The sequence below is a fragment of the Vipera ursinii genome (genome assembly GCF_947247035.1).
Source record: "Vipera ursinii genome assembly, chromosome: 3".
Classification (NCBI taxonomy): Eukaryota; Metazoa; Chordata; class Lepidosauria; order Squamata; family Viperidae; genus Vipera; species Vipera ursinii.
Window position 1 is genome coordinate 172,576,520 of NC_139516.1, and position 122,487 is coordinate 172,699,006.

The 122,487-nt window shown below is 38.5% G+C and overlaps 1 protein-coding gene across 6 annotated transcripts; it reads right to left on the bottom strand.

Annotated features, from left to right (window-relative positions):
- Positions 1-69,379: 69,379 nt before the first annotated feature.
- PCMTD1 (protein-L-isoaspartate (D-aspartate) O-methyltransferase domain containing 1) lies at positions 69,380-116,684 on the bottom strand. Of its 6 annotated transcripts, XM_083360006.1 has the most exons (8): positions 116,460-116,672; positions 104,866-104,961; positions 104,254-104,677; positions 103,253-103,355; positions 82,481-82,652; positions 73,595-73,718; positions 71,588-71,680; positions 71,378-71,489 (listed from the first exon to the last, which is right to left on the bottom strand). In XM_083360006.1, exons 3-8 carry the CDS (start codon positions 104,558-104,560, stop codon positions 71,479-71,481), a joined length of 810 nt encoding a protein of 269 aa, XP_083216132.1. In that variant the 5' UTR covers positions 104,561-104,677; positions 104,866-104,961; positions 116,460-116,672; the 3' UTR covers positions 71,378-71,478. The 6 variants fall into 6 exon arrangements, with proteins under 6 accessions (XP_083216129.1, XP_083216130.1, XP_083216134.1 ...); XM_083360003.1 differs by having other exon boundaries at positions 69,380-71,680; XM_083360004.1 differs by lacking the exon at positions 116,460-116,672 and adding an exon at positions 112,825-113,068 and having other exon boundaries at positions 69,380-71,680.
- Positions 116,685-122,487: the final 5,803 nt, after the last annotated feature.

Here is a 122,487-nt window from a genome sequence, read left to right on the forward strand (position 1 = left end):
ACTGTGAGTGGCCTTTTCAACAGAAGGTTCATAAGATTGCTGTCCTGAAAAAGTAGATTTTTCACTTCAGATATTTTACATAAAAGATGTGAAGCAAGTAAAAATTTGAAATCTGAAGTTCAAACAGTTACAAGTTGTTTTTATCTAAGACAAAACTAAGAAAAAAATATTGCCCTCACTTTCCATTCAGTCAGTAGTTCTTCAGGCCATCTGGCCAATTTTTCGATACTAATGGGAGTTACCTGTGTATATGATACAGTCTAAAAGACCTGTGGGAGATTTTATGATTTTATATTGCAGTTAACTTGAAGCTAAATTTTGAAGAGGCAGCTGAAGTTTTCCTCCAAATTGTAAAAATAAGGACTAATAGGGAGAGTGGTTTAGTCAAGGCAAGTTCAGCAAACATATGTGAGGAGTGTGTTTTCAGATGTGTTATACTTTCTCGTTAGTCCCATATAGAATAATCATGAATGGAAATTGTAATCCAACAACAGCTTAATGCCACATATTTTCTTTAGCCTGAAGAATAATTTTTAGAATGGAAAATCTAGGGATATAGATTGCAAGCAATACTAGGCAAAAGAAAAACGTAATGCTATATTTCTTTACAAAGAGATATACAGCATTATTTTAACTAACTTTGAGCAACATCACTGGTAACATTTACTGATATTGGAGGGGGGGACGTGCAATATCTTATGAAGGCATTTTTTAAATAATAGGATTTGGATTCTTTTGGGCAACCTCGTAGTGTGCACTTTAGTGTTGCTATTTCTTTCACAAATTGACAGTTCTGATTAATTGGAACACTCTTACTACTAGCATCATGTAGAAGCTTCCCAGTCCAAGTTGAAATCACAGAGGAAAGTAAAGGATTAGAGTATTTCTTCTTTACAGCCTCATTCTAGCTGAGGTGGTGCCTGGAAGTCAATGTTCACACTCACGAGATGCTTAATTTGTCAATCTTAATTCCATTTAATCCTCTATCACTTCTTGGTTGCAGGGGGCTCCCATTTAGTTCTTTATCATTTTCTTAGAAGTCAAACTGCCATGCAGAGTATTCTCATCAATTTCCACCCCACCCCCCAAAAATGCATACATTAGGCTGGGCTGAGAGATTGTGAGGATCCATAGACTAGAAGCTGATTGTCTTCTACAATAGGTCAATACTTTATTGTACCACATTGAGTGATTTTTAGAAACACAGAGGGATAGAATAAAAGGAGGTAGTGAAAAAGGATGGATTACCTTTTTCTTCAGAATTTCACAAAGTGCAAACGTGGATTCTTTGACCCATCCTATTTTTGTAAAATAATATAGTATACTTTATCTTATGTTTTTATTCCACAAAAGGAAAGCTCCTGGACAAGTATCCCAGGGGACCGTTTGACTGGCAGTGTCCTGCCTTTTGCAATTAGCACCCTATCTAATAATTTTGTTTGCTCAATTAAGCTTTTTCAATGCTTTCCCAATCAGACTTCATCAAATGAAATGAAAGAACTTGCGGCAGGTTTTCCACTAATTATTTTGTTCTCATACCATACTGTGCCATGCAGAGAACACTGCATATCAAGCTGAGGAAGCAGGCTGCATAATGTAATTAGATAAGTCTCCTTTCCTGCTTCTTAATACTCCAGTCATGCAGCAGCAGGAGGAACACTGCAATCATATTCAATTGTGGCTGCAGGGTAAAGGAGGAAGAAAACTAAGGTAGCTATATCAAGATCAGGGAATGGAAAAGAGGACTTTTACAGTATTTCCAAATCAAGCACAAAAGGATTGACCAGAGAAAAGTATCAAAATAATGCTTTTTGACTGAATCATAAAGGGGATTTTTTTAAAAAAAAACCATACAGAATACTGCCATTATAGATAAGGTAAAGGTAAAGGTTCCCCCGCACATGCGTGCTAGTCGTTTCCGACACTAGGGTCTGGTGCTCATCTCCGTTTCAAAGCCGAAGGGCCAGCGCTTGTCCGAGGACGTCTCCGTGGTCATGTGGCCGGCATGACTAGACGCCAAAGGCGCACAGAACGCTGTTACCTTCCCACAGTAGTGGTCCCTATTTTTCTACTTGCATTTTTACGTGCTTTTGAACTGCTAGGTTGGCAGAAGCTGGGACAAGTAACAGGCGCTCACTCTGTTACGCGGCACTCGGGATTCGACCCGCCAAACTGCCGACCTTCTGATCGACAAGCTCAGCGTCCTAACCCACTGAGCCACCGCGTCCATTATAGATAATGAAGTCCAAATTCATATACAGAGTTTAAAGTTGCACAGAGGTGTGTACATTCCATTGGCTTGAGAGTCACAACAGTTGTGTGTGGCATATTGACAGCACACTCCTAAAGGGGAAAGGAGGATTCAAGAGTTTCAAGGAGCGAATTTGGTTCATTAAGCATCTGAAAAGACTCATTTTGCCCCTCAAAGTCTCTTAAATGCAAACAGTCCCCAAAGGGATCACAACAGCTCACAGGTGACCCTTTCTCAGATGATATTTTTTTCCTTTCTACACCAGATGATTTCTAACAAAGTACTTGTAGCTGTTTCATACTGGAAAGTTCTCTATCCCAGTCTCACTATGGCTCATACAGACAGCAAATAAGGTTACCTAGAAAACTAAAATACCGTATATACTTGAGTATAAGCCGAATTTTTCAGCCCACTTTTGGGGCTGAAAAATCCACTTCGGCTTATACTCCAGTGAACAAAAAAAACTTACCGAGGACTTGCACGCGGCTGAGGCTTCGGTGCTTCCGGGATCGCGCGCACCTCTCCCAAGCCGGAGACCTGCCGAAGTTTGGATGTAACATCAACAGGTCTCTGGACCTCCGCGCCCTGCCTGCCTGCTTCTTTCCGCTGCCTGGCTGCCCTATGATGTAACCCGCTTCATGATCGAGTGCGACGCCTGCAAGGACTGGTTTCACGGCAGGTAACACAAAGCGATAGGGCCTTTCCTCCCCCCCTTTCCCTCCCCCCTCCCACTCTAGGGCAGAGATCCCCTTCCTATCGCTCGGGGCCTTTCGTCTCTTTGGCTCGCCAGGGATGGAGCGGCGAGAGCGAGCGGCAGAGGAGAGATGGTGGGCTCCTGGCTGCCGCTTCTGCTCTGTGCAGTTTTCCAACAGGCCTTTTTGGAGAAGAGGAGGCAGAGGCTTGCGGAGCGCGGATCCAGCCGGCGGCAGAGGCTTGCGGAGTGTGGATCCGACCTCCGCCGGGGGCAGAGGCTTGCGGAGCGTGGATCCGGCCTCCCCCGGGGGCAGAGGCTTGCGGAGCGCAGATCCGACCTCCGCCGGGGGCAGAGGCTTGCGGAGTGCGGATCCGGCCTCCGCCGGGGGCAGAGGCTTGCGGAGCGCGGATACGACCTCCGCCGGGGGCAGAGGCTTGCGGAGCGCGGATCCGGCCTCCACCGGGGGCAGAGGCTTGCGGAGCGCGGATCCAGCCTCCGCCGGGGGCAGAGGCTTGCGGAGCATGGATCCGGCCTCCGCCGGCGGCAGAGGCTTGCGGAGCGCGGATCCGGCCTCCGCCGGTGGCAGAGGCTTACCGAGGACTTGCGCGTGGCCGAGGCTTCGGTGCTTCCGAGTTCGCGCGCACCTCTCCCAAGCCGGAGACCTGCTGAAGTTTGGGGAGGTTTGGGGAGGTACACGTGCACCTCCCCAAACCTCCCCAAATGTCGGCAGGTCTCTGGACCTCCACGCCCTGCCTGCATGCTTCTTTCCGCTGCCTGGCTGCCCTACGATGTAACCCGCTTCATGATCGAGTGTGACGCCTGCAAGGACTGGTTTCACGGCAGGTAACACAAAGTGATCGGGCCTTTCCTCCCCCCCTTTCCCTCCCCCCTCCCGCTCTAGGGCAGAGATCCCCTTCCTATCGCTCGGGGCCTTTCGTCTCTTTGGCTCGCCAGGGATGGAGCGGCGAGAGCGAGCGGCAGAGGAGAGATGGTGGGCTCCTGGCTGCCGCTTCTGCTCTGTGCAGTTTTCCAACAGGCCTTTTTGGAGAAGAGGAGGCAGAGGCTTGCGGAGCGCGGATCCAGCCGGCGGCAGAGGCTTGCGGAGCACGGATCCGGCCTCCGCCGGTGGCAGAGGCTTGCAGAGCGCGGATCCGGCCTCCGCCGGGGCAGAGGCTTGCGCAGCGTGGATCCGGCCTCCGCCGGGGGCAGAGGCTTGCAGAGCGCGGATCCAGCCTCCGCCGGGGGCAGAGGCTTGTGGAACGCGGATCTGGCCAGCGGCAGAGGCTTGCGGAGCACGGATCCGGCCGGCGGCAGAGGCTTGCGGAGTGCGGATCCGGCCTCCGCCGGGGGCAGAGGCTTGCGGAGCGCAGATCCGGCCTCCACCGGCAGCAGAGGCTTGCGGAGCATGGATCCAGCCAGCGGCAGAGGCTTGCAGAGCGCGGATCCAGCCTCCGCCGGTGGCAGAGGCTTGCGGAGCGCGGATCCAGCCTCCGCCGGGGGCAGAGGCTTGCGGAGCGCAGATCCAGCCTCCTCCGGGGGCAGAGGCTTGCGGAGCGCAGATCCAGCCGGCGGCATAGGCTTGTGGAGCGCGGATCCAGCCTCCGCCGGGGGCAGAGGCTTGCAGAGCGCGGAACCAGCCTCCGCCGGGGGCAGAGGCTCGATCCGCCATTCTGTAAGCCTCCGCCGCCGGTTAATACCCTGTATTCAGCTCTGGGAAGGGGGGAAGGGGGAGAGAGGGGGAGTTTGGGAGGAGGTGGAGCTCCACGGTGCAAAAATAAAGCCCTGCCGCTCTTCGCGTTGCTTGCCCGACTGGCTGTCACGGAACCGCAAGGATTGCCTCGCTCCCACCGGCAGCTGATTCCTTCGAGTTTGGTCTCGAGCGATTTTGCATTTTCTCCAGTGCTGAAAGCCACTCGGGGAACTTGAGTTACCGGCTCCCCGATCGCTCCACCCTCATCTTCTCTTCGTTCCCGCTTCCCCTTCCGAAGGTTCCTCTCGCCGTCCGTGACTAAAGTCCCACTCCCACCCCCCGCGGCAGGTTGGATCCCCCCCAACTATCTTGAGTACCTCCTAGAGCCCCGTGCTGCCCTCCCCCAGGCCACCGCAGCCAGAGAGGACGGCTCTGAAGTTAGATATTCCGCCCGTAAGTCGCAGAGGGACCCCGGGTGTTCATAATTGATCCATAAAAACCTAATACCAAATAAAAGTACGAGACATCAATAAAAAGATCCAATTTGATTTCCCCCTTCCCGCCGCACGCACACACACACACACACAGGTTGGAGACCCTCCGATGTGGCTTGGGCACCCAGAGGCTCCCGCTGCCCCCTTTTCTCCACCGGGCGAGAGAGGCAAAACGTGCACCAGCCCTGCCCCCATCCACCTCCAGTATGGATGGCTCTGCCAAAAGAAAAGCAGCCGAAGCAAGCCTCCCATTGAGAAAATGGGGCAGCGGAGGCTTGCAGAACGGTGGATCCCAGCCTCGGCTTATATTTGAGTCAATGACTTTTTCCAGTTTTTGGGGGTAAAATTAGGGGTCTCGGCTTATACTCGAGTTGGCTTATACTCAAGTATATACGGTAATCTCATACTAAAATGTTTCAAATTGCTTGATAATTTAAATTGCTTCTATCATTCTTCTTAGTAATTTTATTAAAATATTGTATTACAGCAGTAAAAACTCATTATGAGGAACAACTGTCAGGAGCACTTGTTGATTATCTCAATTCCTCTCTTTGTCCTGAGTAGAATTATTAAAGAGTTGATCTACTTGCTGGTTCATCTTTCCTCCACAATGAATAGCTCCCATTTTCATGGAGCTGTCTTTGGTACATCATTTATTTCCCAGAGGTCTGATGTTCTTTAGCATCAGGACAATTCTTTCATGTTATCATACAGGTGTGGAAATTGCACATATAATGGCAATCTGAGGTGAATATTATTTCTGAAAAGGATTTCATAAGATTTGCTTGCATTTGTTCAAACACTTAGAAAGCACTTCAACAATAATGTATTTGTTTCAAAAGAGGAGTTACAGATGCTGTTCTTTTTCTTCTTTCTTCTCATAATCTCAACATTTAAATTAAGTGCATTTAAATTAATGTTGTCTTATTTAGAAATAGCTTTAATAAGCAGGAGAATATTTCAAGGTCATTTGAAATTCAGGAGCTATTCAAATTATTTTCAGTGTTTCTAAACCAGATCATTTATTGACCATTGTGTTGCCACCATGTGGCCAGCTACGAGACAACTGGATCTTTAGGATACAGAGACAATAGACTCAAATCAGGGTAAAACGCCCAAAAAGATTTTATTGAATAAATATAAAGAGAGCTACAAAGAAAATATGAAATTCTAATGCACATCCATTCAACTTGCTAGGGACATGTATCACTTTTTTTATATGTTCCTTAAGGAACAGGGAGTATAAACAATCCTATCTGGAGATGCCTTGGTAGCAACTCTTGTCAGTGACTTGGTCATATTTCAGTCAACCCACTGCTGAGGATATTTTTAAGTAAGATAGTAGCAGGAAACGCTTGGGATGGTCTGATGACAAATCTTGTCAATAACTCAGGAACTCCAACATGGACATTTTGGTAAGAATAGTGTTTTATGGGAAACATGATTTCAAATATGCAGGGGTTTAATCGCTCCCTCCCCAGTAGCATATGTTAAGTTAGGAAGCATCAGGGCTTTTTTTCTCATAGAACGCTCAGAACGGAGTTCCGGCACCTTTTTTGGATGGAACCTTGTAGGGTAGGCAAGGCGGGTTGTATGACATGTGTGAGTTCTGGCACCTTTTTCTTTTACAAAAAAAGCACTGGGAAGCATGTTGTCCTGCTTATCTTAAATGGTATAAGGAGAAATATAGATAAAAGGCTCAAACATAAAAGTAATTTACAATATAAAGATACTATGTACAAAGCTTGATAAGTAATTCTGGAGGGATTTGAAATTCAGACCTTCCTGAATTACAGACAAATTTGCTGGCTAACTAACCTTTTCTGTATTAGCATATTATATATGCAGGGGGAAAAGTGGACCACACCCCTATATCTTTAACACAATGCCATGAAGACAACCTGTTGGAACATGAGTCACCTTTTATAAAATATTACATTTGGATCTTCCTTGTGACCTACAAGGTATTTATTTCCATGTGTTTTTTTACCCCTTTCCATTTAATTGTGTCCTACTCTTGAAGACTGCCTTGCTAAAATCTTCTTGGCAAGATTTCAGAAGTAATTTGCTATTTCCTACTTCCTAGGGCTGAAAGAAAGTACTAGCCTAAGGTTTCCCAGCTGATATCATGCCCAAGGTAGAACTAGAACTCACAGCTTCCCAGTTTTTAGCCCGATGCCCTAATCTCTGCATCTAACAAAAGTCACCAAATGGTGGAAAATAATGACTAGTTGAATCTAGCCAAGAAATTTCATTTTCATACTTCTACTCGGTTTTTGAAAGATGCATTTTCAATATCTGGTATGGTATATATAGTATACATATGTTGTAATGTTATGCTTCATTGTGAATTAAAAAATAAGTTATATATAACTATGCCATTTCTAAGTGATGCTATGTGGGGAATGCAATTTGTTTGTTCATTCATTCATTCGTATTTCCTATTTTTAAACCAGCTTTCTCCTTCAGATAGGTACAGTGTATATCCAGAGCCATAATACAAAAATATATCAAATCCATGATTTGATGTTCAATATAGATGTTTTTATCCCTACAGTTCTGTCCCTAAAGTTAACACTAGTATGTTTTTAAAATAATAATAATAAAATAAAATTCAGGAATGTTTGAGCCCTGATGGTGCAGTGGTTAGAATGCAATACTGCAGGCTAATTCTGCTGACTGCCAGCTGCCAGCAGTTCAGCAGTTCACTTCTCACCAGCTCAAGGTTGACTCAACCTTCTGAAGTCAGTAAAATGAGGACCCAGATTGTTGGGGGCAGCATGCTGACTCTGTAAACCTCTCAGAGAGGGCTGTAAAGCACTGTGAAGTGGTATATAAGTCTGAATGCTATTGCTATAATTATTTACTTTTTAATAAAGTATACATGTTATCAAATATCTGCAGTATATTTCCTGTCAGAAATGATGAACAGAACTGAAATGATATAAAAATTGCTTATTTATTTATTGATAAAATGCAGATGCTGTCTTTCAGAGCTTAGTTTTGCAGAGCGGCTTATAATATCTTTTTCTAACACCAAAACAGAAACAGAAAAAAAGTGAAACCACCTGTGATCATTGGCATACTGAAAATAATTATAGCAACATCAGCATCATCACTTTAAAGCTGCATAAACCTCAGCTGGCTGATTAATTAGGCAAAAGGCACACAGGGCTACATGAAAGTAATGAGGAAACTGGAGAAGCATGAAAAGACAAGCAGACAGTGATTGCAGCTCTATGGTTACAAGTTAGATTATCTTTATCAAAGCCTATGCATTGCACATGTTGCAGGTGAGGATTTTATACGCATAACCCTTTTTGATCTCAGGATGAAATCGTTCCAGGCAATGATGTTTAAAATAATTGAGGGAGAAATCAGAAGACAATACATTTCAGAGGTAATAGGATTGAAACTCTAGAAATTGATCTTAATAACCTGCTTCTGAAAGACTATATACAACATTATGCCTGCATTGTTTGTGGGGTATGAGTATATAATACCTCTCACCCCACACTGAAGAATTCTGCAGTGTTTCAGTTATAGGCACTGGTTTAATTGTAATGGTAATACTTATTGTGGACCTCATTTTCCAAACCTAACCACCCAAGAAAAGTAATATGTAAAACCCAATCTAAGTAAATCTTACTGAATTTAATGTATTTTATTTCTAAATAAATGAATGTGTGTGCATGACAGAGAAATGTAGAGTTGTAGACTGAAGCTAGGTGTAGGTCAAGAAGAGTGCCCAGGGATGTACAAAAGATGTTGTGATAGTTAAGTACAGCATGCAGGGGAGTGGCACCAATCAAGAAGGGTGCATGGAGGTGCACAAAAGGTGTCATGCAGCCAGCAATGATGTACAGGGCAAATGGTGCTGGTTGGACAGGATATGTGGGGATGTTCTAGAGATGCTTCTTCCCTGTTCCTCCCTCTCCCCCACCTTTCCTTTGTAACAGGGAAATAAGTGGCTGCTGCAGAAGAGGGGAATGGATCAAGGGATTGTGAGACTGGCCAGAAAATTATCATGGAACATTGAAAATGAAGATCACATTATCAGCATAGCAGCCCAATAGCTAGACAGAAGCAAGTAGTACTGAAGCAGCTGCAACTTCCCAAATTTCATTCCCTTCGGAGTGATGGATCCTGGATTTTGGAAGCATTCTGTAAATTAGCTCTTTTAAGTTATCATGGTTCAAATATTGTTGCCCTATGGTGCATTGTTTTGATCAGTTAAAGGTTATGTCCATAAGAGTTTTAATAGTATATACATATTTCCACTTCATTATTCTTTCTGAAATTTCCACAAGAAGTAAGCAGTAAGGAAATCTAAGAAGGATAACATGCCTTGGATGCTGAATAAGAATTAACCCATTCAGTTCTTACATGAATAAGATGTTCTCCAAAGGATGAACTGAAAGCAAATATACATGGATAGTCATTTTAAAATGCCCTGTGCCTGTGGCCAATGGTTGAACTTTTAAAAAATGTTCAATGGCTGTCAGCAGTAGGATCAAGAGTGATGATGCTATGTTATCACAAATAATAGGAGGCTAGGATTTTTAGCTTGATTTTCCCACTTTTTATACTAAAAATATGTTTATTTGTGTTGCTCCATTTTATTTAATTCCCCATGGTTGTAAAAAGTACGGTAGCTTGGGACCTATGATGTACGAGCTATGGAATCTAGTCTTTTGCTATACATTTTTCAGTATGATTGCCTGTAGAAATTGTACATTTGGTGAATTTTTTTCAAGTTTAATTATAGTTCTCTCCTGAGCTCTTTGTTTTAGATAGAGAGCCCCTTATCCATTATAAAAGCACATTTTTATAGAATCTATGCTACAGAGAATGCAAGCATATAGATGGGTGGGAAAAGATGCTTTGTTTGAGAGAAAAAATCTAATCAACATTTTAATAACTTTTGAAATAATTAGAACATCCACTGTCATAAAAATCTTATAGCAGAGCTGTGAAGCCGGATCACTTTTAATCTACAATAAAAAATACACAAGTGGAATGACATAAAATTACATCTCATTGCTAATCTCCTGAGGTTTTATATTAATTTAATTTGAAGATAATTCAGTTTTAATTAAATGTTTCAATAGCACTTCACTTGCCAATTACAATTCAGGAGAGACAAATGTTCACTTCAAACTATTTCCAAATATAATTGTATATTTTGCTGGATGTAAAATCTACTTACAGGTCTTTTTAATTTCTTGATTGCACAATTTTACTCCAGCCACATCTGATGCTAAATGCTTTTTAAAACATTTGATTGGGTTGGGGGGGTTTGTTCCATGTAGACGATGATACTTTCCCCATTTGTATTCTTTACAAACAGGAAGGAAATTTGGCTGAAAATAGTTCAAGTCTGTTCAGTTTCATAGCTCTCTGGGATTAGAACCCACCTCCCAAAAGAATATCTATCCATCTATCTCCCTGAGTTTACAATGTTTCCCTGAAATAACTTCTTTGTATGTCATACCATTATTGGAGTAAAGGTAAAGGTAAAGGTTCCCCCGCACATGCGTGCTAGTCATTTCCAACTCTAGGGGCCAGTGCTCATCTCCGTTTCAAAGCCGAAGTGCCAGCGCTTGTCCGAGGACGTCTCCGTGGTCATGTGGCCGGCATGACTAGACGCCAGAGGCGCACGGAACGCTGTTACCTTCCCACCATAGTGGTCCCTATTTTTCTACTTGCATTTTTATGTGCTTTCGAACTGCTAGGTTGGCAGAAGCTGGGACGAGTAACAGGAGCTCACTCTGTTACGTGGCACTCGGGATTCGACCCGCCAAACTGCCGACCTTCTGATCGACAAGCTCAGCGTCCTAACCCACTGAGCCACTGCGTCCCCACAATTATTGGAGTAGAAATGTTTTAAGTAGTTTTCTATGTCTTGAACCCTGTTTCTTACTTTGGCAAGTCTGTTCCACTTATTATTTTTGTTTTTAATTTAATTAAAGACAAACATTCTTAAGAATGTTTAAGATCAAGATAATTAATGTGTGTACGAAAGGGTGGGACATGGGGAAGCCTTAGGAACAGAGCAGGCCTTGATAGACTACATGGTATTGATGCTCACCTCTTCTTGACTGTTTATTTTATTTTTTCTAAGTTCTTCCCTCAATAAATATTTAAGCATATTTGTTTTTGGCTATTCTCAGTAAAAATATTATTATTTAATATCAAATGCAAGGGCTGAACCTTTCCTTCTTACATACATATGGATGCTACAGTAGAAAGGGCTGAAGGTCAGTGACAGTGGACACTCCTTGCATGCGATGCAAATGGATCCAGGTTTAACCTTGATATTTCCAGGAAGCTTAAAAACTCCCACCTAAAATCTTAGAGAACTTATTCTGTCATCTGTTATGAATCAAATGCGAAGCTGAATGAAACTGCAGTTTTCTACATTCTTGGTACATGTATAACAGGGTATGATGCCATCATGTGAAATCATGTATTGGCCCAGGTGCAAACAAACAAATGTCAGGACCACTAAATCTTGAAGTCCAATGATGTCATTCCTTAGATATTAAGATATTTCAGCAAGACTTTTCAATGTTGCCATCCAGTCTCATTCCAAATTGTTATAAACTTGTAGGACTAAAATATGAGGTCACTGAAATCTGCAAAATTTTAAGTGAGGTTGTTGCAAGGTACAATAACCTCATGAGATATTAAAAGGTAAAGGTTCCCCTGCACATGCATGCTAGTCGTTTCCAACTCTAGGGGCCGGTGCTCATCTCCGTTTCAAAGCCAAAGAGCCAGAGCTTGTCCAAGGACGTCTCTGTGGTCATGTGGCTGGCATGACTAGATGCCAAAGGCTCATGGAACGCTGTTACCTTCTTACTGTAGTGGTCCCTATTTTTCTACTTGCATTTTTACGTGCTTTCGAACTGCTAGGTTGGCAGAAGCTGGGACGAGTAACAGGCGCTCACTCTGCTACGTGGCACTCGGGATTCGACCTGCCAAACTGCCAACCATCATTATAAACTTAAAATTGAATTTAAATTGGGAGGCCTGAAGTATTTGGGGAAGTGAACAAATCCTTGGGATCAGCATAGCTTGTGTTGTTTAACCCTAATATTCAGTGAAACAACCATAATGGGTGTGAAATGATGCTTTTACAATATATTGTTTTTCATCTAAACCCAAACAGAAAGAAGCCTCAGAAAGAAAATGTAGAGATAAAGTATATTAGCAGATGTACTAGGAGAAGAAATGTTTTGTATTTATAAATTGCCCTTTTGATATCTAATTTGAAATTCCCTAAGCAGCAGGTTTATGAAAGATGCTTGCTGGAAGCTGAGCATTATTTCCAAGCATTTCAAACAACTGAATAAAGACAGAAATGAGCTATAGAAGTAATAGTGTCATTATATTTTCTAATTTCTCACCTGCAGAAGAATATTCTCACATTGGGAATTGTTACAATATCTACACTCTTGGTTATCAGAGGTGTTGCAGTTTCATCTGACTATTTGCTTCATCTCCATAATATACCGATTGACTTTATTTGTGGTGAAGTTGTTTTGTTTTTATTTTTAAATTATCTTTCTAAAAGTGTATCACAAACTTATGATGTTGCACTATAAACAGGAATTTTAAAAAGAGTCTTGCTTCACAGATTTTATCTTCTGTTTCCTACGATTTCTGCAGAAAAGGAAGATATTTCCTATTCTAAGTTCTTTGTTTTTCTTACTCGCCAAAGCTGAAAAATGTTCAAATGCAGTTTAATAAACAATAATGTTCCCTTCTTGTGCAAAACTATAAGAACTGAGGATTGCTTCTTAATTGGGCTAGTTAAATAAAAACAGTGTGCTTCTGATAAATTACTTCTTGGAGTGCTCTTCACTGTAGGACTAAGGTAGCAATATAATGTATCAAATTTGATTAATAAGGAATGAAATGTTAAGGAGGAATTAAGCTCTGTTGAAAGTGAGTAGCAAAGAGTGGCAGTAATCAGGAAATAAAGAAGCAAAACTATATGGGAAGAAAAGGTAACAGTCTTTCAAACATCAAATAAAAGGGAATAGATTTGGAAGACATGTTGTAGAGCAGACATGTCAAACACAAGGCCCGGGGGCCAGATCCAGCCCGCGAAGTAGTTTCATGTGGCCCGCAAAGCCATCCTGGAAACAGTGAGGGAACGGCCCCCTCTGCCTTGGCCCTGGCCCAGAGACCCTCCTTCTGCCAGAGACCCTCAGATCTGTCCCACTCCTGCCCAGGCCCCATAGGCACCCTTGATGCGAACCATGTAGAGCTGGCCACGCCCACCCAGTAGGCCATACGCACTCTAGCCACGCCCACCCAGTAGGCCATGCCCACCCAGGCCACGCCCACCCGGCCCCCTGAGGGCAACCACAATGCTGATGCGGCCCTCAATGAAATTGAGTTTGACAACCCTGTTGTAGAGTTTCATTTTAAAAAGGGGCATGCCACTTGTCTTCTTTTCTCTGTACAAATATCTGTCCATGCACATATATTTTCTCATTGAAAAAGAGAAAAAAGTTAGTACCTGCCGGCTGCCCTTCCTGCCCTATTTTTCTCCAAATGCAATGCATTTGCATCTTCCCTGATGCAAAAAAACAAGAGTGTGTACAATTTTAAAAGCCGGAAAGCAAGGTCAACCAAACTGTTGCCATCTTTTTTCATACCTGAGAAACAGTAAAATAGCCATCCTCATTCTGTCATCTTTTGAGTAGAATGACAAAAATGGAAGAAGCCATTTCAGCTTAGTCCTAATGTTAGATGTGCCTGCAGGGATTTCTTAAGCAGATCTTGTTTTCTTTTAAGTTCATCTTGAAGCATGAAAGAACAAATGATAGAGCATCTGCCTAAACAGCTTGCCCTAGCTCTATCCTTTCTATTTGACACCTAAAATATAACTACATAAGTTTGTAAATCTTTATGAAGCAGTAAGAAAAGGAACCAAAGGACTTGGACTGAACATTTGAAATTCACCCAAGAAAACCAATGAAAGGAATAATAGAAAAAGAAAAACTTTAAAGTATTTTATACAGTATTTCCCATCCACACTCATATTGCCAATTTTAAGAAGCTGGAGATAAAGAACAGCTAAGAAAGGTGTCTACAAGCAGCTGGTGACTCAGAAGATAACAATTGGTACATTTGTTATGCACATCAATGGACTTCATTTAAAGGCATATTTACTGCTGTAATAACAATATATGAAGGTGAAGGTTTGTTCTCCGAGCTTGTGGGTTAGTTTCCAAACATTTCATTACCAGGCTAGGTAACATCTTCAGCAGGGTTTAGGGGATGTCTCTGTCAGTGCTCTTCTGTTTATAAGAGCTTCAAGTGTGGGAGGCTTCTGGTCTGCACACGCGGCACCAGCGGACATGAGAAAAGAATGCTCTCCCCGCCATCTGATCTTTCTTCCTTCGAGGACTCTGAAAAGGGTCAAAAGTTGCCCTGGAGGGGTGACCACCGTGAGGAGGCCCTCCCTGTGATTGTGGAAGGGCAGCAGTCGTCCGTTTGATCTGGAGCAGCTCCTCTGGCCCGAAGAAGAAGAGATCGGCCATGTTGATGGCCGATCACTAAGCTGCTCCCTGCCAAAAGCCAAAATCACCATCAAGCACAACAAAGCAATCTGGAGGATTTGGGTGAGACCTTACCTTTGTTACTTCCTTAATTACTTCCCTGTGGGACTCTTCTGAAAATCTTCTCCCCCTCTCTTGAAAGATCGACGACTGCCTACTTTGGGAACTAAAACCTTAAAGCCTCAAAGAAATCAAATGACTAAGCTAAATAATTAAACAACCCTATTTGTACCTCTGGAATTTTTTGGCTACTAAAACATTCTTATCTCTGTGGGGACCTACTACCCTATTTACTGCTAAAAAATGGATTAATTGGATAAAAGCCTCATATTAGTCTGGAAAAAGATTTTACATGCTATTGAGGACAGCTTGTGACGAAACCTGGTATAGCAAGTAAACCTTTTTTTTATTGTGATATCTGACTGTAACAGATGTGTCCCTGACATTATCTTTTAAAATAAAAATTGGGAACACCTGGCATTGAAAACAACCTTTAGGAATAGTGGAGGTGGACATTCACTGACTCTTATCAAAATAACCTCCACTAAAGACTATCTGTAAACATCAAAGAAATGGAGGAATATATTCCACCACATTACTATACACTTATACTTGATACAATTTTGGCAATGACTGAACAAATGAAAGCCAGACTTAAAGACAAGTCTGACAGCATAAACTCACCAAATGAGACTCTGACTTCAATTGATGAACTGACAACCCACAAACGACCAGAAGAGGAGGAAATCAACAACAAAATAGGGGACTCTAAAGAACAACAAGTATAATTTACTGAGAGCCTTAATGTCTAAACTTCAATTTCAACTACATGGCCTGGGTCCGGGATATCTGAGGGAACACCTGCTGCCGGCATCAAACGCCCTTCGCCCAGTGCGCTCCCACAGGGAGGGTCTGCTCAGGGTCCCGCCGGTAAGAGATTGCCGGCGGGTGACACCCAGGGATAGGGCCTTCTCGGTGGGAGCGCCTGCCTTCTGGAACCAGCTGCCGGTGGAGCTGAGAACTGCCCCCGACCTCCGATCATTCCGCTGGGGCCTGAAGACCTGGCTCTTCGAGCTCTCGGGCCCAGACTGAGGAGAATTTTTTTAATTTGGGGTTCTTTTTAATTGAGTACAGGGTCAATTTAATATTTTTTAATTTGGTTCTTAATTTTTGTATTTTGGATTTTTAATTCCCTGTAAACCGCCCTGAGTCCTCAGGGAATAGGGCGGTATATAAATATAACTAAATAAATAAACTATAAAATCTACAATTCAACAAACAACAGAAGCTGAAGAAAGCAATACTAAGATGGAAGATGCCAAAGGCCTTCAAATACAGTACATTAAGAATCTAACCAAACAAACAAAAACTATAACACCGGACATGACCTCTTACCTAAGCCTGATGGGACTGAAAGAAGAAAAAGACCAGACTGAATTAATGACAACTATAGTATGCCAAACATGGAGACCTGATTTATTAGAATGACAATTTAATGACTATAAAGGGGTCACTCTCCTTGAAAATTTGTCAACTGGATGGTCTCCCTGGATTCAAACAACATGTGTAGGAAGAAAGGGAGACACATTTGAGAAGTTAAAGGCAATGATATGGAAGTCTGCCTGGCACAAAAAGAAAGCTAGAGTTAGATTTTTAAAAATGGAGTTTTTTTAATGTTGGGATTTGTAATAATAAAGCTTAAAATCTCTTTTAATGGGCTAAAGGGAACTGTTAAAAGATATAAATTGATTTTATATTTAGGACCTAGATTTTTAAGGGAATGAAAATTAGCTACTAGAGCATAACTTTGAATTATATTATAGAACTTGGAATGACACAACAAAAGATACCTGGTTAATCATTGATAATTACAAAGATGACAAATAGAATATGTTTTTGAAATATAACAAGAATGCACTTAAATGAACAATGTATGTATTTCAGATATGATAATTACTATATAATGAAATAGGGGAAACATGGGTTACCCCAAAATTAAGTTTCTTAGATACTATAGACTAATTTGGAGCACTGTATTGAAATTAGATAAAACTTAAAAAGAGGACATGGATAAGTACATGTGAAAATATATTGATAATTGTTCTAATTGACTCTGTCACAACCAGAAATGCATTAATTTGATTTTGATATTGTGACTAAGGGAACTGGAGAGGGAATTTTTGTTGATCTATCTTGACCTATGTACAAAAAGATTTTGTTATTGGACTTTTGATTATCCAATCACCACATTGCTTCATAAATATTTTGGATGTAAAATTAGAAAATTAATAAAACTTGGTTTTGTTTTTTTTAAAGTGTGGGTGTGTCAAGTGAGGGTCTTGTGATGGGTCAGGTGTGACACATCAGTGAGAGGCTTGTGACGGGACCTTGATATAGGGAGCTACAAATTCAAAGGGACAAATATTATGGTTGCACTTAGAATGTTGCATAATTGAAAAGTGTATTATAAAAATAATATGAAATACAAGAGGCCAGGGTTTCTTTCATTTATAAATTCACTCAAGCAATTACTATCAGTACATACATTTCTCTTCTGGCTCCAGATATGTTCAGATCAATCTTGCATTCATTTGATTACCTTCAGGTCAGATATTTATAACCCTGAAGTTAAAAAAAAAGAAAGAAAGAAAGAAACCACTCAGATGATGTCACAGGCAATAGGGAGTTTGGTCTAGAAACTGCAAAACATTCAATGCTTTAAACTCTTGATATAAAAACAGTCTTTTAATAAAGGTATCCTGAAACGCAAATACATGACATTCTATTAAGTCATAATGAAGTTAAATGTGAACACTCTTGTTTCTTGAAAGTAGCCATCATTCTCCATCACATATAAAAGAAGTGCTATTTATAGAGGGAACTGATGTACCATTTTTCTCAATTAACCTGTTGTTGTTAAATTGCATCTGTCTTTTCTCTTTGAGTGAAAAGGCAGCATGCATAGTATGAGTTCTTCCAATTTCATCTTGACTGTGCTGAGTTATAGTGCCTGCTTTAAAAACATCTCATGACTGTGACTGGATTTCTCCAATCCAGTCTGGATTTCTCCAATCACTGCTCAATAACTATAGAAAGGACAACACTGGGGCACAGAGTTAACCAGAGAATTGAAAATTTACCAGTTTAATCTTCAAATGCTCTCACTAATTGACAGTTACCTTTTTGGGGGGGGGGAGGGAGGGAAGGAGGAAGAATGTCTTCAACTCAGTTCTCACTCTTGGCAACTGCCTTAGACAAGTCCCTGTAATTTTTTTGGCAGTTTTTCAGAAGTGGTTTGCCATTACCTAGAGCTGAGAGAGAGTAAGTGGACCAAGGTCAGCCAGCTGGCTTTTTGCCTGGTTACAAATATATGCTGAAAACTCTGATCAATTATCCTTTTAGGGAAACAAATACATCTGCAGTGAAATGTGACCCTATGGGGTGTTCCAGTTAAACTTCATCTTTTATCCAATGCTCCGTTCTGTTCTTGATTCCTCCTGCATTCACACACAAAAAACAATACTGCACATATATTGGAATAATACAAACATAAACAACATAGGATTTTGTATTTGTAATTTTTAATATAAAAATATACTGTATATAGCTCAGGTTTGAATTGTAGAGTCCTTGATGCTCTGTGAGCTTGTGTCAAGCTGTGAAGAATACCTATGCTGCGGCATCCATTACTGCTTCTTAGCTTGCCTACAGATTCGGGGGGGAGGGGAGAGAAGAATAGAATGCAGGCTTCAGACATCGGACTGCCAAGCCGTGAAAACCAAGATTGCTCAAGAGTTGTTTAGGTAAAGGTAAAGGTTCCCCCGCACATGCATGCTAGTTGTTTCCAACTCTAGGGGCTGGTGCTCATCTCTGTTTCAAAGCCGAAGAGCCAGCGCTTGTCCAAGAACGTCTCCGTGGTCATGTGGCCAGCATGACTAGACGCCAAAGGCACATGGAACGCTGTTACCTTCACACCATAGTGGTCCCTATTTTTCTACTTGCATTTTTACGTGCTTTCAAACTGCTAGGTTGGCAGAAGCTGGGATGAGTAACAGGCGCTCACTCTGTTACGCAGCACTCAGGATTCAACCCGCCAAACTGCCAACCTTCTGATAGACAAGCTCAGCGTCCTAACCCACTGAGCCACCGCGTCCCAAAGAGTTGTTTACTGAGAACTAAAAACACTCTCTCATAATAATTGTCTGACACTTCTGTGGGAAGTCAGCTCCCCAGAAAAGGAAATTTTAAAAGGGCAGAAGAATATATTTCCTAAAAAGATATTGAAGAACCAGGAAAGCATACCCAGTTTTCTTAATAGTCCCAGGTCTCCTTCCCCCAAGCAGAAAACCAGTTCTATAGAAATGCAAATATAAATCATCAAGAAGGCTGGAGCTAGAAGCTTAGAAAGACAAAGTTCTAAAATCTACATACCCCAGCCCCAGGGAAGCAGGGTATGACCTTTGGACATAATAGGATTGACCCACCACCATCAAGAATACCAGAAAGGCACATGCAGACTCAGATCAGAATACGTGACACAGGAAATACAAAGCCTGAAACAGGAAATAACTCCAAACAAAAGGCTCCAGGGGGTATAAAAACCCACTCCCTACATGTTCTCAATCCTTTTTCTGCTAGAACCATCTTTCTGTCTGGCTCTCCTCTGCAATAAACTGTAACCTTCTTCCTAAAGCAGTCACCATGTTGTTTATCACTGGCTTGGACTGAACCATTATGAAGACTTTTCTTCCTACACTTCATTGGACAATGTGATCTGCACAGTTAAGGGGAAGGGAGAATCTATACTTTTAATGTACTGATTTTGGCACTAATTAGCCAGAGCTGGTTTTCTTTTCATCTGTGCCAAAATGATGCACTCAATAAAGTTTTGCATTAGAGATTGGATCATCTCAGCTATGCTTATTTCATTGGGTTTGTCAGTCAGAACCTTGACAGCTTGGTTGTTTGCTTGCAGACATTTCATTACATAATTAGGTAAAATCAACACTGCTAGTGAGTGTAGAGTCTACTCCCTGTTTGTATACAGTAACTTACCCTGCCAGTGTTGGTGGGAGTGTGGCTTTCTCCTTGGTAGGTTTTTGTTTCCTGCTTGATTGTTTATCTGGTATTAATCCCTGATGGGTGTAAACTGCTGGAAAGGATGAGTTCTGGTCTTTTTGTTTCCTTATTAGCTTTTTAATGTCTCTTTTGAATGGGGTGTAAATGTGGTTCATGTCTATATGTGTACTGATAGCTGATTTGTCTGAATGCCAAGCTTCCAAGAATTCCAAATTTTCTACCATGTCTTCTGATTGCTAGTTGGTGTTCAATATTCAGTAATGCACTGTCTGTCCTGCATAGTGGCTGTAAAGAGTCTTTACCCTCTTGTGATATATATTACTCCTGATTTTTCTTCCTGGGCTTGGAGTCTTTTGGTTTAATTAAGATGTCTTGGAGAGCTTTAGTCCATTTGTGTGCTGCCATGATGCCATGTGGTTGTTTCTGATGAGCTTTTGATGTATGATAGTATTATTTTTTTCTTTGGGTTGGCTGTGCTGTGAGTTGAGTCATTAGACACTTTTTGATAAAGTTGCATGTGTATCCATTTGGTTGGAAGATGTGTAGGCAGTCTGTTTTCTTTTTCTGATAGACTGAAAGTAGGAAATAGGCACTGGCTGAGAGCTCCATTATTGTGGAAATTTCAGTGTTAGTGTATTTGCAAGGTCACTGTGTTGTGTACTACTGCTGCCATGTATTGCTTCACTAGTTATAGAACTGTGTACATAGATAGTGCTGAGATATTGAACAAAACCATAATTTCATCTATTTTTAGGTTTTTTTATTTTCTGGAAGCAGAAAATGCTTGTTAGATGTGAAGAGGTAATTAATAATAGCAAATATAATTTCATCTTCTACTTTAGGTATTTGATTTTCTGGAGGCACTATAGTGGGGAGTTGATATAATATATATAAATCAAAGTATATTTTGTAGAGATGGACAACTTTATCTAAAGTTAGAAGCCAATGCTTTGGGACTGCTTTTTCAATACCATAAAAGGCTGTTATCTCATTTTTACAATATGAGAGAGGTGTGGTTAGTAAATAAATATCTAATGACTAAGGAAGAATAGAAAACTGTCAAGCTTGCATATAGCTGAGATTTAAATATTTTCTAACAATAATCTTTCAAAACTCAGGTGCACAAAAGTTTTTTTCGGCATACAAAAGGTAGGATAATTAATAGATTTTGCTATAGAATTACACTAACACAATAGAATCACGAACTCAGGTAACAAATTCACTACAATGAGCTGACTGGAAAAATGTTAAGATTCATAGCCATAATGATTTAACTCTTGTAGCTATATATTTCAGTTAGAATAACAGAGTTGGATAATGGTGTACTGTTAAATAAATAAATTTATTTTTAAGTCAATTTAAACCCAGTTCTTTAAAAAGAAAAAAGCTAAAAAAATCAGTGACTATTTTAAGAATCTTGGCTCTCTAATGTACTCCTATAGATATCAATGTGTCCGCAGATATCCCTGTGGAGTTTTCTAAGCTTTTTGTCCTATCTGATTTTATTTAATGTCATATTTATTTGTGTTTATTTTTAAAAAGAACATTCTGTAATGAAAACAAGAGGTTCAGATAGTATATTTATTTATAAAATGCATATCTAATAGGTTACTTTAGAAATGATTTAAAAAAACAGCTTTGTTTGGAAGTAGAACCATCACAAGAAATAGACAAGGGCATTGAGTTAAGCTGACATAGAGCATTTGGGAAGGACCACACGACAGCATTACCTATTCTCCTTCTAGTAATTGGATGTATTGTGATTAATCAAGCAACAAGTTTTGACAGCGCCCCTAGCATCTTCTTAAAACTGCAAATATTCCCACAAGCCTTAAAAAGCTTAATTTAAACTCCCCACCCCAACTCGATATTCAAAGTAGATTCTTTTTCTGGTACTTAATATTCTCACAGGGAAGAAAAAAGTATCTAAAAAAACAGAGACAATACCTGCAAAAGTTTGAACTTTTTCATACTTACACAGACTTCACCAGCGAAAGCCTTCTGGATTTCTTTTTAAACATAACTTGAAAAACTAGATAATATCTTAATATATTACTCTATCAACCAAGCCTAAGGTAGATTGTGATTGTGCAATTTATTACTTGGATGTGGAGAAGTGGGGGAGGACTGCAGAGAACTAGGAATAGTGTGCAAATCCCTCTTTCTAAAACCCGATTGGAGAGGGCTTCATCTGAGAAAAGTAGAAATGGCTTTAATCACAGCTGCCAGGGAAGTAGAATTTCTTTTTCTAAGCCTATAATGATTTTTTTTCATTCTATTTCATTGCTGGATTTAAGCTACATATAGATTCAAGGAGGCCTGTCACCCTTTAATAGGCTGCTTTTTGAAAAGTGAAGGAGAAAAACAAATTATTCACTCACATTCACAGAGAAAGGGGCAATTTACAAACTACAGCAACATAGCAAGGAACTGGTTCCATACCCAGGAAATGAAGGAAAAAGCAGTTATTAAGTTAAAAAAACCAGGAGATTATGATTTTCAAAACTGCTTGGGGGGACGGCAGACATAGAAAATTGAAAATGACAGGTAGGTCCATGTGACTGAAGTTCTAAATTTAAATACATCTTTGAAGAAGAATATTTGTAGTTCAGGGTTGAAATGGAGGGAGGGGGGTCCTTGGTAGTCCTTGTAGACTTTGCATCTGTGGTCATCAGAGACTACAGTGGCAAATTAGAAACACAAGTCTACAGAAAAACCACCCATACTAACCAGGTGCTCCACTACCAAAGCAACAACCCAACCTCCCACAAGAGAAGATGTGTAAGGACTTTATTTAAATGAGCCCAAATTCACTGCAGCAACCCAGAAAGCAGAAAAAGGAAATGGAGCATCTATACAACACATTCCAACAAAATGGATACCCATATAACTTCATCAAAAAGTCCCTGACCACTCAACCCAATACAGCACAACCAACACAAACCCTAAAAAGAATTACACCGCCATCCATCAAGAATATCTCAGAAACCACAAACTACTACAACCACATGGAATCAGCATAGCACACAAGTCAACTAAAGCCCTTCAGAAGATCCTAAATAAACCCAAAGACCCAGCAACCCCAGAAGAAAAAACAGGAGTCATCTACAACATACAATGTAAGAACTACAACAAACCCTGTGTAGGACAAACAGGCAGAAGACTGGCAGAACACCAACTGGCATGAACACCAACTGGCAGTCAAAAGGCATGATGAAAATTGCTTAATTTTACAACATATAGACAGATTTAATCATATTTCCAATTGGGAAAATGTGACAATCCTAGACCAGGTCAAATCCAAAAATGCCAGGGAATTTCTAGAAGCTTGGCACTCTGACAAATCAGCCATCAATAGGCAAATAGACATTAACAACAACTATAGATTATGCAAAAGAGACAATCAACCAGCCCAAAAGATAGAATTTTAAACTGGGGTTTTTAATTTTAGGGATGATTTAATCTTTTTTTAATTTGTTTTTAACTTTTGTACTGGTTGTTTTAAATGCCCTGTAAACCGCCCTGAGTCCTTCGGGAAAGGGCGATATATAAATTTAATAAAATAAAATAAAAAGACCCCAGCACTTCTCCACCAGTAATCAGCACTCAGATCAGCACAGATTATCTCTAAGGTCACCTTCAGACCAATAATCAAGTAAGCAATACCCCAGTCAAGAAACTGCCAGAGAAGCCCAACCAAAGAATCCCTAAGACCTCTCCCCACCCAGACAGGCACGACACCAAAATATAAACAGACAACAAACAGCACTCCTTTATATTTGCCCAATTCTGGAAATTGTGTATCAACAGCCTCCATAAAATGAATCCTAAATTACGAATCAGAATGAATGTAAGAATGTAGTGTGAGGAGTCCGCCGTAAATATTTCCTTTTCTATTTGATTGCTAAATATAGAGGATAGGAAGTTCTGTTATACTGCTTTATTTCCTGTTTAGCTGAGTGACCTTGAAAGGAGCTGTCTCACATTATTTTGAAAGTTTGCACTTCTACAGAATTCTCTTTTTCTTATTGCTTTCAGTGATCTAACTTACATGAAAGCATCCATTTATGGAAACCTCTGTCTTCCCAAATAATCTGCATACCAAAGAGAAACTATAAGTCATCTGGAGCTGCATGCTTTTTAGATACTTTGTAGATTGTTTTTTGGGCACCTCACATGAGCATGTTCCCATCTCTCAGCTGGAGACTGAAATTTATTCCTTTCTTATTCTCTGATTCTTTGAAATGTTAAGAGATATAACAGGCAGCAGCGTTAATGACTATTGAAGGTCATTTGACAGAATCCGAATTTCATTTTAGCTTTTTATTATTATTCATAAACTTTCCCTCCCATGTAGGTGAAATATATTAGAAATATAGAGCACGCTTCAGGCCTCTTATAGCACTCCCAATTGCTCCAAGCTGGTCAAAGACAATATGTTATCTAAGGCAGAGGTCTTCAAACTTGGCCTTTTTATGACTTGTGGACTTCAACTCCCAGAATTCCTCAGCCAGGCACGCTGGCTCAGGAATTCTGGGAGTTGAAGTCCACAAGTCATAAAAGGGCCAAGTTTGAAGACCCCAGATCTAAGGCAAAGCCACAAGCAGTGCCTGTAATCTTCTTCCCACTTGAACCTGTAGAACAGGGGTGGCTCAGGAAATCTGGGAGTTGAAGTTCACAAGCCCTAAAGGGACCACAGTTCCCCACCTCTGCTGTAGAATTGCAGGCCAATGTCACTTTGGCATTTCTTTGATTCCTCAGCAATAGAAATACAATGAACAGTTCAGGCCATCAACCATCTGCCTCTTGACAATGTGTTTTACTTTGTCCAGTGGTAGGATTGGCAACTCACAATCTTTCAGTGCTGCTTAAGGAGGAACATTTTCTTTCTACTCATGTAAGTTGTACGTACAGTATATAAAATATGTCCATCCAAAACCTATAAAAAATTGAAAGATAAAAATCTCATGGAGACAGACTGTATATAAAGGAATTCTCAAACATTTAAGCTTATTGATTTTTCTGTATTTTACAAAAGAGCTTTTTAATACATGGAAGCCAGAAGAAATCAATGAGCACAGTTCTTACCATGCAGTAGTGTTATCACTAAATCAATCTAAATATATATTTTAACCCAAATAATATGGTTGTAAAGTGCCAATATACTCACACATACATTTACATTACAATAAATACCCACATTATACATTTGTAAAAAAAATAACATAGTTATTATGGCTAAGATCTTTTATAGAAAAGTTCAAATCTAAATTAGAAATTAAAGTTAAGGTATGTGAATGAAATATAATTCAAGAACAATTTATATCAACATACTCTAGGTATAATAATAGCTAATACAAACACACCATACAAAGCAAGTATATGCTGCCACAGCCATACAAGTAAGAAGTTGAAGAACTGCTTTTTGAAATTGCATTTATTAGGGCATCAAGGTACCTAATGAAATATCAACGAAAAAGTTGTGTGTTTTTTAGTAACTTAGTATAAAAAAGAAAGTGAAATAATTATAGCAACAGAAAAGTGGATACCAATTTCCAGCGTTCTCAGCAAGCAAAATGCATAAGCTTCAGGAAATAATGTAGCACTACATGACACATAAACATTTCAGTTTTTGAAATTGCGGGTTACTGTTACAAGTGCTTGGGTTGGCAGAGTTTTTTGTTTTGTGTTCACCATAAGGCATTAAAGTGAAACAAGATAAACTATATTATCTTTGCTGACTGAAATGTTTCTGGGAATGATGTACCAGCTCTATGTTATTCAAAGTTTCTCTTATTAGTTTAATTCATCCTATTTAGAGATTACCCATCTTACAGAGCAACTATTAACAGAATCTTGCAAATCTAAAAAGACATTTCTCCCCATCGCCTTTCCAGCCCAAAAAAACTAGGGATGGTCCCTTCTGAGACATTTGTCACATCCACAATACTTCTGCAGACTGCATTGCCTTTTATCTGACCGTTGTCCTGGCTGTGACTCTTTTCTGTGTCTCCCAATGTGATTCCCACACACTTTTACTCCTGTTTTGCAAATGTATTGGGGCTGAAGCCCAGGTAGTGTGCCAGAAGTAAGTGTACAGGTAGTCCTCATTTAATAAGTTGGGCTATAATTTCCATCACTAAGTGACACAATTATAAAATGTGACATCATATGACTGTCATTAAGCATGATATCACATGATTGGCATTTGTAACCTCCCGCCAGGTTCCTCCAAGACTTTTCATTTTAGGCATTGGACTGAACGTTGCAAATGGCAAGCATGTGACCATGGAGACACTGTGTTGGCCACAACTACAAGGACCAGTCATAAGCATCACTTGTTCAGCACTGTTATAACTTTGAATAGTCACCAAATGAACTAGGGGAAAAAATATTGTCAACAAATACACCATGGACTGGCATTTATATGAAACAAATTGCTTGTGAGTAGTTACGTTTAAGAGATACGTTTTATTCTAGGAGCTTTGATGTAGGAAATGTGACAATCCAGAGTGTGATTTGAAAAATAAAATACATAAAAACACACACTGTCTCCCTAGATAAGATTATTAAAAATTAATCTTCCAGATTACAAATGAGAAATTTTGAATAACCATAGGTGGCACTAAAATATTTTTACAGTTTTTATGGCAAACCTGTATTTCTGAGGCTTGGTGAAAATGTTTGCCCTTCCTTCCTTCCTTCCTTCCTTCCTTCCTTCCTTCCTTCCTTCCTTCCTTCCTTCCTTCCTTCTGCTGGAGTAGTAGATTGCCTACCTTTGCCCTACACCTAAGTAAACTTTCCAATATGAACAAAAAGACAATATTTTGTAACTCTTCCAATTGCTTATTTCAGGGGAAAAAATAAGAGTATGACATTGTAATAGGTAACTGTTACATTATGATTATGAAGAACATTTCCTCAAATAGTATAAGAATTGAACTTTTATTCTGAAATTAATTACTCTTTATGTCTGTTCTGCTGGCTGCTCCTGTTATTTGAACATCTGAATATTGTAGATTTTTCTTTCTCTCCTGTAGGCAAGGATTCCATCTTGTAGAAAACAATGTTCTGATGGGATCTCATCATGTTTTGTTAGCAGTTAAGGTCATATTCAAACAAGATCTGAGTAACTCAAAGAAAAGAAAAGAAAAGAAAAGAAAAGAAAAGAAAGAAAGAAAGAAAGAAAGAAAGAAAGAAAGAAAGAAAGAAAGAAAGAGAAAGAAAAAGAAAAAGAAAACAGTTTTACTTTTCCATTCCAAGGGAATTTAGATTTGGTAATTTTCTTATCAATCAGATAACTTAATAAAATGAGTCTCATTTACTCTTTGTTTTGATCACAAATTTATTTCTGCTGCTTTGAAATGCAAATGTGATTCTTAGTCTTTCTCTTCTTCCCACTCCACCAGTAGATGTGAATATGTGTGCATGTAATCATCCTTTACACAATTTTTAATGCTTGTTTGGGGCAATCCTTATACCAGCTATATAATTTAAGACAATAATAAAAAATTGGAAATAAGCTTTGCTTGTATGACAAATTTTGCTCTCATACTAAACAATGTCCTATCAGGCTGCTGCCAAACTAATGCTTCAAATATATTACTTTGCCCTTCTAACATATAGTTTTAATTGAAGTGATCAAACACCCATCTGGGAGTCCAGTTGTTCATTTGTTTGTGTTCCCCCCGCCCCCAGGGAGACATATAAGTCTTGATGTGTGGGAAAAAACAACAACAACAATGTAATGTGACATATTATTGTTGCTGTTTTTAGCATTTGTTCAGTTTGGTTGTGGGATTGTTGGTGGGGATTTATGTTTGTTTGTTTTTTAATGCATGATGCAACAAGGAATTCTTTTAATCACCCACCTTGTTGCTGAATTTAATATTTTTGGGCTGAAAGGAGAGGACTGGCCGAGGGTCACCCAACTGGCTTCTTTACTTGAGAAACAAAACCTGACTCTCCCTGTACCTAGTCTAACATCTTAACCATTTCACCACACTGGCTCTCTATCTGACAAAGTATGCAATTTTTATTCTAATATTATGATTTCACAAATAGTTGCATAACTTTGCAGATTTACATACACAAGAACCTCCTTTCAGGCTAATTTTGCACAATAATCTTAAGATCATTTTGATTTGATTTGATTTATTATATTTATCTGAAGTGAAGAAGAACTAAAGAGCCTCTTGTTGCGGGTGAAGAAGGAGAGTGCAAAACTTGGGTTGAAACTTAACATTAAGAAAACCAAGATCATGGCATCCGGCCCTCTCAATTCCTGGCAAATAGATGGGGAAGAAATGGAGGTAGTGACAGATTTTATTTTCCTGGGCTTCAAGATCACCGCAGACGGGGACTGTAGCCAAGAAATTAAAAGACGCTTGCTCCTGGGGAGGAAAGCCATGGCAAATCTAGACAGCACACTAAAAAGCAGAGACATCACCCTGTCAACAAAAGTGCGTATAGTCAAGGCTATGGTCTTCCCAGTTGCAATGTATGGCAGTGAAAGTTGGACCATAAGAAAGGCTGAGCGCCAAAGAATTGAGGCCTTTGAACTATGGTGCTGGAGAAGACTCCTGCGAGTCCCTTGGACTGCAAGGCGATCAAACCGGTCAGTCCTAGAGGAGATCAATCCTGACTACTCTTTAGAAGGCCAGATCCTGAAGCTAAAACTCAAATACTTTGGCCACCTAATGAGAAGGAAGGACTCACTGGAGAAGAGCCAAATGCTGGGAAAGATCGAGGGCAAGAGAAGAAGGGGACGACAGAGAATGAGGTGGCTGGATGGAGTCACTGAAGCAGTAGGCGTGAGCTTAAATGGACTCCAGAAGATGGTAGAGGACAGGAAGGCCAGGAGGAATGTTGTCCATAGGGTCGCGATGGGTCGGACACGACTTCACAGCTAACAACAACAACAACAATTTATATGCCACCCTTCTCCCTAAGGACTCAGGGCGGCTCACAACAATAAAAACTAAAAAAGAACATGAAAATACAAAATTTAAAAAAGAATTAAACAGTAGATATGTTCAATACATAGTAATTTAACCCCATAAAACCAAATTTAAAACCATAGTCAGTCCAGGCCCGATTGTTGAAACATCCATGTCTTCAGGTCACAGCAAAAGGACTGAAGGTCAGGGGCCATCCGCAGCTCCGGAGGCAGCTCATTCCAGAGGATCGGCACACCCACAGAGAAGACTCTCCCCGTAGGGGTTGCCAGCTGGCATTGCTTAACCAATAGAACTCTGAGTAGGCCGACCCTATGGGAGTGAACCGGGCGATGGGAGGTTGACAATGGCAGCAGGTGGTCTCACAAATACTCCAAGCCTAAGCCATGTAGGGCTTTAAAGGTAATTACCAGCACCTTGAATCGCACCTGGAGGACAACCGGAAGCCAATGAAGCTCGCACAGGAGTGGAGTAACATAGGAGTATCGAGGAACTCCCATAAGTACCCGCGCGAATGCATTTTGCACCAGCTGAAGCCTCTGGGTGTACTTCAAGGGCAGCCCCATGTAGAGAGTATTACAGTAATCCAGGCGAGAAGTGACAAGGGCATGGGTGACTGTGCATAGGGCATCTCGGTCCCAAAAGGGGCACAACTGGTGCACCAGGCGAACCTGAGCAAAGGCCCCCCTGGTCACAGCAGTTAAATGTTCTTCCAAATTAAGCCGTGAATCCAGGAGGACACCCAAGTTGCAAGCCCTTTCAGAGGGGGGCAATACCTCCCCCCCCATCAAAAGAGATGGAACATGTTGGACAATATGAGATGCCCGTATCCACAGCCACTCAGTCTTGGAGGGGTTGAGCCTGAGCCTGTTCCTTCCCATCCAGACCCGTACCACCTCCAGGCACTGGGACATCACATCAAGGGCATCACTGGGTTGGTTTGGGGTGGAGATGAACAACTGGGTATACCTCACCCCAAAACCATGAATGATCTCACCCAGCGGCTTCATATAGATGTTAAACAGGAGGGGGGAGAGAACTGACCCCTGAGGCACCCCACAAGAAAGGTGCCTCGGGGTGGATCTCTGCCCCCCTGCCAATACAAACTGCAAACGACCCGAGAGGTAGGAGGAGAACCACGGTAAAACAGTGCCTCCCACTCCCAACCCCTCAAGCCATCACAGCAAGATACCATGGTCGATGGTATCAAAAGCTGCTGAGAGGTCAAGTAGGACCAGGACAGAGGAACAGCCCCTGTCCCAGGCCCACCAGAGATCATCCATCAGTGCAACCAATGTCGTTTCCGTGCTGTAACCAGATCTGAAACCAGACTGGTACGGGTCCAGATAGTCCGCTTCATCCAGGAATTGTGGAAGCTGACATGCCACAACACTCTCAACAACCTTCGCTACAAAGCGAAGGTTGGAGACAGGACGATAGTTATTCAACGAGGCAAGATCCAAGGCAGGCTTCTTGAGGAGAGGCCTCACCACCACCTCTTTTAAGGTGGAAGGGAAGACACCCTCTGTCAATGAAGCATTGACAACTTCCTGGAGCCAGCCCCCTGTCACCTCCCTGGCAGCCGAAACTAGCCAGGAGGGACATGGGTCCAGTAAACAGGTTGTAGTGCTCAGTCTGTGCATAATCCTGTCCACATCATCCAAAGATACAGGGTCAAACTCACCCCAGATGGTATAACCAAGACCTGCCCCTTCCACTCCGCCAGATTCTACCCAGTCAGAGTCCAAACCAGACCGGATCTGAGCGATTTTGTCCTGCAGATACTGTACAAATTCCTCAGCCATACCCTGCAAGGGGTCATCCCTCGGTTGCTGATTAAGCAGTGAGCGGGTCACTCTAAACAGGGCAGCTGGGTGGTTATCTGCAGATGCGATGAGAGCGGAAAAGTAAGCACGCTTTGCTGCTTCCATCGCCATGAGGTAAGACTTAAGATAAGTTCTCAACTGTGTTCGGTCAGATTCGTATCTGCTGGACCTCCAACGATTCTCTAGGTGTCTTTTCTGGCGCTTCATCTCTCGGAGTCCCTCGGTAAACCAGGGGGCCACACGGGATCCACGCCGGGTCAGAGGCCGGAAAGGCACAACTTGATCCAAGGCCCCAGCAGCCGCCCTCTCCCAGGCTAACACTAGGGCCTTGGCAGAGCCGTGGGCAAGGGAAGCAGGAAATGTCCCAAGCTCCATTCGGAACCTCTCAGGTTCCATCAGGCACCTTGGGCGGAACCACCTGGATGGCATACTGAAAGTCTAGCCAGAGAAGAAAATGATCGGACCATGACAGGTGATGGATGGTTAAATCACCCCTACCCAGATCATTAATCCACTGCCCAGAGATAAATAGCAGGTTGAGTGTGTGACCTCCATTATGAATCGGGTCTATGACTCTCCCTAATAATAACCGCCACCCTCCCACACTTGCCCTGGGCCCGTGGCTGGTGAAGCACCCGGAAGCCCGGTGGGCATAACTCCGAGAGGGAAACACCTCCCTCTTGGCCCAGCCAGGTCTCCATGATGCAAGCCATGATGCTTATTTCTTTAATGATGATTGCTTGAAATAATCCAAAAACCTATTTTGGTAACACTATATCACCACGTTCGTAAATCAGCATAGATCAGGCTCCTTGAATAAAGATATGCTTTGCAGAAAGGGAAAAAAGGGAGATGGAGTGTAGTGGCCAAGACTAGCTGGTTAAAGTCTCCTTTGCCACAAATCTCTTAAAATTCTTAACTCAACCTCTGAACAGAATGCATATGAGAGATTTTAATAAAGTGGTAATGATTAAAATGAGACAGAGTAGGTCTGTCTTTCTGAACAACATAATAGAAACCACTCTGAAGAGTTTCTTTTCTATATGTGTTGCATTCATCAGCTATTGGTCAAAACATGATTTTTTTTTCATAAATAGAACTTTGGGGATTTTATATATCAGTTATACCATCTGCTACCCTCCCTAGAGGTGAGAGATCTATTGGGGGTATGCCTTACCCGGCGTATGTATCTCGTTCCGCTCCCTAATTGGACTTTTTTATTTAATTCTTATCTTAACTTTTGTATATTGTATTTTATTGCATTTTATTGCCCTGTACACCGCCCTGAGTCGTTCGGGAGAAGGGCGGTATAGAAATTAAATTAATAAATAAATAATAAATAAATGTATGGTTAAGGACCAAAGTAAAAGTTGGTTTCACTTCATTTGTATCCCCCTTGGGCAGTAATAATTGCAGCTAAACATTTCTGATAACTATTGATCAGTCCTGCATATCAGTTGGGAGGAATCTGAGCCCATTACATAACAATTTCAACTCAGGAATATTGGTGGGTTTCCTTGCATGAACCCCTCAGGTCTTTTCATAACATTTCAGTAGGATTAAGGTCAGGATTTTGACTTGGCCATTTCAATTTTCTTTTGCTTTAACTATTCTTTGATTTGGGTTCACAAACTCTTAAGCACCACTATAAATAAGCTTAGTGGTTAGCATCTGATGTTTGAAAGTAGGCTTATAAAAGAAGTTTAAAATAGTAAGTAGCAGGACTTAAAGGAACAGAGACAATTTACATAGTTTAGGGGACTGCATTCTAAAGTGGAGACAATGATGAAGACAGTAGTAAGCTTACTGTATTTCAAAGCAATTAAAACTAAGATCAGTGGATCTATGAAGGCAAAGCTGGGAAGTGTGAACTATCTTCAAAACAGGAGGTGAATTTAAATACCAAGGAGAACATATTTTAATCATCTGGTAGGCAACAAATTGGAAAGGCTGTCTTCTTTATTAAAAAGAATTTATGAAATTAATATTTTAATTTATTTATGACAGAAAGATCTAACAGAAAATATTTTCCCTTCTGTACTATTTTTGTTTTCCCTCTAGCTCTTCACAGTTTATTAGAAAAAGCCGCTCTTTCTCCTGAAGGTTTTAAACTGCTCAAATGGATCTTGTATAATTTATTTTTCTGCCACTTTTCATCTTTTTAAAATTCTATTATTATGGCCTACTTTTTATTAATCATTCTGCTGGCCCGTAAAGAAGGTAACTTCATGGGAAAAGTGATGCCCTTCGCAGTTTTATTACTGTTTCAGATGTCTGCGCACCGCCTATACCATAGGAATTGACAGTTTGTTAAGCTATCCTTGATGTGTCAAGCCAAAACATTAAACAAATGCAATTTTGCATCTGATAGGCACTCTATGTGGCTCAATGCCTCACAAAACAGGCTAAATTTACATTATCAGCTTATTTCTTTTTCCCAGATAAATAAAAATAAATACATGGAACAAAAGTCTTGATAGCAAGTTAGTTGCAACTTAACAGCTCAATATAATCCCCTCTCTTTATAATAAAGGTAAAGGTATGCAATAGTGGTGAATATTTATAGCTCGGGAGTAGGATGCAGGTGAAGGTTCGTTTTTTGAGCTTGTGGGTTGGTTTCCAAATGTTTCATTACCAGGCTAGGTAGCATCTTCAGAGGAGTTCAGGGGATCTCTGTGTCAGTGGTCTTCTGTTTATAAAGACTTCAAGTGTGGGTGTGTCAAGTGAGGGTCTTGTGATGGGTCATCAGAGATGGGTCTTGTGATGCGTCTTGTGATGTAGCAGTTAATTTAGGTCAGGGTCATTGGAAAGGGAATTGCTGGGTTGGTTGAGGGTTGGGGCTAATTCACACCTTCCAATGACCCTGACCTGGAGTAAGCTCTCCATCACAAGTCTGTCTCTGATAACTCATTACAAGACCCTCACTTGAAACACCCACAACTAAATCCCTTATAAACAGAAGTCCACTGACACAGACATCCCCTAAATGCTGCTGAAGATGTTATGCAGCCTGGTAACAAAATGTTTGGAAACCAACCCACAAGCTCGGAGAACAAACCTTCACCCTCAAAGATAAAGGTAGCCCTGTCTGGTCCTTTCCAATACTAGGGGGCAGTGGTCATCTCCATTTCTTAGCCGAGGAAGCCAGTGCAGCCCAAAGACATTTCCATAGTCATGTAGCCAGGATAACTATATTCAGAGGTGCACAGAATGCTGTCACCTTCCCACAAAAGTGGTACTTATTTATCTGCTCACATTTGCATGCTTTCGAAATGCTGGATTGGCAAGAGCTGGGCAAGAAACAGGAGCTGACCCCATCATGCAGCACTCAGTCTTTAATCCAGCTGGTAAACTCAGCATCCTTAACAGCTGAGCTACTGCACCCCCTCTCTTTCTAATACTTAGGCCATGGGTAGGCAACCTCGGCTCTTTTATGACTCATGAACTTCAACTCCCAGAATTCCTGAGTCAGCTATGCTGACTCAGGAATTCTGGGAGTTGAAGTCCATGAGTCATAAAAGAGCCGAGGTTGCCTACCCCTGACTTAGGCTGAGTGTTTTCCACTAGAAAGAAAATCTAATTCAGCTGAATAATTGTTAATTCTTGAAGAACAAACCTACTAGGTATGTCTCTTCTTTACAATGCTGATTTATGCTATATTTTTAATTTAAATATGGCTATGATTTCAATATTTGACAATCAGCAGAAGAACCTTAATAACTCTTTTATATGCAGAAACAAATTTATTGAAATGTCTCAGGAAGCAGAAATGTCTCACAAATTTCAGGCATTGACATTATCACATAAAGAAAGTCTGATGAGATAGATGCTATTGTAAAATCCTGACACCAATAATTTGTAGAAAACAGCTGCATCTACAATATTTTTGGCCATCTTTCAAAGAATATACACTGCCCTCTGTAGGTCAGCATGTTGCCCCCAACAATCTGGGTCCTCATTTTACTGACAGTAGGATGAAAGGCTGAATCAAGCTAGAGCCATTGAGAATTGAACTGCTGAACTGATGTCAGCTGTCAGTCAGCAGAAATAACCTGCAGTGTTAAATTCTAACCACTGCGCCACCACAGCTCATAATCCACCCAATAAAGTGGAGAAAAATAGCAATAGGCCAATATACCAACATTATCATCCAAGAATAATCTGCTGCTAGATTACTGAATAAATAAAATATCATAGTTATAGTTCTTGTCATCTAAAGTTCACTGTTAAGGTGTATGATCAATTATCTACAAACTCTCACAGATACTCATATTTTAGTCTTACAGGTGTTAGAGAACACAGATACTCTTGTTTATTTAAATTTCCAAATCAAAGGAAGGTTGTGGAGTTCTTGGTGCTCTCTGAGCTTGGTTGCTTGCTTCTAGGCATTCCATTACCCAACAATGCAATATCATCAGTGTTACATCCAAGCTAAGGTTTGCAGTGATAATGTTAGCTAACTTGTAATGAAACATCTGCACACTAATAATGAAGCTCAGATAGAACATCATAGTCTAGTTCTGAGCTATGGAAATTCTCCTCCTTTCAAAAGAAAGAACATCTAGATGCCAGGAACATCAGGGTGTATAACAAACATAAGCAATAAACATAAATATATATATATTATTATTTTATTAATGTGTTGCTATTATAAAATGAAAGGGATGCGGTGGCTCAGAGGGTTAGGACACTGAGCTTGTCGATCAGATGGTTGGCAGTTCGGTGGGTCGAATCCCGAGTGCTGCATAACAGAGTGAGCGCCTGTTACTCATCCCAGCTTCTGCCAACCTAGCAGTTTGAAAGCACGTAAAAATGCAAGTAGAAAAATAGGGACCACTACAGTGGGAAGGTAACAGCATTCTGTGCGCCTTTGGCGACTAGTCATGCCGGCCACATGACCACGGAGACATCCTTGGACAAACGCTGGCTCTTCGGCTTTGAAATGGAGACGAGCACTGGCCCCTAGAGTTGGAAACGACTACCATGCATGTGCGGGGGAACCTTTACCTTTACCTATTATAAAATGAAACAGAATATTGTTGGGTGATATGATATCAGCATAACAGGTTTTTGCTTTTATTTTCCTGAACCCTGAATGAGACTGATTTCAGCCACAATTTTATCAGTCCAATATAATATATACTGTTTCCTGGTCATATTTTTCTCCCTTCCATATAGTATAATCAGATTCAACTTTACACAAAAGATTAGACAAATAGAAATATAACATTTGAAATGGCAACATTCTACAACAAATGAGAAAAGATTTCTGTTTTGTGGGAGTCTGTCAAGGCTGACAGAGACACTGCAAAGTCTGTCATTTTACAACAGTGGTATTTCAGAGGACTCCATCATGCAACCACTGAATTGAAAATAGCCAAGAAGTTTAATAAATCACAGTACAGCAAACCATATCTTAGCACTTTGTATGAATCAAGTTATAGTCAGTAAGGGTATCTTGAAGAAAAAACTTTTTAAACTGCTATTTTATGCTTTCTACACACATGCTGAGTATTTGCATTCTAACTTCCATAGTAAAGTAACCTAGAAAAATGTTGATTTTTGTGTTAAATAAACCAAAATATTGTACCCAATCAATATTTTCCCGGTTTATGTCGCTGTTAACAAAATGATGTGGAACTTCATTTTTTTTCTTGCTCAACAATAACTAAAGTGCCAGAAATTACCTCCAGGAGATGACAACAAAGTCAGGAAGATAATAGATAATCTTTAAAATTCTGAGTTTGGCTTAAGGGGGAAGGCTTGTTATTTGTTTTATTTTATTTTATTTTATTTTTATTTTGTTTAACAAAATGGAGAATGGAACATGAGTGCTTTGACATGTACAACTTCTCTTTGCAAGTCATTGAGACCAACACCAGTTATAAAACCTACTGAGAACTAGGGATATAGGTTTTATGTTCTATTTTGAGGAGCTGCCAAATTTGGTTAGAAGATGGCTATGTAAATGTTATAAATAAATAAATAAATAAATAAATAAATAAATAAATAAATAAATAAATAAATAAATAAATAAATAAATAAATAAATAAATAAATATATTGGTTGTTTTGAAAATGGAAAAGTAAGTGACCCTACATCCCATGCACCTGTTCTACTTTATCCCCAAGATATTATATTTAGATATTAATGTCAAAGTACAAGAGATAATTATAAAAAATACTCTCTCTGCATATCTTATTTACCTTTGTATTAAAAAGGTCTCCCTCTTTCTTTGTGTAAGAGAAAATCAACAAAAAAAACTTTGGGAAAAAAGCAAGAAAGAATTCTATGGGAACTTATATGCAACTGAACAATAGCAAGTACCCTGCTAAAGAACACAGTTGTGAAGTTTCAGATACTAGAGCAGACATGTCAAACACAAGGCCTGGGGGCCAGATCCAGCACGCAAAGTGGTTTCATGTGGCCTGCGAAGCCATCCTGGAAACAGTGAAGGAACGGCCCCCACTGCCTTGGCCCTGGCCCAGAGACCCTCCTTCTGCCAGAGACCCTCAGATCTCTCCCACTCTTGCCCAGGCCCCCATAGGCCCCCTTGATGCGAATGATGTAGAGCTGTCCATGCCCACCCAGTAGGCCATACACACTCTAGCCACACCCACCCAGTAGGCCACACCCACCCAGGCCATACCCACCCAGCCCCCTGAGGGCAACCACAATGCCGATGTGGCCCTCAATGAAATTGAGTTTGACACCCCTGTACTAGAGTATATTATTCTATAATTATTAATTTTACTGTAATTAACTGCACAGAAGTTGTAACAATTCAAATACTGTTCAATCCATTCCCAATTAAATTAGGAGATATTCTGATTTTATATCCAACCAATTTCCATAGCAAGCTTTCATCAGACAGAGCAGCTTCTACTACTGATGCATGCTCAGTTCGTGCTGAACTACACCTATTATTCAGTCTCAAATATTGTCATTCTTTACTGTCTTAGATTTATAGTTCAGCTGTCACTGATAGAGGAATGGCTCAATATAATGCCAAGAATATTTAACTCTTTGCCAAATTTATTGATTGTTTCACTTAGATTGTATCTTTCCCTAGTCATCTTTGTGAATTTCCTGAGGCTTCAATAAGACTTTGATCAAATATTTTATGGGCACAACATTTATCTATTTTGCTCTGATTCTCCAGCCAAATCAAGCATCTATTCATTTCATCAATAGATCACGATGAGCAGGGGGTGGAAGAAACTATAGTAGCAGCAATGGTTTCCAGTGCATTAAGATTTTTACTATTTCCTATGCAAATAATCTGGAGCATCATGCCATTGCATAACACATAATGTAGCACAATATTAGCCATATATTTGTTTTAATATTGCTATGCTAATGGTGGGGGGGGGAAATGAAACAATGAGTAAAAGTCATTTAAGAATATCAACATAGTTTCATAAGCCTTTGAATCAACTACATTTCTGCCAGGATTATATGAAATTCTGATACTTATTTTCTTAGTAATTACTCATTGGCTTCTAAATCCTTTTTTATCATTCATTCATTCAAAGTCATTTCATAATTTGACTTCTGTGCCAGCCATTTTGTGAGAGTACTCATAGCAACTTTTCAAAATTCTAAAATTCTAAACAGTCTAAGCAGTCCAAACTAGCCCTAAGAGTTGGAAATAAAACATTTTCTTCCAAGATATAAAGAATATAGAAGTATAGTAAAGTATGATACATTAATTTTACTGTAAGATATTATTTAAGTAAGTTGAAGCTGGCTTTATTTTGAAAAATACTTACAGAAACACATGAGATAAAATTTCTATAGTATGATATTAATTCAATGAAAAGTTGATGAGCAGAAGTGATTAGCAACTATTTCTTTGTAGCATTTGACATTATGTAAAGTATCTCAGTATTATTTTTTTATTTTTTATTTTAATCCCATTTATATCCCGCCCTTCTCCGAAGACTCAGGGCGGATTAAAATTTAAGCACAAACCAATGTGCTTAGCAATAGCCTTCATTCTATGTATATGCCTGCTTATTAGGGCTTTCACACACACCCCAAGCGGCATTATTACAAAGTCAGCTTATTGCCCCCAACAATCTGGGTCCTCATTTTACCTACCTCGGAAGGATGGAAGGCTGAGTCAACCTTGAGCCTGGTGGGACTTTAGGATCACTTTAGGAGGAACTTGTTTAGTTACAGCAATTTTACCCAGACCACTGAATTTATTTCCTAAACCTTTGCAATTTCTTCCTTCACAGAAGTAATAATCCAACTGTATCTATTGACATTTTTCTGGGAGATTGATCTTTACAGTCATATGGCTTTTAGAAACATAGTACCCATAGTTACATGATATATTTTATGCAGAAACATTTTCGTAAGTTAAGTATCATTTCAGCTTGTCTTCAACCAAATCAGTCTATGCAATACTAAGCAACAAAATGTCAATTTGAATATTTTGTCTTTCTAAATGGTCCATAACCAAGAGCAAGATTATTCAGGAATAAATCCACTGCAGCTTTGTGACTTTGAAAGAGTTTCATAATTAAAATATCAGAAGCTGCTGAAGTTGATAAAGATCTATTCAGATGAGATAACACTGTCAGCCTGCCAACAAAAATCATCAGGTGTGCTGTCCCACTCACTCACATACACGTAATTGTGATTTAGTGAGTTTATTAATATTCCACAGCAATTCCCTTCACTAAAACCCCAAAACTGTCCCAATTAAGTCCAGCCATGAGCAAACCAATGATAGTCCACAGGTCAAAGAGTCAAAGAGTCCACAAGCTACTTGAAAATTTCTCAATCAAAATAAACCCACCAGGCAAACTTAAATCCACAACACAAGAGAGTTTATGAGGCAAGAAAAGTCCAGAGTTTCCAGGCCACAATCAAAGCACAATGTCAATCCAAAGTGAGGCAAAAATCACAATGACCAGAAAACACACATTGCCTCCATCTGTCTGCTGTGCTAGACAGCTTCCCATGCAGCCCATCAAGAAGAGCAAGACTTTTTCCTCATGAGTAATCTGGCTGACCTTCTCTACTCTGCCCTATATGTTCTTGGATCAGGTGCAGAAGGCAGTACCTCTTCCTCATCACTGACCAGCTGCAGCTGCTTTCCCCACCTGGAGCTTCAGGAATGTTCTGCTGCAACTGTACGTCAGCCAAATTTTTTGCATCAGGACCTCTTGGATGTCTGGGTAACTGTAGTAGATGTGAGCACTCCAGGGACATTACTAACCTAATGTGAGAAAATGACAGTGGTGCAACTGACAGTGAGAAATTGACAATGATCCAAATGTGAGTGTGATCTCCTTCTAAGAACATCCCTGATGGTATGTCAAGGCAGGGGTGAGTGCTCAGTCACTGAAACTCTGGCCATCTCTTGGTTGGACTACTGCAACATGTTCTACATGTGGCTATCCTTGAAGAGTGTCCAGAAGCTTTAACTAGTGTAGAACACTGTTGGAGGGGGAGGTCTTGGGGTCCCTAGAGTGATCCATGTTACATCGATGTTCCACAAGCTGCAATGATTGCCAGTTTGCTTCCAGGTCCAATTCAAGGTCCAATTACTCTGCCTGCAGACCCCCATAGATCCAGTTGGATTTCAGAACAAACTATCATGATAACAAACAAACAAACAAAAAAGAGAATGAAAGTATTAAACGACTAGAAGAATTCATAATAACTGAACACAGACTTTTATCATCAAACAAAAATGGCAAAGAAAACCAAAGGTGCTTTTTCAAGAGGCAACTGGGCTTTCTTGTTTTACTTTGAAGAAGTTTCACTTCTCATCCAAGAAGCCTCTTCTTCAGCTCTGAGCTAGATGACTGAGAATCTCCATAGACATTTAGCTATGCAGAGCTGAAGATGCTTCATGGATGAGAAGCAAAATGTCTTCAAAGAAAAACAAGAAAGTCCAGTTGCCTCTTGAAAAAGCACCTTTGGGACAACCATGACCTGAATGACTGAGAATCTTCACAGACATTTAGCAATAGCAAGGAAAAGTATCTCAATGAAGAATGTCAACAAATATTGAAACAGTACAAATAATTAAGTAATATTGTTAAAATCAGGGAACTCACAGGGACATCTATGTCTAAAGTAAATTGCAGTCATTCATGGAGGCAATCTACCAGATATAAAGGAGCATAAAGGAAAGATGAAAAGAATACACTCAAACCATTTAGGAATGGTAGCATTGATTAACCGAAACATATAGGAAGAGTAATTCAGATGCCAACTCCACTAAAAGGGACATAATATAGACAATAGACTACCTGTCAAATAGGGAAGTTCCAAGAATAGATGAAACACCTATTGAATGCTGCACAAAAAGAAACAAAGCTCTAATTTTATGTCAACAAACATGAGTTTGAAAAAATACACCTGAAAAAGATTGGTCTATATTCCTACATCATATCAAAGGCGAAAGATCCAAGGAACTGTGAAAATTACTTAACCATTGCATAAATTCATTGCTTAAGCGGATGTTAATATCTTAGAAAAAACAATAGAGTCATATGTGGTAATGTCAAATGAACAGGGAGTTTTGGAAACAGATAGACACAAAAGATCAGATAGCTAACATAAAGTAGCTGCTCCCTTAAGCAAGTACACTGTGATGTCTAATAGGAAATTAAAAACTGAAAAACATTTCCAAAACATCATCTTGCCCCCGTTTTAGATGCCAAAACTACAGAGATACTTCTGGTGAAATATAGCTCTAAAATAAGTTTTCGGAAGGGATGCTTCCTAAAGGAACAGTGAAAGGATTTTTTTTAAAAAAAGTTCTTTATTGTTTCTGTGAAACTATAAATTCTCTAATTTCATACATACATACACACACATATTGCATTTCCTGTCAATTATTAAACATGGTTTTTATGCTTCATGGTTAGACTAAGCTCAGAAAATCTGTTCCTGAGGGATTCCACTCCCCTCCAAAAATGAAAGCTAAAGAGCTAAAAAGGAAGAAGCTATTTTCTATAGAAAGCAGCATAAAAGGAGAACAAATTCTGTTCTCCTATACATTTGTTTAAAGTTATGACATGTTCAGCGGATCTACAGTAGAGGCATTTTGTGGATATAGTTTTAGATGTTAATTATAGTTGATAAAAAGTATTTCATCCAGTTGATAAAAAGTCTTTAATCAAGACATAAAAGCGTAATTTTCACTACAGCAAACAATCACTAAATTAAATCCAAATTTAGCCATGACTACATTGAGATGGTTTCAGTAGAACTGTTATAAGCAGGACTTTTGTGGACTTATGCATAATATGTGTTGAAATTTGTTTTATAGATAGTCCAGATGTTTTCAGCTTTTTGGTGGCTGATTATGAATGAACCCTCAAGCTTCCACTACAAATCCCCACATATGCACATATACATACATACATACATAGCTGTGCTTCTTTGTGTGTATGGCAGTAGTAGTGTCCAGGAATGAAGGTATTCTTTCCTTCTGTTTGGATGAAGATAATAAATTAAGTAGAAATGCTGCACTTTCAGGGAAGTTTTGCCACCAAATCCACTGCTATAGCTTCTACAACTTCAAAACAGGTTTGAGAGTTTATGGATATTTACCACAGGTTAACCACTTGGGATCACATACAACCAGTGGTGGGATTCAGCCAGTTCGCACCACTTCAGCAGAACTGGAAACGGCATCCGTACAGAGAACCGGTTTTTCCACATATTTGAATCCCACCACTGCATGCAACTCACTAGCATGCCTTTAGTAAACCTCATTTCCATAAGGTGGATGACATCTATAAACTAAGCCTGGTATTTGTCCCCCACACCTTTTTAAGTAATCTTTCTTTTGAAATGACAATTTGACAATTTGAATGCCTTAAGTTTTGCAAGGATTTAAGAGTCCTGTTTCACAAATTCTCTACTCCATAGACCCAGTTGATGTCACTTGAGATCCTTCTCCCTTTATGTTTGTAATGCAGCATTCAGGCTGGTAGAAATTCCACATCCTAAGTATTAATTAACATCTACTAAAATACAAAATTTTGCTATACACACTAACCAGTGAATGCTGAAAAGTCAAGCAAAAAAAAAAGAAAATCAATAAGGAATTATTGAGCTTTTCAACTCATTTCAGCTAAATGGAACTTAAAGCATGCTATTTCTTTATGTAATAATAAAAGTTCAGTCTTCACTCTTCAAATCAATTCAGTATTCAAATTGAATAGTTCAAAGTTTAGAAACAAAATACAGTTAATTGTAATTTGAAATGTCCATACTCTCAATGCTGAAGAAAAAGTTCATCTATGATTTCATGGCCATAAGCTTACCTGTACATGTTGCTGTGGGAAATCAGACATAATGTGGTTTCTAAGAGGTGATCCCAGTTTAATGGCATGTAATTATCATCAATCATGCTTTTAGTATTTAGTACTTAATATTTTTATTTTATTTCTAGGCATAAGATCTATTTCAATGTTACCATTCATGCATTTAATATTTATTATATCACATTAATTTGTGTTTCCACTACATAAAATTAAGATAAAGCCTCTTGAAACAGTGTCCTTGAACAAAATTATAATAAGGCATAATTTGTGTAACATGTGTAGTCGTTCTAATATATTCAGTTTATATTCACGATTCAATAAAATTTGAAATAACTGTCAAGGTTGGGTATGATATTATGCTGGGAAATGCTATTTAGAAAAGAATTTGTGGGAATATGAAGACAATAGGTTAAAAGAGTTTCAAGAAGATTTATTGTAAATACCCTAAAATAGTGTTTCATATTTAAAAGATTATAAATAATTCAAGTGCTGACTAATTGCCTAGTTACTTTTTGTCTGGTAGATGAAGGGAATGGCTCACCACTTTATAAAATTTTTGCCTAGATGGAAGAGAAGATGTTACAAAGAGCAGCTTCATAGATTTATTTCAGTTTAATCATTTCAGCTCTAGAAGGATTAAAAATTCTCTTTGTAATATCCTAATTTAAAAAGAATATTTTATTTTATTTGGTACAAAGTGACCAATGGCCCAGAGTTGCTTAACAGTGATATGGACAACAGCATAAATAAATAAATATATAACCCATAAGATTGTGCTAACACTATTCTGAAACACTGTCTTAGAACGACATGCCATTTTCCAAATCAGAAATAGGTAGTCAATTTCTTGGAAACTAGATGCTGTAAGTGACTTCTACTAAGAATATTTTATGAAAACACTGCTTTTAGTACGTTTCCCTCCCCCTAGCAGGTATTAGATTAGGGTCCTTCAGCTAAATTGTTACAAGTAGGAAGACAGATAACAAGTGAGCCAGAGCAATTAACAATACACTGATGGAATGACAAAAATTGCTAAATAACTTATAGGTATAGGTATACAGGGACGCGGTGGCTCAGTGGGTTAGGACGCTGAGCTTGTCGATCAGAAGGTCGGCAGTTTGGCGGGTTGAATCCCGAGTGCCGCGTAACAGAGTGAGCGCCTGTTACTCGTCCCAGCTTCTGCCAACCTAGCAGTTCGAAAGCACGTAAAAATGCAAGTAGAAAAATAGGGACCACTACGGTGGGAAGGTAACAGCGTTCCGTGCGCCTTTGGTGTCTAGTCATGCCGGCCACATGACCACAGAGATGTCCTCGGACAAGCGCTGGCTCTTCGGCTTTGAAACGGAGATGAGCACCGGCCCCTAGAGTTGGAAATGACTAGCACGCATGTGCGGGGGAACCTTTACCTTTTTATAGGTATAGAGGTATTGTAATACCAAGCTTGCTAAATCTTATTAAAAAATTGTCTCAACTAGCTAATCAATCTATTCTACAAAACTATTACATATGCAAAGGGGGAAAAGAAGGGAACACATCACTATTTTCTTGCCAATTTTTTACAGGATAGGGAAAAAAAGAAAAGTTGCTAAACATTTCTCTCCTCCCTCTTTCCTCTGCTAGTTGAATCTACTGGATCATAATCCCCTTTTTTCCAAGCTCTCATCTGTTCACTGTACCTCTCAATTTTAATAAATCATTCTCAATCATTCTTTATTGATGACCTATCAATTAAATCAGCTTGAGACATAATAATTCCCAATAAAGAACACGTCTTTCAACATGAGCTTGTAGATAGTAGGAGAACATGTACTAATGTACCTTGTATGAATTTTTCACATGAAAGAAAGAGCCCATTCTGCCAGCAATTTCTTTCAATCAGTATGTAGCAAAACCTCTTCCAGGAAGAATTATTTGTCTTCCAATCAATAGTGTGGTCTGATTGTATGATACTGCAGATGATTAATCCTGACAGGCAGACTCTGGTTAAAGTCTTGAATTTTAACTTTTCCTGAATTTTTATTTGCACCTTACCTGACAGAATACCAGTATTAGTATTATAACTCCCGGGGGAAATAGCATTCTTCTCCAAGCCAGCTATGTCAGGAGCCTTGGTGGCGCACTGGGCTAATGCCTCCTTAAGTAACACCAGCTGCCTGCAATTAGTGCAGGTTCGAGTCCCACCAGGCTCAAGGTTGACTCAGCCTTCCATCCTTCCGAGGTAGGAGGACCCAGATTGTTGGGGGCAATAAGCTGACTTTGTAATAATGCCACTTGGTGGGGGCCGAAAGCCCTAATAAGCAGGCATATACATAGAATGAAGGCTATTGCTAAGCACATTGGTTTGTGCTTAAATTTTAATCCGCCCTGAGTCTTCGGAGAAGGGCGGGATATAAATGGGATTAAAATAAAAAAATAAAAATAAAAAATATACCCATGAAAAATGGAAACAAACAAATTATAGAATTGTATCATTTGAGATGTAGAAGCATTACTTTCTTATATACGCTTCTGTTGAAATATGTAATTTCAAGCTTTACAAAGGATTGCCCTATCTTTTTTTCTTATGAAAATCCAAGGATAGTGTACTTCTATGTAAGAAATCAATGTGGGATACAACCTCATTTCTGAGTTAAAAAAAACACCTTGAGAGAAGCCCACTGCTTTATGAATATGTTATTCTTCTTTGCCTCCCATACTAAATACCCAGACAAGTTTGTAAGCATTGAGAATTTGGGCTCATAACAGCTTATGTTCCATTCTTCAGGGAAGGTGAAAACAACATAGCATTTGGATATCTATGGAGATTCTCAATTATTCAGGTCATGGTTTTTCCAAAGGTGCTTTTCAAAAGGCAATTGGACTTTCTTGGTTCTTTTCCTTGAAAACAGTTTACTTCTCATCCAAGCAGCTTCTTCAGTTCCATTTCACATATCTGAAGAACAGAACTGAAGAAGTTTCTTGAATGGGAAGCGAAATGTTTTCAAGAGAAAAAAAAACCAAGAAAAGCATCTTTGGAAAATAGCATTTGGATAGTCAGTGGTCTAGGCTTGCATAAGATTTACAAATCACTACATCTTTCCTGAGGTCATCTTGGATTGAGACAGATAGCAAATGGCATGTGCATCCTAAATTAAGATGCATGATAAATTCAGTAAAATTATTTATGTTAGATAATCTGTCAAAAACATATTTTGTTTTTTAGTAACCAATGTCACAGCTCCAGAGATAAATTATTTTTATTGAATGGTTTTAATAACAGAATCATGCAAGTCTGATTGTGTTGCAATCAGGGATGTCTTTCACTAAGCCTTTCCCTCATGTTTTCTGTTCTGTTTGTTATGGCCAATATCTTAACTGCTAGTCCACCTGCATATTTGACTACTTTTTAAAAATATGTGTTTCATTTTCATATTTATTTTATGCTGCTTCAGCTTCTAAAACCCAAATTGGCTTGCAAGAATAAAACAATGAAACAGTTTATAGATTTTTAAAGGAATTTAATATAAGAACCTTTATATTTATTTAGCCTGTTAAAAGTCATTTATACTGATAAAAGATGCAGGAAAAAGGAGTTTTGTTATTGTGAGATTCAGTTTTAGACTGGAACAATCCACTTTTAAAAACACTAACTTCAACTTTTACTAGCACTCTGTCAGAAACTCATTTAATCAAAAGTCTACATAATTTTATATTTTAACTTATAAGAACATTCATTTTTATACAAAAGTATAAAATATACTTCTGATGTATGTATAGCTATGCAATTTTTAAGATGAGATATGCATTTCAAATAGTAGAAAAATATGGAATCCAAAAGATTGATATTTCAAGGTATCTATTAGTGCAAAATAAATAAATACTTATAATAAAGACTACAAAACATTATCCTGTGAAAGCTGTAACGCAGGCAAAAAAGTCAACAACAACAACAACAACAAATAATAGTAATAATAATAATAATAATAATAATAATAATAATAATAATAATAATAATAATAATATAGAATTAATCCAGATTTGGACTGTCACTATATATCTGAGCTACATCTTTTAATTTTCTTTTAAACTGAACAAAATATCATTTAGTTACTTTGGTCCCTTAAAATATTCTTTCTGATTTTCCTTTCAATTGATTTAGTATTGTGGCTGAGGTGGCTCCTGCTCATTAAAAATTTGGAGCAGGGATTTTGCTCTTCATTTGTTCATGTCATATGATGCATATATCATCTTCAGTTAAAAATACTATCAGTACCAAGCATGCTAAAAATGTAGGACTCACTACTAGTATTTGTTTTAAACAATTCTATTCAAATAAAAAGAGAGTGAGACCAGGTAAGGACTTTAAAAGGTAACAACATTACCTTTTAAAAGGCTTGCACTTAATGCTCACATTCTCATTAATTCAATTATTAATGATAGCTTCATATGGAGAGAGCAGACAAGAGTACAACTTTCAGTGTCAAAAACAGCTCATCAAGTTCTGTGAGATGAACAAGAACTGAGGAACAGAGTATCTGTATCTGTATCTACATGAATCCATCTCTGTGTGTGATATTCTTAGTATTCATCATCTACTTGATCTGCTTTTTTATAATTTTAGCACTATGTATTTGGTCTCTGTACATTTTCAAATGGTAATTCATTTTATTAACAGCTTGAATAAAGTGCACTTTCAAAGCATTTCTCTGATCAGACCCAGCTTATTCTGATCAGAACAAAATTTAAAAGTTGTGTTTCATTCAATGTCTTACCTACTTGTATTTTTTTTTTTGAGCAACAGCTTGCAGGAAAGTTTTCTTATAAGTACAGTGGTACCTTGTACTTATTGTTATCTGATTCCAATATTTTGTTTAGATTTTTTTACATATCCTCCAAATAGGATAAAATATCCCTTCATGTTCTTCACATTTCCAGCACAAATTTAGAGTTTTTCCATCAGTGAAGTCCAATACTTCTATTCTTCCACTTTGTACATCAGAATGGGACCATGAAAGATAAGAGTAACACACTGTTTCAGGACTTTCACTGAGGACCAGAATTGGAATTGAGAAGAAACCCCTTCCCCCAAAGTCACATGACACTTAAGAATGTCCAAAGCGCTTATGATGTAAATGTAGCCAGCATGCCAAACTCTAGATTATTTTAAAAGCTGAGACATACAGTACACATCCTCATGGGTAAGGGATGGTTCTTTGTCACATACAGAGTCAACTTATCTCAGCCTGGCTCTCTGCTGAAAATAAAGAGTTGTTTGCTATAAAAGGGAGAACTCAGCAGAAGCCCCTGGAGATAAGTTGATAAAGAACAAGATTTTTCCTCTCTTCATCAGCCTTTGTTCGACACAGTGGAATTTCCAAGAAATTGGAAAAGTCCAGATTACTGAAACAGAGGAACATAGGTTTCAAAAAGACTTTCGTTTCTGTAAAAATAGAAATACACATAGCTAGTCTTTTTTTTCTTTTACTCCTATTTGTTATGCAAAGTTTCATGTTCTTTATTTCTTTGTACAATTATGAAATTGGGTATTTAATTTGAGCCTTGGTTCTCACTTCAGACTATGTTCAGGGAGGTATAGTTTTCTTGACATTTGTAATAATAATAATTTCCTAGAAGCTTCCATGCATCACCACCTGTGTTCCACAAAATTCTAAAGTGCTGTATTTTCTGGAGTATAAGGTGACTTTTTAACCCATGAAAATCTTCTCAAAAGTCAGGGGTCATCTTATACGCCAGGTGCTGAAACTTTAGGGACAGGGCTGGCTGGAAAACCTGGAGCGGATCTCCCATTTGGTCTGCGCAGGGAAAGCGGGACCAATTGGAGAAGAAGCTGCAGTCTGTGATTTTTTACAGGCTGAGGTCTGGGCATCTTTCCTTCTAAAGTTGAAGAGCAGCTGCAGTCTATCCCAACTGGAAAGGCAGGTGGGGAATGCAGCAGCCAGAGCAGCTGCTTAGCTCTAAAGACACATTTGACTCAGGAACTGGGCGGGCTGGCTGGAAAACCTGGAGCGGATCTCCCATTTGGTCTGCGCAGGGAAAGCTTTAGAGTGAATTAGGAAAAGTTTAATCCACTTGCACAGTTTTATGTTTACATGTTAGATGACAAACAGCCTTATGTTTATAAGTGACAGTTTTCCTACTAAGTACCTGCATGTCATAAGCATTTGAATTAAAATTACCATATTAAAATCAAATCTCATGTTTTTTTAATTTTTATTTGGTGTGCGTTGGAAGAGGGGTAGTCTTATACAGCGAGTATAGCCCAAACCCTATAATTTAACAGGAAATGTAGGGGGTCATCTTATACGCCCAGTCGTCTTATACGCCGGAAAATATGGTATACTGGAGTGGGGAAAATTCCTAAAGTTCTAAAAACAATGAGATTGACTAAGTTAATCATAATAAATGCAGGAAATACATATTGTAACCCCTGGTACCCTTGAAAGCCTGAAACTCATTTTCACCTTCTTTCAGGATTGGCCATACTTCCAAGATACATTAAGAACTGCTTTCTAGGTCTTCAGTTACATGAACAAATGAAAAAAGAGCAAAAATCAATAATGCATGAGATTTATAAGAGAAGCAGAAAATGTATGACTTTCTAGCCAGCATAAAATTACAACTTCCAACTTTAATCATGCTACATAGCAATATTGCAATATCAAGAAAGATATAAGTCCTCAACTCCTAAGTTAAAGGAATTTAAGAAAATATTGTCAATAAAATACAGCACAAATCATATGGAATCCCCACCCAGTTGTTTGGAAAGGGATTTCCTAAGAAAGAAAAATAGATATATCAAATTGCTGCTATACAAGAGAAAGAGAGGGAAAAAATGTTGTTTGGAGAAGAGCTATCAAATTACATATATAATAGAGGTGATAACATATCAAAATAAACGTAGCAAAATTTTAATTCTGAATTTAGAATAACTACAGTTTTACGTTTATATATTTTAAAATAACTTTAATAATAGTTCAATTATTATGTTTTTATCAGCCCAGATTAATCCATAATCCACAGGATGTTTGTCTTGTGCAGTGTATTAAATGAATAATTTTTCAGTTTCCCAGTCTTGGGCTTGTAGATAACAACTGACCCAAAAATCACCCAACCAGGTTCTCACCCAAGTAAGTGAAGCCTAGAACCTGCACCTCTTTGCTTAGTAGTCCATCATCTTAACCAATAAACCAGAGGTGGGGAACCATCTTCATGACTTGTGGACTTCAACTCCCAGAATTCCTGAGCCAGTCTAGTTTAGATAATATAGTTTATTTAATAGAGGTGTACACATTATAGTCACTTTGCCTTAATAAAGATTAGAAGTAAGACCCTGCTTTGCATTTTGGGTGCACTTGATCAGAACTTCCAAAAGGATCTGTATATCACACGTTAATAATTTAAATCTTAAATTAAGAAAAGTATAAACCCAAAAGATATAAACCTTAATCAGCCCATGATCAGGGATTGGCAACCTGAAACGGTGAAAGGCCACTCGGAACTGGTTCCCTCACAAAAGGAAAAACTGGGAGCCAGAAAAAATGTGCACGCGTGTGCATACGCACACACGTGCGCAGAACGGAGCGTAACTGAAGAGTGGAGTCTAAGGTGAGACATGCAAACTCCCTGCCACCTCCGCTCTCATTCACTCGTCTTTGCTTGGAAAAGCTTCACTCTCATTCTCATTCACTCACGTTTTGTTTGCAAAAGCTTTTCTCTTGCTCTCTCACTCACACTTTGCTTAAAAAAGCTTCTCTCTCCCTCTATTCACTCACGCTTTGCTCGAAAAGGCTTCTCTCTCTCTCTCATTCACTCGAAAGGCCAGCTGCAGTGCCTCCATTGACTTCCATGGGGACGCTTGGCAATGAAGGGGATGATTGAAACTGCTCCCAGTAGTGCTGCTACTGCTAACTTTTCCACTGCTTGGTTACAATGAAACCAGAGAACCCCTGGATACCACTGCTGGGGGTGGAGGAGGCTGCCAAGGTTTGGCTGTAGTGGAAGCTGACAACAGTAGCGGTGGAGGCAGCGGCGAGAGAGACACTGGAGGTCTGCCGCATCTCTGCCAGCCTCCGCCTCCCCCACAGAAACAAATTCTCATGCTGGCCCCCATGGCAGCAACGGGCTGGGCAATTGCTCTGGCGGCAGTGGCTGCTGTTGGGGAGGCCTAGTGCACTCACTGAGAGACGCTGGAGGTGCTCCAGGTCTGGTGTGGGGCCGCCACGCTCGCCATCTTTGGCAACTTTGGCAGCAGGAGCAGCACCACCTGCCTGCCGGGCGGAAGCAACAGGAAAGTGGCGGCGGTGGCTGTTGTTGGGGAGGCCTAGTGCACTCACTGAGAGATGCTGGAGGTGCTCCAGGTCCGGCGTGGGGCTGCCGTGCTTGCTGTCTTTGGTGACTTTGGCAGCAGAAGCAGCACCGCCTGCCCTTTCCTTCCCCCCCACTACTATTCTTCTCCCCTGCACTCGGTTGCAGCCACCATGGGGGAATCTCTCAGAAGAGGCCCTGTAGATCCACCACTCGCAGGATGGCCAAAAGGTGGGGGCCAAGAGGAGAAGTTTCCAAGACTCCCAATGACCCCCCCCAGGCTAGCAGAGGCAGTGGCGGAGCAGGGCGATGGGAGACCCGCCAGGCAGGGAAGAGCGCCTTCTCTCCATTGCCTGGCCCGAACAAAGAACAACTGAAGGCAGCAGCTCCACCAGCCTCCGCCACCCCCTTCTCTCCGCTGCCTGGCCCGAACGAAGAACAGCCAAAGGCAGCAACTCCACAAGACTCTACCACCTGCTTCTCTCCACTGCCTGGCCCAAACAAAGAACAACTGAAGGCAGCAGCTCCGCAAGCCTCCGCCATCCCCTTCTCTCCACTGCCTGGCCAGAATGAAGAACAGCTGAAGGCAGCAGCTCTGCCAGCCTCTGCCACCCCCTTCTCTCCACTGTCTGGCCTAAACAAAGAGGAGTGGTGGAGGCTTGCGGAGCTGCTGCCTTCAGCTGTTCTTCATTCGGGCCAGGCAGCAGAGAGAAGGGGGTGGTGGAGGCTTGCAGATCCCCATACGGGGGTGGGGACACCTCCAGGTCCCTGCACAAATGGTGACAGGGGAGGTACGCCAATGGCTTGGACTTGTTGCCAAGGTCAGCAGGCCTGGCAGGCACCGTGGGGGAATCTCTTGGAAGATCCGCTGCCTGCAGGACAGCCAAAAGGCAAGGGCCAACAGGGGAAGCTTCTGAGTCCCCCGGCAGATCCCCCCCAGGCTAGCATAGGTGGCGGTGGAGCAGGGCGAGGGGAGACCTGCTGGGCAGGGAATTGAATTGATTTGAATTGTTTGATTGAACTTTTTTAGTCCCACTTTTTTTTTGGAACTGCACATGGTGGAGGAGGACTGGGAGCCGCAGGAGACAGCTTAAAGAGCCACATGCAGCCCCAGAGCCGCAGGTTGCTGACCCATGTCCTATGTTAACAGATTTACCAATACATTCCATTGCCAGTTCACCATAGGTTTTTTCCAGTATTTGCTTGTACAACTAATTGTAATCCACTGCTGGGAAACTCTTTATGTGCTAGATTCTAGTTTAAACATCACTGCTTGTAAAAGAACTGTCACAGTAACATTGTGGATAATACAAAGATTTTAATGCAAAATAATAAAGAGAAAACCTTAATCTAAATTAGGAAAATCAACACTTGAAATGTAATAAAGAGTTTTGAGATTTTATTTGTTTGTTCCTTCAAGTCACTTTTGACTCCTGGCAAAAGTCTGGATAGTTTCCTTGGCAAAATTTTCAGGAGTGGTTGGCCATTGTCTTCTTCCCAGGGCTGAGAGATCATGACTGGCCCAAGGTCATCTAGTTGGTTTTGTGCCTGAGGTAGGACTAGAACCCACAACCTCTCATTTTCAAACCTGGTACTTTTAACCAGTACAACAAACTGGCTCTCTTTAGATATTTACATGTTCAAATTTCATTCTTTTTAAAATTATTGTTTTCCTATTATGTTGATCATAGCTGTGACATCTCATGATTTTCTCAGCTGTTGTTATTTAGGTTCTGTCATTAATTTTAAATCTCTAACAGTGCCACTGTATTTATTGTGATTCAGATGAAAGGCATATGCATTTAAAGAGAATTTAATCAATTCATCTTTTCAACTAAAAATAGTTAAATTTTATTCGTAAAAAAATTAAACAAATTTAACATTAAAAATGAATATTGTAAAAAGAATGAGTAACAGGCTAGCACAATTAACAGGCTGTTGAACTTGGCTGGAGAGACTTTTTAATAATGTACTCCTGTATAAAGTACATGTATTTAACTTGGCTTAGTCACCACTTATTTCTTCATATAACTTAACTCTGAATCCAAGCCACTGAAACTACTGGTGAATTCTGTCCTTTTTCATCTCATTCTTAGTCCTTTAAGCATAGACATAGTTATTATCTTACAAATACACACATACATATGTACTATGCCACTCTTGTTATAACAGCACAAATGCCAAGGTGGCACATTCCCTCAGATAATTCTTTTTCTCTCTATTTTTTTTCATTTTTTTTCATTTTTTCATTATTGATGTGCGCCATTGTGCCCACAGTATCTTATCTTATCTTATCTTATCTTATCTTATCTTATCTTATCTTATCTTATCTTATCATCTTATCTTATCTTATCTTATCTTATCATCTTCTTATCTTATCTTATCTTACCTTACCTTACCTTACCTTACCTTATCTTACCTTACCTTATCTTACCTTACCTTACCTTACCTTACCTTACCTTACCTTACCTTATCTCCATCTCCCTCGCTCCCTCCCTTCCCCTCCCTCTCTCTCTCCATATTCATCCCCTTCATTTCCAAAACTTTCAGTACTACATTATCCTTCAATCTACAGTACATCTAAAATAAAGATCTTTATCATTCAATATCTGGCAGTTGAGTCATGGCAACTGGACTTCTTTTCTTTCTGGTTTGACACTGTCCAGTTCAAGAAATCCATTTGCCATGTTTCAACTTCCAGACAACTGTGCCTGGATGACTAAGAATCTTCAATGACATATTGTCATTCAATAATGCATCCTAGTCATCCTTAGCCATTGTGGGAAGGACTTTTTAAAATCTCCTTTGATAATGATCCAAAGTTTTAGGACAAAATTTCATAATACCTTAACAAATGAATGTTTTATTTTTGTATCTCCAAATATAACAATGGAAAACAATAACACAAACTGGGGCAAGATTAATTGAAAAGAATTGCTGAAAAGAGACATGCTAAGCCCTCCTACTTTAGCTGATTTCTTCTCTATAACAGCCAAAAAAACCAATTTTTTTAACTATAGTTGGCATAAAAACAAAAATAAACTAAAATGAGTAGAAAGAAATTTGTAAGAAAGAATTGGCAACAAAGCAAAACGTAAACAATACTTGCAGCCTATTGAATTCTTCCTAAAAATACTATTTGCATTAAGATGGACAGTCTCCATGCCAAGAAAAGTGTTTCCTTCACATTGTAATTGACCCCAAACTATTTAAAGCTTTAAAGGCTAATGCCAGTAAGTTATTTTTTTAATGTAGCATGAGCTGTCAAAGTGAATGAAATATTAAAACTCTATACCTGGCCCCAAATACAGTCAAAGGGTTGCAAATTACATCATAAGATGATCATTCTTATTCTTCCCAACTCAGTTCATGAAAATTTCAAGCAAATTTGAATAAATACCAATGCATTATTTATTTAGACTAGCAGTATCATTAAAGCTGAACTGCAACTGTGATAACTGTGATAAGAAAGTAAAATGTTAGCTTTATGTTAGTTATATTTAATGTTATGTCTCTGTTTCATCAGTTATCTCAGATAATATTGCCCCATTTGTACTGAAAACTCAGCACATAAATAGTTAAGACTAAAGTAAATGTGAGTGACTTTGTCAACAAAATGATAAGTGGAAGGGTGGTAGATATTCTTGCTCATCCAAATCAACAACCCACCACAATCTATTCCAGCAAAATGGTTGCTAAACAAATAAAAACCTCCAGTGATGGAGCACCCACAACCCTGAAGGCAAGCTGTTTTAACTGTCAGGAAATTTTTCCTTAGTCTTACGTTGGTTCTCTCTTTGATTAGTTTCCATCCTTCTTTTCCTGCCTTCAGGTTGTTTCACCCCCTTTTTTGTGGAAGTCCTTTAGAAATTGGAACACTGTTATCATGTCACCCCTAGTCCTTCTTTTCATTAAACTAGAGATATCCCCAATTTCTGCAACTGTTCTTCATATGTTTTAACCTCCAAATCCCTAATCTTCTTTGTTGCTCTTCTCTGCACTCTTTCTAAAGCCTCAACATCTTTTTATATCGTGGTGACAAAAACTGAATGCAATATTTCAAGTGTGATCTTGCAATGGCATTGTAAAATGATACTTACACTTCACATGATCTTGATTCTATCCCTCTGTTAATGCAGCCTGGGACTGTGTTGGCTTTTATAGCAACAGTAGCACACTGCTGGCTCATATTTAATAAATTGTCTACTAGGACTCTGAGATCCCTCTCACAGTTATTTCTATTGAGTTAGGTACCACCTATTCTATACTTGTACATTTTTTTCTTGCCTAAGTATAGGACCTTACTTTTTTTTACCACTGAATTTTATTTTGCTAGATAAGGCCCAGTGTTAAAGCCTGTCAAGATCCATCTGTATCTTGAGCCTATCTTCTAGAGCAGGGGTGTCAAACTGCCAGCCCCCGGCCGGACGTGTCATGACGAAACCGTAATTAGTAATGTGAATGCCTATAACCACTGTAGAAATACTAACCATTTCTTGTTAACTACCTAATTAAGACTTTGATTTTTCCATGTGATCATATCATATGATTCATGATCATCTGGTAGATGCAAACCAGCTTTCAAAACTTCCTTACATTCTTCATTGAGATGAGTAATACGTTACATAAATGTAAACTACTTTCCACTTTCTACTGCAATTTAAAAAAAACAAAAAATGCAAGAACTAATCTGCAGAAAACATTTCCATGTATTTTTTACTACCCATTTTGTGCAGTTTGATAAAAGAGATTGCTCTGAAAGAGTTGGGTAGAATGTACTTCTTTAGTTATAAGGTGGCTAAAGGGTTTCTATGAATTAAACTTGTTTAATTAACTCCCTCTCCTGCTTCCTCTCTTCCTTCAGTTAAATTCTGAAGTTGCCACTGGACAGTATCCAACTAGAAATCACGGAATCTTAAAGTTTTCAGAGTTCTGTAAAGATTTGTACTTTATATACTTGCAGACAAGCCAAGAATTTTAAGTGCCAATATCCACTCAAAAATTGAGTTTGGCTTATCCACTGATGGCCTTATATATAGTAATTGAACATAGCAATATCAATAGTAGCATTCCTTTCCCCCTTCAACTGTATTGTAAGGTCAAAAACATCACCAAGAGAAATTTAACATAGCCTTTCTTAAGCACTCTGATAATACATTTTGTGAATTTCTCACCTCTTTCAATTTTTGTTACCTTGTAATAAAACAGGGATAAAGCCCATTTTTCTTCTTTCAGCTAAGATTACCTCCTCGCAACAAACCACCTACTACCCACTATCTTTTGACCAGCATTTGCACGTTTTCCCAAATTCTACTTGCTTTAGAAAACATTCTACTTGCTCTAGTTTTTTACCATTTGTGTATATAACTAGCAATTGTTCTCTCTATTTTAATGCTGCTGGCTGAGAACCTAAATGATTTACAGCAAACATTAGATGGGACTATCTGATAGGGAATATGAACCTAATAATTTATATACTCTCTCAATATAATTTATATACTCTCTCAATTTTCAGATCCATCTTCCATGCTGGATTATACAGTCTCAGCCAATAACCCAGCATTGTCTGTATACCAAAGTACATGTATCTTCATTGCACAAATCACCTTACACCTTCACAAACATTTCTTCCACATTTATTCATAAATCATCAGGAGGACATCACTATTCCTGAGTTTACTGGCTCAGCACTCTGTTTATTCTCATCATAATCTACTCTTATACCATTTAGCAATCAACCTTAACCTCCACACCTCTTCAAAAACTTCCATAGTTTTAACTGGGTAATTCTTTCTCTAAGTCAACAAATACCGTATTTTCCGGCGTATAAGACGACTGGGCATATAAGACGACCCCCTACATTTCCTGTTAAATTATAGGGTTTGGGCTATAGTCGCTGTATAAGACTACCCCTCTTCCAACGCACACCAAATACAAATTAAAAAACATCAGATTTGATTTTAATATGGTAATTTTAATTCAAATGCTTATGACATGCAGGTACTTAGTAGGAAAACTGTCACTTATAAACATAAGGCTGTTTGTCATCAAACATGTAAACATAAAACAGTGCAAGTGGATTAAACTTTTCCTAATTCACTCTAAAGCTTTCCCTGCGCAGACCAAATGGGAGATCCGCTCCAGGTTTTCCAGCCAGCCCGCCCAGTTCCTGAGTCAAATGTGTCCTTAGAGCTAAGCAGCTGCTCTGGCTGCTGCATTCCCCACCTGCCTTTCCAGTTGGGATAGACTGCAGCTGCTCTTCAACTTTAGAAGGAAAGACGCCCAGACCTCAGCCTGTAAAAAATCACAGACTGCAGCTTCTTCTCCAATTGGTCCCGCTTTCCCTGCGCAGACCAAATGGGAGATCCGCTCCAGGTTTTCCAGCCAGCCCTGTCCCTAAAGTTTCAGCACCCGGCGTATAAGACGACCCCTGACTTTTGAGAAGATTTTCATGGGTTAAAAAGTCGTCTTATACGCCAGAAAATACAGTATTCAATAAAGAATAACATATTTTTTTTTAAAAAAACAATCTAATATTATTTTTCATTTTAGTACATGTGAAGGACAACTTGAGTAGTTAAACTCCATGTGAGTATGAATATATTACCATTGCCACAGTTTGCCATGAATACTGTACTCACAGCCATTTGTCTGTGAAAGTGAAATCTGAAATGAAGAAATCTGGAAATAAATTGCTATCATTCTCTTAATGTACAAAGCCGAAAAATGATTCAGGGTGAACAAAGTCAGGCAGTGAATATGTTGTCTCTCTCTTTTATTTATTGATTATTGCAATGTACTGATTTTAGCTATGCAGTGGGATAGGTATTTGCACAAATGATTTTTTTCAGCTTTTGAAATCTGCGGCTTTTTTAATTATGCAAATAGTTCTCTCACTCAATTTTTATTTTTCTCTATATTCTTCTGTAAGACAACATTGCCCTCTTGTGGCTTTATAAAAGGCATTGGTTTTGCTTTGCAATAACCTGTCTTACAACGAACAGACAATAATTTTTTAAAGGTTCCCTCTATAGCAGAAGCAAAGAGATATGGGCAGATAAGGGGGTCTCATCTATTTGTTTCACTTTAACTTTGGCACTTATTGTGTTATATTAAACAGAGGAAATTAAAAAAGCACATTTCATTGGCTTGGCTGGAAAACTAGTCATTACTAAGTCACTATTTTTATTTTTATTTATTCAATTGATGGGGCACTCCCATTAGGTGCAGTAAACTAGGTAGGAACTCCTGGTTGCAATATAGGTTGTTGAAGCATTACGTCTACATCTTGTTCGTAATAAAATCAATGGAATATTAAATACTGACTTTGGATGTTCAAAAAAGCCTCCCTTTTTCATTTGTTAAGGATAAGAGCAGGAATTATCTCTTTATTGATTTGCATATTAGAACTCCTGGAGAACCAGCTTGGAAAATAACATTAACACATTAAATTTTGCTTATGAGACCACCAGCTTTGGTTAAGTGGCAATTGATATCTGCATCAAATAACATCATAAAATATTCAAAGCCAATGCTGAAAATACACACACCTTTCAATAAGTAAATATATAGAGACACATTTTTAATTGGACAATTATCCACTTATGATAAACAACAAACTTAGGAAGATTTATTCTCAGAACTACTCAGGCAGGCAGACAGGAGAGTCTAAATCCATTCAGCAGCTTCATGGTGAATCAAAATTAAAACTAGGACTCCTTGATTGAAAGCAATACCATTCTTCTTATTCAAGGCCTGAGAAATATACCTAGAACTATAATTATAGCTATAACCCTGTGTTTGCCTGTACCTTCATCTTCAATGATAAGTAGTGAGTTACAACCACTTTCTTTTTCTCTCTCCACCCCCATGGCAATAGAAGTATAAAATTATTACATTATTTTTTTAAATGGTACATATACATTTCAGAGTTTACAGAAGAAAACTGCCTAATCATGAATTTACTCAATCAATTTTTATGATCCCACAGACCAGCATTACCCTGAATTTACTTATTCACTCAAGTTCTTCTGCTTAGCTACTTGGAGTGCCACAGTTCTTCCTAGAAAATATGTACTGTGTTAATATAATTTACCCTCAGCACAGGGAACTTAGAACTCATTTCCATTTTAGGACTTTGAGGAGTGTTTTATGCAAACAAGATCTGGAAGAACTCTGGAAGAAAACTGCATTTAAATATATGTTTAGATGATCCTTATTGTTGGATACAAAATTACTTCATTACATGGCTAGTGTAGCATACAGGTTTCTTTGCAAAAAGCCTGTGGAGATAATGTATATCATTTAGACAATTGCACCCATTTATCCTAAACAATATTTTAAGGAAAATGCTTTATTTTGGCATCGTTTTCATCAAAATATCATAACAAATGGCAGAACATATCATGACTTTAAAAAAAAACTTTTCTGAGATCAACCTGAGGTAGAACTTATTAGTACATGATTGGGAGACAACCAGGAAAATTAAGGCTATAGACCAGGGGTAGGCAACCTTGGCTCTTTTATGACTCATGGACTTCAACTCCCAGAATTCCTGAGTCATAAAAGAGCCGAGGTTGCCTACCCCTGCTATAGACTATACTGGAAAGTAAGTTAAAAGGCAATAATCCTGTATTACAATTACAAACCACTTCTGTATTGTGGCCAACAAAGCAGTATGGATATATTGAAACAGATAGAAAGTAAAATAAGCTGAAAATACATTGTGATAAGGAAGCCCAATTGTCCAATTTAATTTGTACAATGACTGCTACTGAATCTAATGTAGAAAATACGCATAAAAACCCAAAAACCCACAGCCATATAAACTTAATTAGAAGAAATAAATGTACAATTTGAAAGCAAACAATGCTACAAACCTTTGCTTACCTAGAATCTGATGATTTATCAGTGAAATCCTTTAACAATAATAATGAAATCTGATGTATCCATGTATACCTCCAGATAGTGGCAACAGGAGTGTAAAAACTATTTCACATGTGCACCAAATAGTAGAAAATGTACCAATATAAATCTACCTGAGAAATGTATATGATAGAATGCTTTATACTATTTTAAAGACAATTTTGTAGAAAAGATTTTGTTATCCAAGGTTATATATGGTATCTGTCAAATACAGTATGAGACATTCATTTAGACAATTGTATTTTAAGAAATATACAGAGGAAAAAGATTCCAAAAATCTGAAGCTGTTATTTGCCTTGCATCTGGAATAGATTAAACATTGAAGTAGCTTTATTAATGAGTTGATGTGATTTTATGATACTGATCTAACTTTAATAAACTATGGAACTTTAGTTTTATTTAATTTGTAATAGAACTTACCTTTAGCAAAAGACAGTGTCATTTAGCTTCAAAATATTTTAATTATTAAAAACAGCCCTTCCTAGCAGTTTTTAGGAAGTTGCCATGGCCAACTTGCCACAGCCAACTCGCTGTGGGACAACCCGCCAAGGATAACTCGCCAGAGGGCAACTCACTGCAGGACAAGAGTTATACTAATATCAAAGAAATGATGGAATGAAATCATTAAAGAAAGCATGCAAAAGGAGAGACACAATGAAATGTGAATGGCAAAAAATGTTTTAAAATTTTATTTTAAATAAATAGAACTTTTAAATTGTCTCACAGCAAGTTCTCCCATGGTAATTTGGCTGTGGTGAGTTATCCCGCAGCGAGTTGGCCATGGCAAGTTGGCCGCAGTGAATTGGCTGTGAAAGTTGTCCCATTCAGCTTGGAAGTCACTAACGGCTGGCTGATTGAATTTGTATCTCACTGCAGTAAAGACATCACACTGGCCACAATTGTGGAAATGTCTTCAGATAGTGCTGGTGTATGGCCTTGAAACAGAGATGAGTGCCACCCTCTAGAATCAGCAACAACTAGTAGAGAAAATCTGCAGGTACTCCTTTCCTTCCTATAATTTAAGATTGCAAGAAGCTACATGCCCTACATAAATCTGAAAGTGTATTTCAATATATATTGAGAAATATAGTACACAGAATTTATTTATTTTATTTATTTGTTTGTTTTTATAAACCGCCCTTCTCCCGAGGGACTCGGGGCGGTGTACAGAATAAGGTAGGTATACAGAATGAACAATAGTGAAAAAAACAATAGTAAAAAACAAACTGGGACCCCAATTAGAGCTATCAGGCCAGGCCGGACTGTTGGAACAGGTAAGTTTTTAAGTCGCGACGGAAGGTGCGGAGGTCGGGGGCCATCCGGATTTCGGTTGGTAAGCTGTTCCAGAGGGCTGGCGCACCCACTGAGAATGCCCTCCCCCTGGGGGCCACCAGCCGACATTCCTTGAGCGGTGGCACCCTGAGGAGGCCCTCTCTGTGAGAGCGCACAGGACGGTGGGGTGCTGACATCGGCAGAAGTTGCTCCCGTAGGTAGTCCGGACCCATGCCATGTAGGGCTTTGTATGTCATTGTTAGCACCTTGAACTTCACACGGAAGGCAACTGGAAGCCAGTGCAGCGCACGGAGGAGAGGTGTAATATGGGAGTATCGGGAGGCTCCCAAGAGTGTCCGTGCCGCTGCACTTTGCACCAGTTGAAGCTTCCGAGTGGATCTCAAGGGCAGCCCCATGTAGAGAGCGTTACAGTAGTCTAGGCGAGAGGTCACAAGAGCATGGGTGACTGTACGTAAGGCATCCAGGTCCAGATAAGGCCGTAATTGGCGAACTAGTCGAACCCGGGAGAAGGCCCCCTTGGTCACAGCTCCTATGTGATCTTCCAGGGAGAGCTGCGAGTCTAGGAGGACACCCAGGTTGCGGGCCCTATCAACAGGGGGTAGTAACTTGTCCCCGATGTTAAGGGATGGGATGTTCTGAGTATCCTGGTTTGCCGGTACGTACAGCCATTCAGTCTTGTCCGGGTTCAGTTGAAGCCTGTTCCTCCCCATCCATTCCCGGACCGCTTTCAGGCAGCGGGACATCACGTCGAGGGCATCACTGATGTTGTTTGGAGTTGAGATGAAAAGCTGGGTGTCATCAGCATACTGATGGTACCCTACTCCAAAGCTGCGAATGATCTCACCCAGCGGTTTCATGTAGATGTTGAACAGGAGAGGCGAGAGGACCGACCCCTGAGGGACTCCGCAAGCGAGAGGCCTCGGGGTCGACCTCTGTCCCCCTGCCAGCACCGACTGCGAGCGACCCTGGAGAAAGGAGGAGAACCAACGCAGAACCGTGCCTCCCACTCCCAGTCCCCTGAGGCGTCGCAGCAAGATACCATGGTCGATGGTATCGAAAGCCGCCGAGAGGTCTAATAAGACTAGGACAGAGGAATGGCCCCTGTCCCGGGCTCTCCAGAGATCATTTATCAGAGCGACCAATGCCGTCTCCGTGCTGTAGCCCGGCCTGAAGCCCGATTGGTACGGGTCTAGATAAACCGCTTCATCCAGGATCTGAGGAAGTTGGTGCGCCACCACGCTCTCAACAACCTTCGCAAGGAAGCGAAGATTGGAGACTGGACGAAAGTTATTCAATGAGGATGGGTCCAAGGTGGGCTTCTTTAGGAGAGGTCTCACCACCGCCTCCTTCAAGGTGGTGAGGAAGTGACCCTCACTCAGAGAAGCGGAGATGACCGCCAGGAACCAGCCTCGTGTCCCCTCTCGAGCTGCATAAGCCAGCCAGGAAGGGCACGGGTCCAGTAAGCATGTGGAGGAGCTCAACCTCCTCATAATCCTGTCCACTTCCTTAGGAGTCACAGGATCAAATTCCTCCCAGATGACGTCGACAAGACTGTCCATGCCTTGTTCTTCCAGCTCAGCCCAGTTGGAGTCCAGGCCGGTTCGAATCCGAGCAATTTTATCCAGCAGATATTGACCGAATTCCTCGGCTCGACCCTGCAAGGGTTCCTCCCTCACCTCTTGGTTCAGTAGGGAGCGAGTCACCCTGAACAAGGCAGCCGGGCGATTATCTGCGGACGCGATAAGGGTGGAAAAGTAGTTGGATTTTGCCACCCTTATCGCAGCGAGATAAGACCTGGTGAGGATTCTTAATCGCAATCGGTCGGATTCGGATCGACTGGATCTCCAACGGCTCTCTAGGCCCCGTCTCCGACGCTTCATCTCCCGGAGCTCCGCGGTGAACCATGGGGCTCGCTGGGATCTGCGCCGGGTCAGAGGCCGCAAGGGTACAACTCGGTCCAGAGCCTCCGTGGCTGCCTTTTCCCAGGCTTCCACTAAGGCATCCGCCGAGCTGTGAGCAGGGAGTGCATGTGCGTCCCCAAGCGCTGCCTGGAACCTATCAGGGTCCATTAGGTGCCTAGGGCGGTACCATCTGGTTGGCACCGTGCACCCACGGCGGGGGGTGGCAAAGGGGAAGTCTAACCGCAGGAGGTGATGATCGGTCCATGACAGGGGCGTAACAGTCGTGGCACCCCCACCGATATCATCGCGCCACCGTCCAGACAAGAACACCAAGTCTGGGGTGTGGCCTCTCTCATGAGTTGGTCCAAAAATTATTTGCGACAGGTCCATGGCCGCCATGGAAGCCATGAACTCCCGAGCCAGATCGGACGATCCTCCCAGGGACGGTAGGTTAAAGTCGCCCAAGACCATGAGTTTTGGGAATTCAACCACCAACCCTGAGAGGACATCGAGTAGCTCGGGCAGGGCTGCCGCTGCACGATTAGGTGGTAGGTATGCCCGCAGCAGGCCCAACTGCACCCCCGGGCTGTATCTCAGTATGAGAGACTCACACCCGACCATCTGAGGGATGGTGGTCTCTCGCGGGCTAAGGGATTCCCTGATGATAACTGCCACTCCCCCGCCCCTCCCATGGGTCCGAGGCTGATATTCAGGCTATTACTTGAAGCCTGTCCCCCACATATAAAATAACAAAACCAAAAGTATTTATTTATTTATTTATTTATTTATTTATTTATTTATTTATTTATTTATTTATTTATTTATTTATACAAGATACACTGTTGAATGTGAATCATAGCTGTTAAATAAGTAATAAACTAGAGTTTGGTTTAGTTAAGGAGTGGACAACCATGCCAGTGGCCCTTAAGACTCGTGGTCCCAGCAGTTGGCAACTGTTGTCATTAATAAACTATTTTGATTTTGTACACAAATAAACACAGCATCTTTGCTCTTCAATTTTCCCAATAACGTAATTGACGCTGAGCTTGTCGATCAGAAGGTCGGCAGTTTGGCGGGTCGAATCCCGAGTGCCGCATAGCAGAGTGAGCGCCTGTTACTCGTCCCAGCTTCTGCCAACCTAGCAGTTCGAAAGCACGTAAAAATGCAAGTAGAAAAATAGGGACCACTCTGGTGAGAAGGTAACAGCGTTCCGTGCGCCTTTGGCGTCTAGTCATGCCGGCCACATGACCACGGAGATGTCCTCGGACAAGCGCTGGCTCTTCGGCTTTGAAACGGAGATGAGCACCGGCCCCTAGAGTTGGAAACGACTAGCACGCATGTGCGGGGGAACCTTTACCTTTTACCTTTAGAATTCTAAATGAGCATTTCCCAATGTGAACAGATAGTTTTGACAAGACATACAATGTAATTGAAACAGGAAGTGTGCCAGGCTTCCAGTTAGGCGTCGCGGTGTAACAGGCACAGGAAGATGGGACTCCATCTTCCACGTTAGATTTTGCCCTGCTGTGGGCCCTAAAAAGGGTCAAATGTCACCCTGGAGAAGCGATGGAGGAGGGGACCTTTGTTGATCATGGAGGGGTGGTGGCTCCTCCACTTGATCTGAGAGAGCCAGCGGGGAAGACTGGCTACACTTCTGTGGCCAGTCAGAAGCTGCTGACAACCAAAGAAAATAAGCACTAACGATCAACTTTTGAGCAACATGGATGGCACTGGGTGAGACTATATCATCTCTTTGTGATTTTAAGACATTTTCCTGAAAAAAATTACCCAAAGCAAAGAATCCTTTGCAATGAGAGAGGGAAGGGGAATTTCTGCCCCATTCCCTCAGGAAAAGAAAAGCAGCAAACTAATTGCTTGGGGGAAAACAGAGAAAATTACAAGATTAATTTGGAACCAATACAGATATATAGCTTTGAAATTTGGGGACTAAAAGTATTTTTGAGAATTTGTAGAAAAGTGACTTGAAAAGTCTGTAATATACCGTATTTTTCGGACCATAAGATACACCTGGCCATAAGATGCACCCAGTTTTTCAAGCAGGAAAACAAGAAAAAATATATTCTGAACCAAATAATACCGGTATACTGAAACAGGGCTTTTCAGCCTTTTCATCCATTGCACCACTTTTAGGACAAGGCAATGTCTGAGTACCACCAGTCGCCCAGCAAGGTGTCAAAAACTTGACCCCCCCAAAAAGGAAAAAAAAATGATAAAGTACAGGTAGTCCTCAACTTACAATTCACTTAGTGACTGTTCAAAGTTACAGCGGCACTGAAAAAGTGACTTAGGACCATCTTTCACACTTATGACCGTTGCAGCATCCCAAGGATCGTGTGATTTACATTCAGATGCTTGGCAATCGATTCATATTTATGATGGTCACATTGTTCCAGGGTCATGTGATCACCTTTTGCAACCTTCTGACAAGCAAAGTTAGTGGGGAAACCAGATTCACTTAACAATCATATTACTAATTTCATTTTTCTCTCTCCTTCTCTCTCCCCCTCCCTTTCTCTCTCCTCTCTCTCTCTTTTTCTCTTTCCCTCTATTTTTCCCTCTCTCCCTTTCCCTCCCTCTTTCTCCTTCTCTCTTTCCCTATTTTTCTATCCATTTCTCTTTCTCTCTCCCTCTATTTCCCTCCCTTTCTTTCTCGTCTCTTTCCCTTTCCCTCTCCATTTCTCTCCCTTTCTTTCTCCTTCTCCCTCCCTATTTCTTTCTCCTTCTCTCTCTCCCTCTTACTCTCTCCCTCCCTCTCCCATTGTCCCTTCCTTCTTTCCTTCCTTCCCTCCCTCTTTGTCCTTCCCTCTCTGCGTTAGAGCAGTATCCGCAGAGGCGGTCCTGCTTTCTCTTGCAGAAAGCAAGCTGAAATGGAGTGAGGGAGATTCCCAGGAACGCGAATCGGCTGATCTCGCGCTCCTGCAATCTCCCTTGCTCGGTTTCAGCTTCCCTTGCTACAAGAGAAAGCAGGATGAAACAGAGCAAGGGAGATTGCAGCAGCTTCTCCTCCAATTGGTCCTGCTTTCCCTGCACAGACCAAATGGGAGATCTGCTCCAGGTTTTCCAGTCAGCCCGCCCAGTTCCTGAGTCAAATGCGTCCTTAGAGCTAAGCAGCTGCTCTGGCTGCTGCGTTCCCCACCTGCCTTTCAAGTTGGGATAGACTGCAGCTGCTCTTCAACTTTAGAAGGAAAGACGCCCAGACCCTAGCCTGTAAAAAATCACAGACTCTGCCTCCAGCTGCAGCTTCTCCTCCAATTGGTCCCGCTTTCCCTGCGCAGACCAAATGGGAGATCTGATCCAGCTTTTCCAGCCAGCCCGCCTGGTTCCTGAGTCAAAGGCGTCCTGGGTTACCACACCTTTGGACTATAAGATGCACCCTCATTTCCCCCCCCCCCACTTTTGGGGGCGAAAAAGTGCATCTTATGGTTTGAAAAATATGGTAAGTTTGGATTTAAAAAGTTGGAAGACGGTGTTAATGTCATCTAGTGGAGAAGTATAGCACTACAACTTATTATTAAAGGAATTTGGCTCAAAGCCTAGACTGAGATAAGACTTTGGTTGGCCTTGGAAACTTTTACTTTTGCAGACTGCAGCTGGGAAAAGGGGAAAAAAACTCTTGGGCTGCTTATCTGTGTTGGGGACTCTATTGGACTATAAAGACTACATACAGAAACAAAATGAGTGTTCCATACTTAGCCTCAAATGGTAAAATATCACCTTTAACACCTGTCTCCGAAGCTCTCAGCTTGATATACCAACAAGAAAATGTTAATGAATCTCAGAAATTCTATGTTGAAATCAATCGAACAGACAATTGATTTATTTCATAATGAGACTAAAAATGAGGAAAAAATGAGAAAAAATAAGAATTTTCTAATCTAAACTTACAAATCCAGACAATGACTACAAAGAAGAAACTAATAATCCAAAAAACAGAAGGAAAATTAGAATCTATAGATGGAGGACCTAAAGGAAGGAATTAACAGACACAGACAAATGAAAAATTAGAAGATGAAGTGGTAACATCAGAAATGAGGAAGATATCTTACTAGTCAAGATCTCAGAACACATTTGAGGATAAGGAAGAAGAACTGATCAAATGGATGATAAAGCTGTTAGGAGAAATGCTAAATATTAGCAAACAAGAAATGAAAAGAAAAACTGAAGGAGAAAGATGGGAGGCTGTTTAATGAATATAAATGTGTTGAACGCTCTTCCAAAATTACTTCAATCAAATTCTCTTCCTCATTCCAAACGATATATACTAAAATAGAGGAAGAATTACTTGATGAGTCAAATGTACTGACTTGGAAAGTTATTTGGGAAAGGAAGGTAGAGTAAGACTGAAGAAAATAGAGGTTTTGGCCTATTAGATGGGATATTATACTATTAAACAGATGTTTGAATATGGTTAAGAAAATAGATAACCATTAGAAATAAAAGTATTATTATAATTAGAAAGATAGGATTTGTAACTAGAATATTGTATTTTGTTATGAGATGGGAAATATGAAAATTCTTAAAGTGTTTGAATAAGGGAAGCCTTTGGTTACCCAAATATAATTTAGTATGAGAAAATTATAATAGTAAACTATTAGAAATCCTGAAACAAGGGGGACTAGATCCAAATAATAAATAATCTATATTGGCATCAGGTAGCAAATGTGAGATTTGGCCCAAAATACTCAGCTGATGCAGAAATACGAAGAAGGGTCAGACAGAGATGTATTCTGTCTCCACTGTTGTTCAATATCTACTCAACGAGGCACTGGAGAATATCGATGCTGGCATCAAAGTAAACAATGTTTGGATCAACAATTTTAAGATATGCTGACGATACAGTGCTGCTTGCCAGTAAGCATGAAGACCTTCAGCTCCTCATCAACAGTTACAGAAATATCTGAAAAATACGACTTAAACCTTAACTCCTCAAAAACCAAAATCATGGTCATCAGCAAAGAACCCGTTAATTTACCACTAATACATTTGGAAGGAATACCATTAGAAAAAGTTGAAAGGATCACGCACCTCGATTCTAATTTACATGAAAGCTGGGACATGACCACTGAAGTAAAGACAAGAATAGAGAAAGCTTGAACAGCATTCTTCAAAATGAAAAAGGTCAACTGCAGTCACGGCATAAGCCTAAGATTGAAAATCAGGCTCGTCAGATGTTATATTTTTTCTATCCTGCTCTATGGAGTAGAGTTGGTCTCTGACAGAAGGCCACCTGAAGAGACTAGAAGCATTTGAAATGTGATTTGCAGGCGGCTGTTATGTATAAGCTGGGTTGACAAGATCAGAAATGAGGTGATAAGCTGCCTGAGAAAGCCAAGGGAAGTCATCAAAACAATTAAAAAATGAAAGTTAGAATATTTTGGACATGTGATGTGACACCCAGGAAAATATGGCATATTCCATTTAATCCTCCAGGGAAAGATTGAAGGCAAATGAGGTCCAGGCAGAAGAACAACATTATGGCTTCAAAATCTAAGGGACGGGTTTGGACAGAACTCAGCAGCACTTTTTCGTGCGGCTGCTGATAAAAATAGGATTGCCAACATGATCTCCAACATCTGATAACAGATATGACACAAGAAGATGATGAGAAAATTAGAAGCGATAGAGATACTTTGAACATTGAGGGGAAATTTAAAAAAATTAAAACTGGGAAAAACAGAATATTGATTGAACAAATGGATTTTAAGTACAAATGCAATTCAGATATGTTTTGGCTAGAAAGATATTATAAACTGACACTATCAATATTATGTACAATACCAGAAAAATGTGATGAAGATGTCTATATTTAATTGTATATGTATTAACAAGAACAAGAACTGTATTTGCCCAGTGTTGAAAAATACATACCACCAGAAGAGAAGATCAAGGAAGCACTGGATGGTGTTAGTATTGGAACTAGACTGAGAAAGTTAATATGTACCACTGAATTACCAATGGACCCAGACAACACGTTGTTTATTAAGTACTTATGATTAAAAATTAGAAAATTAATAAAATACTTTTTAAAAAAGAAACAGGAAGCATACCAGACATTTTACTGCAATGATGACCAGAGATTTAACTTTGATTGACTCTGAATTGTAATATTTTATTTTAAAATACAAATCAAAAAATGTGAAGTAAACTTATACACAAACAAAAATGCTTCAGTAACTTAAAAAAATTACATAATATTTATAACTCTTCTATTGTCTATCTGAACAAGTTTACAACAGAAAACACAAGAAACAATCTGTATAAATTTCTGGGAAAACCTTTGCACTCTGAAAATTGAGAAAGTATGAAAAACCAACACTAGAATATAATTATTTTTCAAAATGCCTTAAACTTCATTTCAGCTAATAAAATATGCTGGATGTGTCAATGTTTTCCACCACTGAATATTGAGAATTACTGCAGTAGTTTCACTATATAAGCCTGCCATTTGTCAGTTTCTGTTACTGTTAAATAAGACTGGCATACTTTTCTAGTAATGTTATTTGTTAGTGTTAATTTTCTGAAAACCATTCTACATTATAACACCTGAACTTTTTCCCAGTGGAATTTAATTTGATAATTGCAAAGAGGGAGGACAACATTATTTGCATTTAAAGAACAAAGCCCATGTATTTCACAGACTGCTCAAAATATTTATAATACTTATGAAGTGGACACCAGGAAAGACTTTTTGAATTATGTAGATAAAATGGTTGATTTCCATTAATTCCAAATATGAGAACATATATAGCAGTCATCTGTTGAATCTGCTTTATGTATCTACAATAATAAACTCTAGAGGAATCCTCTCCATATAAGGAATGCTTTTATTTGGCCCCAGAGATTTGGTGTCCTCAACAATTATGTTTTAAAGTGTTTTGAAGTTTGTTTTATTCACTTAAAGCTCATAGAAAGATGCTCTAAACATGACCCCTTTAACTATTCAATAAAAATGCAGATGGAACATTATAGTCAAGCAACTTGACTCCCCAAGCTTGCAGAGAACCAATATCAAGTGTAAAAATGAAATGCATCTTCCCTTATCTGCAATAAATAAGGTACAGAATCAGTTAAAGTGCATTGCTGAACAAATCCTTGAATTCTATTATTACTGCTATGCAAAAAAGCAATACAAGATTGTTTCTACATGTTCTACTCTATAAAGGCGTAAATATAGTAGCTGAAATTATAGTCTTTTATAAATGAAAGATGTTTTCTGTACCATTAAATTTAAAAATAAGTTATATACATTTTCATAAATGCTGGAAAGTTAAGAAATCAATCATTGGCTGGTGTTAAAGAAAAAGATTTTTAGAAATGCTGTTGTCAGTATGTCCTTTAAGGCTGAGAGAGAGAAAGAGACAGAGAAACAATCACTTTTCTTGACATTTTTTGGCAAGAGATATAAAAGAAAATTATCTGTCATTTCTAAATTTGAATGTGTATATTACACTAAAGCCAACTCATTCAATGTCCACTATTGCACTTCTGTATTCCTTTGAACACACTTACTTCAACACAGTAACAATGATTTGCAATATAACCATGGTAAAATATAGTATTCCAATGCGGTGACATGAAAAAATGTCTTGTTTAAAAACTTGCTTAAGAGAATGCAGACCATCCTTACTGTTATATGAATACACTTTTATTCACTTATATAAAAATGTTATAATTCTCATCAATACAAATTTGTCAGGGAGCAAAAAGATTTATCATGCAAACTCTTAATTAATGCTATATACTGCTGTGAAACCCATTTCTAGTCAAGTTAAAACAATATTTCCTGGGGGGAGGGGGAAGAAAAGGTAACAAAACAGGATTTAAAATAGGAAATTACTGCTGAATCCAAGTCCTTATAGCAAAGTTAAGACAAGTTATGTTTTGAATCATCACAGTTCTAAAGCTTTGCTGAAAGATTACTGTACTTAAGTAAATGCTACATTTCAAGGATTAAGAAAATATCAAGTAGGCATTATTATTTTTACTATAAGCAAAGGTTATTTTTCTCTGTAGTATGTCAAGTAGGCTTTTAGAGATTCAGGGAGTGGTAGATTCATAATCTTTTCCCGCAATAAGTTTAGTGGAGGTTCCTCTGTTTTCAAGACTTCATTTTGATCATTTTCATCATCTTCTTTGTGGTCTTCCTCCATCTTTTCATCTTCTTCACTATCTAGAGACTGAGGAATGAGTTGATTGCCGACAAACACATAGGTATTAATCCTGCGTCTACGACACCTTCTGCGTTTACGTTTTGGTGGAGGTTTCTGTATAATACCTTTGGTTTGCATTTCATCATTTACATAGTTTCTAAGGGTGCGTCTAATGTAGATCCGAGCCAAATCCTGTAGATTCCTAACAGCACAGGGAGCTATAAAGAGAACAAATTAAATTAAATAAGTCATTGTACTTAAGTTACACCATAAAATGTTCTGAAAAAGTGAATCATTAAAAATATTGAACTAAATTTAAAATATGTAAAGGCAGCAATCACTTTTCTAGCATGATTTCTTGATAGCTTTGATAAAGGATCTTGGAATGGCTTCTTTCGCTCATTATTAAGCCAGACACCATTATGAACATTTTGAAAGGAGTCTCTCTATATTCCAAATATTTTTAAATATAAGGGATCCTTGGTGTTCTTTGAGCTTGCTTGTTTTCTTGTAAAAAAAAACAAGCTCAGAGTGCACCAAGGACTCCTCATTTCAACCCTGAGCTGCAAATAGTTTCCTTTATTGGTATTTTAAAATATTTTTAAAACTTGAGTCCAATATAAAGAAGTTTGCAATAACATGCTTCATCAAACAAAAAATTGGCGATGACAGAACAATGAACTATATAAAACTATAATAAATCACATTTAAATTTAGAAATGTTTAAAAATTTACACTTATCATTTACTTTCAATCATCACTTTTGCTTACTATCTACTTGCAATAAATTGTTTTTACCCTGGCAGAAGAGGCATGCTATGCACTCCATCGGCCAAGGAACTTCAGCTGGTGGGAACCAGAAGAACTTTTTCTGCGATGGCTCCTACCCTCTGGAACACCATGCCCCTTGAGTCGGATCTGCCCCCACCCTCTTGGCTTTCCATAAGCCTCTGAAAACCTGGCTCTGCCAATTGGCTTGGGGCCCTGCTGGGATTGTCCCTTGCTGGAGATGATTAGTAGACTGAAAAGATCCCACCTCCACCCTGTTCATGCATTGGTCCCTATTTTATCCAGTTTTTGTTAACCCTTAATCCTCTTGTTTTTGATGTTTTAATATATTACAATTTTTATGATGTTGTAAGCTGCCAAGTCGCTTGACAATGAGATGGGCAGCATATGCATTTAATACATAGACAGATAATTTGCCTATTCAACTCAGAAAGAAATAGATTAACTGCAGTCAATAAACCAGAAGACTGTAAGTTTTATTTATGCCTTAGGCATAAAAGTCAGCTGGATAACTTTGGGCCAGTCATTCTCTCTCAGCCCAACTTACCTCACAGGGTTGTTGTTGTAGGGAAAGTAGGAGAATAAAAGTTATTAAGCCTGTTTACCATATTGAGTTATTTATAAAAATAATAAAAGCAGGATATAAATAAAATAAAGTTTATTCTGAAATATTATTTTTACAAACAGAAATAGGCAAGAATAGAATACAGTAACAGTTATACCACAATATGCCATCCATTAAATTATGTTATAAGCAACTAAATTGTATTTAATTCACATATCAAAGTACTGTTAGCAACCAAATCCTAGTAACAATGAATTTATAAATTGTTTTTACCCAGAAATAAGTTAAATTTGCATGGTGCACTACTCTCCCTTATCAGCAATCCCTAAAAACGTTTGTCAGCACATCAGTTAACTCAACCTAGATTTAAAATTAAGATTCTAAAACCAAAACCAAAAAATGGAATTAGTAACAAGATGGAGTATAAATCTGGTATCCTAGTCAGCTAAAGTTGTTCAGCTTAAGGGGAGAAAATATTGCAGACAGTTGTTAAGCTGGATGGGCAGATTCCAACAGATTGTTTGCATAAATAGAAGACGCATTCATAAGATTTATTATCAATCTACTTGCAACAGGGAATCCTAGGTAATATATTTTATGGTCTTACTCAGGATTGCTTACAATGTGGCCCAACATAGAGAAGAATTATTGAGATTAAGTGTCAATATGATTTTTTTCATTTATTCTTTTTCAAAGACTTTCAGCTGCTTAAGTACAGTACAATGTTTATTTTTAGTCTGTTAGTTGTACTACAAGGAAACACACAGCAAATACTTACGCAGCCCCACGCTATCATTTTTGCTGGTGTCACTTTTGCTTGGCTGTACAAGTGGAGCAAATGATACAGCAAGGATGTTTTTGCTTTCCCAAGTATTCTGTCCAGTTCTCAGGATCTGGGTTAGCTATATAGAATCATTGAAAATTAATTATATAAATTTAACCTACATCAGTATTTGTATTTGTTTTTCATATAATGACCTTATTCTGATAGACAGAAAAAAATATAGCTTATAATTTATTCACGTGAAGTTGGGTAAATCTTGTGGGACCCATTTTGATAAAGGGTTGTGAGTTCCATTAAGCATTTTACTTCTTAAAAGCTCTTCCTATAAATCCAAAATTTGGCCAATAATCCCTGGTTTTCAGGGTTTTAGAAAGTGAATTGGATGCAGTTAGTCTTTGCAACTATTTTCCTCTATCCTGCCTACTCCAAAAAACCCTTAAAATAAAAAAGGATTTATTTTATTTTTGCTCCAATTGTTTGGTAATATGAAGGTATTCCTTTTTTCATTTCATTTTCCCTTAAAGGGAAAGAAAGACAGCTGCAGAAAAGTTGGCTGTAACAAGCCAATTTCAAACTTTATTTATGAAGTCTAATAACCATAGCTATTATAGGATAATAATGTTCATACCACTCATAATGGTGTAGAGAAACATGTTAAAGTACCAATGATTATTTCTCTTAATCTCCTAACAACAGGAAAGGTTATACTTGTTAACACTTTTAGCCAAATTCCATCTGTGATTATAGTCACAAGGATCATATTCTTTAATTATAGGCATGCTCTTAGTAAGACTACCCGCCATTCAGAAAGGGATATATTATTTGATATTTTCCAAATAATTTGAACTTCTGATTTCAATCAGCTATCTTTTATAATGCCAAGCAAATTGTAATCTAAAGTAAACAAAGGGTAAAAGTTGCTTCTATCTATGTTAGAATTTGGAGGAAATCCTATGGCTGATTTCTGCCTGCTAGGGGACCCTAAATGGGCCTGAAGTTGCCCCGTAGAGGCAACAAAGAAGGAAGTCCCGCTGATTACGGAGAGACGGCGGTCGATCTGATCAATTTGGGAGAAGCTCTCCAGAAACCAGCAGGAGAAAGGCTAGCTTAACTTCAGAGTATAGCCAGGGCTTCTTTTCTCATAGAATGCTCAGAACGGCGTTCCGGCACCTTTTTTTTTTTTTGAAGAAAAAAAAAAGCTCCCTCTATTGGCTTTAGGAGTAGGCAATTTTGGCTCTTTTTTATGACTCGTGGACTTCAACTCCCAGAAATCCTGAGCCAGCCACGCTGAGGGGAAAGAGAGAGGCTTTCCTGGCTCAGGAATTCTGGGAGTTGAAGTCCTTGAGTCATAAAAGAGCCAAGGTTGCCTACCCTGCACTAGAGGAGGACATTAAAATTATTTACAAGGTTACTTCTTTAGGAACTAAACTTTTAGAATCTAAAACAGCTAATTCAAAAAAGCCAACAGGAAAGAACCTCACATTTTTCATCTGCTTCTGTCTTTTGGAAGTTAAAATTAGATAACAAAATAATCTATTTCCTATGTTAACATCTCTGCAATGAAACCAAAGGTAACAGGAAAGAAATGGCACCCTAAGGATACCTGCATACATGCAAATGCTTCTCTGGGATCAGTAATGCAGCAGGGATTGCTTTTTCCTTCCAGTAACAGATTGCTGGGAAATAACAAACATGGCCTTGAGAATTCCAATGTTTGTTACAAATTTTTCTGGATGTGGTTGGAAAGAGGCTGTTTGGCGCTGGAGACCACTGCCATGAGGAACACAGCTCTGGGTTGGGGTTCGGAGCAGCTCCGGGTGGGGGCTCAGCACGGGCCGCAGCATGGCAACTGCGGGGAGGGGAATCCCCACAGCGGCTGTGGGGAGGGGAATCCATGAGGCATGTCGCTCCGAGCCGCAGGGGCGGGGGTGCAAAGGACGGGAGGCGACGCCATAGCAAGACACCAGCATCGCTCCCAGTGACAGCACCTCTGAGTTCCAGCACCTTTTTTTAAAGAAAAAAAGCACTGAGTATAGCCCAAGCTACAAACAGCTGAAGCCCAAAAAGCACTACTTTAAGCTGACTGTAAACAATGTGTTTGGAACTGGGTAAGAACAGTGATTTTCTCTCTCGAAAACTGATTTCCTGGGCGGGGAGGGAACCCTAGAATTTGGAGGAAATCATAAGCGATGAGTTGGTAACAGCCATGCTGCTATGTGTAATTATGGCTATCATAATCATCACAACTTTGTGATGATCTATCAGTAGCCACAGATGGAATTAAGAACATGTTAGTATAATTTTCATCAGTATTTTTCTTCAATTTAATTTAAATTTAAAAAAATTAAATTGGTGAAATTTATTAGTGTAAAAGTAGGGTTTACTGTTAAGCTACAAGTACTTAAAACTTAATTTATAACTGAAGCAGCCCCAGTTTCATCTTTTTTTCTTTACACTATTAGTTCATGAAAAATATCACCCCAGGTGACTACAATCTCTTCTCTTCTTTGCCCTAGTACACACATTGGGGAAAGAACCTATTGGATATAAGCAAAGTGGCAGCAATGTTTCCATCAACACTGGACTGACAGTGCAGATAGGTAGAGCTGTTATTCAGTTTCTGACTCTTGCCTCCCCAATAACTGTCTCCATTTGCCTACTAATAGGTTTTGGGAACTCATCTGATAAGCCACGTACAAACAAAAGATTTAAAATATCTCAATTTAATCAAAGTATTCAAAATTACAAATTGGTAACATCAATTTATTTTTCAATTGCAGTATTTCAGCATGTTAACAGGCAGAAAAGGAATGGGTGAAAGATCAAACTGTGCTCAACTAGAACATTTCTTGAAGACAAAAGGGAAGACAATGGGTTTTATTGTTGGTCCTCATCTTCTATTTTACATTCTGTTTACAATACTGAGGCATCTGACAATAGAAAGATTAAGAATAATGTTATTAAAAGGTGAAAGATTTATACGATTGACTTCCGGTTTGCCATTGCAGTGCCGCGGATGCAGGAAGATGAGCTCCATCTTTTGTGTCCGAATTTGTTCTGCTGGGAGACCCTGGAAAGGGTTGGAAGTCGCCCTGTAGGGGCGATGAGCAAGGAGGGGACCCCCATTTGATTGTGGGAGGGCAGAGGTCCTTCCGTTTGATCTGCGGAAGCCCTCCAAACCGGCAGGAAAAGACCATCCATATCAATATGGCCTGTCACTAAGCTGCTGACAGCTGAAGTCAAAATCACCACCAAGCACCTTTAAAGCAACGCAGATGAAACTGGTGAGACCTGATCCTATCTTTAAGATTTTAAGTATTTTTCCTATAAAAGCTGCCCAAAGTATTTTTCCCCCTCTGAGGAGAGTGGGAAGGGAATTTCTACCCCACCTTCTAAGAAAAGTGGCGACTAACTACCCAGGGAAACAAAGCAACTATAAGAACAATTTTAATCTAATAGGATGTATATTCTTTTGAAGCCTGGGGACTAAAAGTGCTTCTTTTCTCATTGGAGATGTTTGTTTTTTATCTAAAAAAAGAAATAAGACTTGAAAAAATATCATAAAAAGTTTGGACTTAAAAAGCTTTAAACAGTGTTGGTGACATCTTGTGGCGATGTATGGTATTACAATTTGTTATTGCCTAAAAGAGACTTGGCTTGAAGCCCAGACTCCAGAAAAAAATTTCCTTGACCTTGACAGTTACCACCTGTGAAAAACCCAGCTACAAAGAAGGAACTTCTGGGTGGCACATCTGGCTTGTTTGAACTATGAATGTAAACTTCTACTGACTTTCAGAGCTACACTTGGGCAATTGTTTTCCTATTTCTTTACATGAGAAGCATATGTTATTATATGAGATGATGGAATACCTTGGACTATAAACTCTTACTGGACAAATAATTTCTACTATAAAGACCACCTATAACACGTAAAATAGATGTCCCATCCCCAGCTACAAAAGACAAAAAATACTTTTAATGTTTGATTCTAAAGTCTTCAACTTAACATACTATCAACAGAATATGAAGATGAGGAAAAAAAAATCCTTTCCATGTTGAAATCAATACATGAAACCATCCTTTCAGCTTGTGACAAAATAAGATGCAACATAAAGGAACAAGATGCCAGTTTAAATATACAAACTCAGATCTTGACTACAACCAAAGAACTAACAATGCAGAAAATAACAGAAAAATTGAAACAACTAAACACCAAGACAGAGGACCCAATTGACCAACAGACCCAGCCAATGGAAAAATCAGAAAAGGGAGTGACAACACTGAAACTGGAAGACTTTTTACAAAAATCAGAAGAAATTTGAGGAAAAGGAAGAAGAACAGATTGAATGGAAGATAAACCAATCAGGACAATTGTGGGAAATTGGAGAAATAGGGAGGCAATCTAATGAATATAAATGGTCTCATTCTTCCAAAAAAACTTCAACCAAATGGTCTTTCTTATTCCAAATAATATATATAATAATAGAGGGAGAACTATTTAATGATTCAAAGACACTAAATAGAAGGTTAGTTGACAAAGGAAGAAAGCCAGAGTAAGGCTGAAGAAAATAATGGCTTTGATTTATTAGAGGGGATAGTCTATTACTAACTAGAGGGTTGAATATGGTGGAAAATAGATACTTTTTAGAAAATAAAGTAACATTATAATTGAATAGGTAAGATATGCAACAACACTATTAGACTTTGGTTTGAAAAGGGGAAAAGGGAGAAGTTGAGATAAGGGAAACTTTGGTCACCTAACATAAAATATTTGGAAATCATAAATAACAGTGCTTTTCTTTTTTCCCTTTTTTGAATATTGATGGAAAATTAAAGTTTATGTATAGGCTAAAAAGTATTGATAAATGTAACAAGATTTTTTTTACTTAGTTGAAAATAAGAATTCTGTTTGCCCAATATGAGATAACAGATATTATTAGAAAAAGAGGGAGAGTATTTGAGCTTCTAAAAATTAGACCTAAACTAAAAAAAAATATGTATATTACTTATTGGTTAACCCAGACAACACATATAATGGTTTTGACTTATTAGAGGAGATGTTGTTGTTAGCTGCGAAGTCATGTCTGACTCATCATGACCCTATGGACAATGTTCCTCCAGGCCTTCCTGTCATCCACCATCTTCTGGAGACCATTTAAGCTCACGCCTACTGCTTCAGTGACTCCATCCACCCACCTCATTCTCTGTCGTCCCCTTCTTCTATTGCCCTCAATCTTTCCCAGCATTAGGCTCTTCTCCAGTGAGTCCTTCCTTCTCATTAGGTGGCCAAAGTATTTGAGTTTTAGCTTCAGGATCTGGCCTTCTAAAGAGCAGTCAGGGTTGATCTCCTCTAGGACTGACCGGTTTGATCGCCTTGTAGTCCAAGGGACTCGCAGGAGTCTTCTCCAGCACCATAGTTCAAAGGCCTCAATTCTTTGGCGCTCAGCCTTTTTTATGGTCCAACTTTCACTGCCATACATTGCAACTGGGAAGACCATAGCCTTGACTATACGCACTTTTGTTGACAGGGTGATGTCTCTGCTTTTTAGTGTGCTGTCTAGATTTGCCATGGCTTTCCTCCCCAGGAGCAAGCATCTTTCAATTTCTTGGCTACAGTCCCCATCTGCAGTGATCTTGGAGCCCAGGAAAATAAAATCTGTCACTACCTCCATTTCTTCCCCATCTATTTGCCAGGAATTGAGACGACCGGATGCCATGATCTTGGTTTTCTTAATGTTAAGTTTCAACCCAACCTTTGCACTCTCCTTCTTCACCCGCAACAAGAGGCTCTTTAATTCTTCTTCACTTTCTGCCATTAGAGTGGTATCATCTGCATATCTTAGGTTGTTGATATTTCTTCTGGCAATCTTAATTCCAACTTTTGATTCCTCTAACCCTGCCTTTCTCATGATGTGCTCTGCATATAAGTTAAATAGGCAGGGAGACAGTATACAGCCTTGCCGGACTCTTTTCCCAATTTTGAACCAATCAGTGGTTCCGTGTCCAGTTCTCACTGTTGCTTCTTGGCCAACATATAGATTTCTCAAAAGATAAATAAGATGCTCTGGTATGCCCATCTCTTTAAGAACTTGCCACAGTTTGTTATGATCCACACAATCAAAGGCTTTAGCATAGTCAATGAAGCAGAAGCAGATGTTTTTCTGGAACTCCCTAGCTTTCTCCATGATCCAACGTATGTTGGCAATTTGATCTCTAGTTCCTCTGCCTCTTCGAAATCCTGCCTGTACTTCTGGTAGTTCTCGGTCCACATACTGCTGGAGTCTAGCTTGTAGGATTTTAAGCATAACTTTACTAGCATGAGAAATGAGTGCAATGGTGCGGTAGTTTGAACATTCTTTGGCACTGCCTTTCTTTGGAATTGGAATGTAAACTGATCTTTTCCAATCTTGTGGCCACTGTTGAGTTTTCCAAATTTGCTGGCAAATTGAGTGTAGCACTTTTTCTGCATCGTCTTTTAAGATTTTGAATAGCTCAGCTGGAATACTGTCACCTCCACTAGCTTTGTTGTTGCTCAGCTTTTCTAAGGCCCACTTCACTTCACATTCTAGGATGTCTGGCTCGAGGTCAGTGACCACCTCATTGTGATTATCAGGGACATTAAGCTCATTCTTGTATAGTTCTTCTGTGTAATTTTGCCACCTCTTCTTAATCTCTTCTGCCTCTGTTAGGTCCTTGCCATTTTGGTCCTTTATCATGCCCATTTTTGCATGAAACGTTCCCTTCATCTCTCCAATTTTCTTGAAAAGATCTCTGGTCCTCCCTATTCTATTGTTTTCTTCTATTTCTTTGCACTGTTCATTTAAGAAGGCATTCTTATCTCTTCTAGCTAATCTCTGGAATTCTGCATTCATTTGGGTGTATCTTTCTTTTTCTCCCTTGCCTTTCACTTCCCTCCTTTCCTCAGCTATTTGCAAAGCTTCCTAAGACAGCCATTCTGTTTTCTTGCATTTCTTTTTCTTTGGGATGGTTTTGGTTGCTACCTGTTGTACAATGTTGCGAACCTCTGTCCATAGTTCTTCAGGCACTCTGTCTATCAGATCTAATTCCTTAAATCTATTTGTCACCTCTACTGTATATTCAACAGGGATATGATTTAATTCATACCTGAGTGGCCTAGTGCTTTTTCCTACTTTCTTCAGTTTAAGCCTAAACTTTGCAATGAGAAGCTCATGGTCTGAGCCACAGTCAGCTCCTGGTCTTGTTTTTACTGACTGTATAGAGCTCCTCCATCTTTGGCTGCAGAGCATATAGTCAATCTGATTTCTGTGTTGACCGTCTGGTGATGTCCATGTGTAGAGCCGTCTCTTGGGTTGTTGGAAAAGAGTGTTTGCTATGACCATCGTATTCTCTTGACAAAATTCTATCAGCCTGTGCCCTGCTTCATTTTGTACTCCAAGGCCAAACCTGCCTGTTATTCCGCTTATCTTTTGGCCTCCTACTTTAGCATTGCAATCCCCCATGATGATAAGGACATCATTTTTTGGTGTTAGTTCTATAAGGTGCTGTAGGGCTTCATAGAACCGGTCAATTTCATCCTCTTCAGCACTGGTGGTTGGGGCATAGACTTGGACTACTGTGAAATTGAATGGTTTGTTTTGGATTCGAACTGAGATCATTCTGTCATTTTGCAGATTGTATCCCAGTATTGCTTTTCCTACTCTTTTATTGACTATGAAGGCTACTCCATTTCTTCTGAGGGATTCTTGCCCGCAGTAGTATACCTGATGGTTGCCTGAATTAAATTCACCCATTCCTGTCCATTTTAGTTCGCTGATACCTAAGATGTCGATGTTCAGTCTTGTCATCTCTTGTTTGACCACGTCCAGCTTTCCTTGATTCATGGATCTTACATTCCAGGTTCCTATAGAGAAAAAATCTTTACAGCATTGGACTTTCCTTTCACCACCAGACACATCCACAGCTGAGCGTCCTTTGGCCCAGTCGCTTCATTCTTTCTGGAGCTACTAGTACTAGTCCTCTGCTCTTCCCCAGTAGTATATTGGATGCCTTCCCACCTGAGGGGCTCATCTTACAGTGTCATATCGTTTTGCCTTTTGGTACTGTCCATAGGGTTTTCATGGCAAAGATACTGGAGTGGGTTGCCATTTCCTTCTCCAGTGGATCACGTTTTGTCAGAACTCTCTGCTATGACCTTTCCGTCTTGGGTGGCCCTGCACGGCATAGCTCATAGCTTCATTGAATTACGCAAGCCCCTTTGCCACGACAAGGCAGTAATCCATGAAGGGGATTAGAGGAGATACTGTATTATTAATTAGACGGTTTAAATATGGTGGAAAATAGATAACTTTTAGAAAGCAAAACAAGACTACATTCAAAAAGATGTGCATTTAGAATATTAGACTTTGTTATGAAATGGGAAAAAGGAAGGAGTTGAGATAAGGGAAACTTTGGTTACCTAAATATAAACTGCTTGGAAATCATAAATAACAAATGTTAATTTGAATATCGATGGGAAATTAAAGCCCGGGGGAAAAGCAGTAACAGGACATTGATTGTATATAAGGATTGAATGCAAACACACTTAAGATATGTATAAGCTAAAAAATATTGATAAATATAACAAAGATGTTTTTATTTAGTTGATAATAATAAGAAATGTATTAGCCTAATATGAGATAGTAGATATTAAGGGAAAAAGAGAGTAAATATCTGATGTTGTAACTTGAGATTTATACTAAAGACTTATGTATGTTATTGAAGTATTGATTAACCAAGTCACTACATTGCTTTTTAAATACTTAATTGTAAAATGAGAAAAATTAATAAAATATTATTTAAAAAGAATGTTATTTAAATGTAACAAAGGAAATATAAATATTTTAAAAATGTTTAAATCACCTGATCTTCTATAGGCATAACCAGAATGCCTCCAATCTTCAATAAAATTTTCATGTAGTTTTCATGGTCTTTTTGCACACCTGCTCCACAATAAATCCGGTCATACTGATGACTGTCTGAGGCTATCTGCAAGCAATTTCCAACTACAAATGCAGGTTCACAAAATTCAAATCTGTGGATAAACAAACATTTTATTTTTTTAAAAAAAATATAAACATTTGCTGAAACTGATACTGTATTCACTGAAATATCTCTGCAATTAAATACATAACCAAAATTTTTTATGTTCTATATCTTTACTTGATTAAAATATAAAGTTGAACGTGCTTTAGTATTGTTTAAATAATATGCTATTTGTTACTAAATATTTTGCAATTTAAAATAAGAGAATATAAAATATGGATTTTCTTTTTTAAAAAATGAGAAAATAAAATACATTACAAAAATATGTTGCCATGCCTACAAAGAAAAACAGGGTGAAAAGATGGATCTTCAATATACACCTAATGAACATCTGCAAGGAGAATATTCTGAATAAAAGGTATGACTCAGAAGGCACATCAGAATGACAATCTACTGATTTATGGCATCCACAATAGGATCTCCTTAGGCGATCTTAGCAACCATGCAAGTTTATAACAGGGAAGATAATCTGCTAGGTAACTCAGTGTGAAGTTACTCAGTGCTTAATATGGCAATTACAAAGTGTTTATCCCAGTAGCTACTGTGCAAACAGTGCAGTTTGCTTTATTATATAAATAACATGGTTATGGTCAGATCCCCCTTCAAAAGCTTGGCCTTACCTCCCAGGCTAGAACACAAATGTAGAACATATTTTAATCATCATGTTATCTTAGTCCAGAAAAAAACTTAGTAAGCCAACAAACATTAGACAATGACAAGCTTCAAAAATTAAAATCATCTCACATTCCACAATATATCTCATTAATTCTTATGTGAAAAGCAATATGCAAGGTGGCACGAAATTAAATTATCTTGTAGTAGGTGCTTTATAAAATTGTTACTACAAGCTAAAGATGAAAGTGATATCAATACTATTTCAAAACTTTCTTATAAGATTCAACATACTTATTTCATTCTTTGGGTAGTGAGAATTATAGCATTTACAGGAATCATAAGACATCCAAAACATTTGATGCTTTTAGCTGCCTCTCTCTCAATTTTGAAACCACTTAATCATTTATTTTTACTTCCAAAAAATTGTAATACTAGAAGGTAGTGATCCCAAATTACCTTAACAGAGGAACACTGATGCAAACAGTACATTCAAAAATGAAAGCATTTTTAATGAATAACATTAAAATCTCATAGCTTCTAAAATATTAATGCATTAATGACCTGTTAGCATCACAACTATTTTCAGAATTATATTCTACACATATCTAACAGATATGGAAATCTAATACCTCCATCAGTATTTGAAAAGTATGATAAAACCTCAGTTTTATGGAGCATTTGGAGGGAATTGGTATAAGTAAAAAAATCATGAATCATGATGTCTGGTCCTAAAGCTGATGTGCCTAACATGTAGTCACATGACCAGGGTCCCCATGACCATTTATGTTAGCCAGGGGTGCTTTCCAGTCTGTAAAGCACCTGTTTTGTGGCTGCAATAATTTTGAATGGTTGTAAAATGACTGGTCATTAAGCGAGAACTACCTCATATTGTAACTGTATTATATTGCAAATATACAGAATACCCATATCATGGATATAATTTACAATTCAGCATTTTATATTTATTCATTTCAGTGTGAAGTCTGCTAAATTAAGGATGCATTAAAGAGATGGTGACAAATGACATATTTGCATCTGGTTGCTTCTTCCTTAGCTTAAGGAAATATTTTCCTGAAACTGCATGGTTCCTATGCAAGCCTAAGAAAAGTCACGGTGACTTCTGGTTCCTGTTTTCCAGTGAAGCAGTTGGAAGATTCGGAATGCTGAACACTTCAGCTGAAATTACTTTTTGTTGGGGACCCTAAGGGGGCCAGAATCCACCCTGAAGGGGTGGAATGAAGGAAGGAAATCCCAGGGACTTAGGAGAGATGGCGGTCTCCCTGAACGGTCCAGGAGAAGCCTCCCAGAAACCAACAGAAGAAAAGGCTGGCTAACTCCATGTCCAGTCATAGCCAAAAACAACGGAAGTCATAAGCTTTTAAACTAAGCGGATTTTAAACAGCATGCTTGAATCTGGGTAAGAATATTGATTTTCTCTATCCTACCTATTTTCCTGAAGAAAGTCCCAAAAATAAGAGATCTCCAGAAAAAAAAGGAGGGGGATTCTACTCCCTCCTTTTGGTTACCGGAAGCGGCAAAACTTACTCTTTAAAGAAAAAAAAAGACTAGAAAGACCTGAAAAATGAGCAAATGCTGACACCTACTGGTGGGTGAGGATTTTTTTCTCTGACCCTCAAAGTTCTTAAAATTGCAGCTGTGTAAACAAAGTGAGAGTAACAATTCTGAAGCAATGAATACTTTACAAAAGGAAACACATGATAAGCAGCAACAAATTCAAAGGACAATGATTTTAAACCACAGAGAAATACAGAACAACCTTGAGAGTATGAATCAACTTATCTCCAACTTAATTTCACTCCAAGAAATTTCCCAGGAAAATAGAGATGACTGAACATAATTCTGAGGATAGACTTAAAGATGGAACCGTATAAAATAAAAAAAAATCATGATTTAATTCAAATGGGAAATATTTCAACATGTCCAAACAACTTTGAAGATAAGAAAAAGAATGAGAAAAAATACTTTACAGGGAAAAGAATGATGCAGCAAAACATACTGATTAAGAAAGGCAATGGCCAGAGAAAAAAGATTAAAATGCAAATCATGGGACTTATCAGAGAGAATACTTAAAAAAGAAACATTTGTTTGAATATGGCTAAAAATGGAAAAACTTTGGAATATATTACTCTTATAGAGATGATTTTTTTGTTAACTAATACAATAAGAAACATTTGTTTGAATATGGCTAAAGAAATGGAAAAACTTTGGAATATATTACTCTTAGAGGGATTTTTTTAATTAATACAATATGTTTTTTTTCTTTTTCCTTCCTGTAAAAAAAAGTTGAAATGATTTAAACAAAGCAAATGTTTTAGTTATTTAAATGTGACGATAAGAAAAGCATAAAAATGTGTTTTGAAAGAGTTAAAGGATTAGATGATTAGATCTACTGAATGGAATGCTTAAAGTTTAAATAGATTAAATACATTCTCAGCTATGGTAAAAAAGAATAAGAAATTGAGGGAATAAAAATATATTAAATTAGGAGGGATACCGTATTTTCCAGCGTATAAGACGACTGGGCGTATAAGACGACCCCCGACTTTTGAGAAGATTTTCAAGATTTTTCGTCTTATACACCGGAAAATACTTACATGCCAGTTGCCAAGTGTCCGACACAAGCCCGATTCAGCCCCGTCTGATGCAGATGGTGCAAAGCCTCCCTTTTGAAGCCCAAAGGGGCTTTTCCTTCCACCCACCCTTTGGAATAAACGCAAGAGCTGCGTTCACACGACGCGCTCTTCCAGGCCAGACTCTGCAAACGGCAAGCCAGAAGCTGCAACCATCGTGGGAACTCCGAGTCCCCGCCTTTTGGCAGCCTGCACGGCCGAGCGCAATCTGGCTTTGAGAGTACATTTGCAGATGGAGCAGCCGCCGTGTCTGGAGCCAAGCCCCGCCCAGGATGCGGTCAGCCAGGCGGGCCTGGAAGACATGCTGGAGAGCCCGGCTTGGGGCAGTCATGCCAAGGCCGGCTGGCAAGGGCCGCTGCTTGGTCTGCGGGCAAGAGGGGCACCAGGCCGCCAAGTACCACTGTCCAGACTGCCGGGAGAGATAGCGGGTAGCAGGGCGCGCTCTGCTTATGCTCAGATGCCGCTTGGGCGAGGGGGAGGGGCTTCCTGCCGCTCCTGGGGTCTGGCATTTGCAAGGGGGAGGGGAAGGGGCTTAGAGGCTCTTGGGGGTGGGAAGGGAGAGTCACATTGGAGGGGGGACTGGACTAAGGAGGCTTGAAGTTACTTTGCAAGAACGAGGCGCTCGATTGATTTATGTACTATTTTCCGGCGTATAAGACAACTGGGCGTATAAGACGACCCCCCAACTTTTGAGAAGATTTTCATGGGTTAAAAAGTCATCTTATACGCCGGAAAATACGGTACATATTTTAAGTCTGTTATTTTATTTTATTATATTATATTATTATATTTTATGTTATTTATTATTTATTATATTTTATGTTATTTTTTCTATCTCAGTGCTTTTGTCTTTTTCTTCTTCTTTTTTTCTCTTTTTTGTCTCTCTCCTCTCTCCTCTTTCTACTTTTTTACTTATTAAGAAATATAAAAGTATGAGAGGGCTTATATGGAAAAAATAGAATTAAATCCACCAATGTAAATGTAAATTGTTGAGAAAATTGTCACTAGTAAGAATATTTAGAATATGGGGGGAGAAATAAGCTGAAATAAGCACGGTAACAGGATTTACGATAAGGCAACTAAAATGACAAATAGGATTATTGGAAAAACTATATACTTAATTGTTGTTTATCAAAATAATGAGAATTTTTTTAATCTAATGTTTTGCAAAGGAAGATACTTTGGGGAAAGGGGAAATAAACTGAAATTAACATATGGAATATAGATTATAGAAATCAATTGTTAAAGATTGTCTTATAAATGTTACCCAGACAACATACTGTTTACAAATTACTGATTTATGTTATGTTAAAAATAAATATATACCAAAAAAGGAAAAGAAAAGTCATGGTTTCTTTAGAGAATTGCTGTCTGGTATAGAAAACACACTTGTGCTGGATCAAACACCTTTCCTGCTTTGAATCCAACTAGCTGCACAGACATTCTTCCAAACTATGGAATGACCTTTCTTAGAGATTGTATTTAGTCCCTATTCTTTCAGATTTTATGAAGTGATCAAATCTTTCTGTTTAGCCAGAATTTTTCAATCTAAATGAGTTATTTCAACTATTCATATTTTATTTTCCCTATTGGAGCGGGCATGCTGCACTTCTAAACTGAGATCATACAGTAGAGGTGTCTGGAATGTGGGATGGTTGATACAGAACTTGTCTGCAACAAAGCTCCTACTTTTTCTCTACATGGTCGTCCTCTGCAGACAGCACAGTCCTGGAAAATGACAAGTTTGGTTTAAGGAACCACAGAGAGATGCTCAGTACACAGTCCTGCATGCTTTAAGAAACATTTTTATTTCTGAATTTCAAGCACTGCACAATTGTATTTAATTTTCAGAAATACAGGAAAGAATCACCATTATCATCATGTAGTGAATATATTTTACCATGCACAGGTAAACTAAGTACCCTTGTTTCACAGAACATTTCCACAATGTGCTTAATGGCAAACAGTACCGATATCAGATGATATATTCAGAATTTATAATAGAGAAGCAATATTAGTGCAAGAAATTTATCAGGCATAAACCTCCATCAACCAGCTGTGCTGATGATTAAATTGGTTCATGCTATAATGTAAATCAACCTCTCATAATACAAAGCACAGATGTTAAGCAAATTAACGCCATATCCTCAATAAACTTTTTTTTCATCAAAAAATTCAAGAGTGACAACAGAAGAAAAAACACTTGCTTTCAACACTGAAGATAAAATTCCTCATTGGGAATTGTTTGGCATTATGGTATTTGGTGATTTTATTAGATTTAACAACTATAAATCTATCTGAAGGATTGCTTCTAATATGACTCCAATATTTGCCAATCACATGCATCAGATGTAATCATGATTAAAACCTTGCAACCCCCTTAAGATCTTTTGCAATACTTCTATTGGGAGTTGAATGCTGCATATAGCCTCTGCATCAGAAAAGTAATCTAGGAAAATACACTTACGTATTCAGCAAGATACATATTAATGAAAAATAATGATTTGCTATGGGGAAGACAAAAGCCCAATTATAATCAGCTGGAGTTAGGCCACTGGGTAAAACAGAATTGATTATTGTCCAATAAAAATATCAGACAAAAACCCAAGAAAATTTGTGGTAATATAAGGACACAAATTTATGCTCCAAAAGCTGATTAGAAATGAGTGGATTCTCCTGCATCTTCCTCCCATGGTGTATCTGCATCCAGCTTCCTACGTAACTGTGCACTTATGGACTATGCAGCTGCACAATGAATGTTCTTCCAAAGCCCCTAAAATTCCCATGATAGTGGAAATGAACCGTTATACAAATCTGTAGTTAACACAAATGAAAACAAGATATTAAGACTGTTGTTTTCAAACATTCTGTTTCTTCATGATCAATGAAACAGTGCAGTTAGATATAACGTCTGTGAGAGCTACTTGGCAAATCAGGTGAACTTTAGAATTCACACCAGTTAGTGCCACATAGTCAGACCTTCCCACATGCTTACTTTTGGCTTTAGACAGTGGTGGGATTCAGCCAGTTCGCACCACTTCAGCAGAACCAGTAGCTATTTATTTTTTTGCTTAGTCCAGAATGGACTCCCGGAAGCGGCATCCACACAGAGAACCGGTTGTTCACATATTTGAATCCCACCACTGGCTTTAGAACAACGTAACATGGTTAAGGCTAAAAGTTAATGCTAAAACATATCTAAGTTCGTGCTGTGATTGAAAATACAAAAAGTATTTGAATTTTTTATTAAGCTAGTGATCCACAGAAATGAAATGATTATTTAAAAGAAAATGTTATTGGAGTAGGGTAAGAATTTTCATGTCCTACTCATTGACCTCCTTTATTTAAATAACTTATTACAGCACACTCTCCTTTCAAACAAGTTGCTTGTAAGAATATGGTCAAAGATTGATAAAATGGATAAAACACACTGCAACCCAATCTGTGACACAAAATAGACAAAACAAAAAAGAAAATAGCCAAATGACCAATGTGAAACACAGTTCATAAAATTAGGCCAGATTCCTCTGATTTACAAGTTCAGGAGAATCTTCCTTATATAAAGGCAGATGCAAGTAAAATAATTAATTAGGAGCTCCGGAAATCAAAAGATGTCCTGTCCTTATGGCTAGCACTGAGTAAATGTAAGTTCATTTCATAATTCAGTTGAACACATCCATGTTTTTTCCACTTCTGTGCATACGAATCATTAAATATACTCCAGGAAATATAATAAAATAACTCATATTTTGTACCCGATTTTCTAACTCATTCATTGCTGATAATTTAAATTTTTTTTTTAATCACATGGCCTTTGGAAATACTATAAAATGGATTGAAACAAATTTGGACACAAATTCCTTCAAGACTTCTGATATATAGAAATTATTTTCTGCTAATAAGTAATCTGCTGAGTGCTACTGCACTTCAAGGCCATATTACATTAATCTTGAATTCCCAGTATCTTCTAAAACAAACAGAACTGAAATCTCATATAAAAGAATAATTAAGTGAAGAAGTAGTGTTGGGACTGATTAGGCTGAGACTACCTGAAAAATTCTAAGTGGGCCATTACTTTTGGAATAAATTAAGACTTTCTGATAGGTGATGATATAAAATGGTCTAACATATCAGAAAGGTAAGATTGAATTTACATACATTTATAGAGTCCCCTCCCTTTATGCAGCAGGTATACATGTTCCATTGATCCATCACAGAAGACTGTACAAGATTTTAAAAAATATCATTTGTCTAACTTGTTGGGAGCAATATGCTGACTCTGCTTAGGGAGGGCTGTAAAGTACTGTGAAGCAGCATATAAATTTAAATGCTATTTTGCTAACACAGACATGCGGCAGTTTGTTGCAAGAGAAATTAAGCTTTCCTCTTCTGCCACTTCAAATTGTTTTTCACAGCTATAATTTTGTGGATTACAATGGTTTCAAATAAATTGTTGTTTATTTCAGACTATACAATAAGGATATTGAAAGCTCTTTTTGAAATATACTGTTCAAAAGAAAAATTATGATCAGATAATTTCTTGTGCAGTATACATATATTTCTAACTATACTAAGCAAAATGAAAACTGCCTTAATGTAGCTCATTTAAATAAAATTATATTTCATGTTTGCTATTTTCCTAGTTCTTAATAAGTCATGGCATTTTAAGAGAAAATAAATTGATTATAATTGTATTCTGAATATAATACTGTAATAAACTATATAATAATTGTAAAAGACAAGTTCAGGTTGAAAGAAAAAAATATCAGCAAAGCAGGTGGCAACAATGACTTAAGTGTTCAATATATTTGCATATCACAATGATTATTGTGCTAAGCCATAATTTTGAAGAACCAAGTTTAAATATTCAATTACCTTCAAACTGGATTAATTACTTTCTTCTATATTTCTTAAAATGATAAAATAGGAACGCAGTAAACTTTTATACTACTTTAATAGTTTATATATTAAATATTATTTATTAGATTTGTATTCCACTTTTCTTCTGGGAGTTCATGATGCTACCCTGTTTTTCCTGAAAAGGGACATTATAATTGGTCTAAGTTACCCAGTGAAAATATGAAGCTGAGGATGAAATTTATTGAAACTCCAAAGTCCTTAATTATTCATCTGGCTCTGAATGGAACATATGGTATAAATGTAGTAATAAAATAATAGTTATATTTGGATATAGATGCATTACTATAAAGTACTATATAGATTCTGTAAAGATTACCTTCAGTCTTCGTAAAAAGTACATTTCATATCAAAACATGGAAATCTGTATGCACTACGCTCATCTGGTTAGTTTTTTAAATGTTTTCCAAACTATTTTGTCTAACGTGTAAAATACATATTTATCACATTTTCAAATGTATATTTAAAAGCTGTTATTACTGATGCAGTTTGAAGAGTTCTAAGTACTTGCTTCTGAAAACACCAAAATTTATTGCTTGCCAATTAGCTGTATTTCCATATTTAATCTGTATTGACTACATTCTGTAGAGTTTTGTCTTGAAAACTGAGCACTCTTTCTTTCAGTAAGCTAGCAGGGCCTAATCTTTGGCAAGGATCCATCAACGTCATGAGCCAATAAAAAACTCTTAACCAGAGGAAAGGTTTCACAGGGTTGTTTTTTTCCCCCTTTGGCCAAAAAGTGCCAGCAAAAATAGTGAAAAAGCATAAGAGCATTAGGAATAGAGGTTTACGGTAATGGTGGTAAAATTTTGCACATGAAATATGTATCAGAAAGAACTTTAATTTTATTGTGTTCAGAGATTAAAGCCACAGCATATTTAGCCATACAGAACACAGTAATGTGTTTGTTGATTGCAGGTTTGTTACATGGACGTGTTTTTTAATCCTGATTTCAATGCCTTTATGGAAACCAGATGAAGCAAATGCAATAGATACAATTATGCTTTGCAGGTTCCTCAATTATTCTGCTGTTCTTCTTTTACCTGGATGGAGACTTCCTTATTTTGATGAAAACTTCTAACTTCCATGTGGTTGCAAAGCATGATGTAAATATAGTGTTCAGCCAGTGTCTGCTAAGAGAATCTCAAATCTTTCCAACCAAAGCAACATAAAAAATACTCAAAGGATTGTGTTTTGCTTGCTCCTATAACAACTAAATTTATCACAATCTCATTTCAACAGAAGTTTTCCAAATCTGAAAAAATGTAGACCTCCATTTCTTTTTCTTCAAATAACCAATAAATTATCTGTAAAATGACATATTCATTCAAGTGAAATTGGATAAAAGGCTTTTCTTTTTGTTGTAGGTCAACAGAACATCATTTTCTATCCTTCACTATATTAATAGAACTAAAACATGCTACTGTTTTATTCCTAGGAGGCTGAATAAGTGTCCTTTTCTTCTGCAGATATTAGCGATTAAAAAGATTATCTTATTAGTAATATTTTTTCCAGTAGTAATACTACAATTGATCTCACTTACCATTGTAGAAAGATGACTCTTTCATAACTCAGAGGTGAACTGCTGGTATCCTTGCCCAGAAGGGATCATATCAGCTTTTGCCCTTTGGGGATTGGTAGAGTGCTAGCAGGTGGGCAATCTAGCACTGCCCCATGGCTCTCCCTCCAAGACGGATATTATACATCTAGAAGCTGACTGGGAGCAGAAAAGACAACATATTCCCCTTCAATAAACAAGTGAAGAGGAGTCCTGGCATTGCAACATCTGTGCATTAGATAGCCATAAGGATCCTTCTAGTTTCAAAATTTGAAGTGGCTCATGTCAATTAAAGAAAGAACAGCATTGCTTATTAATTTTCAAACTGAGGGCAATGCAATGACCTAAACTTACCAAGTGTTTCCCCTAAGAACAGTCCAGATAAAATAGAATGTTATGATTTGCTGCCTAAGGTAATGTTTTGCAGTGAAATTAAATTTTAAAAGGGAGAAAGATCTAGCAAAATGGTATCTCCATTTCAAAAGGGAGCTAATTTTTTGACATGTATGTCAAACATAAAAGTTAAACTTAGTGCTAAAATATCTCCATCTTTTGAGAACAGGTATACAACTTTGGTGATTTTTCTAACTGCTATGAAGTTGAACGTATAGAAAATTTTATTTTGAAAATATAGATTTAAATGTCAGAAAATGAAAGAAATCACAAACTTATTTGTGAATAGATATTTAAATGTCAGAAAATGAAAGAAATCACAAACTTATTTGTGAATAGATATTTCTGACACATTTTTGAACAGACGTTGTCATATACTAGATGCCTATATCTAGTATATTATCATCAAAGGATAATAATAAAAGATAATAGAAAAGAATTAAAAATTAATCTAAAAATCCTACCCTATTATTGGAAATAATCATGAAATCTATGCCAAAGAACACATTGCTTCATTTTCTGCTTTTTCTAAAGCAAATATATTTCCAAAGGTAATTCCTTGACGAAATATAACTCTACTTATATGTATCAAAATATTAATATTAATAATTCTTAAGACCAGATCATATGGGTCAGCAATCTTTCAAATTGTTTACATCTCCAAAAATTAAAATCTGATGTCCAATACATTTGGGGTGGAGGAACAGTGTAACAGACATGAAATGCAATTTTATTCTTAAACCTGTTAGCATCAATTTATTACTTTTAAGGACATGCAACCTTTGATATCATATGGGTTTCAAAGTATTCTGTCCATGACTGAAAAATCCCAATACTATTTTAAAAATATTCATATATATTTGAAAAATATATGGTTTAACTTCATCATGATTCCATCAGACATGAAAGACCTTAGATAACTTTGAAACAGCCTAGGTATCTGGGGTATATTATGCTATCAAACTCTGCTTAAGTTGAAAATGTTGCCACTGTTGTGAGCTAAAAATATAGTTGTAGATAGAACAGATAGCATTAATAAGTGGACAAAGAAAAATTCATGAGTTATAAAATTACTCTTTAGTATAACATTAATAAAAGATAAACCAAAGTAGATTGAGTTGTTTTTGTGATATTACACACACACACACACACACACACACACACACACACACACACAGTTTTATCCATATACTACCAAAACTTGTATGTTTGTCTGTGTGTAGCCTTTAATAAGCAAAACAGTATATCACAGGGAACAATTTTTTTGAACCAAGAGACTTCAAACTGGCTAATGCAGACATGTCAAACACAAGGCCCGGGGGCCAGATCCGGCCCACAAAGTGGTTTCATGTGGCCCGCGAAGCCATCCTGGAAACAGTGAGGGAACGGCCCCCACTGCCTTGGCCCTGGCCCAGAGACCCTCCTTCTGCCAGAAACCTTCAGATCTGTCCCACTCCTGCCCAGGCCCCCATAGGCACCCTTGATGCGAACGATGTAGAGCTGGCCATGCCCACCCAGTAGGCCATACGAACTCTAGCCACGCCCACCCAGTAGGCCACGCCCACCCTGGCCATACCCACCCGGCCCCTTGAGGGCAACCGCAATGCTGATGTGGCCCTCAATGAAATGTGAGTTTGACACCCCTGGGCTAATGTGTCTAATGTGTCCAAAATCCAGAACACATGACATTTAGCAATTTTTACAAAACATTTTATTATATGAAATTTATCGTAAAACATTTTATGACATATCAGTAGTCTTCAATTTACAGCCACAATTGGGACCAGAATTTCCACTGCTAAGCAAGATGGTTGTTAACTGAGTTGCATCTGATTTTACAATCTTTTTTGCCATGGTTATTAAGCGAATCACTGCAGTTGTTAAATGAATCAAGCAGTCATTAAACAAATTCAGGTTCCTCCATTGACTTTGCTTCTAGGAATCTGGCTGGGAAGGTCACAAATGGTGATTGCATGACTCTGGAACACTGTAACCATTGTAAATGTGTGCCAGTTGCCAAATGCTCCAATTTAGATCTAGTGACCATGGAAATGCTGTGACAGTTGCGGGCACTGGTTAGAAGTCAGTTTTTTCAGTGCCACTGTAACAGTTGCTAAACAAATGATTATAGTTGAAGATTACCTAGAATACAAAATCTCATAAAACATTTCCTCTGGTCAACTCCTGATGTTTAACTATACCATACAGTTTAATATGGTCTATTCTCAAGGCAGATCAGGGCTTTTTTTTCTAAAAGAAAAGGTGCTGGAACTCTCATCTTGGCGGGCGCAGGAGGCGGGGGTGGTGGTGCTGCAGTCACAGGTGCGAGGGGTGTTGGTGGCGGGCTTTCCCCTGGGGCCGGAGCCGGTGCGGCTGGTGCTGTGGGAGCAGCAGGGCCCACTCTATATGGCGGGGCTGCACGGGGCATGCAGCAGAGGTGGTGCGGGCCAGACAATGCAGGGCGGCCACTTAGGCGTGCAGAGTAAAGCACCGGGTAGGCCACCAGCCTGGCTGTCACGGGTGAGCACAAGGAAGGAGTGCACATGGACTGCACAGAATCCACCTCCCACTCCTTGTCCTCTCTTACTTACCTAGTTGAGATGGTGTAGTTGGGCAGCAGGGAGGGATGCAAAGTTCCTGCCAACTCGCCTTCGCTGCAGACAACTTGCCGGTGCAATGTTTGCCGGCCAGGTCTTTTGGCGTGCTCAGCAGCAATTCCTATTGGCTTTCGAAAGCCAATAGAGGGAATAGCATAGCTTGTGCAAAAGCTTTTTTGTGTGTGTGCAAAAAAAGGTGCCGGAACGCCATTCTGAGCGTTCTATGAGAAAAAAAAGCCCTGCTTTTATGTTTTAATCTTCTGATTTTAAAAATATATTTTTTCTATTGTAAGTTGCCCCAAATCTCACCATATGGATTGCATACAAATATTATATAATCGGTAAATAAAGGTAGAACATATGTTAAATATGCATCAAATGATAATATGCTTCCCTACAAAGTCAATTCTTGCTCAATGACAGACCAAGGAGTTAACTCGGAAAGACAAGAGGAAAATCTGGAAGAGATCTGTGCAACTTGTAGAAGGGAAAGGCCCACACTGATAAATTAAAAATCTTTGTGGTCTGCAAAAGAATGCTGGTGGGCTAATCAATGATTTGGTGACTAGAGGAGCATCTACAGCAGGGGTGTCAAACTCAATTTAATTGAGGGCCGCATCAGCATTGCGGCTGCCCTCAGGGGGCCGGGTGGGTATGGCCAGGGTGGCCGTGGCTAGAGTGCGTATGGCCTACTGGGTGGGCATGGTCAGCTCTACATCGTTCACATCAAGGGTGCCTATGGGGGCCTGGGCAGGAGTGGGACAGATCTGAGGGTCTCTGGCAGAAGGAGGGTCTCTGGGCCAGGGCCAAGGCAGTGGGGGCCATTCCCTCACTGTTTCCAGGATGGCTTTGCGGGCCACATGAAACCACTTCGCGGGCCGGATCTGGCCCCTGGGACTTGTGTTTGACATGTCTGATCTACAGTGTTGGAGCTCGTGGTCATGGTAAGCTATGGAGGCACTAGGCAATATGACTTTCAGGGCAGTGGTGGTGATTTTATTACTTTTTTTAAAAAAGTCTGTGCTCTGTCCAAGGGTGCTTGGTAGGCTGCATGTACAGGCCTGGTCTAGAATTTATTTTGGAGCATTCAGCTATCTAGAGCAGGCATGTCAAACTCATTTTGTTTGAGGCAACTTCTTATAAAAGAATTGCCATTAATTTGTTTTAATAAAACAATTTAAATCAATTTTTCACTTGATTTCAAATTAAATGAATTATATTGGTTGACAATGAGATTTTTTTTAGTACAATTGCCAAATACAATAAACTGGTTTTAGGTATATGTTATTGGAAGGAAAAAGCAATCCCTGCTACGTTACTGATCCCAAAGAAGCATTTGCATGTATGCAGGTATCCTTAGGGTGCCATAGTAATGGATGAGAAATATTGGTTGCAAAGTTGGCATTTCTGGCTGTAATACAGATATTTTGGACTTATTTTTGTTTCTTTGCATGTTTGATATTTTTAATGCACATATGTAACATTTTTTGCTAGGATACATGACTACTGCTTGCCCAGAATGTGAAAAGTGAAAGACTGTGAATAAACAAAATTTTAATGTACAGATAATACCACCAGAAATTATTTTAGCCTTTTTAATAAATGTTATTAATGTTAAGCGCACCATGGAAAACATCATATATTGTTATGTATATACTAGGTGCAACATAGTATACACTGAAGTGCAACATAACTAGATTCTAAATAATCTATTTTTCAAAACACACAACAGTCCAAACAGTAAAAGTAAAGTCTAAATTAAGAATATTTCATTCTTAAGAATTGTTTAATTTAAAGTAGTTTAGTTGTAATAGATGGTTATAGATTCAAAATAGTTTTCAAGAGCATTTACAAAAGATATTTTTTCTAGCATCAGCTAAATTAGACATATTACATTGAGAAAAAATGTTTCTCATTTCTTTCCTTATTGATTTATTGATTTCATTGAAGAGATGTTAACATAGGGAATTGATTATTTTGTTATCTAATTTTACCTTCCAAAAGACAGAAGCAGATGAAAAATGTGAGGTTCTTTTCTGTTGGCTTTTTTGAATTAGCTGTTTTAGATTCTAAGTTTAGTTCCTAAAGAAGTAACCTTATAAATAATTTTAATGTCGTCTAGTGCAGGGTAGGCAAACTTGGCTCTTTTATGACTCAAGGACTTCAACTTCCAGAATTCCTGAGCCAGCATGGCTCAGCTTGGAAACCTCTCTCTTTCCCCTCAGCGTGGCTGGCTCAGGATTTCTGGGAGTTGAAGTCCATGAGTCATAAAAAAGAGCCAAGACTGCAATAGGCTTTCCAAAGCAAATAGAGGAAGGTGTTTTTTTTTTTTTTTTGCAAAAAAAAAAGGTGCCGGAATGCTGTTCTGAGCGTTCTATGAGAAAAAAAGCCCTGAAGCAGATACATCACTGAATATTTCCTTAAATTTTTATTCCCTGAATTTTTAAGAACATTTCCCATGAAGTCAGTACTTCAGAAGCTCTGCCACTGTTGAAGGCATTGAGAAATCTGGTAAGGAAACATTTTTGAGACAATTACCCAATGGGCGGGCTATCTATCTATCATCTATCTATCTATCTATCTATCTATCTATCTATCTATCTATCTATCTATCTATCTATCTAATCTACCTACCTATCTACCTACCTACCTACCTACATACCTTTCTATCTATATCCATCCATCCATCTGCTGTATTACAATTTATAAATACAAAAAACCCTCTGAAAATAATATAGGTATTTAATTCTTTACCCTTTTCTGTACTCCAACCAATTAACATACATTTTTTAAAAAACATACTGTTTATATTTCCCTTAAAGCATAATCTACAGTGTATATGGAAGCCATTCTTTCTTAAATTTAAAGTAAACTTCTACTATAAATATACTGTTATTGCCATTTTTGTGTATTCTCCAAGTTTAAGTTCCCAATCAGATAGTGTGAATACTGTGTTACTTTTCCAATGTTGTACAAAGTTTATCCTTATAGACATGCACATATATCTTAACAAATTATTGTATTTTTAGTGATATATTCTGTAATTACACCTAATAAACTGTGGTTTCATTTCAAATTTGATTTTAAGTTTCTCTAAATCTTTATATCTTTTCAATGCTTTGGGATTTGCCCGTCAAATTTATGGCATTTCCACCATTTATTGCCACATGATTTCTCTCTTTTTTAGCAATTATTAGCAGAATTGTATGTCATCTATACATCATTTCATACTATTTTTTTCTTAAATTATTTTTGGGGTAATTTTACACATTTGTTCGTTCCATAATTCTTCCCACTACTGTACTGGGACTATTTTGTAAAATTTTATATCTAATCTATCCTGTTTCTTTAAAAAGGTTCTCTCTGCATCATATATAAATGTGAGTTTATATATGCGCTCTAGTAAGTAGTATTAATTCTGAATAAGGATTTTAAACTATGTCCCTTTCTAATTTTTAAGATTAGATTTATTCTTTCAGCTATTTGTATATATGTTTGTATGGTATAGCTTTCATTAAGTAATTCTTGCTGTTTTAAATCTATTCATGATATCTGAGTGGACTAAATTTATAAATGTAATTACACTTGTTTTTACTTTAATTATCTCCAACATGAAAAGCGCTTAGAGCAAGCATGTCAAACTGCCAGCCCATGGGCCGAATGCCTCACACCGAAACTGCGCCCACCCCTTTGCCAGCAATGGGAAAAAAGTCACGAGACGTTGCGTGACATCACATGACGTCGCAAGTTTGACATGCCTGATTTAGAGCAAAGGCTAACAGTGAAATTGTTGTTACCAAAGGCTAACAACAATGAAATTGTTATTTTTTTTTGGTAACATTCCATAATTTTATTAAGTTTTGTCTTATGTGTCCTTTTAAGAATTGTCCTCTTTTATATCTTTTATATCATAAGTATCTGTAGAGTGCATTAGCTAGTCCAGCTTCTTCCAGTATCGACATTCTAGTGTTCAGGAATTAAATCTCCAAACAGTTAAGTATTCATGAGTCTCAATCAAAATCCTATCTACACCCCAATAAACCCCAAAGATTTCTTACACCATACACTCCTGGAAGTAAATAGCTCTCTATTGCATGTTTCTACTATTTTCTACTATTTCTACTACATAAAGCCATGGTAGCGCAGTGGTTACAATGCAGTGTTGCATGCTGACTCTGCTCATTGCCAGAAGTTCGATCCTGACCCACTCAAAGTTGACTCAGCCTTCTGTCCTTCTGAAGTTGTTAAAATGAGAAGCCAAATTGTTGGGGGCAATATGCTGACTCTGTAAACTATTTACAGAGTGCTGTAAAGCACTATGAAGCCGTATATAAGTCTAAGTGTTATTGCTATTGTTACGTTGATAGAAGAACTTCCTATGACGATAATGGGAATAAATAACAACTTTTCAATAAGGCCCACAGAAGATGATTTTCTACTAATTTTTCAGTTAGCAATTCATGGATGATAAAAATAACTTTTGTGATATTTTTGCAAGTCTGGTACATTAAAGATCATGATCATCAGGGGGCAATCTTACTTTAGTTAATGATATCTTTGGTGATCTATTTCCCCAAATATATGGTATACTCTATATAACTTTCCACTCTGAAAACAACACTTATTTGTAATTAACACTGAGATGCTTCTCAAAAGCGAAATCAAATGAGGTACAATATTCATTTTAATAACATTAAATTTGCCACACTAACTTTTAATTGATTTATTAACATCTAAATCAATATTTCCTAAACTTTTTAATATATTTACACATATTCAGAAATCAAATATCCTCAAAGTAATAATAAAATGCCCACAAGGATCAATATATTCTCACATCACTACACCGTTAGTGTTTTACTTAAATCATAACTCCATAAGACTTGGCTACTTCTGCTAACTATGAAATGTTCAACCAACCAATTTCATACAAAAAGATGTTTCATCTTTTTATAATATGAGATGCATGTAAAACTATGACATAAATTTTATATCTACTTAATATTTTAAATACCTTGTGTATTTCACATACCATTCATTCCCACTCTGTATCCTTCACTTCAATACATGAAGAATTAAAATTTAAAATAAATGCTCATATAAACCACAGATTATAAACCAGCTTGGCAGGCAATAAATGCTAAGTTTATAGATATATGAGTACAAATCAATATTAAATGGGTAATCAAACAAAAGTAGACTAGAGAAGGTAAGTCTAAAATTAAAAGTATAAAACAATACATAAACAAAAAGAACTTAAACTAACAGATATCTGTAACATTACTTCTATGAAGAACAAGTTCACCACCAAACCTATGTCTCTTCCTGCCCAAATGTTAATATTATTTAATTTATTTAAAAGTGTAATTGTAACAAAACCCTGCATGAGACAATACAAACCAACTAAAAAGAAAACAGAAGAAATCTAAACAAAAAAGTCAGAATTTCAAAATGGCAATGACCATTTACTGTACAGTGAGAAATGCCAGAGCAGGCAAACTGAGAGGCAGAAAATTGCAGAAAATAAGGAGGGAAAAATAATTGATTTTTCTTTGTCCAAGCTTTAACCCAAGGACATTTTGTACAAACATATGCAAAACATAAAATAAACAATGAAAAATTAAGACAGTTAATGACTTTGAAAATCTGAAACAAAACCAAGAAACAGGAGAAAAAAGCCACCCCCAATTTAAAATCTAGAAAAAAATCTTCAAGCTACCATTATTGTCTCTGAAGAATTACTAGGAACCATTATGAGCTACTTATCAGATTGTAAAATAATGAAACTGGGGATGGCTGAGTTAGATAAAGCAGAATAGAGGGATTTTAAATAAGCCACTTGCTTATTATGAACAATAACAATCTTAAATATATAGCTAGATTCAGAAATGCTTTCTACTAGGTTCAGTGGGTTTAAAAGCTGTACTCTTAAGTGATAAGTTATTTGATATCATGAATATATTTATAATATGATTATATGAAATACTTCCTTCTCCAGGAAGGAACGGTCCTCATTCTTTAATACAACATAATTGAGAGGTGCTCTTCCTCCCTTTATAACCATAACCATTTTCTGAAGTAAATTGCATGCCAGTCTATATATTTTAATACAATTTGTAGAAACATGGGAAAAGTAGTTATATAAATTTAATAAATAAATAAAAAGAGGTTGCATCATGCTATTTTGACTTACTTAGCTTATATTTCCCAGTATGTGTGTACTATGTTTAGCAAGCATTTCCCCCCTTTCTCTTGTTTTATGTGTTCCAGTGCCATTATAGTTTATTGCTTCCTGTTCTGTGGTCCAATTGTTTGAACCTGAACTATAACAATTATTTTATAAGTTTTGCCATATTTAAACCTGCAAATACCACTGGTAACCATAATAACTTTTTTGCAAATAAAACAAATTTCCAGAAAAGTCATAAAAATTGCTTTTATTCTTCCAATGTTTTAATGGCTCATTTTTCTTATTGCTCATAAAGGTTCTTCAGTGAATTTTGTAAGTGTGTGGGTACCTGCTCTATCTGTTGGTATTACTGTAGATAACAAAAGTTTATATATAACCTTGGGAACCTAGCCTAAGGCTACAACATATATTAAACACTTTTAATAGGATACTTACACCTTGCCTTATTTGCATGTATTTACAACAGATGAACAAAATTTTGTCCTAGATGAAAGGATGAGAACTCTGCATGCTTAAAAAAGTAAACCAATAACATTGTCTTACTATCATCGTTAAGACTTTTGTAACAACTAATTCTCAAAGTTTATTTGTCAAAGCAAGCATATATTGGGATATTTAAGTGACCCAAACTATTAGTATAACTGACCACTTCAGGGTTTGTTTCTGACCCCAAATTAGTTTAAATTGACAGAATTACCCTGAATACTTCCTGCTAATGTCAGTGGGAATATAAATAATGCTAATTTACCATTCCAGTTTGACAGGACTGGACAGACAGGAAAGGGAGGCATGTAACTATTTTGCCTAAAGCAGATATTTCAATCATCAAAAACTAAAACCAAAGAAACAATATCAGTACATACTGATCTGTGCTTTAGAGCCTGTGGTTTGCCTATATTCTATGCTCAGCATAATCAATTAATAGGTATGAGTTTATGCAGACAAAACCTACAATCTATTTATGCAAAGAACACATTTAGTCTGAAAATTGCTAAATAAAAATAGAAGCAGTTATTAATGTAATGCTAAATTAATACTAGCAATTAATACATACTCAAAATAAGTGCCAAAATACTTCATAATACATAAAATTTAAATATAGCATGAATCCTTTTGTTATAAGCTGTAACAAAAGCCAAAAGATTACTTATTTACCAATTTTAGACTTTTTTGATCATTTCTTTAGAGTTTACCCGAAGAGTCAAGTTTTTGGATCCATAAGGTGCTATGAAAAAGTGGCAGATACAAGTGCTATTTACAATATTCCTTGACTGAAATCCAAAAAGGTTGTACAACTCAATTTTAATTTGAAGTTCAGAAATATTCAGAAAGCATTCCAGTAATTTTAGCAAGTAGAAATATTTACACAGAGATTTATATACAGATGGAGAGTGAGAAAGGCTAAGGTAAGGAATGCAGGGATCTCCCCCAACAACATGAGAGACCAAGATGTGCAACACTTTTGAAGACTGGACCAGAGTATTGATAATACATCCGCAGTACCAAATTAATTTGTCTTACATTCTGAACATTTTAAAATAATGTTACAAACTTTCAATCGTGGCTGCAATAAATAAGCATGGCAAGTTTCCTCAAGTCTTCTTAAATGTTTTACTACTGCCACAGGGAAAAAGATTTTAATATAAAATTAGCTATCAATATACTTACTTATCAAAGCTATCACTGTATTTTATGAAGCTCTCCAGTTTTTCCTTAGCATATTCCACCACATCAGGATGAAGTTCTATTCCATGATTTATTCCAAAAGGGCCTGTAAATTAATATTCAGCAACCATGTAAGATTGTTGAATCAATGTATTTTTATAAAACTGTACATTGCTGTGAATGCTAAAGAACATCTTTATTTGACAACTACATAGCACTAAGTAGATAGTGGAAATGTCTGTATTAATTAACAAAAGAGAAAGTTATCCAATAAGTCCCAAACCATATAGCTGCAATACTGATACAGAAATAAATAAAGATCCCAGGGCATAGCAACTATTTTTTATAAGAAGAAAAAGAAATGACTGCAGATAACTTAGTGCACTGCAGAAAGTTGTTTATTGTCAATTGCAGTTCTTTGGGCGGTTTCAGAAAACTATGCTTTACCTTGCTTTGCAATCAAAACCATTATGTGATTATGCTGGCAATCTCATCTATGATAGTGGTAGTGCAGTTTTTATTCAACTGCTGCCTTCTGTTTATAAAAAGCAGGAAAAATTCAGAATAATGCTTAGCATTATAAGCTGCTTTTCCACTAAAACATGGCAAGAAAGTATAGCTCAAAATTCCTTCTTTATTTAGCAGGGAACATGAATTGAATTATGTTATTTTCCTCACTTTATCTCCCACTTTCAAAATAATGTAATAAAGATATAATACTTAAATTTAAGTCTGAACTTAAATGTCATGATTACTGTACTTTTAAAACAATTGTAGGGTCTCTTAAAAATTAAGTTATAAATGTTTGCTCATCTTTGCAAAGCTACAGATCTCTTGGTAATTTCAGAAATTTTGATCAATTATATATCAGGAACACTAATTTGAAAAGCTACTTGCTAATATCTTGCAAGTTTGGCAGGGGCATAAACATGCTATTTTAAAACTGAAAATATCAGTAAATTCAGCTTATATAAAAGAATGTTCAATAATTTTAAAAATATTACCTAATATTAATCCCACCATTGTACTTAAATATCCGGTTCCACTACCCAGATTAAGAAAAGACAATCCAGGCTGAAGCTTTAATGCTTCCATGACTTCAGAATAAATGCATGGTGCCGATAAATGTATATTTCCATGCTTCCAGGCCAAGTCTTTATATGCATTGTCTCTATAGCCTTCCAGATAGTAATCACCACGATCAATAGCTCTGAAGGCTTGTTCTACTCGCTCAGTGCGAATATATTGTGCTTCTTTCAAGTTATCAATTAAATCATCATTATCTTCTCCTGCACTCACAGCTCCTCCCATGATGATTGTCTTTTAACAACTCAATTAATTTTGAGAATACATTGGTAGGTACTTGTCTGATGTTTCCACACAGAAGGTCCAATCCAGTCTGGCTCAATACTGCTTTGCAAAAGAATCCTAAAAGATTTTTAAGAAGACATACTTTTATTTTCACAGGTTGTAAAAATGTAATCAAATTCAGTGATAATTGGATAGGAAAGGTAAACAATGTTCTTTGATATCTAAAGTGGTCGACATACAGTTACTGAATTAAACAAAATACTCAGTATACAGTGAAAGTCCTCAGAATTTGTAGAAAGCCTTACTAGATGAAAGTAATCCATATCAGCCACCCCAAATGGAACTAAGTCAAAAGAAAGCTGGTCTGGAAATGTATAGTTGATCCTCAGTTGAAAACAAGTCTATTAAAAGAAAAGAACAAATCTGTATATTAATTGTCCATTCAAAGTAATACCCATATAATAATAGCAAGCAAAACATTTTTATTCACAATAAAAATGTTATCTCATCTAGCACTTAAAACATGGCAGGTTTTATATATTCTTCTTATTGACTATGAAATTCATTATTTGACAATTACTTTTCTAAATACAGCCTTCATACAGAAAGCACTGGAAAACATATTTGAAATGGATATTATGGTTTTTAAAATCTATTTGAATTAAGTTTTATAGTAATAAGCAATTTCAGTTAAATACTTAATTTCATTCTCAAAAACATATTTGTCTCATTTATTATAAGGAAAAAAAAGAAAAAGTGGGTGAAGAATTGTGGAAGGACACATGAATCAATAAAGTTGGTTGTAGTAAAAATCCTTTAAAATGAATCTTAGTCTAGTAGTCCAAAGTTAAATGTTGTTACATTAGGGTAAGTTAAGGATGGATTTAATGGTCTTTCCTCCAACCTGAAAGCCCAGTTAAGTAATTAACAGAACTTTTTCTCCCAAGGAAACTACCTGGAGGTTATTAAAATAGTTCAGCTTCTGTGGAACAGTTACAGTAAGCTATATGAGAAATAAAACATATATGACATCTAAAATATTTGAAGTTGATTTACATACATCCAGAAAAGAGAAAGTATTTATTGGAGATCACAAGTTCAACTACATTTATTTTTATTCACTCAAGCAAATGAGAATCATTACTACATAGTTGGATCTTCAAATGTTTGCAAACAACTGGTGTCAGTAAAAACATTAGAATATTTATAGGGGGGAAAAACAAAGCAGTAGAGAACAGAATTGGTGGCTGGAAATGAAAAATAGGGGTTTGTCAACATTAGGAGAGGCATCTTCCAGGGTTACCTATTATCACTCTTACTATCTGTCATTGCTATGATTATAGCATAACATGACTGTGATAGTCTCAGTGTTTATTGGCATACTGGGTGATATATGAAAAAATACTTGGCAGCATTTAGAAAACCTGCTCATTGACAAACATTTCCACCTGTCAATTGCAAAAGGCTACACTGCTTGGACCCGCAAATATACTATCCTGATACATTACAACATCCTAGTTTCTACACATCTCGGGAAAAACTAAATGTGTAGAAGGCCTATGTTAGACTTAGATATTTTTTTTTAAAAAAAGATGGCTATGGCAAACCACTTTTATGTAGTTGCCAACAAAATTCCATATAGTAACCAGAAATTGAAGTAGAATGGTTCTACAATTCAAGATAAACAGGACTTATTTTAATATTTCTTATCATATATCAAAAACAAAATTTCATATTAATAATTTGTGCTTCTTCTATATAGCTTAGGGGTGGTCAGATCTGTTGTATGTGAAAACAAAATGCTGCCAAACACATCAAACTGAAGTTGAGGTGCCAATACTGTAATTAAAGTAAAGGTAAAGGTTCCCTTGCACATGCGTGCTAGTCGTTTCCGACTCTAGGGGCCGGTGCTCATCTCAGTTTCAAAGCCGAAGAGCCAGCGCTTGTCCGAGGACGTCTCTGTGGTCATGTGGCCGGCATGACTAGACGCGAAAGGCGCATGGAACGCTGTTACCTTCCCACCGTAGTGGTCCCTATTTTTCTACTTGCATTTTTACGTGCTTTTGAACTGCTAGGTTGGCAGAAGCTGGGACAAGTAACAGGTGCTCACTCTGTTACACAGCACTCGGGATTCGACACACCAAACCGCTTACCTGATTGACAGGCTCAGCGTCCTAACCCACTGAGCCACTGTGTCCCTTTTAATACTGTAATTAGACAATAATAATAATAATAAGTAGTAGTAGTAGTAGTAGTAGTAGTAGTAGTAGTAGTTGGAAGGGACCTTGGAGGTCATCTAGTCCAACTCCTGCTCAGGCAGGAAGCCCTATACCATTTCAGGCAAATGGCTGTCCAGTCTCTTCTTAAAAAACTTCCAGTGTTGGAGCATTCATCACTTCTGGAGGCAGGTTGTTCCACTGGTTAAGTGTTCTAACTGTCAGGAAGTTTCTCCTTAGTTCTAGGTTGCTTCTCTCCTTGACTAGTTTCCATCCGTTGCTTCTTGTCCTGCTTGCAGGTGCTTTGGAGAATAGCATGACTCCCTCTTCTTTGTGAGATATTGGAACACTGCTATCATGTCACCCCTCACCCTTCTCTTCATTAAACTACACATACCCAGTTCCAGCAACCGTTCCCTATATGTTTTAGCCTTTAGTCCCCCAATCGTCTTTGTTGCACTTCTCTGTACCCTTTCTAGAGTCTCAACATCTTTTTTACATCGTGGTGACCAAAACTGGATGCAGTATTCCAGGTGTGGCCTTACCAAAACATTGTAAAGTGGTATTAGTACTTCACGTGATCTTGATTCTATCCCTCTGTTAATGCAGCCTAGCACTGTGTTGGCTTTTTTGGCAGCTGCAGCACACTGCTAGCTCATATTGAAGTGATTGTCCACTAGGACTCCGAGATCCCTCTCACAGTTACTACTATTGAGCAAGGTACTTAACTGAGCAAGGTAATTAATTATTTTCAGCAACTTAGTTTTAAAACTTTTCCCATTCTGAATAGTTGAAAAATTCTGAAAAGTATATACTCCACATATAACTAAACTGATTAAAAAGTATCTCTTACCTAATAGAAAAAAAGCTGTTCAAATTGTTACTGTTGTCCAAGTAATTATGCTTAAAGTATTTCCAGCAAGCAAAACAATTCTTCTTTCTCAGCCTTATTCCCACCCATAACTACTTCACCTTTGGCAATAACATAGGTACCTGCAAGTTAGTGACACAACCATACCATACAATAAGCAAACATATCTAGAGCAATATGTTTGCAATTCTTACAATCTGAAATCTCAACTATCCTTGAGATTCAGTAATGATGTTTCATCATTTAGACCCATAGAAAGGGCATCCCATGTAATTCCATCATGACTTCAAAAATTTTCTCCTTGCTTTTAGCCTCAGCATCAAGCATCTAGAGAAAAAGTTCATTTCCTGATGTCATGGTAAAACTATACAATGGACACATAAGCACCTTGTTATTTAGAAAGCTTACAGATCTCCTTGCATAACCACATATTTCCTCTTTCTATCTGGAACACATCATCAACACTAGCATCTATTCTAAGGTTTTAACTACAGCCTCATTTGTTCTGATCTGCTCAACTGAATAGTATTAAATCAGGCCTTTAGGAAACTGAACTAGCTACCAAACATGATCAATAGACAAATCAACAGAGCAGAGCCAGGAGGAATCTAGCTACAAAAGGACTACAATACCACCAGCTGTCACTCATAGTTCAAGCCACTCAAAAGAATTGTTAATAAGCTTACTGGATGATGTCAGTGAACTTTTTTAAGCATCAGATGGCAGGCCCCTTGCGAACAGACAACCAGCCTGAAAAAAATCTATAAGCAGCAAGAAACAACAAGACAACCAGACCTTGCAACAACAGATATCTGCTTTGAGCCTATACTCAAAAAAATGGTACATCACAGGTCCCAAAAAGAGGTATCTTCAGATAGGAAGTCCTCATTTAACAGCAATAATTGGGACCAAAATATCTATCACTAAGCTATGCAGTCATAAACGCCAGTGTCTTGTGACCACATCATTTAGCAATGGAAATCCTGGTAGACCATGTTAACAACTTCAGAAAAGTCAATGGGGAAGCCAGCAGGAAGTTACAATTCCCAAGCAAATTGCAAGTAGGCCAGTGGAGAAGTGGTTGCTGTGGCATAGCAGGAGGGGCTGGTGGTTGCTTCCAGGTGGGGGAGAGCAGTCTGGTGGCTAACATGGTGCTGTGCGAGTGTGGCTAGTAAAGGCTGACTGCTGCCAGCTGAAGAAAGGCTCCCAGGTGGCTGCTGTGGAGCACTAAGTATTATCAGAGAATTTCAACCTCCCAAGATAGTCCAAAGATAACACCAGAACTGAAAAAGAAACTGCTGGACATCAACAGATTTCAGCACATCTCAACATTTGCATGACCACCTTATCTTCCCACTCCTTCCCCCTTGCCTCATCCCAATTAAATCCTATATCAATTTAACTGTTCCATGTATCTGGAAAATAAGGTGCAGTTCACAAAAGTTCAGGTCTTTTAATGCAGAGGTCCCCAACCTTTTGGGCACCAGGGACTGGTTCCATGGAGAACTGGAAAAGGTGTGGTTTTGTGTGCTGCCTGCATCCCACAGATGGGGCTTTGCTTGTTTGTGCAGCCCAGTTGCTGGCATGCTGTGGACTGATACTGGTCCAGGGACCGGGGGTTGGGGACCCGTTTTAATGAAATTTCTTAGTCTGAAAAGTAATAATCAGACTCCTCCTGATTTTCCTCTCTCAACTGTTAACAGTATCTTTCCACTAAGCAACAGATTTTCCTGTAGCAGGAAATGCAAATCTTCTTCTTCCCTCTTCCTCTTTGCATTTTCCCACAAGTGCAGAATCCACTTTTTTAGGATCAACCAAGTATTTATTGGTTGCATAGGAACTGACCAATCAGTTTTCACCCAAGCCTGATAATGTGTGAGACAGTGACTGGAAAAGTCTTCTTAGCTATGTCTTAAGATAAGACTAGAATTCATAGTCTCCTGGTTTCTAGCCTAGTGCCTTAACCACTAGAACTAGTTTTCGTAAACATATGAAACTTATAGCCTTCCCAATTTTTGCTGAATTGTAACATGCTTCATAACAGAATTCAAAAGTCTTTAGAACAGGATCCCCTGCTCTGATTTTAAAAGATACACTAGGACAGTGGTATGAAACTGGTGGCCTACGGGCCGGATGTGTCACACACAGGCCACACTCACCCCAGCTCTGCAAAGGCAAAAAACATTGCAATATGTCACAATACGTCATGTGACGCAATGAAGTTTGACACCTATGCACTAGGAGGACTTCTAGGTGATCATTTCCCTGTGAGAGTAAGCAGTTGTCAAGAGATGTGATGTACAGCATTTCTTTTGCCATAAAAATGCCATGAACTGAAGATAGGCCATGGGCTCAACAAAGGTGTATGTTTTATTAAGATTGTATTACAAAGCATCAGCAAATATGACATAATTTATTTATATGATCAAAATATGTGGGTGTATAATTTGTATTTGCTCACTCCAAATATCATAGGACACCTGACTCCAAACAATATATTTTAACAAAGTTTTTAGTGTCAAATTTAGGGTACCCAGGCTCTTAACACTTTCAGGATCTCAGGCTTGCACACATAGCTAAATCTTAAGAGTCTTATGAAAGGCTAACAGTGTCAGGGCCATCTTGAACTCTGAAGGAAAAATGTTCTGCTGCCAAGAAGTTATGCCTCCTGGTTTCCGAACTGCACCAGCTATTAAAAATGTTGTAACATGTGTCATATAACTGTACCATTAAGCTGCCCATGCAGCTGCATTTTGCGCTAGTTGAAGGTTATGGATGCTCTTCAAGAGCAGTTTCATGTATAACTTACTTTAATCCAATAAGAGTTAACAAGAGCATGAATGAATGTGAGCAAAGTACATCAGTCAAGGAATTTGCATAACTGGTGCAAAATCCATGTGCAAAGATCCACCTAGTCACAGCTGCCACCTGTTCTTCAAGCAAGAACCATAAGTCCAAGAAGACCCCACCAGGTCTTCTGGGGCAATGCTACCCCATCCAGTATGGTACCCCATCACTATGGAAGAATTTTGTTCCCAGGAGGAATAAATACCCAAGGCTACTACTCCATCTTGCTTGGACTGAATCAGAGGCAATTGTGCAACATTCAGGGCCCTATAGCCTCCAGATACTGGGACAGGATATCCATGACATCACTCAACAGATCTGGGGTGGAGCTGTATACCTGACATTTCATCCAAACCACTGGATCACCTCACCCAGTGGCTTCATGTAGATATTAAATAGGAGAGAAAACCAAGCCATAAGCAACAATATGAAAAATAGAAGACAAGCAGAGCCATTCTATTATCAATATATACCAGATGAACAGGAACAGATCTGTTACAATATTCTACTCTGTCCACAGATTATAATGCTAATATGACATACTCAGAGTGTTCTAATGCATTGTGTTTTTTATGCTTGTACAAGAAACAAACAGAAAAATTAGGAGGGGCAAATAAAGTTTGCTGAAATAGCAACATTATTCCTATTAGAAAAAACATGTTGTAAATATTTAAGATATATCCACTATTCATCATCATATGCAATTTAAAGAATGGCTGCTTTTGAAAAAAGGTATGATTTGGCCCATTTCAACTGTATAAATAAAATTAGTCTTACACCTTTATCTAAAAAGTCACCTACATGCATTTAAAGCATGCCCTTGAAATAATGTTCTCATTCGATTTTACCAATGAATAACATTAAAAAGCATAGCTATTAAGACTACAAAAATAAAAGGTAAAGGTTTCCCCTGTCCAGTCGTATGTGACTCTAGGGAGCAGTGCTCATCTCCATTTCTTAGAGAGCCAGTGTTGTCTCAAAACATTTCCATGGTGGTCATGTGGCCACAATGACTATACCCCGAGGCACATGGAATGCTGTTATCTTACCACCTAAGTGGTACCTATTTATCTACTCACATTTGCATGCTTTAGAACTGCTAGGTTTGCAGGAACTGGGGCAAGTAAGCAAAGTTGCATAACACTCAGGTCTTGAACCCAGGCTGTCAGCCTTCCACTGACAAGTGTCTTTAACCACTGAGCCATCGCGGCTTTTTAATGTGTTTTAGAACAAATACATTCTAAATATGTTCAATATTCAAATATATTCAACTTGGCAAAATCAGTTTTGCTTCAATGTAAACTGCCAGCTAAACTGACACCCTTTTCTAACACCCTTTCTTACAAACTTTCTTCAAACACTGTGGTGTTTTCAACAATGGATGACAGCTTCACGCAATAAACAATTTTGTTCTGCGGTTAACCATATCTTTCAAATGGTTGACCTTGGAATTTTATTAGCAAACACAAAACATATATTGCCAGAAACAATATTTAATTTTGTTCTTATGCTTATTCTGTTGCTTTAGCTTTTTTATAACTTGTTTGCAAAATTTGTATAAATCTATTTTCAGCATAAGTTTGGTTAACCAAACCAAAAAACGTCTTAGAACACTCAAAGGAAATGCACTGAAAGAAGCAAAATGAAAACCACACGAAAAATTAGTTAATCCAATTAATATTTCCTTTTAGGTTTGGATACAGATGCACTGGCTGAGAGCGTATTATCAGATGTTAACACTTTATTTTACTGCTTTTGTAAGCTGATGAAATTTGCTATGAAGCAACTTCACTGGCTTACCTTCCAAGGCTCTTGAAAAGATGACTGAAAACATGTAAAATACTTTCTCCAGCTATATTTCTCATAATCATATTTTTACTTAGGTGCTAAATGTACAGCATATGTATAAACTATTATAAATAATATTTAATTATCAAAAAAATGTTTTCATGATTTCTTTAATTGAGATACAGTATCTTAACGACCATTTATCCAGTAACTGTGCAATGTTAAAACCACCCTAAACAAGGGTAACTTATGACTGGTCCTCAAAGTTTCAGCCATCCCAGTATCGAAATGTGATCACAATCTGGGCATTTGGCAATCGGACTGTACTTATGGACAGTTGCAATGTCTCATGGTCAGAAGATCCTCATTTTCAACCTTCCTTGCTGGCTTCCCACAAGCAAAGTCAATGGGGAAGCCAGCAGAGAAGGTCACAAGTTACTCTTGTAAATCGCTCACACTCCTGTGCTTCTTTCCCAGCTACAGTACTTACAGCATACACACAGAAATAAAAATATGGCAGTCCCCCATGCATCTTGTCTCACCTGGCAGTAGCCCCATATAGCCTGTAGCAGCCACTTTCTGCCCATCAGTCTGCTTGTGAGCTGCCTGGGACTTATAACTTCCACTAATTTCCTCATTGACTTTGTTTGTTGGAAGCAACCCGAAAGTCACAAGAAGGTCCTTACTTAATGATCTGTGTCCCTTGCTTAATGACAACAGGGATTGTGAGGACTGATGCAAGATTTCAAGGAATAATGTGGGGGAAAAGTCATGGAGAGGAAGCATTAACATCCAAAAGTACAGCTTAGTCCTAAATACACATATGCACAGTGCTCGAAAAGTTAGTCCTGTTGACCTGAATGACATTTATGCATAAGATTTGGTTACTATTATAATTAACATAGGGCTGCTTTTATTTTATAATATCTATATTCCAGAATATTCCTTTAAAATGTCATAATTCAAGCTTCTAAGACCAATAATATGGAAATGTAATAGTTTATGTGCTATAATAAATAGTGCTTATTTTTTTTAAAAAAAATTAGACCACCTCAATCAAGATATTCATAGGTAGCCATTATCTACTATAATTTAACCTTCAATTATGGTCCTAAGTTTTGCTGCTCATTAAGCAGGTTACCATGTGACAATGCCCAATTTTATGATTTTTGCAGTGGTCAATAAGCAAATACCAGTCATTAAATGAACTCATTGCCTGTAATGGGCATTTTCCCCCCCAGAAATCATAAGTAAACTTTGGTTTCCAGCAAAAAATGTGGTAGATTGTGGTCATATGATTGTGAGATGCTGCAAATGGCCATAAATGCAGGCTGGTTACCGAGTGCCCAAAATGTGATCGTGTGTATGCAGAGTGGGCCCTGCTGTCAAAATTTCAATTCCAGGTTTATAAGTACCTTTTTTTTGTCCAGGTCATATGTTGAAAATTATCTTCATGGCAAAGTATTATTTATATCAGAGGCACTATATATCACCATACTATCTGTGGATTATATGAAAAGGAATATTTAATTATGCTGAAGGATATTTTGGCATTTTAGGAAACATATGCTTAATTAGGTGGGATTTTTTTCATAAAACTGAACTTTTAACTTGCAAATTTCATTGCACTTCATAGTCATCAGGAACTGAGGATGTTGTACAAGTTTAAATAACCTTTAAATTTGCTTTAGGACATAAAGTAAGCAAAATGAATGTATATGGCTCAGAAGATGTAGAATAACAAATTCAATAGGGAAAAAATAGGTGGACTAGAATTGTAAAACTGTTCTATTGTACCAGATATATTTAACTTTCAGCATTCTACATGTTTTATATCTTTTCAAACATCAGGAATTATCTACATAGTAGTATACTTTATTTCCTAGATGTCAGAAAGTTTCAATTATGTAAATTGGATAATATATTCAAATAATGTTCTAAAATACCTTGATGGAGCAGTGGGCTAATGCCTCCTTAAGTAACACCAGCTGCCTGCAATTAGTGCAGGTTCAAGTCCCACCAGGCTCAAGCCTGACTCAGCCTTCCATCCTTCCAAGGTAGGTAAAATGAGGACCCAGATTGTTGGGGGCAATAAGCTGACTTTGTAAAAATGCCGCTGGGGGGGAAAAGCCCTAATAAGCAGGCATATACATAGAATGAAGGCTATTGCTAAGCACATTGATTTGTGCTTCTTAGATTGTAAGCCGCCCTGAGTCTTTGGAGAAGGGCGGGATATAAATGGGATTTTAAAAAATATTAACTTATTTGAACTAAAATATAATTACCGGTATTCCACCCCAATAGTTTTTTCTAGAAATGGGTATGGGGCATCATGGGCTTTTTTTCTGTAATTTTGTGTTTTTATACCATTTTGCTTGTTCTGTTGGGATCAAGCAAATACATTCTAACTCGAGCCTGTCAACACAGAATTTCATTAACATATAAAATATATTTATTTTTATTATATTATGTATTAGCAGCTGTTGACTCCTGATTAAAAATAGTTTATTCCTTTACATAGGTCTGTAAAGGTTTATTCTTTATATTGTTATATATAAGGAATATAACAATATAATCAGGGCAATCCCAAATTTTTGGAAATAGAATACAGGTAGTCCCTGTTTGGCAACCACAACTGGAACTGGCAAATTGGTTGTTAAGTGATCACTTAGTAAAACCACAACTGTGCTTATGATCTTATTTCAGGGTTACTTTGCTTTTCAGACCTATGAAGGTCATAAATGTGAGGACTGGTTGCAATGTTACTTTTTCATTAACATTTTAATTACAAATGGTCACTGTAAGAGGCAGTCAAGTTATTTGGGTCATTGCAAAATGGACTTCATTTTTCAATCATTCACTGACGTTTTGTCAGCTAAGTTCAATAGAAGATGCTCCCACCATTTGATATATATTTTTTAAAAAACTTTTGGATGGCTTTAAAAACTTGTTGAATGAAGTAGAGAAATATACTAAGGATTCGCTTGATGGCAAAATGTGCATGTCTATCAAACATTCAAAACCACCAGGATCTCATCCTATGTCACACTTACAGCTTTTATACAGGATGAAGCACTAAATCTCAGAAGGGGGCATCGGATTGACTTCTTAAGTCTTTCCCTTTTCTCCTTTAATGATCTTTCTTTTGCTTATGCAGTGAAGAAACGGGGCAAATGAAAAACAACTTCTTACTCTGGCATTAAACCAATATAGTAACAAATTCCTGTGCCCTTCATTCAGCATCCAGAAGACGGTAAACACACTTCAGAAGTAGTGGGGGCCAGGGGAGAGAAAGAAACGGCAAATAGGCCCTCGATTTGAGCAAGGCTCTGCAGCTCAGCAGCTTTTAAGCTTGCCTACAAAGGCAGTCAGTCCCCTTCTCTCCTCCAGTCCAACAAACACTAAGAAGCTCTCTCTCAAACGACTCCGAGTCCCTGCGTCCTTCCCCCGTTCAACGTAACGCCTTCCTATAAACAGAAGAAAAGCAGATGCGCTCGCGGGCTGCGAGGAACTTAGCAGTTCTACCTAAGCCGTGAAAGCGTATGCTTTCCTCACGTGCGGGGGAAACTCGGGTACTCTCCGCTTCTGTTGTTGGGGGTGATTCATTTGATCTCTTCCTCTTTGGCACCTCTAACACCAAGCCAACTGGCGGCCAAAAGCAGGGCAAAGGAAGCAGCAGGCGGCGGCGGCGGCGGCGCCTACAACAACTTGTTTATTATCCTTTTATAGTCCCAGCCATGGTGCAAAAGCTCGGAGCGAAAAGGGGCCGCCTCGGTTAACAGCTGGAGGCGGCGGGGAGCCGGGCAGCAGAACAACCGTCGCTTTTCTTCTGCCCTTTTCAATGCTCAGCGACTAAGAGGCTCGCAGATACGGGGAGGGGGGACGGGGGGCTCGAAATGCCTCCCGTGAGGAACGGCAGACGCTCTCTTTTTCCCCCCCCTCCGCCCTCTGAACACTTTCCCAGAGTCCCGGGCCCTGGGAGGGGGAGGGAGGGAGGGACCAACGAGGAAAAAGGAGAGGGAAGCGCCAGGGGCAGTAGGTTCCCCGGAGCTTTCAACGGCCTTTCAGAGAGCTAACCTCGCCAGCCAGGTCGTTCGGAGCCCTCGAGGCCGCCCCGCGCCTCACGCGCCCGTTGCCCTCCCTCTTTCTGTCAACGTGCCCCCCCCCTCCGACTCACCTTCCACACGTCCTCTGCGTCCCGAAGGGGACTGAAGATTTGAGAGGCTCTCCGGAGCGGAACCAAGCAGTTTAAGAACGAAAGGGACGCCTCGGGCTCCCGAGTCAGAGAGGACGTTGCCCGCTTGAACGCGTATATGTCTGTGCGTGGTGGGGGTGGGGAGGGGAAAGAAGGTCCTCCTCGCCGTCAGCCTCGTCCGCCGGCCGCGGCCGCTGATCCCGACTGTTTGTGTTGGCCCGAACAACGCCAGGAAGAAAGGGGGAAGGAGGGGGGGGGAGAGGCCAAACAGCTGAGAGGATGTAAACACTGGGGCACGTGACCCTATCTCTGGGTGGGAGGCGGAGACCGTCTATCCTTCCTTCGGACTGGACACCTGGTTGTTGCGTCGAGCTTGCAAGCTAGGGAGACTCCGCCCCGCAACTCCACGACCAATGAAGGGGCAAGAGTGTTGCGTCAAAAAAAAAAACTGATAACGTCAATAAGGCAGCCAATAGCAGTTCGCGATTTTTAGGCTTTGTTTTTACTTCGTCTGTCAAATAGCAGCTCTTCGGTGGGAGATAGGGGGCGGTAACTTGTGAATGGAATCTATTTGTTTGAAAAATAGAAAATGTAACGCCGTGGGCATTATTAAATTTAGCTTTAGGAAAGTTTCCCCCCCCCTCAGTTTCACAAAAAGGAAAGAACCAATTTTATGCTTATTTAACGTTATGATCTAAAAAAATAGAGACGATGTTACTTGCTCCTTGATTACCAGGGTCATACCAGATTTCCCTAAAGCCTCTTCCCGTGAGTGTGGATGCACATACTTTATGCTAGACAGTATGCCCCACTTTCCTGCTTGATCTTTTGCTTTCAAAGACAAAATTATATTTAAAGGGATTTGTAAAAGATTTTTCTCCAAATCTTTTATCTCAGTGACAAGCCCTGATTCATCAATTGTATGTTAGTAAAGCTGCCATTAAAAGCATATGAGCAGAGAATATTTTAAAAATTGTCCAATTTCTTCGTATTAAGCATATTTTCCTAGAGATTAAATAATCTATAATAATAGCTATGATTTACTTGTATCATACTTAACCACATTTAAATCCATCATATATTACATGACACATACCCAGTGGTAGGATTCAAATATGTGAACAACTGGTTCTCTGTATGGATGCCACTTCCAGAAGTCCATTCTGGGCCTGGGCAACAAAAAATTAGCTACCAGTTCTGCCGAACTGGTGTGAACTGGCTGAATCCCACCACTGCATATAGCCGTGGTGGTGAACCTATGGCATGCGTGCCATAGGCGGCATGCAGAGTTGTCCCTGTTGGCATGTGCGCCATTGTGGCTCCCCTCCCCCTCTCCACACATGCAGAGTCCGGGAACAGCTGCTGGGCAGGGTGAGGGCACCTATAAAAGAAGCAGTTTTGGCGGGAGAGTGAGTGAGCAGCCTTTGGAAGCGACCAGTGGTGGGTTTAAAATCAATTTAACAACCGGTTCTCTGCCTTGCCTTCCCTCCATCTTGGTCAGGCTGGGCTGCTCAGGGGGTCAGCTGGGGTGAGGATAGGAGGGTGGGGGTTATCCTGTACTGTAATCTAAGTTTTGCATTTGTTGTATTCAGTTGGGATCTATTGTTAGCCATAGCATTAATGTATATGAGCTATGACAGATATACCCTGAATTTTATTTTCTAAGTATAATTTTTAAAAAAATGAGAAAAAAATAAACTTTTCATACATACATTATTGTACAGATAATTTCATCCTATAGCATCTCACTAAATCAATTACAAAGTTAAATACTATTTTTCTTTGTTTTTATTTTTAATGCAGATCAATAAATTGTTTATCCTTATTTGTTGTTAGTTGTGAAGTTGTGTCTGACCCATCACGACCCCATGGACAATGTTCCTCCAGGCCTTCCTGTCCTCTACCATCTTCTGGAGTCCATTTAGGCTCACACCTACCGCTTCAGTGACTCCATCCAGCCATCTCATTCTCTGTCGTCCCCTTCTTCTCTTGCCCTCAACCTTTCCCAGCATTAGGCTCTTCTCCAGTGAGCCCTTCCTTCTCATTAGGTGGCCAAAGTATTTGAGTTTCAACTTCAGGATCTGGCCTTCTAAAGAGCAGTCAGGATTGATCTCCTCTAGGACTGACCAGTTTGATTGCCTTGCACTCCAAGGGACTTGCAGGAGTCTTTTCCAGCACCATAATTCAAAGGCCTCAATTCTTTGGCAGTCAGCCTTTCTTATGGTCCAACTTTCACATCCATACATGCAGCTGGGAAGACTATAGCCTTGACTATACACACTTTTGTTGGCAGGGTGATGTCTCTGCTTTTTAGTGTGCTGTCTAGATTTGCCATGGCTTTCCTCCCCAGGAGCAAGCGTCTTTTAATTTCTTGGCTGCAGTCCCCGTCTGCGGTAATCTTGGAGCCCAGGAAAATAAAATCTGTCACTACGTCCATTTCTTCCCCATCTATTTGGCAGGAATTGAGAGGGCTGGATGCCATGATCTTGGTTTTCTTAATGTTAAGTTATTTAGATATGACTAAATGCTATTTTGTCAGGAACCTTATTTAATGCATAATATTCATGCAATTAAAAGTAAATTTATCCTGTGTCTATAGTCTGTTGTCTATCCATGTGTCTATAGTCATTTTCTCTGATACAGACTGCAATTATCATGATGAAAATCATTTTTCACCTCTGTTGTCATCTACAAACCTTTATTTGCGTGTGAAAGGGAAACTATTTTGGGAATGGTCATTGACTGGTTTCCATACATCTCTAGATTAGATATGGTCATACTGCAGAACATGAGTTGGAGTAGGATATGGACATGGAATGGATGGGACAGATACGTGTAAATCCAGTCCATTTTGAATATGAAATCATGAATTTGGAAGTTTGTTTGTTTTTGTCATGCTCTTCTGCTTTATAAAAAAATGTCCTCCTGTTCTTTATGTACAACAAGGTTTCTCAACCTTGGCAACTTTAAGATGCGTGGACTTCAACAACCAGCATGCTGACTGGGGAATTCTGGAAATTGAAGTCCATACATCTTAAAGTTGCCAAGGCTGAAAAATACTGATGTAAACTCTGTGTAGTTATGGTGAAGGATAAAGATGAGACAGCACAAAAATAGAAAAAAATATTTAATGTCTGATATGTCTCTTCTTAACTCAGATTGTCTTAACACTACCATTATCACTCCAATCATACCACTGGGGGAGGGCATAGATTCTCTTATCTCTCATTATTACCGGTCATTCACTGCTGTGATTGTGTGATGGTCTTTTTGTATTTCATAAACTAATTCACCCATAGATACGGTTAAATGAGATTTAATGAGTTACTTTCTCAGCAACTCATCAACAACACTATCTCTACATTCATGAAGATGACACAATAATTCTATATGAATATCCTTTACCTTTGTGCAACTCTTCCTAAAGTTTTGTTTGAAATTTGTATTGGTATTCCAACCCATCTTTTACCACGATATATCATCTGAGATAAATCACTTAAAAGAAATACATTAATGGAGCATATCTATAGGTATTCCTACAAAATCAAATCCTTTTCATTCCCCAACTTGCTTCCAAATCTCATTTGACTCTGATAGAAAATAAGTTACACAAATTTCTATCTTCTTTCTATAAGAATCTAACTGTTGTTTTTTTACCCAGACCTTGTTTGGATCTTGATAGTCATGTCAAATTGCTTCTAGGATAACCCAGTCCATTAAATATGTAGAAGGACAATATCAGCCAGTACAACGTCTGCAAAAGGAAGTCCTGTTTCTCTAAAAGAAGTATTTAAAAATACCAACCTGCATATAGATAGACTGAAAAGGGCTAAGGAAATAATAATAATTTGCCCTGTAATTAAACAAACAAGACCAAGTTATGCAAGAGACATATTTCAATATGTTTTTATGTGTGATGAATTCAATAAGTACCATATGCCCTCATACAAGAGGATCCAGAAGCACCCCAGAAACATTTCAGAAATACACACTGGAATTTATACTGGCATAGTCCCCTTCTGAGATAGTGGAGTCCTTTAGTGTCTCATATGAAGGCATGACATAATATATCAACTGTATCTCTCTAGTCCCGTGTTTCTGAACTGTAGCAACTTGAAGATGGATGGACTTCAGCAATATGTTGCCTCAGCCTTCCATCCTTCCGAGGTAGGTAAAATGAGGACCCAGATTGTTGGGGGAAATAAGCTGACTTTGTAAAAATGCCAGTTGGTGGGGGGGGGGAAAGCCCTAATAAGCAGGCATATACATAGAATGAAGGCTATTGCTAAGCACATTGATTTTGTGCTTCTTAGATTGTAAGCCGCCCTGAGTCTTTGGAAAAGGGCGGGATATAAATGGGATTTTTAAAAAATTGAGAAATACTGCTCTAATCTAAAAGCTTAAGGAAGGCAGGTGTATACCACTCATAGAGAGTCTGAATTGATTGGTGATTTTTTTTAATAACAGGAAGATTTGGCCATATTACTTTGTGCTTCTAGTTTAAATATCATTTAGCAGCTATTCAGAATCTTTTCTTTGATCTTGGGCATAACACTAGAAGTTAGGTACCGTAACATTTAGAGGAGGGACAAACTTCTGCAGAAAGCAAATCACACATCTGTCAGCGTGAGAGTTCCTGGGAGTATTTTTTAAAAAAATCATCATGCAACATGTGGAATTTAAAAAATGCCAAATAACTTATGGAAGCCGTTCCAGTATCAGTTTTTATTTCCTACCATACACCAAATGTACAGCACAGAACACAGTTTTGTTGCTTTGATGTAAGAAATATTAACTGTATGAAGAAACAGTATACAAACTACCCCAAAATTAAAAAAAAATGCATACATCATTGTCCTTTACAAAAGGTCTAATTTACAGGATAGTTCATCAAAGCAAATTAACGCAGAGAAAGGAAAGGAAAAAAGAAAGAATGGGAAGACAGAGGAAGGGAAGAATCACAGCTCACATTACAAAACATCAAATACAAAGAAGGCAAATAAATATGAAGATACATCTTGAGCAAAAATCCAAACACAGATAAATTAACTGAAAGCCATAGTAAATAATAATAAATAGATTAAAAGAGATTGCTTAATTTAATTTAAATAAAATATAGGATTACTTTCTTAAAATATTTAGTACATTACTTCTTATTTTTTTGTCATGGGTGAATGCCTTTGTATGCCTTAAACTGGCGTCAGCAAATGTCTTATAACAAACAAATGAATCAACAATTACAGTAATTTAATAGTAATTTGGTCTTCTAATTTATATTAGCACATACTGTAGTTTTGTCAAATTGTTTTCTTTAAAAAATAAGCACAGCTTCTAAGAACATACACCTCTCCTGTCTAAACTAAGGTCTGAGGGCCACACCAGTCCCTCCACACACAGACAGCAAGCCCACCTAATGCCAAACAGCAATCACAGCATATGAAAATTGGAGAATGACTGAGAGGCAATCTGTGGATAGGAACACTATATGTATGAATGAAGACTGTGAGTAGGGTCATACCCAGTTGAAATATCATGTTGGCAAATAAAACTAATCACGGTCATTATAGCACCGAAAAAGTAAAGCCTATGCTGTAAGCCATTATACACTTTCCACTGAGGCACATACGCACATGAGATCTGTAAGGATGGGTAAAGGCAGTTCAGCTGGTGGTTTGAAGTTTCTTTTTTGAAAAAAAAATATTGTTAACATTGGGGGAAGGGAAATGACTTATTATTTTTACACTCCCTAAAATAGATGTTGGATCTTTGTTCAGAGCAGTTACAAAACAGGAACTGAAAACAGATTACGAAAGAGTTCACCTTGGACTAATAAATGTGAATGTGTTTCTGAATGAGGACTTACAGACTGCAACTCCCTTTCTATAATCAGTGGAAACTAAAACTTGCTGCCACATGACTCAGAGTTATATAAGACTCCGATATGTATATGAATCACCTCTGGATGGTCTCTGTTTTCTTCAGTGTAAAAATCAGTTGTATCAGTTTTATC

What these genes read in the sequence shown, in the direction of transcription:
- PCMTD1 (XM_083360003.1), bottom strand. Translation starts at nt 104,560, where the DNA reads ATGGGAGGAGCTGTGAGTGCAGGAGAAGATAATGATGATTTAATTGAT. An exon ending in TACAGTGATAGCTTTGATAA is followed by an intron (nt 82,653 to 103,252) that starts GTAAGTATATTG and finishes GTTTATCCACAG; the next exon opens with ATTTGAATTTTGTGAACCTG. An exon ending in TTATGCCTATAGAAGATCAG is followed by an intron (nt 73,719 to 82,480) that starts GTGATTTAAACA and finishes GATTCTATATAG; the next exon opens with CTAACCCAGATCCTGAGAAC.